Consider the following 141,781-nt stretch of genomic DNA (forward strand, 5'->3'; position numbering starts at 1 on the left):
GGGAGTGGGAGGGGCAGGTCCCCAGGCAGAAGGGGTGGGCCAGGTCGGGGTCTATCCTCCCCAAGCCTGTGGTTCACCCACCGCCCATGTGTCCAGGTATAAGAATGATGGGTGGAGGAAGCCTCTGAAAGGGCAGAAAATTCTGCCATAAATCCAGGCACAAGCAAAGTCCATCTGGGGTAGTGACCTGCTTGCAATGTAGCTTTTCTGAGCACTCACCTCAATAATGAGCTTATAACCACACTGATGATGATGATGGAATGTCTTCTGCCTGGGCAGGCTGAATTAGGAACACCATATTTCTTCTCTAGAATCTTACCCAAGGAAACAGGGTTTCTCTAAAAGTGGGACATATGTCTTAGGAGCCTGTTTGCCAGTCCCGGAGTCTTTACTATCTAAAGGGTGACTAATAAAAGTGGAGCAGGGATCATAAGGGATGGTTCATTCTAACCATGCTTTTAATCCGGGATTAGTCTGTGTGTAAAAGAATCTGCTGCGACCTATTGTTGCACCAAATGTCGCTGATACTGATTGAGTGACTGAATTATGTTTGCTGGAAACCACAAGGCAGAGATTGCTGGTAACTGTGTTGCTGATAGTTGTGCTGACATGAGCTCTGTTGTGATTGTTGTACTCTGTTATTCTATTTTCAGAATCTGTCCTTTGAAGAGGCGTTATAAATAAATATATTTATCAATCTCCGTGTTTAATTATTGGAGGCGATCTTCTGCCGTGGCTGAAGCCTGCGTCAGGGCTTGGCGTGCTGGGGAGCTCAGGGAGACAGTGACTCAAGGCAGTTGTGGAGTGGGGGAGGGTGGTTGGCAGGCCCTTGGGTGATGAATGTGGCTGAAACAACTTGTACAGTGAACCCTTCATTGCTGTTGCAGCCTAAACTAGGAAGTGCCGGGCGACCTCCCTCTCGCTGGCGTGGGGACTCGGTTATTATTTTCAACCAAACTCCTTGCAGTCTCCAGTGTGCCCCTTCCTCTGTGCAGGACTCCTTGTTCCCATGACTAGCTTCCCTACTATGTGCTGCCTAGTCCACAGCCGATTTGTTCTGATGTGTTTACAAACCCCAAAGGTGGGGTTTTATTTGTTACGGACCTCAAAGGCTGGCTTATGACAAATCATAAGCAGGGCACTGCTTAGTGCTAATTCAGACTGTGCTAACAACTGCCTTTGAGAGGAACAGATCCTGCCATCATTATTTGGGTGCAAACCTCAGCTGCTGGCAGGCCTCGATGCTCATGTTTATACTTGAGCTGGCATAAATTACACACACAAACGTCCCCTATGGCATTTTACAGATACTTCTTATAGTTTGCGATCCCCAGGCTAAGCTTTCCTTGCAGTCTGCCTCCTCCCTTCCCACTGTTGTGAGCTTCTGCTAAGGCGCTAGCGGGAGCCTGGGCTCTGGAGTAGCAGGTGTGCTTTTCTCCTACAGCCAGGAATGTTCCTGCTGTTCATTTATGGAACGAGTTGGGGCATTAGCTTAGAAGAGGGATATTTACACCATAATCGTTCCCCAAACCTGGAAGAGACGAAACATGAAATGGCGTCACATTCTCAGGCTCCTGGAAAATGAAAAAACAGCTGCAGAATTGTAGGAATTCAGTGTCCCTCTAGGGCAGATGGAACAAAACATCTACAGCAGCCTACTGGCAAAACAAGTTTTTTTTTCCTAATATCCCTGACCCCTCTACTTCCTCTCCAGCCTGGGCCGGCTCAGCAGGTGCTGCTGGGGGCCCAGCCAGTCATTTATAACACTCTATACAATGCGCCTAATTTCTTCAAATAAGAATTTCCCCCCAATAACATTAAGCAAATGGAGTATTTTGGCCAACCCCTTTCTACTCTCCCCCTCCACAAAGGCTGTCTCACAGGCATAGCTGGTGTAACCATTCTGTCTGCTCCAGCAGCAGCCCTCTTCTCTCTCATCTTAGCAGTGACTTGCCTCCGGTCAGATCCCTGTCCGTCAGACTGGGGATGGTCTCACATTTAGGTAATGCTCTAAGTCAGCAGCATCACACATGCTGAATGTATAGAAACCACTGAAGAATTAACCCCTCTCCCCCCATTTCACTCATGAGGGGAGCATGGGAGGGAGGGTGTAGCCCCAGCCTCATGAGAGAATGCTCAGAACAAAGGCAGGTGTTTTGTTGCATAACTGCTTGGCCATGACAGATGCAGCTGGAACTCGATCGTGACCATTGTTAATTGAAGCCACGCTCTCCTGTCTTTAGTATGCAGAGGGTTTGGTTTGGTTTCTTGGGCCTGGTCTACACTAGCAACTTATGTCAGTATAACTACATTGCTCAGGGGGAATCCACACCCCCGAGCAGCACTCTGTCGAGGGGAGGGCTTCTCCCATTGACACAGCTATGGCCTCTTGGGGAGGTGGAGTTCCTGCGCCGATGGGGGGAAGGTCTCCTGTCTGCACAGGTTGCGTCTTCAGTGAAGCGCTACAGTGGTGCTGCTGCATTGGTTTAGCTGCGCTGCTGCAGGATTTTAAGTGTAGACAAGCCCTCGCTCTGGCACCTGCTCCCAGAGAGGCTCTGCAATGATTGATTTGCATAATGAAGCAGATGCTTCACATTTTGCTCACACCAGCTGTGGCACAAGATGTTGCTGTATTTTAACCGGAAATGATTTGTTTTCAGTAAGATGCGGCTGACGGAGATGGTCTTCTGAATTTTGCCATGAAATGAATCTTTCCAAGGCTTTGCTAGTCCTGGAGTCTCCTTTGTTCTGATTAAGATTTGTTTCAGAATGCTCTGTAGAAATGAGATTTGCTTTAAGCAGAGATATTGCTCCCTTTAGGTCTGGTTTCTCTAAGCATGGGAACTCAGCACTTTCAGCAAATTCACAGGTTTCTTTGAGTCTCGGGTTTGGCACCCAAAATCACTAGTCAGTTTTGAAAATCTTCTCCAAACTCTCTAATCAAAGCAGGAAATAAAATATAAGAAAATACCTGGGGTTTGGAGACTTGTTTATATTTAGTACCAGGAAGGGGAAAAAAACATTTTGGGGGAAATTTTTTTGCTCTTTTTTAAAGGGGAAACTGTCTGGTAGTTTAGGCCCGATATCTGAGTTTTATTTTTTTTAAAAAGCTTTTTGTGATGTTTGTTTATGTATGTATTTGTAATAATGGCTCTTAGTCTTAACCCTTCCCCTGCATTGTCTGAAATCCAACCATTGCCGCACTGGGCCAGTGCCTGAGACACAGGAAGCGAAAGTGAGTCTCCTCTGGTTATCCAAGGGGAAATGCAATCCTAGAGAAAAATCACGGTGATTATCTAATGACTCTGAAGCATTCTGATAACCCTGGGAAGGACAATGTATTTATTTATTCATACGTGGTCTGTAAGATGACATAATACATTGCTTGTTATGTAATTAAAGGGTTACATGTGGGGGCTCCGTGCAGGACGGGAGCAGGAATGCTGGGAGTTGAAGGAAGACTGCTGATGTCAAATGGCAGCCTGCAGCCAGGTACCGTACAGTGCCCCGAGGGCTGATCACCTGTCCCTGTGTGTGACAGGCATCACGGAGAGGTGAGGCTGGGAAAACATACGCAGAAAAGGGCTTGGCTCTAGGTAATTAACAGAGAAAATAAGGAAATAGCTTGAGAAAAGCAAGGGGCACAGGCACCAGCTAACCTGGTGCAACAAAAACACTGGACACAGCATGTGCTCCAGGTGCCAGCAGGTGATGGGACAGTGTTCTTAGAGAAAGGCTATGAACTGAAAAACCCACTTGCCGTGATGTCCTGTGTGTTCCACTGAGGGGCCGACGGCAGTGAGAAAAACCTGCTGACGTGTCAGGAGAACTAGCTCCAAAAGGGAACAAAAATCCATCTGAAATCACGGCAGATTCCCCCCGGGTCTGAGCACGGATCTGGCCAGTGTCTGGGAGACAGAACAAAGATCGGCCTGTTCCTTTGTGAGGTGAGGGTCCGAAGGGATCACAGGAGCTGGAATGCTGCTCCCATTCAAATCCATAGATATGGCCCTGCCAGCTGCTCCTGCTTTGATGCCCAGATTCCTGATGTGGAGATCTGGGACACCAAGAAGGGGGAAGAGGCCAAAGCAGATGGAACAAGCCAGAGAGGAAGTGGGAAAGCAGCCAGGCTGGAGCGGGGTGGAGAGGAAGTGGGGAGGAGGCCTGCAGGAGAAGAGGGGGCTCCAGCTGCAGAGGGGGCCGGAGCTACGAGGAGTCTGGCAGCAGACATGATTTCAACATTCTCGTGACACAGTTTCAGAAAGTGGGTCTGGCTGAAGCTGCTTCAGGCGACTGCCGGAGCATCTGAGGTGGAGCGATCTCGTCTGCATCTCCAATCTGAGCCCTTAGCCGGAAGGAGGCAGCAGGGGAAGGATCTGGTACAAATACAGCAGCTGGTACGTATCTGATTTACATTGCAAAGTCTGCAGATAGCCATCGATTACCGGCCTGTATTCGGTACGCTGCCGGGTAGCATGGCTTGGTCTGTAGTGCAGACAAGGCCTCTGTTTCCCTGCCACAGGCTGGGGCTGAGTCACTCTGCCTGTGCTGATGCAACCCCGAGCCACGGTCAGATCAGCGTGTGCCACTCACTGACTGCACGGTCTAGTGCGGCAGTATCTTCATTGCTTGGCACCACCCTGTGGCCTGGTTGTTGCAGAGCTGCATTAAATCGGCTTGGCCAATTCACATACGTAATTCACTGACAGCAGCCCTTTGCGTTCCAGCCTGAAGAATGGACCAGTCAGTTGCTATTCAGGAGACCCTGGTGGATGGACAGACCTGCCTGATCATATCCTTTGCACCAGCATTTCTTGTAGATAAGTGAACGTGGCATGGGATTACCAGGGGAATCACACTCCTTTGTCCCCCGTTTCTGCCCCTCAGAGTTACTGAGCATCAGTGGAGACAGGATCATTACCTGTAGGCCATCTGTTAATCCAAAACAACCTGTATGTCCCAGTCCTTTTCATGGCACACTGGCCTGAGTGCTGTGCTAATAATATTGGGCTAAATTCTAGGGTCCCTAATTGATCCAAAAACCTTCCCCTGACACCTTTCATCCGAAACACCAGTCATGCTTTACAACTCCGTGCGTGGCTGGGGCAGAGTGGAACTGGACCACTCCGCCCACCACCGCAGGTGGAAGAGAGTCTTTCTCGAGAGGCGACTGACAACACACAATGGCCCAGGACAGAGCGTGGTGGGAGGATCCAGGGTTGAGCTGAAATGGCAGGAGGAATTTTAAGGTGGCAGAACACCTGGCTCCTAACTGATTCTGAATGCGAATGGAGGCTCCAGACAGGAAACCCAGAGGCTGAGCAGCCGGTGGCTGCTGCAGTCAAAGAGGAGAGAGCTCAGCGTCCTGCCTTTCTGGCTGCTCTAGTGGATTTGTGTCTCTGTTGGCCATTCCTTGACCATGAGCTGCATGCGGTACAGGGTATCCTGGCCGGCGAGGAGAGTGTGGAGAGCCGGCTTCTGGGCCTCGTGCGGACCCATGGAGAGCATGCGTAGGTGCTTGAGACAATGTCTGATGGGCCACTCATATGGGGAAGGCAGGGTCCTCTGGCTGGCAGTCTCAGCAGGAAGCCCCAGAATTGAATGGCCCATGGAGAGTGCATGAACTCCCCTCCCACCCCAAAGGTGCTCTGTCCATGTTGGGGTTTGGCAAAGTAATGAGGGAAGGTCGTTTGCCCTGCCACTACCTGTTTTATACCTGATCTGTATTTAATCAGAGGAACCTAGACTCCAGGGCTGTTAGTCTGGTACCGTTCACCAGCAACTTGTATAAATTAATTAACCCCCCCACACACCCTACTGGGTGCACTGGCAGGCACGGCGCAGGGACAGGAGCTGCAGGGGCTGCGCTAGCAGGTGAGTGTGGTGCTGGGATAGGAGGGTGTTGAACCAGGCTTGCAGGGAGCTCAGTGCTGATGCTGGAATGGAGGTGGCATTACCCCCCTGCGCTTTGCCTGCAGGATCTTCCTGTACACTCATCGGCGAATGGCTATAACAGCTGAGGATGTCTGCTTGGAGAGAGTTGTGCCGATCACAGAAGGATTTGCAGCAGAAGAAGGTAGAGTGTCCTCTGCATCCTTCACGCGCTTCCTGGAAGGAGGTTCTAGCTTCTGCTCCTCAGAGTTCAATCAGGTGCCATCTTTTCTTGGGGGCAGGCAAAGAGAGGATCTGTGTGTGGAACAGAATCTGGATTTTGTTGTACTGCTGCCTGAAATTTGGAAACTGGATCACCTTTTGCCTCGTTTTGCTGTAACTTTGAAACAGCTGAAGCCAGTGTAATTAATTAACATTCTCAGGAAAACAGGCTGCATTGGACCCCATGGAACCCAAGTCCCAAACTATCCTCTGCACCCCCAGCTCTGGCAAGAGGAGAGCTTAGAGTTACCAAATAATACTCATGGCCTCCTATCCTTTCTGATTTCTTCTGCCTCCCTTTCTGTCCCTTATCAGAGGGTGCTCAGGGTCGGTCTGTCTGTCTGAGCTATTTATGAAGTAGTATCCCTGGATAGTAGCAGCGTGGCCCAGGCACCACTTGCCAGGTTTTCTAATGGAATTGCTTTTCTCTTTTGACAGTTACACCTGACAGTGACCTTCATATCATTGGTGAGTCTCTTCTGTTGCTCTGATTCCCACGAGGTACAAGAAAGATTCCCGTATACTGAGGTTACAAGCTCTGTATGAACCATTATTCCGCGGTTTTTGGTTGGTGGAGTTTGCTCAGGGTTGCTTATGGAATGTCTGGGGCTGAGCTGCTCCGAATTGGACACACTCTGTGCAGTGATGGAGTCTTGTCTTGCTATTCTTGGATAGTTTATAAATCTGGACACTATTACTAGTTAACCAGTGTATTGCCAAACCAATCATTTGGCTAAATGATTCCGGATTGTTGCTAAAAGATGAGTTCTAGTCGGTCTCCCTAGCTTTCACTGGAGTAGTCGCTGGATACTATTATTGTTTATTTAACTTGTAAAAGCCCCCAAAATGTGTTAAGTGCTGTTCAAATGCAACTGTATTTCAGTGGCGTGGGTAGGGATTCCTTGTCTAATTTTTCTGTTAGTTTAAGTTTATAAAAATGTTTTGGGATTAGTTGGGCCGAAAGGGACTAGAGGAATAATAATGATGATTATTTACAAATCCTATTGAAAAATAAAAGAAATTCATCCAAATACAGGAAACTGAAAGAGGTGATGAAGCTGATTTCTTTCCTCACAGCTGGCGTGGTTTTCTACTAATTTGAGTACTGCGGATGTGGAGGCATGTCCAGTGCTGGCGTGGCTTTTGTGTGCATGCAGCACCTAAAGTAGTGTTTAGAAATCGTAAGTGTCTTCTCCAAACTTAGCAGCATTAATTCCAACACTCCTCTTCCCGCCATGTGTAGGTTCTGATGTGACTGTCCAGATAAGCTCGGAAGATGCTCAGCTGGTGGTGCGATTGCCTTTTGGGTCCCATACACGCACGTTCCTACAGGAGATCAGCAAGTGCCACCCAGGTACAACCCTCTGTCATATACATGTTGAAGTTAATCCATAGGTTGGTACAGATGCTGCAGACGAAGGAGGAAGTCTAGATTAGGGTTTTGTCTTTGTATCGTGTTTTCTCTCATCGTAGGAGGAATGTCAATTCCAGTATCCCTGTTGCTGCCACTTGCATTTACACAGCTAGCTTACAGGCCTCCAGATGTACTAACCTTCAAAATCCATCACTCTGGTCTGTCACTAACTGGCTCAGCAGAGATGCCTGAGCTTTCCCTCAATAGCAAGTAGGAATAGTATCTGTATTGTAGTCTCGCTTGGGCGCTCCACTCATGGAGCAGGGAAGTAAAATGTAGCCTAGAATCAATCCTCAAGACACTAAATCTGAAGCTGTGACTTGTACTAATGCTAAAACAACAAGGAGTCTGGTGGCACCTTAAAAACTAACAGATTTATTTGGGCATAAGCTTTCATGGGTAAAAACCTCACTTCTTCGGATGCTGTAAGAGATCACAGAGAGCTGGTTCCAGGGAGGCAGCAACTGTTGGATACTCCTGTTCCCCACTCTGTCCTCCTCCCCTTAAAGACTAAGGCCTGGTCTACACTTAAAACTTAGGTCAACATAGCTACTACAGTTCTCAGGGATGTGAAAAATCCACAGCCCGGACTGCTGTAGCTACATGAACTTAACCCCCAGTGTCGATGCAGCTAAGTCACAGAACAATGCTTCCGTTGACCTAGCTATTGTCACTCGGGGAGGTGGAGTTCCTACAGCAATGGCAAAACCCCTTTCATCATTGTAGCCTGCGTCAACACTACAGAGTTATACCGGCATAGCTATGGTGCCTAGCTATGCTGCTAGAGTCCCCATAGTAGAGACGTGACCTAAGCTGTATCACAGCTGCCATCTTTCCATGTGGGACTCCCTCCTGTGATCAGCCATGTTGGGCAGAACGATTGGTGGTTCGTTCTCAGTTCTGTCCTAGGGGAGTACAATTGTGCTGTTAAACAATTTCAATGTTTCACCCCTGAGGTGGCTACCGTTCAATGGTGGGTGCAGTGATCCCTGTGTATGGACTTTCTCTTGGCATAGGTTTAGGTTTATAGAGCACTTTGAGATCCTTTGACTTGAGATGAAAGACACTAGAGGCATGTAAGATGTTTATATATTTAAAATCACAATGTTAAAAATATTGTGTGGTGTTCCCTCCATCACTCCAGCCCAGGGAATGGTTAGGACTCTCGGTATGCCTACCCAGAGCCTCATCAGCTTCCTCTAGACCAACAGAGACTATTCCAGCATAGCTCAGCATCGTTGCTGTGTCGGCATAAGCCCATAGACTGTGTCTATACTGACAGAAGGGTTTTTTAATGTTGGTGTAGGAATACCACCTCCCTGAGAAATGGTTGCTAGCTTGACAGAAGCATTCTGCTGTCGACCGAGCTGCGTCTACACTGTCAGGTTTCACACCCTTCATTGATGTCGCTATGTTGACCTAAAATTTAAGTGTAGATCAGGTGTTAGACCCAGCAGAGCACTAGTCACAGCCTGGTCCAAGAATGCTTCTTGGGAAGGACTCTCTGTGGCCTGTTGGAGACCTGATTTCCTCTACGCCCAAGCGGGATGTTCCCATTTCTCTTTGGGGAGAGGCTATTACTCAGTAAATTGATACATTCATTTTTTAAATATATCTCTGCACAAAGTCCTATCTCTGCAGAGCAAGCAGCCAGGCTGGCTGGGGAGGAGCCTGGTCATGCCTGGGGCATCGTTTCTCACAACGGCAGAACTACAAATTGCTCCCCACAGTGGAGCTCATCGCTGTTGAACACAGGCTGTCTCTAGTCAGCTTGCTCAGGGTTAGGGTTAGGGTTAAGAACATAAGAGCGTCCTTGAGTGCTCCTTTAGCATCTTGATCGTCCAGTGGCCCCACTGCTTGTTTAGCAGGCTTCCTGCTTCTGATGTACTTAAAAAAAATGTTGCTATTACTTTTTAGCACAGTATTTCAGTGTACTTGGGATTCTTTGTCACAAATATAGAATCTTAAAATATTAGCATAGTGTGACAGAGCAGTGGATGGGAGTTACAGGCTCTGTGCAAAGTGGTGGAGGCTAACTTATGAAAGTGTCGCCACAGGGAATTAGACCTTTATAGTGCCCTGGTTACGCTGAGTTTATGGCTGGTATTGTGAAATACAACTGAATAAAACCTGTCAGTGGTAGTCCGTGCTTAAACGTAACTGTAAAGCTAGCTGTTCTTCAAATTCTTTTTTGGCCTTCCTAATTATATTTTGACACTTCATTTGCCAGAGTTTATGCTCCTTTCTATTTTCCTCACTAGAATTTAACTTCCACTTTTTAAAGGGATGCCTTTTTGTCTCTCACTGCTTTTTTTACTTTGTTGTTTAGCCATGGTGGCGCTTTTTGGTTCTCTTACTATGTTTTTTAATTTGGGGGTATACATTCAAGTTGAGCCTCTATTATGGTGTTTTTTAAAAATTTTCCATACAGCTTGCAGGGATTTCACTTTTAGCACTGTACCTTCTAATTTCTGTCTAACTAACTTCCTCATTTTTGTGTAGTTCCCCTTTCTGAAATTAAATGCTACAGTCTTGGGCCGCTGTGGTGTTTTCCCCGCCACCGGGATGTTAAATTTAATTATAATTATGGTCACTATTACCAAGTGGTCCAGCTATATTCACCTCTTGGACCTGATCCTATGCTCCACTTAGGACTAAATCAAGAATTGCCTCTCCTCTTGTGGGTTCCAGGACCAGCTGCTCCAAGAAGCAGTCATTTAAGGTGTCAAGAAACTTTATCTCTACATCCTGTCCTGAGGTGACATGTACCCAGTCAATATGGGGATAGTTGAAATCCCCCATTATTATTGATTTTTTTATTTTAATAGCCTCTCTAATCTCCCTGAGCATTTCACAGTCACTATTACCATCCTGGTCAGGTGGTCAGTAATATATCCCTACTGCTATATTCTTATTATTAGAGCATGGAATTACTATCCATAGCGATTCTATGGTACAGTTTGGTTCATTTAAGATTTTTACTTCATTTGATTCTACGCTTTCTTTCACATATAGTGCCATTCCCCCACCAGCATGACCTGTTCTGTCCTTCCGATATATTTTGTACCCTGGTATTACTGTGTCCCATTAATTATCCTCATTCCACCACGTTTCTGTGATACTTATTATATCAATATCCTCTAGAGGCACTCTAGTTCACCCATCTTATTATTTAGACTTCTAGCATTTGTATATAAGCACTTTAAAAACATGTCACTTTTTAGCTGTCTGCCATTACATGATGTAATTGAATGGGAATCTTTTTCATTTGACTGTTTCTCATCAGATCCTACCCATATTTTATCAACTTCCATCCTCTCCTCCTTACTAGGACATAGAGAATCTCCATTAATAGATCTTCCCCTAAGGAATGTCACTATCCAAACCATGTGCTCTGTCGGCTTTCCCCCAGCCCTTCGTTTAAAAACTGCTCTATGACCTTTTTAATTTTAAGTGCAAATCTGGTTCCATTTTGGTTTAGGTGGAACCTATCCTTCCTGTATAGGCTCCCCCTTTCCCAAAAGTTTCCCCAGTTCCTAATAAATCTAAACCCCTTCTCCCTACACCATCATCTCATCCACACATTGAGAGCCTGCAGTTCTGCCTGTCTAACTGGCCTTGCGCGTGGAACTGGAAACATTTCAGAGAATGGTACCATGGAGGGCCTGAATTTCAATCTCTTACCTAGCAGCCTAAATTTGACCTCTCTCCTATCCTTCCCTATGTCATTGGTACCTACATGTCCCACAACCACTGGCTCCTCCCCAGCGCTACACATACGTTTATCTAGATGTCTTGAGAGATCCACAACCTTCGCACCAGGCAGGCAAGTCACCATGCGGTTCTCCCAGTCATCACAAACCCAGCTATGTTTATAATGATTGAATCTCCCGTAACTATTACCTGTCTCTTCCTAATAACTGGAGTTCCCTCCCCTGGAATAACTATCATTCTTCAATGGACAATAATTGTGTCTTGAGATGTAAAAAACAATGTAGCCATGCAGGGAATGTCAAGGGAGCAGGAAAGGTAAAATGGCAGCAGGAATGGCTTCTAGGGTTTAAATAATTGGATCCTGTGTATTGAGATCTGGTATAGCAGGGATATTAGGTTATGAAGGCTGGCATGACTGCTCAGGGTATGATTGGGTCCAAGGAAAGATTAATGGCATTTTGGGCGCAGATGGTGCTAGGTGTGTGAGAGATACTAGGGAAGCCAGGAGTACTAAGGGCTGATCCGATTTGCCATTGACTTCAAGGGCAGTTGAATTGGACCCTAAGTGAGTTTCATGGTTGTTTAATGCTAGTTAATGTGCAACCTGCATTGGATAGTGTTATATGTTTACTGTCACAGGTACGGCTGGAAGCGCTCAAATAATGAGCAGTTAATATCTGCACCAAGTAAGAGCCCTTTGGCTATTTTTCTCAAGATGGGAGTCTTTAGGAGTGCATGTCTGTGCACATGGGTTTCAGGCAGTATATACTTAACCTGCACAGCTAATTCTTGGGAATCATGCTACGGTAGGGTTACCATACGTCCGGATTTTCCCGGACATGTCCGGATTTTTGGGACTCAAATCCCCGTCCGGGGGGAAATCCCAAAAAGCCGAACATGTCCAGGAAAATCCGGCACCGCTGGGTGCTGGGCCGGGGCCGGCGGTGCTGGGCCGGGGGCCGGGCCGGGCCCGGTGGTGCTGGGCCAGCGGTGCTGGGCCGGGGTTGCGCTGGGCCGGGGGCCGGGGCCGGCGGTGCTGGGCCGGGGCCGCGGGCTGGGGCCGGGCCGGGGGCCGGCGGTGCTGGCCTGGGGGTGCTCGGCCGGGGGCTGGCCCGGGGCCGGCACCCCAGGGCCCGAGCCGAGCCAGGCTGGAGACGCCGGGGCCGGCTGCCGGAGGGGGCCAGACTGGGCCGCGCCTCCTCCCCCCCCCCCCCAGCTTACCTGCTGCCTGCTTCAGGCTTCCCGCGAATCAAATGTTCGCGGGAAGCAGGGGAGGGGGCGGAGACTTTGGGGAAGGGGTGGAGTTGGGGTGTGGGCGGGACTGGGGGCGGGGCCGGGGCCCCGTGGAGTGTCCTCTTTTTGGACACTCAAAATATGGTAACCCTATGCTACGGTTCGATTATTTATAGAGCAGAGGCCACTGGGGTCCCTGCAAGTCCCTGCTGTGGACTGATGCTGGCTCCTTCAGGTACAGTATTTGTTAGTGCCCTCTGTGTGCCAGGTCTGACTGCCCTCCTGCGGATACGGCCTGTGGGCCCCAACACCATTTGGGTCCCTGGCTCAGCTTCCTCAGCAGGGACCCAGGTCACCAAGGGCTGCTGTCGGGCAAGGTGAAGAAAAGTGGGAGCTCAAACAGACAGCCTGGCACGGGCGCTCTGAGGGGCGCTGGCTGGTGTGGGTGGAGCCTGGCACGGGCGCTCTGAGGGGCGCTAGCTGGTGTGGGTGGAGCCTGGCACGGGCGCTCTGAGGCGCGCTGGCTGGTGTGGGCGGAGCCTGGCACGGGCGCTCTGAGGCGCGCTGGCTGGTGTGGGTGGAGCCTGGCACGGGCGCTCTGAGGGGCGCTAGCTGGTGTGGGTGGAGCCTGGCACGGGCGCTCTGAGGCGCGCTGGCTGGTGTGGGCGGAGCCTGGCACGGGCGCTCTGAGGGGCGCTGGCTGGCACGGAGGGCGCGGCAGCGTTCCACAGGCACAGCGGGGACGGGGAGGGGGGTGGAGACGGGGGCAGAGGCAGGGCCGGCTCCAGCATTTCTGCCGCCCCAAGCAAAAAAAAAAAAAAAAAAAAAAAAGCCGCGATCGCTCCTAGAGGGAGTGAGGGACCTGCCGCCCCGGAATTGCTGCAGGTGCCGCCCCTCTCCCTTGGCCGCCCCAAGCACCTGCTTGTTAAGCTGGTGCCTGGAGCCGGCCCTGGGCGTGAAGGGGAAATGGCGGGTTTTTGGAGGGAGGTGATTGGCAGAGACAGGGGCGGTGTTTGGTGATTGGAGGAGGCGATGCCCGGAGGAGCTGCTTGGTGATTGGAGGGGCGGGGCTCGGAGGAGTTGCTTGATGATTGGAGGGGGTGGGGCTAGGAGGAGCTGCTTGGTGATTGGAGGGGCGGGGCTAGGAGGAGCTGCTTGGTGATTGGAGGGGGGGCCTGGAGGAGGTGCTTGGTGATTGGAGGAGGCGGGGCTAGGAGGAGGTCTGCCCGCCGTGGGCGGGGCCCGGAGGCGGCTGAGCTGAGGGCCAGGGCCATGGCCGCGGCCGGGTGGCTCGGCGGAGGTAGGGGCCGGGGGAGGCTCAGGGATTGTGCTGGAGGCGGATGCTCCGGGGGTCGCCGGGCCGGGCTGGAGGTGGAGGCGGCCGCGGCCGGGCGGGGAGGTGGCGAGATGATATGGGGACGGAGGTGGGTGACCGATGCGGGCGAGGTGCTGGGGACAGTGGAGGTTGGGGGTCGGGGGGTGCCTGGGGGGCGGCAGTTCCGGGTGGGGGGCGGTTCTGGATGGGGGGCGGGGGCAGGTGCCTGGTGGGGGTCGGGGGTCGGTCCCTGTCTCGTTGCCCCAGTCAGGCTGTGAACTCTGTAATCCCTACCCCAACAGGCCTCCTTCCCCTGTCCCCCTGAGGCTCCGTTCTGTTTCACTGAATCCCCCTGCAGCTTCAGTGGGGTGCAGGATTCCTCTCCCCTTCTAATCTAAAATAGTGAATGGTCTTGCTGTGTGGTGCTTAGGCAGGCCCTGCACCCCACTTCAGAAGCAGCTTGCAGTGCCAGGCAAGGGGTGCCTATATAAACAGCTGTCATGCCCTAACCCAGAGGCATCTGCATCTCGGTCCTGCACAGAGGGGCAACTCCCTGGATAAAGAGCAATTGTGGCTGCTGCTTAGTTAAGGGGAAGCATCCCTTTGCAACATCTGATGTACCCACCCCAGAAGTGGCTGCATCTGTGTGCTGGATGAAGTAATCCCCGTCAAGAGTTTGGGGAGCCTTCAGGAAGGAAGGTGCTGTTTTGTGTCTTTATGATGTATTAATAAAATGCCACTAGAGAATGCTCTGGGCATGAAGATGCACATGTGGTTAATGGTTCATGGATCATTGTAATAAGGCTGATAAAACAAATTCAGAATGAAACTTGTACAGGCACTAGTGCACAGCCAGCGTGTGTCTGAATAAACCTTATTAAAGAACCTGCTGATGAAGTGAATTACTACTTGAATATGAATATATATATATATATATATCAGCCTTCTAAAATTCAAACTGTTGTAATAGGTATAAGATATTAGAAACTGTGTGGTTCGCTCAGGGCTGCTGTCACACCCAATGTGTGTGGTGATTGCACAACAGTCAGATAAGCGAACAGCCAGATCTCTCACTGTTTGAAAATATATAAAAACCTCTGAAGTTGCAGTCTGAGATCAGTGTAATACACTCAAAACCCAAGATATCCATGCTCATCTTATAAGATGCATGTTGTCCTCTCTTTGCATCCTTTCTGGATTACAGCCTATCCAGGTGCATGTTGTTTTATTTCCCCTGGTTGTCAATGTGCTACCAGTGACTGACATTAAATCTTCCTAGACCTGTGTACGGTTTCAGAAATTATTCTGAAGTTCAGAATGGGAAACCCTGGTTCAGCACAGACAGAAACGATAGGACCTTCTGTTATGTGTAGCGGAAGGCCTTAGTTTGTCAGGTATGTGTACAGTACCTATCACTGCATTACCTAGGTCACAGTGCATAGCTATGTGTCTAACACAAGTCTACCAAAGAGATGTTTTGTAGGGATTTTTTCATAGGAGACATGGGCCCTAATCATATTGCCTCTGTTAGTTATGTAGTGGTGTTGACTTCCTGTGTGTCAATTTGAATACATCCCTGTATACACAGATGTTGGAAGGTCCGCTCTTTGGACCTTGGATTTGAATTTGCAACAGGTTACAGATAAAATAAGTTTGATTTTCCTAAATCCTTGTAGATATTTATTTGCAACATAGAAGTACCGTTGTCTGGCAAGTTTTCTGTTGTCTGTGAGTGCATTGGCCAAGCAGAAGAGTAACAGGCTCATATAGGTCAGCACGGAGGTGCTTTTGCAGAATTAGTAGAGGAACCACATCCCACTTCTAGCTCAAGGCGTTGCTTAAATAAGCATGTAAAACCCTCAGAGTGCCTCCTTCAATTAGTGTCAAACCTTGAAATGAAGCCTGTGACTTGCCACCGGAGGCAGTTTCAGCTCGATTAGCGCAGTATTTTAGTGTACTTGGGATTCTTTGTCACAAATATAGAATCTTAAAATATTAGTCTGACAGAGCAGTGGATGGGAGTTACAGGCTCTGTGCAAAGTGGTGGAGGCTAACTTATGAAAGTGTCGCCACAGGGAATTAGACTTTTATAGTGCCCTGGTTACGCTGAGTTTACGGCTGGTATTGTGAAATACAACTGAATAAAACCTGTCAGTGGTAGTCCGTGCTTAAACGTAACTGTAAAGAAGGAGGGAACTGGATTTGTGCCAGCTTGCCCTTTGTATAAAGGGAGCCTGGGTAGAGTGGGCTTTTAAAACAAACAAAAAAGTGACCAACCCCACTGCCAGCTCATGCGGCTTTTTCCTTTGTGTTTTTTCTATTGCATCCTGATAGCAACACAAGACACCTTTGGAGATGCCTCTTGACAGAGACTGAGGCCAGGCCTACGTTTGGAAGGCTTTGCCAACAGAATTGTATTGATATACAAGACCAGCAAAGCACTTCTAGTGTGGACACAACGTATATTGGCAAAACTGTGCCTTTGCCAGTATAGCTCAGTTTTGCTGGTATAACTGCATCTATACTAGTGGACTTTTGTGACCAGTGTAGCTGTGCTGGCAAATCACACCTCGTCATGCACCTGACATAGCTATGCCAGCAAAAGTTTTTAGACTTTGGGCATAGACCTGGCCCAAGAGGGGGTTGCTAGTTCTTGAAACTCTTTACCCTTCAGTACCTCTCCTTTGAGGTTATGGGTTTCTATCTTCCCAAGGACATCTGCTGGAAGTTATCCAGACCACAGAGACTGTTAATACAAACAAGATTTATTAAAAACAGAGAGAAAATAGAATTAAAAGAAAAACTGTTTTCTTAACTCATTTAGATTGACACTTCTCATAAGCTAAACTAAATACGGCTTTCTCAGCTGTTACAGAAGAAAAAGAAAAGCAAATAGCAATTCTCTCTGAACATGCTGTGGTCCGTTTATCAGCATCCTGATACTGTCTCCCTTGCTGTGTCCTGGATTCTCTTTGCAAGTCCCTGCAACTCGGTCAGCTTGCATGTTGAGAGGTGCCTCTTCTGGTCATTTTTGTGTCCGAGGTGTTAGAGTCTATTAAGCCATTAGGGTGAGGCTTCCTTAACATTTACACAAGAGTCTTTTATGAGAACTCCTGGCTGGGAGAATGGTCAAATGACTATTATCTCCTAGAGAGACAAGGTGGGCGAGGTAATATCTTGTATTGGACCAACTTCTGTTGGTGAGAGAGACAAGCTTTTAAGATACACAGAGCTCTTCCTGAGGTCTGGGAAAGGTACTCATAGTGTCACAGCTAAATACAAGATTGAATGGAGTCTAGCATGAGTAGCTAGCACATATTCTAAGTGAAAATTCAAGGTGAGGTGGTCTGTTAACACCCCGGTAATCATTGGACAATAAGGGGGGTTGTGGGTTACAGATTATTGTAATAAGCCATAAATCCATTGTCTCCATTCAGTCCATGATGTTTAGTGTGTAGGAAAGTTATGAATTTAAGTTCCCTGGCTTGTCTTTTGAAGGTGTTGTGCAGGTTTCCTTTGAGGATGAGGACTGAGAGGTCAGATATAGAGTGAGCACTTTGTGAAAAGTGTGCACCCACAGATGATATGGTGGTTTTGTTTTTTATCATTTTCCTGCGTGAGTTCATTCGAGAGCATAGTGATTGGTTTCACCCACATAGTTGTTACTGGGGCACATAATGCACTGGATGAGGTACACCACATGTTTTGATAGGCATATGTAGGACCCATGGATCTTGAAAGGTGTGTTGGGGGGTGTTGTTCATTGGATCTGTAGGTTTTGTATCTGTTGTTCTAGCAGAGTCTGGTGCCGCTTTGAGTTGGTGTGTGCTGGTCTGTGGGGAGCTTGCTTCCGATGATGAGGTTGGGGGGTTGTTTGAAAGTCAGAAGAGATGGTTCAGGAAATATTTTTTTCAGGATGGGGTCCCCACTGAAATGGGTTGTAGTTGTTTGATGATACCCCATATGGGTTCCAATGTGGGGTGGTAGGTGGCAACTCAGGGTGTGTGGTTGGAGTGGGTTTTCTATATTTCAGTATTGAAGCAGGTTCGGGGTGTTTGGGTGGCCTGTTCCATGATGCGATCTACTTCTCTGGTGGAGTGTCCTTGTTTGGTAAAGGCGGTTTTGAGTGTGTTAAGGTGTATATCCTGGACTTTCTCCTCAGAGCATGTTCTCTGGTATCTGAGTGCCTAGCTGTAGATAAAAGATTTCTTGGTGTGTTGGGGGTGGTTCCTGGATCTATGAAGGTGGGTGTGGTGATCCATGGGTTTCTTATATATAGTTGTCTCTAGGGTACCATTGTTGAAACTGATCATGGTGTCCAGGAAGTTGAGGCTAGAGTGGGAGTGTTCCAGAGAGTTTAATGGACCGGGTTGCTGAAGTTATGGTGGAAATGTATGAGAGAGTTTAAGTTGTCTGTCCAGAGGATGAAAATCTCATTGATGTGTATCAGGCATATCATTGGTTTTGTGGTGCATTTGTCCAGGTTTGTCTCCTAGTTATCTCTGGGAGCACATTACCCCACCCCACTCCCAGCCTTCCTGTCTCCAGTGTTGGTATGTCAAAAGCCCAATAATTTCCATTTCTTAGAGAAATCTGATAATCAGCTGGTGATCTGAACCATTATTCCTTTCTTCGGAAACTAGCTCATGACCTCAGGCTGAATACACTATAACAGGGGTCGGCAACGTTTGGCACGCGGCTCGCCAGGGTAAGCACCCTGGTGGGCCGAGCCAGTTTATTTACCTGCTGACGCAGCAGGTTTGGCCAATCGCGGCCCCCACTGGCCGCGGTTCGCCGTCCCGGGCCAATGGGGGCGGTGAGAAGCGGCGCGGGCGAGGGATGTGCTGGCCGCGGCTTCCCTGTTGTGGATGGTCTTTATCCCTGATTGCTCTTCCTGTTTTGAAATCCTTGGGAGGCACTTGGATATTATGGTGATGGGGCTACATAAGTACATAGGTAGATGATTGTAGTACTTGGATTGTAGATGATTGGAAAGTCCCTATTTACCTGATCCAACTCCCATTGACTTCAATGGAAATTAGATGTGGCCCTGTTTGTGGCTTTCTGTCTTCAGAATGAATGAACCATGCCTATGCTAGAGCTGTGGGTCCCTGCCCAGAGTCCCAGTGGCTGCTTTGACTTTTGATCAAGCATCTCAGAAGCCCCTCTCATGGCTTTACCTTGCCATCCGAAGATGTGGCCATTGGCAAAGCCATACAGCATGTCAGCCTGGAAAGAGGAACCGAGGGCTATTTGTACACAGAGACCACACAAGGCATAACTAGAGTTACAGTGCTCAAAGTCAGAACTGCTGGCAAATAGCCTTTTGCGCTCTGCCAGCATTGGCCGAAATCCTCTTCAGTTGAAGTCAATGATAAAACTCCCTTTGACTTTACAATCCTCACAACCCTCAGTCCTCATGATGGAGAAGCCCTGTACTAGTTTGTCCATTTGTAAAATGGAGATGTAGCGAGACAGGGAGAGACTCGGAGGCCAGAACTGGAACTTGGGCGTTCACAGCTCCTACACCCATGCTCAGATCTGGGTGCTTTTTTGACCAAATTCATGGATACTGAGATTCTTGGCTTCAGAATAACTTGCATTCCTCCTTCTTTTACCTTCTCCATTTTTCAGTTTTATGACCTCTTCTTTTTTTGTTCCCTCCCTTACTGTAAAAGTGCTGTGAATTTTTTTAGCTTGTGCTTTATCACTGGGGGATGGGGGGGACCATGGGGTACAGAGTGGAAGAGGATGGGGAAGAGAGATCTGGAATAGCCAGTCAGAGATGGTGCCTGTAAAAGTCTGAAGTTTAAAACACTTTCACCTTAAGGCCTGACATGGAAAGACCTTGCACATATATTTGAGAGAAGCACCTCAGTGTTTAACACTTCACAACCACAGCTGTTTTGCAAATACATTCTTGTGGTATCTCTGAAGCATAGCAACATAATATCTCCATTTGTGTGAATTAAGCCCCTCAGCCGGATGCTGAATTCTCAGAGTGGGTGATTGGCCTTTGACAAAGTTGCTGTTTCAAGGCTTCCCTGTGTTGTTTTTGTCATCCAGATCTAACAATTGCTTTTGTCCCCCACCCCCGATGGCTAATGGCTGGGGCAGTGGAGAACATGAATACAGAAGATGCATATTGACTGTTTAGCTGGGCAAGGGCCTTATGTGCCCTCTGCCAGCCACGGTGCAGGAGGTGGCTTACGGTGAATTTATGCAGAAGGCAGGAAGGGGAGACTGAGAATTCTGCTTTGTTTGGATCAGGAGTAATTACAGCCTCTGGTGCAGGTACAGTCCAACTGGAACAGTTCAGCTGTTCATAGCTGCTGGGGGAGGATTTCTAAGGGGAATGCTGGTGGTGTGCTTTATGCCTCTTCATTTGCCAGCCTGGATATGCTGCTCTAACAACCTGACTAACCTTGGATTTGTACTAAGCAAGGCTCACTTTTTATCCTTTCTCAGCTGGAGCTGGAGACTCTGCTCGGGTCTCCTTTGCTACACTGGGTCCTTTGTAATCAAAAGGATGTGTTAGCTGAGTCAGTATAACTGTTCACAATTGATAAAGCTAATTTGATTTGATCTGCAGAGGTCCAAGCTTAGGATATCAAATAGATTTTTGTGGTCTGCCATGGGACAGTGCTTTAAATGTATCTTTACAACCTTTTAATAGGAAAGGCCCAATTAGCTGTTAAATCCATTTAGCTGCAAATCCTGTTTACAGTTTGGGCCATGCACACTCTACTTGTACTGAGTTCACAAAGCATCTTTATTTTTGTGCCTGGTCTTATTTTAACAGTTAATTTTTTCCCTCAAGACTCTGTATGTGTTCTAGCTCATCATATCTTCAATTTCTTGCCCCATCTAGCTAGAACCATCCTTAGCTGGACTTAAAAAAAAAAAAAAAAAATCGATCTGGCCAAACATACGGTGATGGATTCCCCCCGGAGTGTCACCTGGAACTGGGGTACCACTGAGCCTGCCTGACCCACCAGCCTGGGTTCCCTTTACACTGTACTACTGTGACCCCTGCCAAGCCCTCTCCCAGGCTCCTGTCTGCACCTTCACCAGCACACATACAGGTACGGACACACCCAGCTGCAGAAACATACAGATGCTTGAATCAGCTCTTCATGGGAAGGCTTCATCTAAGGAACTGTCCAGTTACTCAAGTGCACCCCCTCCTCTGGAGGGTAAACCCAAAATTATACCGTCTTGTGCTGCACGGAGAACTGTACAGTGTAAGCTCATGAAATTCACCCCCTCCCTCAATGTGGAGAGGAATATACACAGCTTTCTGCCCCTGTTTATGACTCCCACACATTGGTTTTAGACAAAGCAAAAATAAGTTTATTAATTACAAAAGATAGATTTTTAAATGATTATAAGAGATAGCAAACAGATCAAAGCAGATTACTTAGCAAATAAACAAAAACGCAGACTAAACTTAATATACTAAAAAGATTGGATATGCGTAGCAACTTCTCACCCTAAATGATGATTTAAGCCGTTTACAGGGATTCTTAAGGGACCAGCTGCCCTTGCTTGAAGCTTAAAAACCCCAGGGATTCCTTTCACAGACTAGAAATCCCTCTAGCCTCGGTCCATCCCTTCTCCCCCAGTCCAGTCCTTGTTCCTCAGGTATTTCCAAGAGTCTCTTTGGGTGGGGAGTCGGTGAAGAACCACCGTGATGTCACTCCCCTGCCTTAGATAGCTTTTGCATATGGCGGGAAACCGTTGTCTCCCAGCTTGGTTCCCATGCCCAGTCAGTGGAAAAACACTGGTATCCAAGATGGAGTCCAGTACCAGGTGACTTGGGCATATGTCCCTATAGGGTCACAGCAGCCATGACTTGGAAGCTGTTTGTAGCCTCCTCAGGAAGGCTCCCCGGGAGGAGATTAGCTTCTTCTAAGACCTATTGTTCTCCCTAATGCATTCCCCAGGTGTAAAACAAATTTGTAATAGATACCTAGACAATATTCCTAACTTCAGATACCAAAAATGATACAAACAAGATAATCATATTCAGTAAATCATAAACTTTTCAATGATTAACTCTGTTTGGGCAACTCTGCAAGTTGTGTCCTTCCCAGTGTGAGGATGACAGTGACAGTTGGGTAGAGACCCTCCCCTCTAGGGATGTAAGCCCAGGCTGAATCTTGAGTCCCTGTTGGGATGGATTTCAGGGCCTAAACCAGAATACTTGTAGAGCCCAAGGCAACACTTGATTGCTTAATGACTACACTAATGCTTGTGGAGAATGTTCGTGGCGCTACCCCAGAGGCAGTGCAGTGTTGCTGCAGGTGGGGCAGGGATGTTTGGAAACGAATTAATTTTCATTAGTGTTTCAACTTATTTCAAGACTGAAGTGTATCTTGTTAGTTTAGTGTAATGTGATGCTGCAGCCTCTAGATTTATCTCGCTCTGCTTTGATTTTATAATGGTTAAAAAGCCTCAGGCAGGTTTGTCAGGCCCAAAAATTTGACTTGCCTTTTTTTGTTTCCTGTATATTTAGTACCATTTGGAGAGAATAATCACACCTGCTTAATGAGGAGATCTGTGTGGCTCCTTAGCACATTAGTTTTTGGGACCTTTTGGCTCCATCTACTTCCACCCCAGAGGCAAGTGCAGGATTCTTCCTTGGCTCCATGCAGCAGATGTGCCAGTGTTTTCTGTCTAGCTTCAAATGTGATAAAATGTCTTGGATTGTGTTTAAAAAATCCCAAGTGGGTGAATGCACCGTGGATCTAGGTTGGTCTGATTTGAGGCAAAACAGATGAGGGAGCTGCCCCCTGGGCAAGCTGCTAATTACCATTCTGGGTTTATTCTTCAGAATACACCTCTACCCAGATATAACGCGGCCCGATATAACATGAATTCGGATATAATGCGGTAAAGCAGCGCTCCGGGGGGGTGGGGCTGTGCACTCCGGCGGATCAAAGCAAGTTCGATATAACGCGGTTTCACCTATAACGCAGTAAGATTTTGTGGCTCCTGAGGACAGCGTTATATCGGAGTAGAGGTGTAATTTCCTGATGAAATAGGCAAAGGGGACTGGCACAGCATCTATCTGTTTTGGCATGTGTCCTAACAAGGCCAATTTCCTCCAGTGGATTGTTCCTCAAGATAGAGGAAAACAGCCTCCCCGCCCCCCCCCCCCCCCCAAGCTGTTTTAGTGTGCAGCAGACTCTGCTCCCTCAGAAGCGTTGGCATTTGCACAGCTCAGTAAGTATAAATGCACTCTACAGAACGGGAGCTGATCTCCAAGGAACTCAGCCTTGCTCAGCAGAACAGTGGTGCTGATATGGCTTCCATCCTAATGGATCCCAAAGTATTTTTTGGCATTCCTGCCGTAAGACTCTGGGCATGATTGTGTTTAGAGAGAGTGAGCGATCACCTTGCTCCTCAGTTTATGGGGAGTTTCATCAATTTATGGGGGAAAGGTGGCAGCTGTTCAATTCCCATGTCGCCTCACAATCTCAGAGGCTGGTACAGAAGTGGCAGTTTTATTCCAGATCTCAGGAATTCCTTTTTTCTGGATTAGAGCCCAGCATTCAAAGGAAGGCTTAGTTTATTTCAGGTAAACAAGGGCAGCAGGATAGAGATTGGAAGTACTTGTTGCTTTATCCTGCTAATCTGAGGCTATGTCTACGTTACTGCCTATGTTGGCAAAATTTATATCGCTCAGGAGTGTGAATATTCCACCCCCCAAGTGACATAAGTTATGCTGACATAAGCAGTCGTGTGCACAGTACTATGTTGATGGGAGACATAGCTTATGCCTAAGGCTACGATTTGATCACGGAGGTCGTGGAAGTCACGAAATCTGTGACTTCTGCAGACCTCCGTGACTTCAGCCTGCAGCAACTGGGAGCTGCAGGCTACCCCTAACTCCCCTGGTGGCTGGGAGCTTCAGAGTACCCTTGCTGCCTGTAGTGGCAGGGGTCCTCCACAGCTCCCCAGCTGCAGTGGATGTGGGGAGAATCCCCCGGAGCTCCCCAGTCCCCACAGGTGCTGGGGACCTCCGGAGCTCCTCAGCCGCCACAGGCAGGGGTCCCTCCCAGCCATGGGGCAGCGGCCGCAGCTCCCAGCCACAGCAGGGCAGGGTGCTGGACCCTCCCCCCTCCCCCTTTTCGTCATGGACATTTTTAGTAAAAGTCACGGACAGGTCACAGGCAATTAACAAAAATTCACAGAAGCCATGACCTGTCCCTGACTTTTACTAAAAATGTCCATGACAAAATCGTAGCCTTAATTATGTCACTTGCGGGGGTGTTTTTTTTTTTTTTTTTTTTTTTTAATGTCAATGGGTGAACACTCTTCCATCGGCATAGAGCGTCTTCACCACATGCGCTGCAGTGGCGCAGCTGTACCAGTATAGCTCCACCACTGCAGTGCTATAAGTGTAGACATGACCCGAGGCTGGAGTTTTGTGGATGAATGCTTGTGATTGAGACTCCATAGAAGCAGAAATTTCTATTGCTGCAAAAACAGCACCAGCAATTTCTGTGGAGGAATTGGCTTGGGTCAGCTGTGTAAAGCTACTGTTTCTATATGACATGTCTCCTTTCTTCTGGTGCTATTTTTAGTTTCAGTTCCAATTTCTTCTTCTTAAACTTGTGGGAATTTCTACACAAGCACATTCAAATACCTGCTCAGGAAACACAATCCGTGTACGAGCTGGGTGAGCCCACAGGGAAAGCTGGAATTGGTTACATCACATCTGGAGCCAGACACCTCCTTGTTAGTGCAGACATAGACAAGAAAGAAGCACAGGTATTTGTCCATCTAAATCCATTGCTGCTTCCAGGAGCAGTGACCCCAGTTCCAACCCTACTTTGGATTTGTGAGCTGTCATGAGTTTTGATCCTCATGCTCTTGGAATCAACCTCCAATAAATCCTCCTGTGAAGTATTTATTCTCAGAGGGTTTTATGGGCAGAAAGAAGTTTTCCAAGCTGAGGGAACAGCTGCTTCTAGTCTGTGTGTTCTGAATCTCCGGGTAAAGTACGTTAAATTCTATATCTAGTTTGAATTGCTGGCCTGGAGAGAATTTTGTAGAAGTGATAAAATCTTCAGCTTTGCTGCCTAGTCATTGCAGTACAGAAGAGCTCCGCTCTGTGTTTCAGTGAACAGAACTGTTCTGTCCAGCTTCATTTGTTAGATTTGTAATCTCAGAAACAAACTCTCTTCATTATCTGTAGGTTTGTGTACTAGGCGGAGTAAGCTGGAAACTGCCATTTCATAGAATCATAGAACTGTTGGGCTGGAAGGGCCCTCAAGAGGTCATCTAGTCTAGCTCCCTGTATGGAGGCAGGACCAAGTAAACCTAGGCCATTCCTTAGAGGTGTTTGTCTAAACTGTTCTTAGAAACCTCAACCTCCCTTGGAATCCTAATCCAGTACTTAACTATCTTTACAGTTGGAAAGATTTTCCTGTAACTAACCTAAATCTCCCTTGCTGCAGATTAAGCGGATTACTTGAGGGGAGGGATAGTTCAGTGGTTTGAGCATTGGCCTGCTAAACCCAGGGTTATGAGTTCAATCCTTGAGGGGGGGGCACTTAGGGATCTGGGGCAAAATCAGTACACCTCTACCCCGATATAACACGACCCGATATAACACAAATTCGGATATAACGCGGTAAAGCAGCGCTCCGGGGGAGCGGGGCTGCACGCTCCAGCAGATCAAAGCAAGTTCGATACAACACGGTGTCAACTATAACGTGGTAAGATTTTTTGGCTCCTGAGGACAGCGTTATATTGGGGTAGAGGTGTACTTGGTCCTGCTAGTGAAGGCAGGGGGCTGGACTTGATGACCTTTCAAGGTCCCTTCCAGCTCTATGAGATAGGTATATCTCCATATATTTACTTCTTGTCCTACATTCAGTAGACAGGGACAACAATTGATCCCCATTCTCTTTATAACCCTGTAACATATTTGAAGACTGTTAACAGGTCCTTCTTCAATCTTCTTTACTCAAGACTAAACATACCCAGTTTTTTAATCCATTCATCAGAGGTCAGGTTTTTTAACCATTTCTCATTTTCATAGCTCTTCTCTGGACTCTCTCCAGTTTGTCCACATCTATCATAAAGTGTCGTACCCAAAACTGAACACAATTGAGGACTCCAGCTGAGGCCTCATCGGTGCTGAGTAGAGTGGAACAATGACCTCCTATGTTTCACAGATGACCACTCTTGTTAACACACCTCAGTATGATATTAGTCTTTTTTTCGCAACTGTCTAATAATGTTGGTTTATAATCAATTCATCATCTCCTGTAACACCACAGATCCTTTTCAGCAATACTACTGCCTAGCCAGTTATTCCCCATTTTGTAGTTATGCATTCGATTTTTCCCACCTAAGTGTAGTATTTTGCACTTGTCTTTACTGAGTTTCATCTTGTTGATTTCTGACCAATTATCCGATTTGTCAAGGACATTTTGAATTCTAATAGTATCCTACAGAGTGCTTGCAACTGCTCCCACCTAGGTGTCATCCACAATTTTTAAGGATACTTTCTATTCTCTTTTCCAAGTTATTAATAAAAATATTGAATGGTATGGGACACAGGGCAGACCCTTGGGGTACCCCACTAAAGTCCCTCCAAGTCTGACAGCGAAACATTGATAACTACTCTTTGAGTATGGGTTTTTCAACCTGTTGTGCACCCACCTTGTAATAACTTCCCTAGTTTGCTTATGAGAATGTCATGTGGGCCTGTGTCAAAATATCAAGATATTTGTATATCTGCTGTAAAAAAACAAACAAACAAAAACTCAGCCCCACAATTAAATAGTTATTTTGGCACCTGTAAGTGTGGAACGTGGTCACTGGAGAGGAATGCAAAATGATCTACTGCAGAACAATGATTTGTTTAATGTATGAGTTAAATTTGCGTAGTGGCTGGTACTTTATTGTGAAGTGCACCTTGTATCAAGGCTGAGATCTGGCACTTATCATGTTGCTTATGCTGAGGCGGGGCTGGCTTTCCACCAAGGACTCTGTACTGGGCTGGGTCAGGGTGGGGACAGACTAAGTGACTAGTGAGTTGTGCTCTGTTATGGATATTTCAGCAGACACATGGAAGCCCTTGAAGTGAGGTGTGTGTTTCTCTTTCCTTTCTCTCTATTTCTTGCCTGGCTTTGGACTTGACAAAGGTTCATTACACGTGTATGTTTTGAAGGGGGGATTGGGCAATGTTGGGAGTGCAGAGGCCTTATACTGGGACCTAGAGATAATGGGTAGCCCTGTGACAGAGCAAGCTGGTGGCGAGGCACTTGCTGAGGAGGAAACAAATTGGAACCGATGAGAGCAAAGGTGCATCAGTTATCAGCTCCTCAAGGTTCCTTTTCTGCAACATCTGATTATTATAAACAGGCCAGTCATGTGGCCTGATTGCCTTGTAGGAGTTTTAAACAAGGAGCTTGAGCAGTTTTTCTCTGTACTGCAGTGGTCCCCAAACTTTTTACCTCGTGTCCCCCCGCCCTTACCCCTGTCTGCGCCCCCTAGGGTGACCAGATGTCCCGATTTTATAGGGACAGTCCCGATTTTTGGGTCTTTTTCTTATATAGGCTCCTATTACCCCCCAACCCCTGTCCCGATTTTTCATATTTGCTGTCTGGTCACCCTAGCGCCCCCCCCCCCCACCCCTGGGCCGGGAGTGGGACCGCGGCTCTGGTAGGTGGGGACACAGACAGGAGTAAGGGGGCTGAGGCTGGGGCCACAGCTAGGGGCAGGGCTGGGAGCTGAGCCTAGGCAAACAGCTGGGGCCCTGGGCACAGGGCCGGGAACAGGAGCCCGAGGCGTGGGGCCAGCAGCCTGGGCTGGGAGTGGAGCCCCAGGGCTGGCAGCCGAGGCCCTGGGCATGGGGCTAGGAGCAGAGCTGGGTGATGCTCCCTCCCTGTCTGCTGTGGGGGCTGGCCTGGGCCCCAGCTCTGCTCCCCCTACATGTGCAATAGGAAAAGCAGTTTTTAGTACTCTGGGTAGGATTCTCTTTTTTTCTTTTTCTTTTTTTTTTTTTTCTTAATGTCACCGTTCTGAGTTTTTCAAGCAGATGAATGTTACTTTTCCCATTGGTTCCTTCCCAATTATTATATTACAAAATCCATATAGTAGTCTGTAACTCCCATCTGTATCAAATGGTTGTTGTTGTTTTTTAACTGGTACAGTAATTTGTGTACATATTCTTAAAATCCTCCAACAAAATGTTCCTGTATTTTTTTTCTTTACTTAGGAGCACTGAACTGTGCTTGTGGGATTATAGCCAGTATTTGGAAAAACCCTTTTAACCTTCTTATCCCATGAGGAATGCAACACACTTAAAATAAGAGCCTGTTTTTTTCTGGGAACATGGGAAAATACTTGGCGTATAGATTTTCCTTGTATTTGTCTCAGCGTGTAAGTATTGTATGTCATGTTCCCTTGTTCTGTGTAAAGCTTTTGTTTTTCTTTTAGGAGTTGTGGGGTCTGAAGACATCAACGAGAATGAAAAAAATCTCGTAGTTAATCATAGCTGGAGCCATAACAGCGATGATAAAGCTACCCCTAGGTACAGTTTATCTTAAATCCTCCTTCTCAAAGGAGACTGCGAGATCGGTTGTGCACGGCACCTATGCTTGTAAGTTCTAATGAAGAATGGAATGGTGGCATTGGATATTTGGGTATTTAGCTACTGTCACCCTCCACAGAGCATCATTGCACACTGGTGGCAAATGATGCATCGTGCCAGACAGGATGGGGGATGTCTGCAGTTATTTATAGATTGTCCAGAATAGTTCTGAGCGGTGCAAATTGCTGATCATTCATGTGTCCATGGAGGAGGAAGACATAGTAAAACTTTCTGCCTTGACTTCCTGGTTTTCATGTGGCTGAGCTAAGAAACTATTGTGGATAAAGGCGGGCATGTGATACACACCAGTGCCACCTGTTGGCCAGCCTGTATTTGCAAAGCAAGAGAGCGAATAGTATGCAGTGTTGTTGTAGCTGTGTTGTCCTAGATATTAGAGAGACCAGGGTAGGGTAGCCAGGTGTCTGGTTTTCGATCGGAACACCCGGTTGAAAAGGGACCCTGGTGGCTCCAGTCAGCACTGCCGACCGGGCCATTAAAAGTATGGTCGGCGGTGCTGTGGAGCTAAGGCAGGCTAGTCCCTACCTGTCCTGGCTGGCGCCACACTGTGCCCCGGAAGCAGCCAGCAGGTCCAATTCCTAGGCGGGGCACGGGACTCGGTGTGCTGCCCCGCCCCGAACACCGCCTACGCACTCCAATTGGCCAGGAACCGTGGCCAATGGGAGCTGTGGGGGTGGTGCCTGCGGGAAAGAGCAGCGCGCAGAGCTGCCTGCTGTGCCTCTGCCTAGAGCCGGACCTGCTGGCCGTTTCCAAGGTGCAGGGCAGGGGGCATGGCCTCGGGGAAGGGGCAGGGCAGGGGGCATGGCCTCAGGGAAGGGGCAGGGCAGGGGGTATGGCCTCAGGGAAGGGGCGGGGCTAGGGTGTTCGGTTTTGTGGGATTAGAAAGTTGGCAACCCTACACAAGGGGGATGAGGTAATAGAGGTTGGTTCAATAAAATATGACCTCACCCATCTTGTTTTTTTAATAGGGAATAATAGTAATTTTAGTCTATAGGGCATTCCCACTTCTCTGACCCCCCCCTCCCAGATTGCTGCTTTATAACAAAAATATAACATCCCATCCACTAAAACATTATTAAATACATAATATGAAAACCATACAGTACTAAATAAACTCCCTCCTTCCCCACCCCCACACAGGGAGGGTCCTGGGCAGGGACTGGCCTTGACGGGATGAACAGCTTTCCATTCTCTTGTTAAGGTGGGGAGGGCTGGGTGGAGGGAGGCAGCTGGGGGGAGAGTTTCAGCTCCCCACCCCAGTAAGCGGGACACACCATTTAAATTCCATCAGAAAGAGGGTGAGTGAGGCCTCACCTAGACACACAGGATGTAGACCTTGGCTGCACTGATTTAATGAACTCCGCTTTTAAATCCCTGTAGTTAAACTGGTAGAACACTTGTGTACAAAAGATCTGAGTCCTCTTGAGAAATACTCATTTCAGCCTCGCTCGGTCACATGCCGCTGAGATGATTAAACAGGCTGACTTATGTGAAACAGGTTTTCAGTAGTAGAAATCATCCCTCCTTTGCAGGATGGGGATTGTTTTTTCAAATCTAAATGGTGTTTTGATGAGCTTTGCTCTCTGACACACACACTGCATAAATGTCTTGTTTTGCTTTCTGTTTCTGCTTTCAGACAGAGTAAATCCAACATGGATGTAACCAGTGAGATGGTGCGATCCTCTAGCGGGATGGTTTCAGACGAGGCTTGTATCTTACCAGTGCAGAAGTTTGGGCTAAGAGATACTATAGTTAAATCTCAACTAGTACTGAAAGAGGATTCCTATACCTATCTCCAGAATTTCAGGTAACAACTGTCCCTGGGAGTACAATTTTAGGCATAATTGCAAAATAAGTAAATCTCATACATTTGTAATTTCACCTGAAATCCACAGCAATGGGAAATTTTTTGGGAAAATAGACTTTAGCCCCTGCCATCTGGAACAGCCTTTCTGCATCTCTCCTCCATTTACACAGTTGCAGAGGAGCATGCTGTCACATGAACAGCCCCTGCTTAAGCAAACAGCCTTTTTTGTACATCTTATTCATTCTTTGTCTCTTTTCAGAACTCACCTGAACATGCTGCATCTCCCTTTGCCTCGGACTCTTGTCTCTCCCTGGCTTCTGTTTATTATTTATCTCTGTAATGGTTTCTGGTTTTGGGGAGACCGTTTGTATGAAAGATGATGTTTAGTATTGAAAACTTTATTTTGATTCAAATCTTTTTAAACAAGCCCTTCCTGAATAAAATAACAAGTGAAAAAATTGTCCCAAACTATTCCTACACAACCCTGCTTGTAGTTCTTTTGTAAAGTAAATACACACTATAAAATGCTGCAGGAAAGTTGCTATCACAGGCTTGGATTGCAGCTCTAGGATTTTGTTGAACCTAAGTCTCTTGCAGGTTTTTTATTGGAACGTACAATGTGAATGGCCAGTCACCCAAAGAGAGCCTCCTGCCTTGGCTTTGCCATGATGTTGAGCCTCCGGATGTTTACTGTGTTGGGTGCGTATTTCTTTCCTGCTAGCCCTTCCAGAAACATCTCTGGGTAGCTTACTGATGAATGTGTCTGTGTAGCTATCCAGCCAAAACTTTGCAAACAAGGGTTTAAAAGCGAAGACGTTTGCATTATCTATACTGGCTCTTATTCCAGAAGTGTTTGTTCTCCCTAGTGGCATAGTGTACTTCAGTTGCTTTTATGCCACACTGCGGCTAAGTCACTTTAATACTAATGGTAATTTACTTTTGCACTTAATGCACTGCTAAAATCAACATATCTGGATTAGAATTCCAGTTCCAAAATCCCATTTAGTGCACAAAGTATAAATTATCTCTTCCCCGGCAGAAAAGGCTGGGAGAGTTAAAGCAAGTGAAGTGAGTGCATCCATGTGTTCCTCCCTCTGATACAGCTTCCAGGAGCTCGATCTGAGTAAAGAAGCCTTCTTTTTCAATGACACACCGAAGGAGGAAGAATGGTTCAAAGCTGTAACTGATAGTCTTCACCCAGGCGCCAAATATGCAAAGGTACATGTGGCTTGGGGGTGAAGTTAGTTTTGAAACTTAAACCAGTTTCCAGTCAGGCATCTTCTCGTGTGTGCTTTCCCCTGGTTTGTTTCCAGTGTGTCTGTCTCCTGTAGGTTTTTGCCAGGCCAGCAATGCTCCGCATGGATGGTATATAGTACTTGTATGCAAGGCTCCCAGACATGGCCTCACCCTCCTGAGAACATTCCCATAAGCATTAGTAGTGAGAGCTAAGGACATTTGTGCCTCACACTGTGGGTTAGAGAGGGGCATAATGGAGCAACCAGGCAAGTTGAGCTCCCTGGTCTGCTGAGATGAACGGATACAAAGTATCTTGGCACTTGCCGAGGTCTGCTCAGCAGCAGCACCAAGCAGTGAATTGTGCTGTAGTAGGACTATTGCTTTAATTTTGTTTGAGGTTTGGTACCTGAGCCTTAAAATCCTTGCTTTGGCTTTTTCTTCTCACCTCCGATCCAGGCATGTACCTTCTCGGGGCTGCCTCTCCCCCAAGCAGTGATTGGGGTATTGAGCCGCTTGCCCTGAGCAGGGCCAGTTACTCCTGTCCCATGTTGTGCTGCTGGAGCACCTCTGTGTGTGCCATGTGTCAGGGGGGTGGCTCCCTGGAAGAACAGTGTTGGAGCATTAATATTTTTGGTGGTTTATACTTCGAGCTCACAACAGGGTGGGGTAAGGTTTTCCCCTGAGAAACAGTCCTGGCTATCGCAATGCCTTTGGCTTTCTCTTTCAGGTGAAGCTTGTACGACTTGTTGGGATGATGCTGCTGTTATACGTGAAGGCAGACCATGCTCTGAACATCTCCGAGGTGGAAGCCGAGACAGTGGGAACTGGAATCATGGGGATAATGGTAGGAATACAGTGCATGCATGGGCAGGTGGTGGGAGGTTGTCTTTGGGAGGGCCCTGAGTAGCCTGTTCCCCTAGCCCTGAGTCACCATGACTGTTCCTGCAGCTAAAGGAGGCCCGGATGCATCTGTCTCTCAGGGAGACACAGGGTGCTCCCAGGGCATGCAAGAGTGACGCAGAATCTCGCCTTTGGTACCTGCCTGATTGCATGTAGTGCTGGGCTGACTCTCAAGAGAGTTTGAAATCGGCATGGAAACCAGGCTGGGTTGTATGCATCTGCTCAGAAGAACAGAGTTCAGTTCTCCTCGGGTAGATTTCATGAGTTTTTTGAAGATGATGTGGACCACCTCTTTGCTCTTGGAACCTACCTTCCGGTAATCCCCCAGATGCTGCATGGTGATGGCAGTTCTGAGCATGGCCCAAAGCTGCCTTGTCATCTTACAAAATATTCTTTATGGTTTGTGTTGAAAGAACCAGTTTGTTACTTGACAGTTTTAATTACTTGCCAAAGCAGCCAACCAGCTTACTCTTAATGGTCTAATCTGCTGTCATATGAGCCGTGTCCTGAATTGCACATCGAATTCCGTGCCCCCTCCTGCTCTGCCTTGCTGCTGTTTGCATGATGTACTATGCGAATACTTGCTGTCCCTCCCATGGTGATGGAAGGGCATGGGCTGGCTCACTCTCTGAGGTTTGTGTATATTCTGCTTAGGGTTTTGAACCTTTCTCTTTCCCCGGGAGCCAGACTGACTGTGCCAAAATCCTTTGACTTGCCTGAACTGGGGTAACAGTAGTGGACATTAGTTCACCTACGGTCCCAGGAAAACTCACAACCAGTCTCTCTTCCTGCCTACTAGGGTAACAAAGGTGGAGTTGCTATACGGTTCAAGTTCCACAACACCAGCGTGTGCATTGTGAACTCTCACCTCGCAGCTCATACAGAGGAGTACGAGCGGAGGAACCAGGACTTCAAAGACATCTGCTCTCGGATGCAGTTCTGCCAGTCAGATCCAAACTTGCCACCCCTTACTATAAGCAAACATGAGTATGTTTCCAAGGTCTACATCCATCGGATCACTACAGTTCACTGCTTGGCCTCTTTGATGGGACAAGTGATGGGCTGTATCAGGGTGGCTGGCTACACTTTCTGCTGTAAGCAATTTCCTGGCAGGAGCTTGAGAGGTGTGGTCGAGTAGTCTGAGCACAGGCCATGGAGCCAGGAACTTGTCAATTCTAGTCCTAGCTTTGAAAACGGCTCCCTGTCACTGTCTCGCTTTCCCCATTTGTAAAATGGAGCGAACACATACTTCCCTCCCCAGGGGGTTGTGAGGCTTAGTTTTTTTTATAGAGTGTTGGAAGATTAAAAGTATTATCAAAGTACTAAGGACTGCTATTGTCTGCTGTTGTCTCTTTTAGATCGATCCCAAAAGTAAGTTGTAAGTAAATATCTTGCCTAGTGCATTGTCTGTCTTGCAATAAATAATTAGCATTCATGTAGGGCTTTCCCTCCATAGATGTGATAGCACTTTATGAGGGTAGGTCGGAATCATTACCCTCGTTTTACGAATGGGAGAAACTGAGGCACAGGACAACAGTGACTTGTCCAAGGTCACACAATGAGTCAGTGGAAGAGCTGGGAATAGTATTTGGGCCACCTGGCTCCCAGTCCTTCACAGTATCAAATGCACACGTGCCTCTTTTCTAAATACAGATAAACTAAATTGCATTGGAATGTTAAAGGGGATTAAAATTCCGATTTCTCGGCCTCCTGGCTCAACAGGAGCCGGAAGGTGGGAGTTGGGTGGTGGGACTGGCTGGGCAGGAAGCCTGCAGGTACAGTTGCTGTGTCCCTGCTATAGTGGCCTGGCAGACCTAGCTCCCAACTTCTTTCCTTTATGCTAGTGAACCTTGGGAAGCTTGTCCCTGATGAAATGCCCCATTCCAGGGAGTGAGGATGAAGCTAACGGGCCGGATTGGCTCTTGGAAGCTCCAGACACATTAATTTACTGTGCACTGTGCCTTGCCAAATTGCCCAGTAATACGGAGGCATGTTTTCTTCAGGAGCTCAGTTTCCTTTGTGCTTGTATCATGGCAGTGTTAGTAATTAAGCATGCCTGCAGTCTGCAGACAGAGCTAGACGCGAAGGTAGCCCTGCTAGCCTGGAGATGCTACAGAACTGTGCTTGGGATTAACTGGTTCCTAAACAGCTCAGTGCAGAGAGCTCTGTGCCATTGGTGTATTGCTGCACATACTAATGATATGGTGCAGTTGAATTTCTGCAGAGGTGCCTGGGGCAGCAGTCTGTGGCTTGCTCAACCCTCCCTTGCTCAGGAAGGTGTGGTTTCATCAGGCTTCCCCTTCACATGTGGCTGAGGCTGCCTGGTTCTGAGCACTGTCAGCGGGGTGAGATACAGGATGCTGCATGGGGGCACGGCAGGCGGGGCACACCTGTGAGAGACAGAGAAGCCCTTCTGGCTGCTTGTAGAGACTACAGTAGCTGACTCTGTCAAACAGGGATTTCACCCTTGTGTGCTGTCCTTACAGTGTCATCCTGTGGCTCGGGGACCTCAACTACAGGATAGAGCCACTGGGGTTGGAAAAGGTGAAGATGCACATTGAAAAGGAGGCGTTTCAAGATCTTTATCAATATGACCAGGTACAGACGTGTCTTCCCAGAGGAGAGGTGGGCCCCACATCCTATGCTCCTAGGAAAATGATTCCTCTTTAGTGGGAGGCTTAGGAAACTCTCATTTGCTCTGAAAATCACCTGCACACTGGCCCTGACAGCATAGCTAACCCTGGCTTTTGGGGTTCGCATCACCAACATGCATTAGAAGCTGCTTTTGGGTTGGTTTGTTTGATGTCCAGGGAATGATCTGAAATGGCTGCTGTCCCTGCACATAAGAGTTTGAGCCAGGAGCAGCAGTCCCTCCCGTGGCTCAGTTGGCCTCAGCATGCACTTCGTACACCAGGTCACAATCCATCCACCTCCTTAATAGCTGGTTGTGGGGCAGGGCACCACAGCCTGGTAGGAGGAAGTCAGCCCTCTGAGGTATTGGATATAAGGGCTTCTCAGAGAGTTAGGTAGTATTGCCTAGGGGAGTGTGAAAGCTACGCAACTAATCAGTTACACTTCCCTTGATTTGCTTGTCCAGTGTGGTTCTCTTGAAGGTTAATGTGGGTGCCCAGCTCCTCCTCCTAGGAAGGGTGGGCGTAGGTGTGACTGTGCCCATGAATACCTGGGTTCCGTCTCCCACCTAGAAAAAATATAAGTAGTGAAATGCTAATCTCCTAGTGCTACTGTGAGGCCTACGAGACCTGAATCAACAAGACATTTGTGTGTGTATATGCATTTTCACAGTGGGCTTGATACAGGAATCCGTGGGTGAAAATTCTCTCTGGCCTGTGTTACGCAGGAGGTCAGACTAGATGGTCGTAATAGTCCCTCCTGGCCAGGAAATGTAGGACTCTGCCTAAAATACTATTATCACACTTCAAAAGTTCTAACATTAGAAAAATCTGCCATTTCCATTCCTGTGTCTATGGAGATTTCCTTTGGAAATGGCAGCACAAATGTTAGATCGTGTGTGCGCAGATGGGAGACGTGTATCTGTGCACATACATGCACACAGGTTTATCACTTTCCCAGAATATGGTGCCCTTTTCCCCACTCGGGACTCCAGAAGGACTTGTTTAAACAATGTAAGTTTTCATCTATTTGGCTTTTTTCCCCTACTAGTTGAAGAAGCAGATGGACGCGAAGGCTGTCTTTGATGGCTTTACAGAGGGAAAGATTACCTTCCAGCCAACCTACAAATATGACACTGGCTGTGATGACTGGGACACTAGGTATGCCATGTGTACAACCTCAGCCATCATGTCATTCATGTCCCTTAGCTCCTGTATGTATTGTTTAAGGCAGTAAAAACAAGTCTACAAGAGCTTTTAGATCTAACAGACCTAAGGAAGTTAAAGAATTTCTGATTTTTTTTTTCAAATGCTTGTACAGATTTATATTCCACTTTTGGTGTGTGCGTGTCCAGCACACTTGGGCTGGAGACTTTTGGTCAGCGATACCCATTACTACTGGTGCTTACAGCTGAGGGTATAAAGATTAGGGGCCTCCCCATCATCTCGCAGTTCCTTTTGTCTGCCTATAGCTACCAGTTGGAGCTTGCGGTCATGCCTCACAGCTTACTGTTCTCCGCGTAGCCTCTTGCTCTCTCTTTCTCTTGCCAATTAAGACAGCTTTCTTAGCCTCAATAACGTCGGAGAGGAGAGGAGCTGCAGGCTCTGATGGCAGGACCTCCCTGTATGGTTTTCTATAAAGATAAAGTTTCATGAAGGCCTCATCTGAAATTGCTATCAGAAGTGGTGTCGGATTTTCATTTAAATCAAATAATAAATCTATTGATATTCTCTCTGAAACTGCCCGCTCATGAGGAGGAGAAGAGGTTACATGCATTGGACATTTGCAGAGCACTCTCATTTTATATTGACAGAACAAAGCTGTGTAGCTCCTGTCTGAGTCTTTGTGGCTCACACTGAACGGATGTGAGGACTAGCTCTTTCAGCACAAAGATCTTCTCATGCATCAGGACTTGTTATGATTTAGCAAATGTGACATCTCCAGCAAGAATTACTGCACATTCTACCAGGGCTTCGGCTACCTCAGAGGCTTTCCTGAGAAAGGTTCCAATCATGGATGCTTGCAGAGCCGCTGCATGGTCCTCTGTACATGCGTTTGCTCACAGTTATGCCATCATCAAAGCATCCAGAGCTGATGCAAACTTTGGAAAGAGAGTCTGTGGCTGTTTCAGTTGACTGAGTCTCCACCGCCAAAGGGGCATTGCTTAGGTATTAGCTAAAATGGAATATACATGGGCATAAGCACGTGAAGAAGGAACAATTACTTACCTGTACAGTAGCTGTGGTTTTTCGAGGTATGCTCTTCAAATATATATTCCATGACCCTGCCTTTGATCCCTGCTACTTCAGATAACAGCAAGATTCCGGTGCAAAGGAATGGGTGGGCCGCCCCACCCTACCCTTCATGCATTCTTTTGAAGATTCAAGGATACGCAAGGTATGTGCATCATCCCAATGGGTACTGCTGACCAAAAGTCTCTGGCTGGAGTGCTCTGGGCATGCAAACACCGTGAAGAGGAATGTGCGTGTACAATCTTGAAGAACCAGTTACTGTACAGGAGAGTAACTGTTTCTTTGAGTCCAATGCCAAGGTAAATCCTTGGACACGTTTTGGAAGACTGGGAATCCCATCACTAGGTTTGTGGGCACTTGTGCTGCCCCCTCTGCTCTGACTCTGATGTTTGCTGGATTTTTCCTACCGCCACCAGGAATAAACACTTTGATCTCCTTAGTTTTGAAGCTTCTTCCAATGTATCACTTTCTTCCTTTTCAAACAGAATTTTTGGAGATCTTTTATTTGCTGATGCCCAGTAGAATCCTGCCTGGCTTGGCTTGACTTGTCACAAAGAGTGCTTTCTTACTGCAGATACCTACGTGCATCCCCCAAAAGACTGCTGGATGCATATGTTCTTCATGTATTGCCCAGCCATTCTGTACCATGCCGTTCTGGCTGGATTGTAGATTCTGGCTGCAAGAATCAGAATGTTTGATTCTGCTCAACGGTGTTAAAGGAGAAATTTTAAAAGGAAATTTTAATTTTAAAACTGGGAGCTTTCTTGCTTTTTCCAAAGTCCCTCCAGTCTGAAGCAATTCAAGATAGTCTCTAAATGCTGCTTCCCGTATAGTGTCGTGGGGGGAAAAACTTGCTCCCCTTAACAAAAACAAAGGTGACTGATGGTACAGAAATACATAGACAGACACACCCACCCTCTGCAGCTTTGCACTGAGATTGTGTTGGAAACAAGCTGCAGGTCCTGGTAGAGCACTAGCTAAATCTCGGCCAGTGGAGAGATGCCTGTTCCTGGCAAAGTTCTACTCTGCCTTGCACTGTTACTCCCCCTAGACCAGTGGTCCCCACCTTTTTTGTCTGGCGGGCGCCAGACGACGAGCCATGGAGGACCGTGACAAGCAGCGGCATCCAGAGGCATCGCCGCCGAAATGCTGCCAAAAATAGGCAGCATTTCGGCGGCAACGCCTATTGACATTGCTGCTTGTTGGCGGCATTTCAGCAGATGCTCGTCTGGCCAGTACGCGGGCGCACTTAGATGCCCCGGCGGGCGCCATGGCGCCCACGGGCACCGTGTTGGGGACCCCTGCCCTAGACTGTCTTCTGGGGAAGCTTTAATTGTGGCTTCCTGTTTTAGTGAGAAGTGTCGTGCCCCAGCATGGTGTGATCGGATCCTCTGGAAAGGGAAGAATATTTCTCAGCTGAGCTATCGCAGCCACATGGATTTGAAAACCAGTGATCATAAGCCAGTGAGCTCCATTTTTGACATTGGGGTAGGTGCACCATTATTCATAGTAGTAACAATGCTCACCCTCTCCCTAAGGCAGTCACAGCGCCGGCCATACTGATTCTTTCTCTTCCCTTATAAGCTATTGCTCTGTGTTTGTGCTTCCTATAGCTTGGCCCTGATAACAATGCCCTGAGATGGGACCATTGTTCTCAGTAAAACAAAGGTGCGACTATGAGCCTGTTGCTCCTGGCAAGATGCAGGTGAGCTCATCCATGAGCAGAAATAGGTGGTAGTTCATGAATATCCCCTTATGCTTTGTTTCCTCCTTTTTATCTATTTCCCTGGAAACTTGCAGCATTTACATCAGCAGACAGGAGTGTAATTCGCTACCAGACTTTAACAAGCCGATCCCAATGCAGGCTGGCTGATTTTATCTGCTAGATAGAGCAGCCTGCCCAGCAGTGGGCAAATGTTGGGTCAGAGACACTGGCCCATTTTGTTCACATTAGACCACGAAGGCGCGCTTTCCTGCATTGTATGCATTCTTTGGTAAAGGCTGGAAACTGGTTCCATTTTAACTTGCTTTTGGTAATAAATCTGCAGTAATTTTCCATGTGTTTTACCTGCGCTTCTGTATTCCAGCCTTCTTTAAAATCAGGTTGCTCCATATGTTTCAGACTGTTACAATTCTCCTGCAGAGAGACAGTAAATGCCCATTGGTGAGGTGTCTCCCCCTTTCAGGTGAAGGTTGTGAATGAGGAGCTCTACCGAAAAGCCTTTGAGGAAATAGTGCGCTCATTGGATAAAATGGAGAATGCCAGCATCCCGTCGGTGATCCTTTCCCAGAGGGAGGTAGGACATGTTCCCATACTTCCCCTCCCAGGGCCAACAGCTCCAGGGAGAAATGAATCCTAGAACCAAGAGGTAGTCCAGTGTAATTGTTAGCACCGGGGGCTGCGAGTCAGGACTTGTAGGGTCTGTTCCTGGGAAGTTTAATAAATAGAGGAATAAGCATGGAACTGGCGATCAGGAGCTCCATAGTTCTAATCCTGGGTTTGTCGCAGAGTCATGGTGAGGCCCAAAGCAAGTCACTATCCTGTTCAGCCTCCCTTTGCCCCTCCGTGAATGAGAGTCCTGACTCAGGCCTGCTAAAAGGCTCTGGGATCCAGGATGTAAAGCAGTTGGTACCAGTGAGTGCAAAGTAGAATGCTCACTATTTTGTTTAGGGAATTATAAAATTCTGCTGCTTGCACAGATATTCCATAGCTGCTGGGAACAGGTACTTTCCATTCAAAAACCCAAACAGTCACTGCCACCCTGCACTACCCAACTGGGGCACAGAGGGAATAACTGTATCCCTCACTTTAACTTGTTCTTAAAAACATAAAACCTAATAAACTCTGAACTAGTGAGACCTCTGGAGAAGGTCACTGCGTGAATGTCTCTGCTTGGAGTGCTGGATACCAGAAAATCTATGCAAATGGAGCATTTAGGGTCCCCTGTGTAGCTCTAGCTTCAGTGGAGTTACACCAGCAATGAATTTGTCCCACAAGGCTGATTGGCACAGATGACCTAGGTTCCTAGGAAACATACAGCCTGGGCAGGTCACAGTTAATGTCAGGAGCTGGGTGTTTAATGTTCAGGCATGGCAGATATCTCATTAACTAATGATTAAGTAGCTGAGGCACATGGATGTTCTAGGGGAAGACCTTTCCCTTCTCTTTGAGGAAGTTGCCGGCAGTGAGCGGTGATGGAGAAGCAAGAGATGACACTGGCAATATTTGTTCCTAGTTCTTCTTCAAGGATGTGAAGTACATGCAGCTGCAGGTGGAGACCTTTACTATCCGTAATGGACAAGTGCCTTGCCAATTTGAATTCATCAACAAACTGGATGAAGACCACTACTGCAAAGAGTGGCTGATTGCAAACCCCAGTAAGGGCTTCCTGTTACCAGGTGACTGACTCTTCCAGAAGATTCTGCTTCTAACTATTCATCCCATATTCATAAACCAGTATCTGGCTTGTTTCTGTTAGGAGTCTGTCATGGCCCCTGTATTAATCTGCCATTTGATAGGACTCCTTTGTTTCATGACGGTATTTACTGAGCATATGTTTATTTTCTTCCTGCAGATTCTGAAATTACTATCGAATTGGAACTGTTTGTTAATAAATCAACAGCTACACGTTTGAACTCCGGGGAGGAGAAACTCGAAGACATTCTGATTTTGCACCTTGACAGGGGGAAGGATTATTTCCTGTCTGTGATGGGAAATTACCTGCCCAGCTGCTTTGGGTCTCCGATCCAGACACTGTGTTACATGAGAGAACCTATCCGGGACATGTCAGCAGAGTCCATTCGAGAACTGGTAGGTTAATGAGGGAGCAGAAGATCTTTGGGAAGCTTGCCTTTCCAAGCCCAGTAGAACCCTCACTCAGTGCCAGGCTATTAAACCTCAAGCTGCTCCCTTGTCTCATAGTGTTAATAGGCATTCTCCCAATTTCCTTTTATTACTATTATGGGGTTTATCTCCAATAATCACGTTGACACCACCTGTTCCCTTAATCCCAGAAGGGGTTGGCTTGGTTGATGCAACTTCTGTTCTCTGATGCAGTGCACCTGGGCTCTTTGAGCTAACTGAGTTCCATGCAGAATGTTAAAAAATGAGATTCTATCTGCTCTGCCTGGTGTTAAAGATCCCATGGCACTTTTCCTATGACTAGAGATCTACCTCAGTGTCTGTGGCCTTCTCCTGACTGATGTGCATTTGGTGCCCATTTGTTATTTCATTTAGGTGGCGCCATACTGGAAATGTGTGTCTTTTGTGTGTATGTGTATGTATGTGAAGCAGTTTGCCATCCGTTCAGGTGGGGGTACTGTGTGTGTGCTGTATTAGTCTATACTCAGACCAGTGGGTGAGGCTGCCCTACTCTGTAATGTTCCTTAACTCTGACACCCCTGTCTCTCACTCTCAGTGCTTTGCAGAGTTAAATAAGAGTCTGGCTTGCTCCTTTGCAGACCCTGCTGCCGCTACAGATGAGTGATGACATTTTTCGGGATGAGAAGCCCCTGGACATCCCCAAAGAGCTGTGGATGATGGTGGATCATCTGTACCGCAATGCTTCCCAGCAGGTAGGCAATGTCTGCATTTGAGAAACCACCCTCTGTTCTGCCGGACACTTAGCTGAGTTTTGAAGAACATCATGGAAATGAACATCAAATTTTGTTGATGCTAGCAGCGTGGACGTTAGCCAGAAGTGGGAAGAGTCCCTTCTCGCAAGTATAAGGAGATATAAAGGAGACTCGTGTGACAAGAGGCACGAGCCCCTTGAATGCACTGAGCGTGAAGGAGACTGGCTTTGTGTAAAGATCCAAGTAATGTATGTCAGCAGCTGTTTTCCTTTGCTTTGTTTCGTACTGCAATACAGTAACCTGGGCTAGAACGGTTGACAATGTGGTGCCTACTGATATGTACCAGTCTGAAGAGACTTTCATGGCACCTTGTACACCTATTGTGGGGTCTCTGGGTAAAGTGTGGGTCACACGTAGTTACAGTAAATAGCATTGTAACAGATTATTCTGTTTATTTCCCACTCTGTGACTCTAACACCTGCGATTTTTCTGTTGCAGGAAGACCTGTTTCAGCAGCCAGGCCTAAGATCTGAATTTGAGCAGATCCGAGACTGCTTGGATACGGCAATGCTCGATACACTCCGTATCCTTTGGAACTAATGTTCAGTGAGGCTGATTTGTGTATCTTGTGCTTGGAACCACTTTACACTTGGAGCCTCAAGCAGCCCTGGCTGCTCCATTACATTGTCTTGTCCCTTGAACTCTGTTAACTGAGATGTGTTTCTTTAGCACTGATTACATCAAGTCACAATGTGTCTGCCAGGTCTTTGCTAAATGGACCGATGGTCAGTGCAGGATGACCAAGCTTACTTGGGGCCACCCCAATACTGGAGTGAATTCCTTCAGGAATTAAGGCCCATCCCAAACCTTCCCACCTTGCTCAAAGTGCAAGGCATGCTTCTTTGACCTTGTCTCCTCTAACATAAACATATAGCAATATGTGTATATATAAAATATAGATTATCCAAAACACTCCACTGCACACGTCTTCCCCTGGGGAAAGGAGGAGAGAACAAACACATGACAGAAGTTAGTCATGTCGCTTAATATACTTCTGGAAGGTGTTCAGATCCTAGAGAGACTAGCGTGGTGTAAGAACATGTGTAGAATAGAATAGTGCCTGGTTCTGGGGCCATTTATACCTGTCATTTGTTTGCTATGTGGAATCACTCAGGATAGTACAAACTCTACCAGTAGAGCCCTGAAAATCCGCGGGTATCCGCTTTATAGCCGTGGACCATTTTTGCAGATGATAGCGCGGATGCAGATACAAATTTTGTATCCGCACAGGGCTCTGACAGTAAGAGCCGGGCAGGCAGCTGTGAGGAACAGCAGCAGAGACCCTCCACCTGCCCTGGGAAGGAGACCTGGGGGTCAAGAACACAGGCCGGGGGCTGCTCGGGTTCCCCGCCCAAGGCAGGTGGAGGGTCCGCCGTGGCTGCCACAGCTGCTCACCTGGCTCTTACCATGGTTGGGCTGTGGCTCTGAGCCGCCCCCCTTGCCAGAGCCGGAGAGCCGCGCTGGCAGCTGTGGGGAGCCTGGGTCCCTCCACCTGCCCTGGGCAGGGGCCTGAGCAGCCCATGGCCTGTGTCCCTGACTCCCAGGCCTTCCGCCCAGGGCAGGTGGAGGGTCCGCGACTTCGCGCAGGCTCCCCCCAGCAGCCCATGCGGCTCTCCCCGACCAGGCTCTGGCTGGGGGGTGCTTTGGAGCCTCAGCCCAGCCACGGTAAGTAGAGCCCTGCAACTCCGTGGATATCCACAGACAATTTTTGTGGATCGGATGCGGATACACATTTTTGTATCTGCGCAGGGCTCTATCTACCAGCTATGAACATGTTTGGAAGTTGTGGTGAGACCTCACCAATGATTAAAGGTTCAGCAGAGATGCTAACAAACCAGATCACTTCACTACCTTTTCTTTAACCGCCATCGGGTCAGTCGGCAGCAACCATTCAGTAGCTGAGGCCCTGCTGCTGTTCCTGGAAAGCCTGCCAGAGCCTGTTATCTGCTACAGCCTTTACAACAACTGCTTGCATTGTGCCAACAGTTACACATTGAGCAATCAGGTAATGCAGGCACTGATGCAGAGGGTTAACATAATGCCTTAAATGAACATGGAGTTTGAGTGTTCTGTGCCATGCAGATAACGGGCTCAAACCCCAACGAGCTTAGTCTCATGGCTCGAGAAGGTACCTATCACTGGGGCTCCTGGTTTTTATTATGTATCATTAAGGCTTATGTAATTGTATTGATGCTTTGAGCTTCTAGCCATTCTCTTGGTGGTTTTTCACAGTAAAGTTCTTACTTTCTTTCCAGGTTGTCTCCATGCTGCCCATGTGCCATAAAAATGTGTTTAACTATCTGATGGCGTTTTTACGGGAACTACTGAAAAATTCAGGGAAAAACCACTTGGATGTGAATATTCTCGGTAAGGTGAACAAAGTGACCAGTCTGCTCGGTGGGGACTTGTAGTAGTTCATATAACAAGCCATGTGTTTCTCTGAAATGACTGCATTAGTGGGCCTTTGCTGTTTGCTATTTCTGGTGCCTGGTATGTAACCTGGCAGGAATCAGACTTCGGCCAGAAAAGCAGAAAATAAGGCATTGTCACACCAAAAAACACCCTCTATTGGCATGAAGAACATTAGAAAGTGCTGCCGAAAAAAGGAAAAATTGTGATGGCCAACTTTGCACTACCCGCTCCTCCTCCTCTCCCACCCATCCCCAAGTGGAATCCAAGTGCTCCCCAGTTTTCTTTTGGGAGGAATTATCATTGACATCTGGCTATTGACTGGCTTGTATTGTGTCTTTCATGCAGCTAGTATATTTGGTGGCTTGTTGCTGCGACCTCCTCCCCAACATCCTACGCCTGATGTAACCGAGAAGAGGAAGGCTCGGCAGTTCATCGAGCAGTTCCTATTGAGAGACGGCAACTCCCCATGAATTCTAGATGCAGCTAATCTGTTTTTTAGATGAAGCTATTAAGTTACTGTAAAAATACTTTTGTACCGAGCGTAGCACCTTCAGAACGTTACAGTATTTTATTCAGAGTACAATCTATGATATTAAATACAGATCAGACATGTAGAACCAGTTATCAATGTATTAAGTTGTAAAGAATATTGAATTTCTAAATAAGTTTTATAAGACACAGAGCACTGACATTTTATACTGTATTTTAATTATTTAACTTGCATTAAAACCTCAATTTTAAAGTTCCTTTTATTTAAAATAACAATAGTCATCTTAGTGCACTTTCCCAGCCTGCCTTTCAGCCTGTTTCCCTGTTGGCTGGTCGGGGTGTTTGGTCTGTTCATTTTAATTAAATCCCATCCCTTTAAAAGCATGAAGCAGAGTGAGAAATGAGCCACAGAACAAGAATGCCCAGGTCTCTAGCTAACATTGCATAAACTGATCAGTAGACTGCAGGGAAGAGCCTTGCTTAGGGTTTGTTTAGCGCTCACGCAAACAGGTGAATGAGAAGAAATTGAACAATTCTATACCTAGATGAAGAGACTGTGAAAATACTATTATCCAGACCTAGGTAGATCAGCTCATTTGCTTAAGATGTTTGCTATTTGTTATGAGGCCAGTGACTGATAGCCAGCATAATGTGAGATGGTTCAGTGCTAACTAAGACTATTGGGTCAATGAAAATACTGAGATGAAATTACAGTACTGATGAATTGTTGTTTAGCTTTGCAAATTCCCTTTTAAACATCGTATTCCACCATATTGTAGAGCAGCAACTTTATCTTTAATTATATTTTGATGCTATAATCCTGTTAACAATAGCTACAATGAGTGTTTGTTCCACTTCCTCCTCTCTGGATAGAGCTGCAGCCTGTGGTCTGTCACTTGGCTTCCCGGTTTTGGGGGTCAAAGCGCTCTGTCTTACGTACTTCCCCTCCTAGATACCATTTCCTTTTCTCTCTTTTTAGTTTGAGGAATTCCTGGTCTTTTACACCTGTGTCTCCATCAATCTCCAACAGTTAGGAGGAAAAACCTTCCCCCTCACCTATCTAGTTCCACTAAACCAGTGGTTCTCAACCCATGGGCTGCTTGCGGCCCAATCAGCACACAGCTGCAGCCCATGTGACATCCTCAGGGCCTTACAGGTAGTATATAGTGTGGATGTGGCCCACATAACACACAGAGAGCTGCATATGCAGCTCACAATGGTAAATAGGTTGAGAACCACTGCACTAAACCATAAGAGGCCAAATTCACCATTTATCAATTTCAGTGGCGCTGTACCAGTTTATGCCAGTGGTGAATTTGGCCTAATGATTTTAGTAAGATAGCATATGTGGCTGCACAAAATATTCATTTGCACAACATATCAATTGTGTATTATTAGTTTTTTAATGTATTTTTTTAATATATCATATTCCCCCAAACCATTATCTTTAACCAGCAAATGGCAGGTTGCAACTTTCTAAGGAGCAATTATCGGTTTCAAAGTAATGACTAATTGTATTAAAAAAAGTCAAATCATAGTGAAAAACTCACTTCCTTTTAGGATTTTTTTAACGGACCGTCTCTCAACTGCTTCAGTCTTAAGTACAAAACTTCCTGTTACTGTCAAGTCTATATATAGTAAATCAAAAGCCAAAAAATGATAGTAATATATCATTGCTACTCTTAAACTTCCAAAGAAAAAAGACCCACAGTTAAAAATTGTTGACTCCTTTAAGGACAGTTTCCTAGAGAGCTTTCTTTTATATCTACACTGATACAATCCTAATGCTTTCAAACTTGGAATAAAACTTTTTTTTTTTTTTTTTTTTTGGAAAATCTGATTGAAAAGGTTGAGTTACACAGGTGTAGGGAACAGGTAATAGAATACTTGGGCTCCTAATTGTTACACACAGTTACTGATTGTACTGTGAAGAGAGACTGACTTGGTTAAAAGGGATATAAGTAGAGGGGGACAAGTTTGGTCTGAAAAATGCTCTACATAATCAAGCCAACATTGAAATACATTCTTGTCTTACATTCTCAGGGTTACACTTCCCTGCTAAACTGTTGCATGCACATGGAGAAATCTGATGCATAGGTGGTCAGCAGCTGGTGTAAAGTGGCAGTATGTTTTCTCTTGGCAGGGATGGTGATTATGCCTGGTCATCCACAGCCAGGAGTTTGAAACTGACCAACAGAGGAACATGATGGACTATGAACATTTTCTTGCTAATGTCTTTACTGCTTGTCTCGCTCATAGGCTTCCTTGCTTCATCAAGAGCAAAGATGCAGGAGGCGGGTGAGCTCAGAAGTTGCTGTGCTTCATATAGTTTCTCAACAGAAATACATGATATCTTCATGTGAATAGCTGAGCTTGTGCTCACACTGTGCAGTATCGGGATGACGATGAACCCTATTACTCAAGCTGGTTTCAGTGCAGAGGGCGCCTTAGTCTTGGACAGGTCCATGCTGTATTCTCAGACAGCGATGGATTTATGTATAATGCCAATATTAGCACTCCAGGTAATGAGCAGCCACCACCCTGACACAGCTTCAGCTCCAGGCCCTCTGTTCAATAAATCGCTCAGAGCCTAAAGGAAAGGTAGAAAGGTTAGAACTGCTAATGGCTCCTAGGGCAACGGGGAGAAGAGAGGTTAAAGTTAACCCTACAGTAAATTCCCTCCTCTCTGCTCTTTTGCTTTAGGAGCTGCTCAGGCCTAGTAGCAGGTGTGTATATGCCAGACAGTTGGGTCTGTGTATAGTTCACAACTGACTGGCTGCCCTTGGGAATTCTCTAATTTTAGTTTTAAGCAAGCCAATTCTAAGTACAAAATCACACTTAAAACAATCCCAGTTTTGCTTTAAGCCCTATCTGCAACCACATTACTGTGTAACCACTACAAAGTGTACTGTGTAGTGTCAAGTCTGGAACCTCCCCACAGCCGGTTGGCAGCGGGAGCAGTGAGGCTAAGGCAGGCTCCCTGCCTACACTGCCTCCACACTGCTCCTGGAAGGGGCCAACGCGCCTCTGCGGCCCCTGGGGTGGGAAGGACGGGGGGCACACTGCCTCTCTCTGCAAGTACCGCCCTCGCAGCTCTCCTGGCCAATGGGAGCTGCGGGGGCGGTGCTTGCAGGCAGGAGTAGTGTGCGTGGAGGGAGACCCTTGCCCCCGGAGCCCCGGGGCTGCAGTGGTCGTTTCCTGGAGTGGTGTGTAGCCGGGGTAGCCTTAGCGGCAGCCACACCACTACCACTGGAGATCGCGATCGACTGGGAGATCCTCTAGGATTGACCAGTTAGTGACCACTGCACTAGATGATCACAATGGTCCCTTCTGACAAGGTCTATGAGTCTGTGAGAAAGCAGTCTCAATAGATCTCTTTGATAGAATTCCCTGAAGATAAAATAACCTGGTGAGCAAAGCCAAGAAGCACTAAGGTAACCTGAGAGGAAAGCTGGGTGGGGCAGTGGTCTGAGGCACCACGGAAGGTTGCCTAGGGATCATTGCTGGGACCCATCCAGGTAATAGCTATGGCTTGAAAGAAAGAACATAAAACATGATGCAAATGTTTATGGCTGACACAAGTGACTGAAGGACGTGGCTTTCCCAAGGATCCACAGAGGCTGTGGTAATAGGCAAAACAGCAGAGGGTAGGGAGTGCCAGGACAAAGCTGGTGCCATGCATCAGGAGTTAAAGCACAGTCCCCAGATGCAGGCTGTTGTACATTGCCCTGGCTTTGGGCAGCACCGAAGTTTCAAATAAGTAGATGTTAGTCATGATCAGTCATAAAAGGTCAGCACACCAGTCTCTGCAAGTGCAATAAGACTTCATTAACACCCCTTTGCCTTCCTCTGGAAGAGCTCAAGCCATGTCACGAGCATGAAAAAACTGCCCTTCCCACCGCACCTTAGAAGGTGGGCATGTGTTACAGCCCATTTTTCTTCTTCCTTGGCAGGCAGTTATCCTCATCATCTTGCTACGTGTAAAGGCGGCTGAATCACCACCTCCCTCCTGGTTAGGGGTGCCAGGTGTCCGGTTTTTGACTGGAACGCCTGGTCCAAAAGGGACCTGCTGGGGGCTCAAGGTTGGCGCTGCCGATCGGGCCGTTAAAAGTCTGCTCGGTGGCGCAAGGGGGGGTTTGGGGCTAATGCAGGCTCCCTGCCTGCCCTAGCTCCATGCGGCTCCCGGAAGTGGTTGCCAGGTCCCTGCAGCCCCTAGATGCATGGGTGGCCAGGGAGGGTCCGCGTGCTGCCCCCCCGCCCCAAGGGCTGGCTCCGCATTTCCCATTGGCTGGGAACCGTAATCAGTGGGAGTTGCGGGGGCAGTGCCTGTGGGTGCACGGAGCCTCCCTGGCCGCCCATGCGTCTAGGGGATGCAGGGACCTGGCGGCTGCTTCCTCAGAGCCATGGGAAGCACCGCTGGGACCCCACACCCCGAACACTCTCCTGCACCCCAATCCCCTGCCCCAGGCTAGAGTCTCCTGCCACACCCAGAACCCCTCATTTCTGGCCACACCTGGAGCCTGCAACCCCAGCCCAGAGCCCATACTCCGCCCACCCCTCTGCCCCAGCCCAGAGCCCTCTCCTGCACCCCAAACCCCTCATTCCCGGCCCCAACCCAGAGCCCTCACCCCCCTCCCGCATCCCAACCCCCTGCCCCAACCCGGTGAAAGTGAGTGAGGGTGGGGGAGAGCGAGTGACGGAGGGAGGGGGGATGGAGAGAGTGGGGGTGGGACCTCAGAGAAGAGGCGGGGCAGGGGTGGGGCCTCGGGGAAGAGGCGGGACAGGGGTGTTCAGTTTTGTGTGATTAGAAAGTTGGCAACCCTACTCCTGGTGTTACTGTGATGCCTGAGCACTTACTGTCCCTGCTCTGCTGCCCACACACTCCTCTGAGGCAGTAGTGCAGTGGTTAAAACACAGAAGTGAGTTATTGCCCTAAGCTAAACACCAAATTCCCTGAATGACAGAAGGGTAAATGTTACCCTCCATGCCCTGACTGTACTGACCCCAGCCCAGGACACACCTGGGCCCAATGCAGCCATGCTGCCGGGAGTCCCCACATTAAAAACGGCCCCACCTTTCTGTTCCTGTGAGGAGTTGTAGCCTTGCTGCCCCGTTAATAGGCAGCAGGTTTAAAACACAAAAGGAAGTATTTCTTCACACAACGCACAATCAGTCTGTGTAACTCTTTGCCAGAGGATGTTGTGAAGGCCAACACTATAACAGGGTTCAAAAAAGAACTAGACTCTAAGTTCGTGGAGGATAGGCCCATCCATGGCTATTAGCCAGGCTGGGCAGGGATGGTGTCTCTGGCCTCTGTTTGCCAGAAGCTGGGAATGGGCGACAGGGGATGGGTCACTTGACGATTCCCTGCTCTGTTCAGTCCCTCTGGGGCACCTGGCCCTGGCCGCTGTCGGACGCCAGGACGCTGGGCTGGATGGACCCTTGGCCTGACCCAGTCTGTTCTATGGCCTGGCCTGACCTGCCAGCGCTGCCTGGGCAGTGGGGTGGCTGCTGCCCAGCCCTCAGCCTGCTCCCAACCTGGGGCCACCCCACTGCACCCCTGCTGGCCCCGCCCCCTTACATGAAGCCCCGCCCCCTCTCCTGGCCACGCCTCCTCGTTCATGAAGCCTCAGCCTGAGGCCACACCCTCTCAACCGTCGCTGAGGTCCCGCCCCTAGTCCTTCCCCTCTTTCCCACAGCCCTCGGGGGCGGGGGCCGGGGCCGGAAGGGGCGGGTCTCGGCGTGCTCCGCGAGGGCCGGAAGCGGAAATGATGCGTTGGGTAATCATGGTGCCGCTGGGAGGTTGCCGCTGCCGCTGTTACCGGGCGCTTGGTGAGAGCGGGGCGCGCCCAGCCGGGGGCTGCGTCTGGGGCGGGGGCGGCCCGGGGTCCTGCCGGGGCCCAGTGAGCGCGGCCGCTCCCCGGGCGGGGCTGTGGCGCCGCTCCGGGCCCCTGGATCTGGGCCTCTGGCTCCGGCCCGGCCCGCGCTGTCAGCCCGCTCGGGATCAGCCTTCCGCCCGGGGTACCGCGCTGGGCGGCCCGGCCTGTGGCCCGGGGCTAAGGTGGGGGTGGGGGCCTGGCCTCAGCCCGGGACAGCGGCGGGGGCGGGGTGAGTGTGCAGCGCCGAGCACGGGGGCTTGGCCTCAGCCCGGGACAGCGGCGGGGGCGGGGTGAGTGCAGCGCCGAGCACGGGGGCCCGGCTCCAGCCCGGGACAGCGGCGGGGGCGGGGTGAGTGTGCAACGCCGAGCACGGGGGCTTGGCCTCAGCCCGGGACAGCGGCGGGGGCGGGGTGAGTGTGCAGCGCCGAGCACGGGGGCCCGGCTCCAGCCTGAGCTTTGCTGCCAGGTCAGGAGCAGCCCCGTGCCTACCTGACTCAGCGCTCGAGGGCTGGTGATAGGTGCACGCTGTTCCCTGCTTCACTCTGGCGCTTGGCTCCTGGGGGTGGTTTTTCAGGGCCTGTGGTTGGTGCCGGCTCATGTCCAGTAGTCATTTGTCTCCAGCCCGGCCCTGAGGTTCAAACATGTTTGCAAAGCTCATGCAGTTTCAGCGAGTGCAGCCCTAGGCAACAAGCAAGAGATGTCTGTGGAAGAGTAATGTGGTCTACTGCCCTGGGCATGTTTGCCCTCAGCTTGTTTTTATAAAATCTGGGAGACTTTTGCACAGAAACAATCCTGTTATAGTGTCATACTATAACCCATTCACCCTGGCACTTTATGTTGTAAAGAGCTGAAACTGTTTCTCTTGCAGTTGCACCTAGAGACCCCAGTCAGGAAATGGGGTCCTGCTGTGCTATGCACACAATAAAACACACAATAAAAAGACAGTCCTGCCCCAAAGAGATTCTTGCTTGTTTCATAATTTCAAGGCAGCTCTCTGGCAATATACAGTAATTTGTATGTGGCTTTTAGTAGACTTAGGTACAAGAGGCCCAATCTCTGTGGAGGGATGTTTCTTCTTACTCTAAAAGAGAACTATAGGCCCTTTTCAGGTCTCATACAATATATATATTAATAATTTAGAAGATTTGGAGCACTTTTGAAAGTATTTTCTTATATGAACTGAATAAAAACTTAACTGCACTATTTGTCTTGGTTTTCTGAAAGCGAGACAAGGTTTCTGGAAGTGAGTTAATGGGGACAGGAAATATAAACTTGTTGAAGTTCACACCCTTGAGGGATTTAGGTGAAGTCCTTATCTAAATATTGATATTCTTATTCTTGTACTAATCTTGTTACAGATGAGTTGTTACATTTTAATTTCATGATCCTGCACTGAATTCTATTAAACCATGGGGGAAAATAGTCCTGATGACAGCATTCATTACTATGAAGTGGAGGAAGATGAACTGACCCAAGATGATAAAATGATGAGGTTTGTGGACAAAAATGGTCTGGTTCCTTCATCATCTGGGACAATTTATGACAGGACAACTGTTCTAATTGAACAAGACCATGGGACATTAGAAGATGATGAGGATGAAGGACAATGTGGAGATCACTTGCCTTTTTTACCAGAGGGTCATGAAGAAGGATTTCATTTAATAGCAGATCATGAAGGAATGTCCCAGGGTTATGTGCAACATATTATTTCTCCAGATCAGATTCATTTGACTATAAATCCTGGTTCAACTCCCATGCCAAGAAATATCGAAGGAGCTACTCTCACTTTGCAATCTGAATGCCCAGAAACCAAGCGTAAAGAAGTAAGTGACCAACTATAATCGTAGAACTTTGCCCATCTTGAGAGCTGTTCATCTGATGATCTCAAAGCACTTTGCAGATATTGTTGATTTTTTTTTTTCCCAAGTGGTACTGAGAAATTAGCTGCACACTAAAGGAAAACGTATGACTAACTCCACATAACTTTTGAAAATCTCAACCATTAGATTTAGCTTCACAGTAGCTCTGTGCTTGTGTAGGTAAGTACATGTTAAGTTGCCCAGGATCACACAGTGAGTCAGAAGCCAGAGTCAAGAAGGTAATGTGTCAGTCCTGATTCACAGTCTCTCCTGCTCTCACTATGTAGACCATATGCCTTATTATATAACTGCTACTGTCTGAAGAGAACCCCAGCATGTTTCATGACAGTGCAGTAACCACTAAATGTAGTAATAAAAGGTGACTAGAAAATAAGGACCATGATAATAGTGCATGTGCTTTAGTGGTCTTTCTTTCTAAATAGCTTGATTAGTCTTTCACAACTCTTAAAAATATTGCCAAAACTAAGCCTTTAAAATGGATATAAGCTTTCTTAGCCTGGGTGTACCAAGTTTGGCTTAGGAAAACTTCTGCATCCCAATTAAGTGTCAAATTCCAGCCGATTGTGATTTGAAATTTCTAAAATATTAAACCTTCATCACCCACACTGATTTGAAACAGAAGCTTGACATAACCTTAGTTATAGTATTATTACTGAGGTACTGTAATAAGTAGCAGCAACAAGTAAAGTTTTAGGAAGTCACAATTGTACTTGATTAAAACGTGACATTTTGAACCAGCTTACTCATGTGAAATGGGTGGTTCTAGCAATAGAACACATGATTTTCATAGTGAATTTTTGTTGTGTTGAAAGCAAAGCGGGTTCGGACAGACTTGGTTAAAAAAAAATTTCTCCAAAAATAATGGATTGTGTGTGGTGTCTTTAGTTGACTAGTATTAATATAATCTGTCAGCATTTCAGACTTCGGGCTAGTTCTGTAGTCCTTGCTCATGGTGAATAAGGACTTACATGAGTATTTCCATTAAAGCCAATGGAACTACTTGTGTAGCAGATACTCTCTGTGAGTAAGGGTTGCAGAATTGGGCCTTTAGTTAGAATGGAATCTGGGTTTGAAAGCCTGAATAATTTAGTTTAGCAGGGGACCTTGATTGGCGTTCACTTGGCAAAGTGAAAGTGGTTCAATAGCAGCAGCAGTTGCTTTCAGGTAAGAGATGGAATTTCTGGACCGGAAGGTCTCACCCAGCAAATCTGTTAGCCTAGGACTCAAATGGGATATTTCCTTTTCCAATTTTCAGTTGTGTTACTGGCTGCTGCACCTTGCCTTCTTCACCACTGCTTTATTGCTAACATTTATTTTTATGTCATGCTACAGTTTTCCTTTGTCTTTTATAGGACACTCAACTTGCCACTTCCAGTGTCTGAGAATAGTGTTGTGTGTTAGCTAACTCAGTGTGGATCCTTCTCCAAATGTGTAAAAAATGGGATTGTCCTCTATTACTTTGAGGTGTTTAAAAGGCTTGGAAGATTTTTTGTAATTGTCTTTTCTGCTTTGTTATACACTGTAAATTCAGGCAATGACTACTTCACTCTTTGTAGAGGAGTCAAGATGACTAGAGAACTAGTAGTAGGGGTACAGTAAAAGTGAATCCTGGGGAAATGTGGTCTTATGTCTGCTTAATTTAAACACTTGACAACTAGTTGGGAGGAAAGAACTTTAAAGACTAAACACCCTTGCACCATCAATTAAGATCTGAAAAAGCTATCACACTAGTTTTCTGGCCCTTACGAAACAGGGAAGATGACTTGATGTTGCTTATATTTGAGATAGAAGCAGAATAGAAACCCTTTATGAACATTCACAAAGTAGTAAAAGGGCTTAGCCCCAATTTCTTTAGTTTGGAGGTCACCTTTAATGCTATTTTGTTACAACATCTCGTTCTACCTTTAGTACTACTTTCCCCATGAGAATAGCTAGTACTTACATCATCTTCCATCTTAGTTTCATAAGCTTCCTACTCACTGGTACTAGTTCACCCTGAACTCAGTTTAATCTTGTAATTTGTGCTCCCTGGGTTCTGAATTACTCAGCAGTCTGAACAGTTTAGCTAGTTGGACAATGTTCCATCCCATATGCCACCAAGTTTTCTTCACCAATAAAGATAAACTTAACTTCCTCTTAGCCCCATCTCAGATGTATGTGTAAAATCTAGGCTCCTTCTGGTTACCCTCCAAGGTTCTGCTATCCTTTCTTTGCAAAGAGAATACACAACATAGGTATAGCCATTGCCTTCTACAGAACTGATATTGCTTTGAGTTTGTGTTCTGCCATCTGTGGCTGTGTCCTAGTGCCATGTTTCATTTGTGGTGATGGCATCAAGCCTTTTTCTGGTAAACTCCATCTTTTCCTGCTCTATACTCTGCATGACAGCTTCATTTTAGATGTTTGGTCCCCTCTGCACAGACCTTTTATCTACAGTAAGCAGACGCCCTCTGTACTAAAAGATGTGTATTGCTTTGAGTATAGTTCTATAGCTCCTCGTCTCACTACTTATATATGCAGCCATGGACCAAGCGATTGTTAATAGCTTCTGGTAGTGCCCACAATCTTGCGTAGCTCACAAGTATGTAAAACACTTTCATGTATTGCAGTAGTTAATGTAAAGATGATTCTCCTGCATGTGGAGGTTTTTGATGCAGCAGTTTGCACCCTAACTTCAGGACAAACTGCTTTACCAGGGATCCAATTTATTTTAGTGCTGATGTATATTAGTGGTAATGAGTGGTACTAAAGTTGGTAGTCCTGTTAGGAAAGATAATGTATCTTTTTCAGGCTAATAAAATTCACTTTCCTACCCTGTGTCTGTTTTTAATCCACCAGTCTACTTTACATGCCAGACCTTTCTGATGCTTTGTCTCAACCTATAACACTACAACTGTAAGATCAACTTTTTTAATTGCCGAGCAGATGTGTAACCTTTCTGCAATGCTCAGCAAAGATACCTCGCATCAGCTGTCTTGCTGTTACAAAATCATGCAGTATGGTGTGTTTTAACTAGGGTGACCAGATGTCCCAATTTTATAGGGACAGTCCTGATTTTTGGGTCTTTTTCTTATATAGGCTCCTATTACCCCCCACCCCGTCCTGATTTTTCACACTTGCTGTCTGGTCACCCTAGTTTTAACTAATACAAAATTGCTATTGCCTTCTCTGCACAATGATTCTCTTCTCCCATGGATGCTAGATTTTCCAGTTCTCTATCTTGTCATGGAGAAGCATTTTAAAAATGCTAAAACTTCGCAAATTTCTGTCCTCACTTTCCTGAAAGCTGGTGCATGACTGTTATCTAGGCCTGGGATACTTTTCATTTTAAACATGTCCAGTGTTTTCTTTACCTTTTCTCTGTCTCTATGCTGTCCTGTACTAGACCAAGGAATAAGAAATAACCCCCCATATCTGGCTGATAGTGTTTCCCCTTTCCATCCAGTTAGCCCACTGACGTTCCTTTGCAGATGTTTGTACCCACTCCTAAGAGGCCATCCAGTACATGTTTCTGCTTGTGGCCTTCTACAGAACTGAGTGAGTAATCCCTGTAGGCTCCTGTGAGTAGACAGTATCCAGTTAAATAAGCAAAAGTAGTGTCTTAGAATGAATCTGTTCTAGAAAATCCTGTGCAGCAATTCTCAGATGGTCTGTGGGCATGGTGCTGGCTCCTCCTTGTTTTCAGCTGCATGAAGGACAGCTAAAATTCATAGAATTATAGAAATGTAGGGCTGGCAGAGACCTTGAGAGGTCATATTGTCCTTTCCTTGTGTTGAGGCAGCCCCGGGTGTACCTAGACATTCACTGACAGGTGTTTGTCTAAACTGTTCTTAAAAACCGCCAATGACGGGGGTATAGAATCGTGGACTATTTTACTGTTCCTTTTCCATGAGCAGTTGCTGCAGGCAAGGGCATGTCTTTGTAAAGCACGTTAGATTGGAGGTGGTGAGGGCTGGCAGAATGGTCTCCGCTGCTAGGGAGAAGTAGTTGAAAAAGGGAGAGGTTTAGTCTGTGGTGCTGAGAGTTGAAGGCTGTAGGTCTCCTCCAACCCCATAGTGGCTGCTGTGTGACACCAAAGAGCTATCCGTTGCCCTCCTGTTGTAAATGCCAAGGCTGCTTTTCTTACTGTGGCAATGCATGCTTTTGATTCTTTCACTTCTGTCTATGCAATCTCCCTCTCTCCTTCCATGACCCACCCTCCCCTGCTGCTTTTTGTAGTTAAATATTTCCCATGCTATTCAGAATTCTTCAGTGTGTGGTACTTTTCCTAACCACCCCTTTCCCTAGAGTCTAGAGTTACTGTGCTACCAGCACTTGGTAACTGCCCTTCCTCCTTTGATTTAATGCTTGTGATTCCTAAAAGGTTTGTATCCACAAAAACAACAAGGAGTCTGGTGGCACCTTAAAGACTAACAGATTTATTTGGGCATAAGCTTTCGTGGGTTAAAAAAACCAGAAGTGGGTTTTTTTTACCCACGAAAGCTTATGCCCAAATAAATCTGTTAGTCTTTAAGGTGCCACAGGACTCCTTGTTGTGTTTTCACACTTTGGTACCACTTGTACAGTTTAGCATGGCATTCAGGGCTCATGGACTTTGAAAAGCAGGTGTTCATAGAACCATAGAAATATAGGACTAGGAGAGACCTCGAAGTCATCAAATCCTGCCCCCTGCGTTGAGGCAGAACCAAGTAAATCTAGACCATCCCTGACTGGTGTTTGTCCAACCTATTCTTAAAAACTTCTAATGGTGAGGAGTCCACGACCTCTGTTGGAAGCTATTCCAGACCTTAGCTACCCTTATAGGGAGAAAACTTTTTTAAATATCTAACCTAAATCTCCCTTGCGGCAGATTGACCATTACTACTTGTCGTACCTTTAGTGGACATGAAGAACAATTGATCATTGTCCTCTTTATAACAACCCTTAACAGATTTGAAGCCTGTTATCAGGTCCCTCCTCAACTGTCTTTTCTCAAGACTTAAACATGCCCAGTTTTTTTTAAACCTTTCCTCATAGGTCAGGTTTTCTAAACCTTTGAACATTTTTGTTGCTCTCCTCTGGATTCTCTCCAGTTTGTCCACATTCTTAAAGTGTGGTGCCCAGAATTAGACACAGGCCTCACTACTGCCAACTAAAGTGGGACAATGATGTCTTACATATGACACCCTATACGCCTTATTTGCAGCTGCATTATAGTGTTGACTCATATTCAGTTTGTGGTCCACTGTAACTCCAGATCCTCTGCAACAGTATGACCACCTAGCCAGTTATTCCCCATTTAAGTACTTTGCCTTGTCTTTATTGAATTTAATCTTGCTGAGTTTGGATCAATTCTCCAGTATGTCAGGATCAGTTTGAATTCTAATCCTGTCCTTCAGAGTGTTTAGAAGTTCTCCAGGCTTGGTGTCATCTTTTACTCTCCACTCTATTGAATTGTCCTGGACCTAGGACTGACCATTACATACACCCTCCCACTATGACAGCGAACCACTGATAAGTACTCTTTGAGTAGAGTCTTTCAACCTGTTGTGCACCCACCTTATGGTAATTTCCTGTAGACCACATTTTCCTAGTTTGCTTATGAGAATGTCATGCGGGACTGTGTCAAAAGCCTTACTAATCCTTCTCTAACCTTAACCTATGTTACTCTATTCCTCTAATACCTAAAAGGTTAGGACAGCCTCTCCCTGTGTAGCTTGCTTCCACAGTAAATTTGCCCAACATTAAAATATATTTGAACTCCAGATGCTATATAAGTGACCCCATTCCAATTTTTAATTGAAACTTCTATGCACAGAATTTCGCTTTTCCTACAGCCTTCATTTTAGTTGGGAGATTCACTGAGCTTCCCTAACTCCCTCTCTGGACCATAGCAGCACTTCAGAATCACTGTCACTTGTGTTCTCAAGCTGGCAGTGGGGTCTAGACAATTAGAAATGAATATGGTTCTAAAGGCACAAAAATTAATCTTGTGCTGTAGGTACAGATGTAAATTAAGGCCTGTTTTTAGACTGAAGTTCTCCAGTCCCCATTAATCCAATATGAAGATGAGTCTTTGTGGGAATTTAATAGAATGCTAGAAAAACTTACCTCCTTTTCACAAAGCAGCTTAAATTATTACAATCACATCCTAGCACCAAGGAGACAGGATTCAAACCCCATGTTGGTCACCGTGGAAAACAAAAAATTCAGTTACTTTCCTACTTAAGTGATTACTCTTCCCTTGGTAGCTAGCTTCTGTATAGCATATTTTTATTTGTTGGTGTGCATGAAGCTTTTGTATATGTAATTTGCTTTAAGATACTGTAATGACCAGGATCTATCAGCTCATCAAAGGAAGGTGAAATTAAATGTATAATTCTTTCTTTCCTTCCTAGTGTAAAATGCTACTATTGAATCAACAAGAGACTCTGGATTGAATGAGAATTGTGACAACTGTAATTTATATGTATATATAAATAAAAACAGGAGAAAAGGAATTAAATACCAACCAACAAAACGTGTCCCTAATCCCAAACACAATTATTATAACACCAAGGGATTTAGTGCAAACTGTGACCCACTTTACTGCCATCAAGTCTTCTGCATGTTGCTTGCTGTAAACAGGCTTAAAAAGGCCCCGGGCCTCTGCCTTCACTTACATGTGTCCGTAGTGCCAGCCTCTCCCCTGTAGCTTGTATTCATAGGAGGCAGGTCACCAATACCTGGCAGGGGAGAGATGTCAGCTGGCCTTTTGCTTTTGCATTGGCACTTAATAATCCTTGTACTGGCAAAGAGCTGTGCAGTATATAAAAGGGAAAACATTCGCTGCCCCCAAAGATGGACAAGCTAAAACGCAGGCGCCTGGGAGATCCAAAGGTGGGGATGTAATTTGTGATGTCTTGTGGGGTTTTTTTAATGTTGCCCTTCAAATCCTCCTCTTCATTTCTAGTGAAAGGGGCCTCACTGCTGAGCTGCCCCCATGTAGCACTAGCATAGGGTCAAAATGTGTGCTCTGTACACAGTCTCACTTGGGAGTGGTGTGGGATTGCGCTGCCCCAGTGGAGGCTTTGAGTTGGCTGGTGCCTATGGTTCAATAAGCCCTGTGTCCATAGTGAATGTTGGCTTTGCTGTCATCACCCAAGTTTCTCACTTTCCATAGGTGACCTTTCAAACAGGCAGGTCTTGAGCTTGTGCCTAAATGCCCTTAACGGAAACCAAAGGTCAGAGTGTCCATGTTTGTGAGGCTCAGCGCTGCAGGTCCCTGGGTGCTGAATTATCCAGCTGGCAGAGCCCTCTGAAAGGAGGGAAACCAAGAACACTTTCAAAAGTGGCCCCTAGTTTTAATGGGTGGATGTGTCATTTTTTAGGTGCCCAGCTTGAGACACCCATGACATTTTAGAGGTGCTGAACATCTACAGCTCCCAGTGATCTCCATAGGCATTCTGGGCACTCTCTCTGAAAAATCAGTCCTCGTGTATCTCTTGCGGGACAATTGAAACCTGATACTTGCAAAATCTGTGGTCACTTTTGAATATGGTAGGCTTAGTGGCTAGCCCAGGGATCGGCAACCTTTGGCACGTGGCCCGCCAGGGTAAGTACCCTGGCGGGCTGGGCTGGTTTGTTTACCTGCTGTGTCTGCAGGTTCGGCCGATCGCGGCTCCCACTGGGCGCGGTTCGCCGCTCCAGGCCAATGCGGGCTGCGGGAAGCGGCGCGGGCCGAGGGATGTGCTGGCCGCCGCTTTCCGCCGCCCCCATTGGCTGAGAACAGCGAACCGCGGCCAGTGGGAGCCGCGATCAGCCGAACCCGCGGACGCAGCAGGTAAACAGCCTGGCCTGCCAAGGTGCTTACCCGGGGGGGCGGATGCCAAAGGTTGCCGATCCCTGGGCTAGAGTCTTGTCTTTTCTTTAACAATATTAGTAAATATTATTACATAAAATCTCACGCCTTTCCATCCTGCTTTCCATACATCCATGCAGCACACGGAGGGACCACTTTGTTTGGCAAAATACAGGTCTGGTTCAAAGAACAGTTTAGGGACGATATGTTTAGTTCTCAAACTGTCAAAGAAATAGAACTGTTTAAAAGCTGTAGTAGAGAGAGGTCCTGAATGTTTCTGAATCTAATGCTGGAGTCTGTAGGAAAATCCAGCTTCTAAAATCCAATTGGGATTTTCAAAGTTTCTCAGCACTGGCCTAAATGCTCTCATTGCATGCAGTAATAAGACTCTCCCTGATTCAGTGGGAGCAGAGTTAGGCCAGTGCTGCATGTTTTTGAAAATCCCACCCCAAACTTCTGTTTAAAATAACTAATACAATTTCCAGAAAAGCAACGCACTGCGTGGAACAAGCTCTTTCCTAGCTCTAGTGCAACCTTTGCATAGGGGGCACCATTTACAGAATCTTTTTTAAGCAGAGACTAATTTTAATTTTGTCTCTCTGATTGTTCCTAATATTGTATATAGACATTCTGAAAGGAAGGGGAGGGAGTGTATGCACTAATTCTGCTTGTGTATGAATCTGCTTCAAATCTACTTCCTTTTCTGATGATAAAGATTTTTAACACATCAAAGTGATGTTTTTAAAAGGGTAGAGGGAGGTACCATAAACATTATTACATGAGAATGTCAAGCTCATCTCCAAATACAGACTAGCAAAAGGGCTTTTACAGAAAAGAGCCCCTACCTACTGTACTGAAGACTCACTGCTCATTCAATTTATACCAAATACAATGCAAAGCATTAACCAGATGCTTCCATTCCTGGCAGGACTACAAGGGGCTTTCAGTAGGTTCTTGACCAGATGTGCTATTGGTGAAGTATTCTTGGTGCTGATATTGTGCTGTTTGTCACATTCACCTAACTTCCAGTGTTTGTCACCTTGCATCACTTTAAGCAGCACCAAAATACATTTACAGCCTGATAACATACTCAGAAATCTGTCCCTGCTCCCTTCTCCTTCCTCCTTAACCCCCAGTGACACTAAAGAATGCTGATTCTCAAATATTCTTGCATTTATCTACTCTAGTAAAGAAAAGGGGTAGGGAGGAGTGATGAATCACTGAGAGGTTTAAAGTTTTTCTCTTGTCTTTCCCAGGATTTTAGGGAAAGGAAGCAGCTAGTGTGGTCTCAGGCCATGCTGTCTGGCCTAAGAGAAAAGGCTTTCAAAAATTTGTTAGGAGACCATGAGTTTGCAATGCACATACAGTCCTTGTGTCCACCCATAACAGCCATCCTAAGTGTTCTACATGTGCTGGTTGTGATACCTGGAATCTACATGAATCCAACTGAACTGGCGAAATCTGTATTGGTTTCTCCCCAGTGTGGACAGGAAGCTATAAGTGGTGTGGCTGTACTGGTTCAGCCAGTCTCCCCAATTTCATTGCACAGTTCGGTACCTTGTATTTGGAAATTACCCCAAAGCCTCTTCTCATAGCAATAGTACTGGGTGCTTTAGGAAAAGTAGCACTCTGGGAAATATAAGAAGGTTTCTGGCTTGTGTCCTTCCCCTCCTATATCCAGTGATTAAACTAATCTTCAGAGAAAAAGCAGCAAGTTCTGCCTACTGTATTGTGGCTTTGCTCTGTCTTTATAAATGTTTCTAAACCTCTGTATTTCCACTTGCCAGTCACCCACTCCTCACTGGGGCTCTGGACTCATTTTGCGACTGATGGGAGTTCTCAACCATTGCATTCAAATTAAAGCTGTCAGTGTAATAATTACCATTGAAGAGAAATCCAGTCTAGCATAGCAAATTGATGATTTATTCCATGTGGAGAGAGAGTCCAATTCAATGAAACATTCTGACTTGCTTACTATGTAAGCCTCTAATGCACTCTCTCCCTGTTTGGTGCCGAAGCTTGGCAGAATTTCTATCAAATCTAGTCCGACATGAGTCGGGTGATCCAAGCAGCTGGTTGGGAATTCTGGGTTACTTGCCTAGCGCCTTAAAGCTCCATGTTTATAATCTCATTTTGGTTCACAAAACAATCTGCGTGGTAAGAATTAAAAGCTTTTGTATTGGCATGAGCTTCTTTCCAGTTATATCTCTGCAAACCTTTGCTTTGTTGAGCTGATATTCCCAGTTAGTGTGGTGTCTTTGGGCAGTATCCTTACATTATACATATGCAAAGAAAATGCCCCAATTTTACTATGTTGCTGGTATAAATTATATTGATATGTAAAAAAAATGCAGACTAGATGGAACAAAGCAATCGATAATCCACAATAATTTGAAAGAGATCCTCCACTCACTATCAGTGTATTGGAGCAGCACAGTGCAGAGTTATGCCTCTAGGGCCTGGTCTTGTATTCCTTATTGGGGGATGTTGGTGTGCGTTTGGAATTTGTACGGATTGTATGGCTGCTCTTTGTGGACTTGTTACTGTGTGTTTGAAACTAGACAATTATCTTGGTCACTAGCTGAACATTTTAGAATATTTTGAATTTAAATTCAGACACTCTTTTTTTTTTTTTTTTTAAATTAAAAATGAGAGAGAGCATAGAGCAATATATCATTAGACTCGTAGTCCTGTGAAATGCTGAGCAACTATACTTCACACTGTGCAGGTCTATGGAAGTTAAGGGGGTTCAGCACTTTGGTGGATCAGGTTAGAAAAGTATGTATCTGTCTGCCTCTTCCTCTAAACATACCAGCACAGTCGAATGCCCGTTGCTAAAGGCTAAGTTTATTAATTTGGAATGCATATGGGGACTTAGACCTTCACTTTGATTTATTATCCCACTAGACTCATGTTCCTATACTAGTTAAACTCTGTAAACTTCTGTTTCTGTAGATTTGCCTGAATTTTTCCCCATAACACAATAGGAGGGCAAAGTAATTTGATACTTCATCTGTTAATTAAAAAAAATACATTGGTATCTTTCTGGGATCAGAAGCCAGCTTATTGTCTTTAATTAGAGCAAAAGCCTAGCTAGTCACACTAGGCAACGAACCCTATCAGAGCCCATGCTGTGGATTAGATCCCAGAAGTGCTAGAAACTTGGTTCAGCTGAATTGTACATTTTGTAGACTTAAACTCTACAGCATTTTTCTCATAGGTTAAGAGATACCAGTGCACCTTTGAGGGCTGCCCTCGCACCTACAGCACTGCTGGGAATCTGCGCACTCATCAGAAGACACATCGTGGGGAATACACATTTGTCTGCAATCAACAAGGTTGTGGCAAGGCCTTCCTTACCTCCTATAGTCTCAAGATTCATGTCCGAGTGCACACTAAGGAAAAGCCGTTTGAGTGTGATGTGCAGGGCTGTGAAAAGGCATTCAATACACTGTACAGGTAAGAGCCCTTCCATGCAGCTCTGTTGTCTTGCATGGCAGATGGTTACCACTGTTTTTCATATCAAATTCAGTTCTTGTTTGAGCACCCTGGCTGCAGTTTTTGGGAGTGGATCCTTCTCCCAGCTCCAGACCCAATCCTGCTATAGAATCTCAAATCCGCCTAAAGATCCTCTTCCATCAAAACCAAGAACTGGGAGAGCAGCATTTGTGACATTATCATTAATTATTTGTGTTGCAGTAGAAGTAGTTGTGTGGTCCCCTTTGTGCTCAGCATTGTTCAAACACCTAGCGTTTTCGGACATTTTTGATTTGTGTACTGCACTCCTTTATAAACACTCTGTTAGTCCATAAGGTGCCACAGGACTCTGTCGCTTTATAAACACTGATATTGATAAATTTAATGAACAAACAGAATTTGTTAAGCCTTTGAACCTGTCTTGTGGTCCTTGTTATATGGCTCATTAGCCTTGCTGTGCTGCATGTGGTAAGAGGGATTTCTTTGGAATGCTTTGCAGGTTGAAAGCACATCAGAGGCTTCACACAGGAAAAACGTTTAACTGTGAAAGCGAAGGCTGCAGTAAATACTTCACAACACTCAGCGATCTGAGGAAGCACATTCGAACACACACAGGAGAAAAGCCATTTAGGTAAGTCGCTAGAGGGCAGTTTCCCCTCTTCTGTGGGGAGAATGGCAGGTGAGTTTGGTAACTGACAGTCTGTGCGAATCAGTGGAGTGACTACAAAGAAGAGGCTTGTTGTAAGAATCTAGAGACAAACTGCATGAAATATTTTCACTTTTAGTCCAGTGAGGGAAGCTAGATACACGAGCATATCTGTACTGCCGCTTTTTCGGTTGGCGAGAAGAGGACGGCGTTGCAGTTGCTTGCACCAAATGGCTCTGTTGCCAAATAGATCAGGCTGGCCAAGCTGCTATGAGGAGCAGCACATCTACAAAATCTGTTGTTTTTTCCCTGCTATGGTGGAAAGTGTAATCCATAAAAAATGGTGATCGCAATAAATGGCTTTGTTTACTCTTTTATATTTTGCTGTCACATTGTAATCTGTGCAGCGTGTGCAGCCAGATACCTCCCAATAGCTGCTATTAACAGAGTTTAAATCTGGAGCATCCTGCAGTTCAGTCAAGCACCCAATGGGACGCATGACTTCGCATTATACCTGATATATCCAAGAAGTCTGCTGCTAACTTTTCTCTGTTTGGTGCTTCACTCAGGTGTGATCATGACGGCTGTGGAAAGGCTTTTGCTGCAAGCCACCACCTTAAAACACATGTTAGGACACATACTGGTAAGTCTGGAGGGATCTCTTCTCTAACTGAGCCTCTTTTGTTTATACAAACTTTCATAAGCCTAATAATGCTTATACCTGTAGTCTACAGAGCAGCACAGCAAGGGCATTTAATGGCATGATCTGCCTTTCAGGTTTCAGTTATTTATTTGTTTTATTTATTCAGATGTAAGGAACAATAAAAAAGATGTCAAGGCACCTTGACATTTAATCTTTCAACATCATAATACATCCAGCAGCATTTAATAAAAACAAACTTTCAGATGGGAACAAATTAACTCAACTCAGCCAGCCAGTGAATCCACTACAAAAGACATCTTTCCAGTTCCTGTTGTCTTCTAGAACAAATTCTCAACCTTCTCCAGAAACCATAGCAAATAAACCAGTACTGTACCAAAAGTGGTGAGCAATTAATAATTCATTTAATATTTTAATTAGCTGCCTTTCTTGTTTCCTATCTCAGGGTAGTGAACAATAGAAAAATATCCCTTCAATTTAAATTTGGCAGCTATTGAATTTCACCAGCACACCTCACAAATGCCGCAATAATGACGTGTAAAACTTAAATATTCACCAACTCACTTGACAAATTTGGAAACTTCTATTTCTAAGGCTATTATGCTGCACCCAGGAAGTGACACTAAAGCTGTTAGTAGGCTGTTCAGACGTTCCCACAGGTCCTACATTCCTTGTTTACTCTTTTCAGCATAACATTGAGTGTGAGGTTCTTTATATGGTGGAATTCATCTTGGACCATTGAAATGTGGGTATGTTATGGAAATTCTCCCTGAGAGTTGCTGTTGCAAGCTTGACTCTATGCAGCAACCTGTACAAGACATTCAAACTTGAGTATGTCTTTATGGGAGGCGATGTCCCTTTTTTCTTACCGAGTTATGGGTGGTTGTGATAATTGGGCCTACAAATTTACCCTAATTTTGAACTCAACTGTAAAAAATGTGTAAGTTCATTATATCGTCACAATAACCTATAACAACAAATGTTGATGGGAAAAGGTAGGAAAGGGAGACAGACTGAGTTAGCCCAAACAAAAAGGCCTAATATAATTCAAGGATTGTGTTAAAATGATGCATGGTAAACAAGAAGAGTGTGGAACCTTATTTTGGCTAGTAGGTCTTAATTGGTGGACAAAATAACAAGGGGAAGCTTTATTCCACGCATCGCTCCCTTTTTGAGTCCTTAAAGAAAGAGACTTTGGGGTGAGAAATTGGCTACTGGAGCGAGTGTCACCGTAATGCCTGTGATCCATGTTAAAAGCGACAAAGAGTCCTGTGGCACCTTATAGACTAACAGATGTATTGGAGCATAAGCTTTCGTGGGTGAATACCCACTTCGTCAGATGCATGATACCCCTTTGATACTTGTGATCCATGTTGTCTGCTGGAGTCCTGGACCTTTTTCATCCTAAACTTGAGAGATGTCCTGACCAGACTGGGCCTGAGAGAGGGGTACCCAGATGACATCTCCAGCATCTCTGGCTAAAGGCCAAACATCACCTGGGATGTGAGACTCCTCTGCCTGTTCCTTCCCCCACCTTATTTCTTTTCTTTCCTATGTCTATCCTTTTGTCTTCTGTTTAATAAAAGTCTGGCTTAGCCACCCAAGACTGTATATTTTGCGACACTGCTGTGAACCCGTGATCAGAAAAAGGCAGCTAAATGCAATATGCTAAACAGCCTGATGCTGATACAAATTTGCCAGGTCTTAGAGTGGCTGGTAAGATCGTGTGCTATGCCTGTTTTTCAGCAATGAAATTGCAAGTGAAAGTCAACATCAAAGACACAATCTGTATTTTCTGTTCTTTTTGTTCCCCTTTTATGTGTGTTTGTCTTGTTATGTCTTCTAGGAAACGGAATTGGACTTTAACAACAGCAGCAATAACAACAGCTCCAGCCCATTTCAACTAACTTCTTCTCTTTTTCCCAAAAGGACAGTTATCATCTTTGATACCATCTAAGAGACTGTCAAATGGGGGTTTTTCCTTCTAGAAACTCTCTCCAGCTAAAGGGAAAGGGAACAAGGGATGTTGTTAAAATGAAAGCCTTACTTTATGTTTCAGATGCTTTAACTGTTTTCCATTATTTTCTGTATCTTTAATAAAATGTTACAAAGGATTGTTAATGTTGTGTTTGCCATGGGAGGACTGAGCAGGCAGAGGTCTCTTTATACCAAACCTTGTTTAAAACTATTCAGTGTTGGACAGTGACTGGGTTATGTTAACACCTTTGGCCTATATATTCCATCTAAAGTAATACAACGGTGGTTGAAGTAAGAAGTACAGAGTAGTGGGAGAAGAGCTGAAGCAGTTAGAGCACTTAAAATACTCTTGCCAGCTTACCGGTTTCTTTTCCCATATTTTAACTAGTGCCATATCTTGGACGATGATTCTGACTTAAGCAAAATGGTGTATTGTAAAGAGATGTCTAAACTTTTGTACAAATCAGTGTGGTGTTTTGTGCTTCTTGTAGGAGAGAGACCCTTCTTCTGTCCCAGTAATGGCTGTGAGAAGACTTTTAGTACTCAGTATAGTCTCAAGAGTCACATGAAAGGTCACGAGAAAGGACACTTATATAATGCACTTCCCAATAACAACGTATCTGAGGTCAGTAGCTTTCTCTTTTTTTCTTTAGAGCTTTTGTGGTAGATTGGAACAAAACCATATTTTGGGGAGAAGTTCCTGAGGCAATAAAGTGTGTGCAACATTGTGCTAAGCGTATTCGGTGCACCGCTCCCACTGGAAATTGGTGGGATTTTGGTGCTTAGCTCCTTCAGGCACCTCTGAAATTCCCAGCCTTAAACTTCAAAATAAATCGTGCCTAATCAAGGAACAAAATCAGGGTGGATTGATTTAAATCAGAGCTGTTTAAGTCACTGATTTTTAGTTATGATTAAAATCAGCAAGCAGGAAACCTTGATTTAAATAATATTTTTAATTGTGTTTTTGCATTTATACTTTTTAGTTATTTTCCTAAATAAAGGTTAATTTTCATTGGTTGGTAACCATTAAAACATGTTGTTTTGTAATTAAATATAGCCTTTACACTAAATTGGGGCTTCTTTTTGCAAACTAGAATATGGTATATGTGTAAAAAGCAACAAAGAGTCCTGTGGCACCTTATAGACTAACAGACGTATTGGAGCATAAGCTTTCGTGGGTGTACACATTTGTTTATGTAATTATGTATAGCTTAACCTACATTTATTCAAATTCTTAATTTTTTATTTTTTAATTTAGGATGTGGTGGCTTTTGCATTTCTTATTTTCTAGATTAATTTTTACTTGTGATTTGTGTCACGCTTTTCATAGATTCATAGATTCTAGGACTGGAAGGGACCTCAAGAGGTCATCGAGTCCAGTCCCCTGCCCGCATGGTAGGACCAAATACTGTCTAGACCATCCCTGATAGACATTTATCTAACCTACTCTTAAATATCTCCAGAGATGGAGATTCCACAACCTCCCTAGGCAATTTATTCCAGTGTTTAACCACCCTGACAGTTAGGAACTTTTTCCTAATGTCCAACCTAGACCTCCCTTGCTGCAGTTTAAGCCCATTGCTTCTTGTTCTATCCTTAGAGGCTAAGGTGAACAAGTTTTCTCCCTCCTCCTTATGACACCCTTTTAAATACCTGAAAACTGCTATCGTGTCCCCTCTCAGTCTTCTCTTTTCCAAACTAAACAAACCCAATTCTTTCAGGGTTTGAATTGAAATTCAAATTCAATTAAAAATGCAAAAAAGCCGCATTTTAATTTTTTTATTTAATAAAACTACCTTAAATGCACTTGAAACATAAACAAAGTGTATCAAAAAAATTGCCAAATATATTTTGCGTTTAAAATGAACTGATTTATTAAACAAAGGAAATATTATCTGTAGTTAGTGAATTAAACTGATTGTTTCTGGTCACCATGTCCTTCAAGATTTTAGACTGAGTAGACCTCATTGTTTCACACCTAGTTTTTATTCATAGATTGGAAGAGGAAAACAAGGTTTCCTGCTTTTTCAACTCCTAATTGGTTTCTTAACTTTGAATCAGTCATTGAACTGATATAGTTGAATACATTGAGGTGAAGAAAACATTCTCTGTACCAGCAGAAGAGGCTACTGCTGTCAAAAGCTGGTTTAACACTTCAGCAAACTCTGATTCCAGGTGCTTAGCCAGTGACTTTCACTAGTTCAGTGGCTTGGACTTTCTTTAAAACTTGGCAGGAAATATGTACTAAATATTATTTATTGTATTCAATTTAAATTATAAGAAGTTTTGGCTTTGAGATAAGTTGTCAATTTCAGATTTAATTTTAAATAGATTTCTTTTTTAAATCACTGATTTTATCTACCCTGAACAAAATAGCCTGACAAGCTGTGTAGATGCCTGTACCTCTAAAGAAAGTGATCTAAAATACTGTGGAATGTCCAGTATTGCTGACACTGATTTAAATACATAACTGCAGTTGTATTCCTCTTCAGGATACAAACCACTCACTTTGTCTGAGCGACTTAAGCCTCATATCCACAGATTCGGAACTGCGGGAAAACTCTAATACAGTAAGTAACCATGCCTCTCCCATAATTTGAGATTTCGTCTTTATTATAGAGTGTTTGCCCCATCCAGAGGAATACAGGGTTTAAGTATTAAAAACTGGTTGGTTTTGTTTCACTTGCTCTGTCCTTTGGCATTATCTGCTTTTGGTCCCCATTTTGTTCCTGTTGTCTGGGCATGGCCTCTCTAGTGAGAGGGGCATTGCAACGACTTACTCTAGGAATGATACCAGTGCAGTTGAGTGGATTTTTTTGGCAGAATGCATTACATCATGTGCTGACAAATGCATGCACTTCCTACACAGCCCTTCTGATTCCTTTCCTGCAGTTGGATTTCACCATCTGTCATTATGAAATATTGCTGCAATCCTATTGGGTGAATTTGGCATATACAATGCATCTGATTCTGACTACTGAGGCAGAGGCCGGTAATTGTAATACTACATATGATTTTAACTTTTTCTTCACAATATTGTTTCTGTTAAACGGGGACAATTCCTTTAAAAGCAAAGCAATCCTAGTGTTCTGTTTCAGTGAATTAGTAACATTTTATGTGGGCAGAAGTAAATTAGGCTGGATACAACAATGTAGAAATAATTTCATTTTAAGTCACTTGAGAGCCAGAGATCTAACTCTGACCAGCTCTGAGCTGTTTGGTTAACGGTAGCTGGATAGTTTGTGAAATGGGTAACCTGTTTATATATCTACACATTGTATGCTTTTTGCTCTGGTTTGGGGGAATCTGTGTCTAGGGAAGAACCCATTGCAAAGACTTCAGGCAGAAATAGACAGAAGAAAACATTAAATCGAGCTTGTCCTTTTGGCACTTGCAGCTAGTTAAGAGCCTTATGTTGGAGTCAGAATTAGCACCATTTGCTTGTACTGCCGTAGTCTCGACCATTTGGCTTTTCCCTCCCCAGCCATTTCTGTAACTTGCATTTTGCATCTATTGGTGGAATCGTATACTAAGGCTATAACTGGCTGTGACACAATCACTTAATTAGGTTGCCTCCAGGTGTTGCTGAAAGAGATTGCATCCTTTTGCAAGTTTATCTGGGAAGAGACTTGTAGGTGCTTGTAGAAGTCTGTGCAGGAAGTAATTCCACCTTGCTGGCATCTCAAGCACAGACTTTTGGTTGTTTGTTGTAAATGTCCCCGTAACCTGAAAACAGACTTTCTAATTCAGCAGAGGGAAAAGGAAGGATTTTTCTCCGGAACTAGCAGTGTTCCTTTAAACTCTAACCTTATGGCAAAACGGTTCCCATCTAGTGGGGAATGTGGCCATAACTAAATCTTGCATAGAGAAGAATTAGACACTATTGAGGGGCTGGTATCTTTTAGTGGCGCTGGCTCCTGGAGCCATTTAACAAATCCTGTTCCAAGAACAGTTCTGACATTACAGGTAACACTGGTGCACAGACTAGGAGGTAAACTAAGCAGAGCCATGAAGGCTTGTGCATAAGAAAGTTTCCCAAATGATAGGGGTAAAACTGATATAAACAATTCTAATGTTTCAGATTCTACCCAAGTATTACAAACAACAAGGGGTTAAAATGAAATACAGCTACAGAAGAATAGTTAAGTGTCCTTTTAAGGGGTTTGTTAAGTTCAGGGTTATGCTTAAGTTCTCTATAAAGGCTTGTTCATTTGATTGGTGAATTTGTGTCATGGCTAATGCTAGCTAACTTGCATCTTTCATGCTGTGTGCTAGTTGCATAAAGTACAAAGTACCCTGCCCTTTCTGAGGGTGGCCCATTAAAATAACTGAGCAAACGATTGCAACATACATATGCTAGATGACTGGCATTTATGCAAATAGTTTATTAAGATTGGGGAGCTGTTGTTATCTAACACTTCTCTCTCCTTTTTCTCCTCCCCAGACACATGGACGAGATCTTAGCACAATCTCACCAGCAAGCATTTTTGAATCTATGTTCCAGAGCCCAGATCATACAGCAAATCAGGAAGATTCTCAACAGACAGGTACACTTTGTATCTGTGCAATTTGAGAGACCTTCCCGCCTATCCGTGCAGACAGCTAATTCCATTTATGCGTCTCAGACTGAGAATTATTGCCTAGTGGATAATATAAAGCCTTAGTAGAAACCAGACAGGTGTCTCTTTGAAAGGGCTGGTGGGGAGCATCGCCAGTTTAATTTATTTTGATTTTTAAAGTAAATAGTATTCATAGTCTATGGAGTGTTGGGACAGTGTCACTAGAACTGAGATCATGTTTGCAGCAGCTTTGTGTGTCATCCTATGGCACTGAAAATGGTGCTGCTGGGCTTATGTTCCTTATAAACTCCTCTGTAGTAGGTTTCCTCTTGGAGCAGGCATTTATGGCTGAATGAATGAAACCATCTGTAGAAGGGAGTTTATAATAGAAATACTTTCAGCTCCTGAGAGCTAATGGCTCTAACAGGAGTACAGTGTTATTGGCTTCCTAAATTTAGATATAGAAAGGTCCCTGTCCTGGCTACCTAAAATGTCCCTATTTCACTGGCTTGCGTTAATGAGTTTTGTACAAGGCTTTGACTATGAAAAGCATTGTTATTGGCATTCTATTAGCTAGAGGGCAAGTTAGCCTTAGTTTCTCAAGGTTCAGTGAATAGCAGTTTTTCTGGACCATGTGAGACTTGGTGTATTCATATTTCTTCTTTACTTTGTTTCCTTTGGCAGCTGCCTTGATTGAAAGTTTTAACGGTGATGCAGACTCAGTAACTACTGTTCAGCCTTCTGTAGGAGATTCAGCATCTTTATCTCTCCCACTTGTACTGCAGCTTGGCATCTCCGAGCCTTCTCACCCAGCACTACAAACCTCCGCACCCCCTCCAGCTCCCACCTCCATAGGAACCAGTTCACAGCAAGCTGCGTTTGGAAATCCTGCGACGATTTTACAGTCCCCAGAAGTGCCTGTTCCTCACAGCACACAGTTTGCAGCCAGTCACCAAGACTTTCTGCCGCACACTCAGACACCACCACAGCCCATTGTACAAGGACTTTCAGTGGTTGCCGGAGCCTCTGCTCCAGCAGCATCGAGTGCCACTGAGCCTCTGCCGGCTGTGGTTCAGTCTGTGCCTGTGGGTGCGAACTCTGTTCTGACAAGTAACCCGACTATAACAATTACTCCATCTCAGAGCACTGCTATTCTGCAGTCCAGCATAGTCATGGGAGAACAGAACTTACAATGGATTTTAAATGGTGCCAATGGATCTCCCCAAAATCAAGAACAAATGGTTAGTATTTGCCATAACATTGCTGAAAGACTGTTCAAAACATTCATGTTCCTCACATAGTGCAGGGGGCTGTTTTTTAATAGAAAAATGTCTAACTTTAGTATATTGGAGAGGTACAGGATTCAATCCCATCCCAGGTGTGTCTGCTTCAGTCTTGGGTAGTGGTGATGTGAATGGCTCTGTACAGATCACAAATTGACAATCCCTGCCCTGAAGAACTTAAAAGGTGGTTACGAAGGAGAAAATGTCTGGAAAATCCAGAGATGAGGAAGATTTAGTGGGTTGTTTTCTTCTTCTTATTGTCTGACAAACTCCCTTGTATAGGCCTCACAGAGGACGTGGACTTGCTTCACCTGGGGCATTGCAGTGTGAGGCCTGAGAGTAACTTGTATTTAATTGTTTTATATCCATCTTTGTGACAAAATAGAAGCACAAAAACTCTATAGTGTTTTCAGCATTGAGGCATTTTATAGTCTATACAGTTCTGTAGCTTAATCCTATTGCCTCATAAATCGGAGGAGCCTTGTATATAACGATAACGAAAAATCTTCTGCAAAACAAGGATGTCTCTGATGCTAAGTGGATCTGTGTGTTTGAGACCTCAAGAATAGTTTGTGTTGTTCTTTTAAGTAGTGAGCCAATGCCATCTGAAAAGCTTCCTCTGTTGTGAATGCCAACAAATAAAGAGCCATTGATATGAATGCTCTGGAAAAGATGGATTATTGGTTAAGTATTAATTAATTTTGTTGGAAGTGTGAACAATGTGTGTTGGCAAATCCACAGCACCTCAGTTCAGCATCTCAGGACTACCTATGTCATTGTCTCAGTTTTGTGATATCCAGAACATGGAATTCCCCATATCAAACCAAACTACTTAATTTGTAATCCAGTTTTCCAGTCATTTCTCTGGGATACACATTTCTCTTGCTAACAGCTGTTTGGAGTTTGCTGTTGCTTAATGGAGATATGATTTTAACTGCATCAAATGTGTTTTTATTTTTTTAAAGCCACAAGTTCCAAAGGTGGAGAAGGTCTTTTTTACCACCACATTACCAGTGGCTGGCAACACAGGTATGTGCATTTGAAATGCAACTTCTTACCCTTTTGTAGCCCGGTGACATTCCCTTGGTAATAGGTGACATCTCCTTGAATAGTACTTGTTGGGGTGTTTTAATTGCTAGTTAAAAAGTCCAAGAAAACCTTTCAGCTTTTTACACTCTTAAAAGGCACTGGTTTAAGCCTAGTTCACTTTAGACTCATGTTTGACCTTATTGGGGGTACTTGCATTATAACATTAAGAAGGAAACAAAGATAATACTGAAGGTACTGGGGAGAAATTTGCAAAATATATTGTCTTGATTAGTTATCTCTTTTTTATTAAAAATCATATGGTATTCTAATGTTATGTGTGTATGAGATGAAAAAGTCAAAGTAGCTCCTTTAAGTTAGATAATTAATGTATTCACTGAGATTTTAGAGCACTTCCAACCTTAAATCCTTACATGAGGGGAGAGGGAGCAGCTGATAATTTACATTGTTTAATCCATCCAGCACCAACCGTTTGTTGGCTGACCACCTCTCTGAGCTGCATCTAATAAAATATACAGTCACATATATTTTGTTTTTATCTGGCATCTTTCATACACAGTATCAGATGCTTCACAAAGTCAGTTGTAGGCTAAAGAGGCTTGAAGATGAGATTTAAAAAGAGGAAAGGAGACTGTGTTAAATAAACAGAGGAGCACAAGTGAAAGAACCCTCCCTGCAGTCACTAGCAGGAAAGCAGAGCAAAGAGAATGAACAGGAAGATAGCTGACTTTGAGGTGATGAGAAAGGGAGGCTGGTGTGAGGCCATAGTACCATCCCTTGGGATTGTCTCTGCTTTAAAGGGACAGAGGCATTTAAACAGAAAAGGGCTTTAATTTTTAAACACCACTCTGCTTAAACCCCTTAAAGCTGGTTTAAAACATTAAGTTGGCACTCGGGTAGCTGGTGCTGAGTGCTGTATAAAAATCTAGATATTGACACTGGGACTCCTAAACACCAGTGTCACAGAACAGGTAACCTTTCCACTGAACGGGTTCTCCTGGCCATCGGCTGGGAAACACCAATGTTCTTGTGAAATGCCACACAGGAACTGAGCAAGGTAAGCAACGCTCGCTGTGTGAGCTGTGGAATGGCCCCACTTCATCCTGTGACTTTGGGTCAAGTCCTGTATTATAAGAAGAGGAGTTAATGACTGAAACCTAGGCAGGCTGAATGTTGCTCCTCTACTTAGTAGTAACTAGCTGCAAAGAGCTTGGCGTGTTCATGTGATCAGTGCTGAGCTAATGCATCTTGACACAGCTCTGACTACCTGTTAACTTCATTGCCTCTTACAGGGCTGAGCAGATTTATAGTTACGTGCTTTAGCTCAGAGTCCGGTTAATGGCGACTTGGGCTTCCGCAGTTCCCCTAGCTTTGAGTTAGGGTTATTCGAAATGCTGTTTCCCTTTTTTCTGGATCTCGTTGTTGTTGTTGTTTATATGATGCCATAGGCATGCATGTTACTTGAGACAAACAAAAATGAAAGTTTCTTGCTATGAGGAGCTTACATCTGAATTAAACCTAAAAGATTACTTGTGTCTCACTGCACTGAGATTATGCAGTTCTCTCACTTCTGCGCCTATTTGTTTCTATTTCACCTTCAGGAAACTCTGTTCAGCAGATTGGTCTCAGCGTTCCTGTTATCATTATAAAGCAAGAGGAGGCCTGCCAGTGTCAGTGTGCCTGCCGAGACTCTGCCAAGGAGAAAGCAACTAGTAAGAAGGGATGTTCCTCGCCTGACCCGAAAACTTTGGAGCAGCCAACTCTTCAGCTGCAGCCTCAGACTTTTCCTTCCTCCTCCTCCTCTTCTTCCTGTGAGCCCACCGGTCAGATGGCTAACCCTGCCGACTCACAGACTGAAACATTAAGTGCCATAGATGTATCAGACTTCCTGTCCCTCCAAAGCCCTGAAACCCCATCCAATCTGATTCCAATTGAAGCACTACTACAGGGGGAGGAAGAAATTGGTTTGAATAGCAGCTTCTCCAAGTAAAGATGCTCCAGATTCTTCTCCCTTGTACCTGGAGGCTAAAATCCTCCTCCTTAGAAGCAGACACTGAAGGCTCAAGAGTTTTTTCTTTTTTTGAAGTTTTGTGGCCGACTTCTGCTTCTCGGATGTCATTTTAGTCACGTCCCAGGAACATCCATCTTTGGGAGTTGAATCTTTAAAGAAAAAAAAAAAAGATACAAAAAAGCTAAGTTATATATGAACTGTTTTGGCTGCACTGTCTGTCACTTTTGCTTGTTGTCATATGTGAACATGGAAGTTAAGGTTACTCGTCTGCATAAAGATTATAAAAAGAAAGGGGGTTTTAGTTTCAGTCAGTCTCCTGTTGCACATCATTTTATGTTTGGGGTTTTTGGTACTGGCAGCGAGTGGGTCTTTTGTTACAACTTCTTGGGTCTGTAATCGCCTTTTGTCTCCTTCTGTGTCTGATACTGACCATGCACTATAGTAGAGGCCCAGAGAATGACGTTTCTCTAGCAGAAGATGGTATTATTGTAGTAGGAGTTGTCTGATCTGGAGCTTTTCTGGAGTGATACTTTAAGATGCTTTTGTACTCATGGGATACTTGTCCCATCACCCCGTTAGTGGGAGGAGTTGGCTGTTTGTATGATGCTAACACTAATAGCAAAGCCAACTGAAACCTTTGGGGAGTTCCTAAAGAAGAGCATGAGGTACTTGTGCTCCTGCTGTGTTCATTCATTTGATTTAAATCAGGGCAGAGAGTACATTTCAGGTCCATTGCTTCCTAATTTAGAAATGTGGTCAGAGCCTCTGCCTATGTAGAACCTGCTCTGCTTGCCTCTTCTTGCAGAATGCAGTGGGTTTCACATGTGGTGATATTGGTGCCTGTTGTTGTTTTGACCAATCTGATCAACATCTGACTTTCTGTAGAAACATGAGTCAGGCTTTAAAAATCCACATCAAATTCATCAGGAGCGCAACAACTTTGCAGGTAAATCTCTTCCTTTGTTGATGATGATTCCTTGTCAGCATATAGTAAACTAGAATTCAGTGAGCATGTCCTGTAACAGTCCAGAAATGCTTCCTCTTTTCTGTTAAACTCTATAATCCCTGCCTGAATCTGCCTCCAACCTGCTGTAATGTCAGCTCTCTGTGCATGGGGCTATTTCTTGACTAAAATACATTACACAACTTAGTAGTTTTTCATATCAAGCTGAAACTCTATATTCTAACTGACTCAGGGTAAAAAAAACCACAAACTCCCCTTCCACCAAAAAGCCTGTAATGTTGCAATAAATGCAGTCTCATTTTAAGTGGTTTATTTATGCTGCATTATTTTAAAAGATGTAATTTTATAGTATTTTATCCATCTGTCTGGCTTTGGCTGTGAGTCTTTTTGTGTTGAAGGAAAGAATATTAAATAGTCTTTATTCAGTTTACGGTGTTAGGTGTAGTGATATGACCATAAGCCAAATAATGCTGAGCAACTGTGTTCATTAGATTTAAGGATGCAAACTCCTGGAAGGTGGAGGCCTTTCCCTTCTCTCCCTTCGGTTTTCTTCCTGTTTACTCACATCTTATCAAAGCTGTGCTCAGCATCTGTTCTTGGGGAGGATCCTGATAGAGCAGCCAAACCTTCCTTCTTAATATACTACATTGAGGTGTCGGCTTCTAAAACCCTCCAGAGAGCTGTGTAGCCTTACCAACATCTGGCATATTCTTAGGCTGGGACAATGACTTCATCTCTCGTTCTGTCCAATTGCAAACTCACTGACTAGGTGCAGACAGAATGAATGTAAGGGAGCAGGCTTTCAGGCAGTCTGGAGCTCTCCCCCAGTTATACAATGTGGGAGGATGAAGGCATGGGGCAGTGAAATGGGTGACTTGTAACTGTGAAGAGCAGTGACAATACTAGAACAGTACACTCTGTCCTGGGTAGCCTAATGACAAGGGCTCATGGGACGGTAATAGGACTGGAAATTCCCTGGCTGCTTTTCCTTTCCTGCAAGTGTTGGTTCCTAGTGCAGTAGTGTGGGATGTACCGCGGGGTCGGGGTGCGTATGGGTTCCTCGTACTGTTGCTGTAGCACTAAGATTTGCATCTGTAAAATATGAACTAGCAAAGCATTGCAGTGTTTTCTTCTCTCTGTGACACCACCCCACCCTGCTGGGCAGTACTGCAAAGGGATTGACTTGGGCTGGCATCTCACAGCCTTTGCTCGGGGCACAGGCAGGCCAGCAGCAGTGAGGGTGGCTGTTGAACACACATGAAATAGGCATGAATCTGTTTAGCTGAGAATGTCTTTGCAAGAACTTCTGACAATTGTCCAGTTTCAAATTCTGCTTTGAAGTTGCGTGGAAGTGGGAGGTATGGGGTCAGGGCAGCAATCTGGCAGCAGTGGGGCACTTGCACCTTTGTCTCTGGCTCTGCTTAGGTATTTGGCTTTTTAAAAAGCGTTTGAGAGAGAGTGAGTGTCAGTGAGAGAGAGAAAGTAAAAGTGTAAAATCCCAGGTCCTGCTGGGGTCATGGGAGTTTTGCCATTGAGTGCAGAAGGACCAAGATTTGGCCCTAGATCTGAAACCTTGGGCACCTGACGGACTTGGTGGCCCTTCCTTCAGGGACACTGGGTGTGCAGTTACTCGCGTGTGTGAATATGTGCATCCGACCTGGGGTGGTTCGGGAATGGTCTAGAATAGTCTCCGTTTAGGTCAGGCTAAGAAGGGCTCCAAGGACGGCAGAGTAGTTGGGTTTCATCAGCACCTGGCCTGTCCCAGCACAAAGACACGTGTCCCTTAGGCAGCTGCTTTGTTAATGTTCTTTGCTTTTTTGACTTGTGCTCTATTTGTCTGAATGTTAAATTATGCTGCATGTGTCTAAGCACTCCCAGCGCCCTGCCCCGCCCCGCCGGCTCTGGTACTGCCCGAGACGCTGCACAGTCAAAAGCCGTGCCCAGCTGAGGGTATCACCTGCAGACTGGTGGAGGAGCCTGCGAGTGCCTGGCAGGGAAGCGCAGTCTTTGCAGTTACAGCTGAGCCGTCAGAGCCCGTGACCCCAGGGCAGCTGGAGGCTTTTCCCTGACTCAATAAATTCACAGCAGTATGACAAAAGGAAGGGAAAATTTCTACCTTTTGAGACCTGCAAATGCCAGGTGTGACATCAGACTCTGAGAGGAGTATGCGCTGTCAGGCCCCTGAGATTGTTGTGAACGCCCTGTACAACGTATACAATTTGTGAATTCTTTTCCATATCAGTCTTCACAGCAGAACTGCACTGCTCCACATAGCTCTGTGTTTAAGCATTTGCTGTTCGATGGCTAATGGAGGTTTACTTGGTTCCTATGGCTTCTAGATGGACACAAAACCTAAGTAGAGAACTGATCTAAATACCAACATTGGTAGCTCTGGAAGGCAAGTAAGTAACCCCAGTGATCTGACTGAACATGCAGCTGGAGGTAGGAGAACTCACTCTTCATGCTTGTAGATGGTAGAGGCTCCTAGGGACAGAAAGTCAGCATTTGTTCAGGGCTGGTACTGAATTACATAGAACAATGTACAAATTGGGGACTTCTGTAATGCTGACTGTGTCCAGAAAGACTAGTTTGCAGAACCTCATACCAGTATCTAAAATGCACTTTAGGTTATTTTATCTTTAACCCAATTGCTGCAATTCCTTTTGTATATACTTTCAGAAAGTTTATTTTTGCTCTGATTAAAAGTTAACAGGGGTGTGCAAAGATGAGCACTTATCTTGGTGCAATACTTGTCGCTAAAGATCATTGTCCCATGTGGTTGGTCTATGTCTGTCTAACTGAATTTGTGTAGTAACTAGCTCAGTGGCCTATCGCCCTACCCTGTCTACACACACACACAATTATGCATCCTTAGCAAATGTCCAATCTATGCAAAACTTCCACTGAGAGCACGGTGCTTTAGCAGGCCTGTCCTCTCAAGCTTTCTGATAAGCTGCTTGTCACTTCGGTTAGAAGTAATAGGTTGTTTTTATTTGTTGTGTTCATCTGTATGTCCCCCCCAATCTTATTTCAGAATGAACATGAACAGACATGACAAACTGTTCCTAGACAGGCATGTTGCACCTTTTAGAGTTTGTCTTCACAATCATTTTTGATGTCATGTTATCTGCCTTACTTCGCTGAGAATAACTCTCCAGCAGAATCATCAAATATTGTTTTTGCAACTGCAGCAACATTGTTAACCTGTTTACAATACTCTTCCTGTACCAGTTAGAAGCAAGCATTGGCAAATGAACTCCTGGCTGGCCTGAGGGTCTGGAACTGCTTGAGGGAGGGGGCACTGTTAGTTTAAGGTATAATTGGCCTCGGAGCTCATAGGAGATGGAAAAACTAGTCTCTTATGGACAATATTATGCAGGTGGAAACTGAAATGGGAGGCAGCACAGTCCATTGTATAGGGCAATGGATTGGGAGCCAGGTAACCTAGTCCTGATTCTGCCACTGACTGGCTGTGTGACCATGGGCAAGTCACTTAACCTCTCTATACCTCAGTTTCCCTCATCCATAAAATGAGGCGTGATATGCTCATTCACCTTTGTAAATGCTCTGAGGTGTACGAATGAAAAGGGCGAAGTGCGGAGTATTACCAATACGAGCTAGCTGGGCAGAGCAGTTAATAATTAGAGTCAATTGGGCTTTGAGGCAAAAATAACCATTTCTTTAACACAACACATTTCTGATTGCATTGTTTTTAATTGTATTTTTCCTCAATATATTTTGGAAACAATGTCGAGTTTTTATAAATGTTACTGTAGTCATTACTCATGGACAGGGCTGAACTTTTAACTTTTTTGCATCGTCTTGATATAAATCATATGTTCTAGAAGTTGGATTCTGTGTCTGCACTGAGAAATGCAAACTAAACTGGATATTTATGTAGTAGCATACATAGTCTAAATGTGTGTGTTCTTGGAACTAGTTTAAAAATCCCACACCATGCTTTTGATGGTGTGCAAGCTGGCCAAAATTTGGTTCATTATGCAGTGTACACTTTCTCAACTAAATGCAGTTTCTACTTTTTCTTACAATAAATTTTTTTCATATGATCTTTTTCAGCAAAATCAAGGGTGTTTTTGCAGTATCGTAGCTACAGTAGCTGGCATTCAAAGGTTTTCCTTGCTCTGTAGTTTTGTGTCCTTCCACCTGCTTATAAAGTGAAGCTATTCACTTGATCCTTATTTTGAAGAGAAAATAATAGCTGACATTTTGCTTTATTTACACAGACTAGCATCAGTTAGGAGGGCAGGTAGCTGCTGGTTAGTTATTGAGCATTTGCTTCAGCATTGATCGCTGCATAATCTTCAGACCAGCAAATCTAGGAAGAGTTTAGGATGTTTATTTACTGCTTGTGTTTTACACGTACTGGGAGCCGGGCAATGGTCTTGGAGATGATTTTAAAAAACAAACATCAATTTCTCAAGTGTGTGTGTATGGTATTAAAGGAATTTATTTAACTATGAAACATGGGAACAAATGTACTTGCATTGAGCAACATGAAGATGTTAGTTACAGGTACAGTACTTCCAAAGGAAGAGCATCTCCAAAACCCAAAAAAGAGTAAATATGAATTTGTATTTTTGAAGAATGTAAAATGTGAAATAATGGTGTTTGCTTAATTGCTCATTTTGTATAAAGTTAATATTGTACTTTGAAATATCTGCTAAGAAGTGGAAATTAACATTTTTTGGAATTGAAAGCAATATTAATACTAATGGAATCCTAATTAAATGCTTATTTAAACATTGTGGTACTGGAGTCATTCCTCAAGGATTGATCAGTTTCTTTGGAATGTGAGTCTGAGCACTTTGCTCTCCTTTCCATCAGAACAGGGCACTGAGACTTGGAGTTTGAGAGAGAATAGTTTTCCTGTGCAGTTGGATTTCTTTTCCCCCCCCACATACTAAAGTTTTTGGATCCACGACCTTCATGTTCATAAAGGTACTTTCCGGCATGTGGAACGGTGGAATGGTTTAAGATGCATGCAAAGGAGTAAGACCAGCTGTTGTAAATACTTATGCTGTATACTACTTCCCCCCAAAATAATCATAAGGGACAGTGTTCATCCAAAGACCCCAGAGTACCTCATAGACGCAGCATACAGGGATCACTTCATTCACCCCTGAAATGCAGCAGTTGTTCAGCAGTGCACACCCCCACCTTCCAGGAATTGAGGAATGAATATCTTCATCCATTTGAAACTGCAGAGGGAATGAGGAAGGTAAAATAGAATTGTTCTGTAGGGCACTCATTTTAGTATTACTGGTTAAAGGTGCTTACGTAAGTAGTAGTCCGATAAGGAGCATAAGTAGCAATAAAAGTAGAAGAAGAGGCAAGTGATAAGGCGAATGGATTGGCCAATACACAACCAGCCATGGCACAAAGAATTTTAAACAGTGAGCTTGGAAAATAAGATTGCCTTTCTTAGAATTTCAGGTACATAAGAGGATCTAGACCGGGGGGGGGAACGGGGACTTTTTGGTCCAAGGGCCACATCTGGGAATAGAAATAGTATGGCAGGCCATGAATGCTCACAAAATTGGGGTTGGGGTGTGGGAGGGGGTGAGGGCTCTGGGGTGGTGCCAGAAATGAGTTCAGGGTGTGGGAGGGGACTCCAGGCTGTGGCAGGAGAGAGAGGGCTCGGGCTGGGGATGCAGGCTCTGGGGTGGGGCTGAGGAGTTTCGGGTATAGGAGGGTGCTCTGGGCTGGGACTGAGGGGTTTGGAGGGTGAGAGGGGGATCAGGGCTGGGTCATGGGGAGAGGCTCGGGTGCAGGCTCCGGGCGGCGCATACCTCAAGCAACTCCCGGAAGCAGCGGCATGTCCCTTCTCTGACTCCTACGTGGAGGCGCGGCCAGGCGGCCCCATCCGCAGGCACCGCCCCTGCAGCTCCCATTGGAGTGCATAGGAGCCGGAGCGGGGCCATGCGGTTGCTTCCGTGAGCCACATTGAGCGGCCCCTGACCCTACTCCCTGACTGGAGTGCCAGAGCTTGAGGGCCAGCTTAAAACAGCTGGTGGGTCAGATCCAGCCTGCAGGCCCTAGTTTGCCCACCCCTGCTCTAGACCCTGGGCTATTAGTAAGGATTGAGGAAAAAAAGAGTAGGAAAGGCTTCTTTGCCCAGCCTTGGCATTATCTATCTTACGTACTTATTCTGTATGTCTATTTCTGTAGCAGCTGAGCTCCCACCAACCTGGGGAGGTGCTTGTGATTTGACAGGTAGAGAGGCTGTGACTTACTGAAGTCTAGGGTGGTGCATGGACTTCAACCCAGGTCTCCCAAGTCATAGGCTAGTGCCCTAACCACTGTACCATGCTGCTGCTTAGCCTGCCCCCCCACCCCGCTTTGTCAGCTAGTGGTAACTGCAGGTCTCTGCAGTCATTAACTCAGAGATAAGGTCATAGGGTATTGCATGTTAATGAAAAGCTTCAAATAGGTGAGAGCCTGGCTCATTCACAGTGACTGGCCTCTCAAAAATGATCTAGAAGCTGCCAAAAGAGGGTGCCTATTTGCTTTAGAGGCAGGGGAATCAGTAATGGCTGCTGGCCTCTGAACAAGTACCTGGTGAGCCAATTTAAGGACCTCAGGGAGTCCATAAGGCCCCTCATAATTTAGGGCTGAAGTGTTTGGGCAACTCTCTCCCAAGCAGCTGGGCTGAGCGTTCTGCCCTCTTATATTGTCAGTGGTCTAGGATTTGTATTAGGGGAGCATGAAGGAACTCTACTCCAGGATTGAGACCCCATTGTGCTTGAAACACAAAATGGAGAGAGACTCAAGCTCTTCAGGGCAAGGACCAAGTCTATGATGATGAGAAAATAGCAGGATACAACAAACAGCTGGGGGAGAACAAGGCCTGTGAGATGATCACACTTTGGGTACAAAGCCGTGGTCAGAGCACACCAGCTGCTACACTCAAGGTTCATTTCACTCCAGCCATGGCCCAGCCTTTCCAGGAGCATGACTCTCTGGAGGTGCAGTGTGAGGCTCCAAGGGGGTCAGTTCTTCCCTGACGATTTTAGGCCCCTCTTTAACCCACTCTGTCAGACTGAAGTAAATCAAAGCATCATGGCCCTGGCAGCAGCTCCCTCAAACTCCTAAACTGAAATGTCTAGTGTCAAACCAGGGCAGCTGGGAAGCAGGAAACAGAAGCTGCTGGGCTTCTGCATCTCCTCCATCCCCCCAAGAAGCCTGACTCATGGAGCAGAAAGCAAGTTAGCAGCAGTTGTTTGACCTGCTGTCAAAGGCATCACTGCTCCATGGTAATACTCCTCCCCCATTCAAAATACAGATAGGACCTACCTAGGAATGAGGGGGAAGGAATTTACAATCTGGAGCCATCCTCTGCTGAAGGCAGGAGGCTGTGAGGGGATGAAGGACATAGATCAGCAGGACAAAGGGTGAGATGCAGCCTCTGCAGTGCAACTGCTCCTGTGCACTAAAAGATCCAGAGACTGGAGGGGAATCTACTTTCCTGTTAGTGACCCAAGGTGACACCGGAGAGCCTGAGTGGAGTTAGCAGCACTGATTGGAACTGGGCTTGTTGTCAGACTGTTTCTTTTCCCCAGGCATTAACTTGTGACAGGCTGCAGCTTTCTCAGCACTAGAGCAAACAGTTATGTCATTTATTTCTAGACAATGAGATTGAGAGTGCAGGTCACAGCAACATGCACTTACACACCACACCAACCGCATGGAAAGAGTTCAGGAAATAGAGGGCAAGTATATTTTGTAGGGAACAGCCACTGAGAGTTGTAGTGGCTTCCTTCATCAATAGCCCTCAGGTGAGCCGCTCATTAAGCATTTCAGGAATTCTTCTCCTCTTCTTGTGCAGGCAAGGAGCTGCCCTCTGTTCTGGCAGGAGCCTAGCAAATAAAAACATGCATCAATCCAATAACTCCCAGGAGTGCTTTAACACAGAATTTAAGGATGCCATAGACCTCACGGCCCCAGGGTCAAGATGCTGCTTTCCAGAGCTCATAACATTTTCTAATGAACTTAGTAATTTAAAAAAAAAAAAAAGCACAACCCCCCCCCCCCGCCCCCCCCACATCTTGCCATTCATGTGGAGATACAGTCTGTGGAAACCAGGGCACACTACAGGAGTTGCTCCATCTTGAGCAGACCAGTTGTGTGATGTTAAAGGAAAAGCCCTTGTCGGCCCCCTTTACAGAGACCTTGTCATGGCCCTGCTGCTGCAAGGAAAGTGGGGAAGATCACAATACTCAACACAGAGAGCGGCCTGAAGACTGGTGATTTCTGCCATCAGCTCATCGCAGCTGGCAATGTTCGCCAGGAGGCACTGCTGCCGGACTTCAAGGGATCTTAGCAGGGTTCTCACACCTTCAACCTACAGAGGAGCGGAGAGGAGAGGAGTCACCACAATACATTCTCCAGGGCCTGGGGAAGAGTAACTAGGGACCCCTCTGGGCTCTGTCATCCAGAGCCAGTGAGGGTCTTGCAATCTGCACCAGGCCTGGCAAGCAGCATTAGTGCCAGTGGGAATCTCCCTGGTAGCTGCCCGCAGTGCCCAGCGGCCTTCCTGTAAAATCCACAGGACTGGAGCAGTTACATTAGTTACACTTGGTCTTGAACATGAAAATTGAATCAGTGTTTCAACAAGAGCAATAAACCCCCTGGAGAGGGCAGCAGCTGGGCCATGCACAGGGCTTGTCCTCACCACGGAGTTAATTCAAGTGTTGCCCCTAACCTGAATCGTATCCACACACACACACACACACCCTTAACTCAAGCATGGTGGTGAGCTTGAGCCAGCTCAGTCTCTTTCTTCAAGTCCATGTTAAAATGCTGCTTTATGGCTTTGACAAAGTCTAGCGACAAAAAGCACATAGATATTTGAATTATTCTTACATATAAACCTAACCTCATCCCTACCGCCAGCCTCCATCTCCTCATGCCATAAGCCACACACATTCATACAGCCATACAAACCAGTGACTCAGTGTCTGGGGGCTGCTCAGTATCCTGTTTCATAGCTTCCTCTGCATCCATTGCCAAGCTAGAGTTGAGAGCAGATTGTTTTAATCTTAGGGTCAGGACAGTTAGGTGTGGGAGATGACATCCAGTTCACCCAGTTCTTCAAGTGGATCAGTAACACTGGGGGGGAAAAAAAAATCAGTTATAAGGGGTTTCTCTCCCCTGCTCCCAATCACAAATTAAAAACCCAGGGTGGTGTTGGAGCAGGCCCTGTTAACTAGAAAATGAGAGGTAATCTCTTTAGCCTCTCTGCCATTAAAAGAGAAGGAAAGGGTGTGGTGAACAAGGTACTTATTCCCAATTTGAGCTAGATTGATAAATTATCCAGCAGGTCATCAATTTCCAAAGCTAGGCAAAGGGGTGTTTGACATGAACACATACACTCTAGGAAAAATTTAATCAAAAAGCCAAAACAGTATCTTGAGGCAATCAGTGAGATTTCACTGGGACCTGCTCCACTGAGTAGATTGCACACTTAGAAAACATATTGGGAAACAGGGCAGCTTCCAAGCACAAATAGATTTAAAGAGAAAAAACAGAAGGTTTTTCTCAAACTATGTTAAATGGTAAATTCTGTGCCCCAGGAGGGCTATTTAGCTAGAAGGGGCTTTGGTCCCAGCTAGTATTTGAACTGAAGAAAGGCAGCTAACATTACCTTCTGCTCTCCTACCTCAGCCAGCTGAGGCCTTATTTATAACATCCTTCAGTGAGTCAATTGCTAGCACCTGTTTTCCTTGAAACCTCAGCTTGTTCCATTTCTAAACAGGCCACACCTCTAATTATATCTTGTTCTTAAGGCTTCAAGCAAAACTGAAGTCTTTGTAAGAAACCTATTTTTGCTTTCCTTCATTCAGGCTTCGCTAAATTATTTCCTACAGGTCTTTGTTCTTTGCTGTCAGGTGTAGTACAATCAAAGGTCCCTACGGTGGGTGCCAGAAGAGAGAGTGGCACCCATCTTGATGTGTACTCTCCAAAGACAGCAGGCAGCCCTGCACCAGATTGGGACAACAGTTAGTTGATAAAGCAAGGAGGGACTTTTGTGACCGGTACTGTGAGATTAAATGGAGCTGTCACAGGATCCTTTGGATTATGACGAATGATTTCTTTAGTTGTATAATGACAAGAGAGATTTGGAAGTGCACTAAGCAGAGGTGGCTTAATGTTTGGACTTAGCAGGGCAGGGCAAAAAGAGGCTGGAACTACATATTAGCTTCTCAAGAGCTTCAGAAAAAGCAGATCTGAAAGGCCTGGTGGCTTGGTGCATTCACCAGAAAAAGGCAGCACTCAGCTGTGCAAATCAAGCACTGTGGAAGCCAGAGCCATGGACTGGTGTTAACCAGAGAGTGGGCCGGGGAATGCAGGTCTAGCAGAGTAGACAAGAACTACACTCTGGGGTGTTGTGCCCCACCCAACCTGCACTGCCACCCCATGGTGAATCCTTTGGCACGTTAATGGGATAGTGTATCTCCATGGCTGTCTACCTGCTCTGTTTTCTCTTGTATGAACAGCACAGGGTGCAGAGAACAATTCATTCACCTGCCTCACATGCTGTGACAAACTGGGAATTTTCTGTAATAGTTGTATGAATGATGTGCCTGGCAGTGACTTACTTGACTAGAGCTTGCTATCCAGTGGATGCAAAGAGGTTAAAAAGGTGCTCTTGGGGCAGAGCAGGAGACATGAGGAGTGTGTGTGTCACTGTCTGGGTTGGTACAATTGGGTCATGAAAAGACTGGCTGAAACTGACCCATATCAGTGGAGGGTCTGGAAAGACAAGGGGAGCCCCAAACGTGCAACAACTGACACATCCATGAGACACTACAGCCGGCAAGCAGAACACATGATCGCAGCATGGGTCTAGAGGAGAACCGTGGGCCAAAAGATGTCGAGAGGCTAGGACAAAAACTGGCCTTAGGTGAGACACAGGGCTCTCACCTGGGACTGAAAGACACAGAGACAAGGTCGGGGGAGAAAGCTGAAAGCGATTCCAAAGCAGCTTAACTGGCTGATTGCACTGTCCTGGCCGGAACATGTCTTCATCTTTGCTTCTCTCGGCTAACCCAAGCATTTCCCAGTGATGTGTTCCAGTTGACTAATAAATGGTCCCTACTCCATTTTGGAAAGGCAGCCTGAGGTCGCTGCAAATACTTGCTGAGGTGCATTGGTCCCTGAAGAGTGTAAAGTCTCTGACCAGGAGTCTATCTCAGTTGACTCGCTGGGTAGAGCTCACGGTGTGAAGCAGGAGTGCTGGAGTCAGACTCGAAGGCAGTGAGGCCTCGTGGCCTACCCCGAAGAGAGTGGGACCTCCTGGGGGTCTGGCACACTGAAGGGATTCCTCTGAGGGGCTGTTGAAAAGCTGGGGGTTGGCGCAGATCCTGTGGATCTCTGACACACGCAATAAGTAAATTCCATGAGTTTCTTCTGCAAGAATTTTATTGCCATAAAGAACCAGGGTCGTTCTAAATTCAGCGCCCGTCAATGTTTTACTAGACCCCACTCCCCTCCCAGAGCCGGGGAGAGAACCCAGGAGTCAACCCAGGAGTCCTGGCTCCCAGCCCCGCCCACTCTAACCACCAGCCCCCACTCCCCTCCCAGAGCCGGGGAGAGAACCCAGGAGTCCTGGCTCCCAGCCCCGCCCCTTCTAACCACTAGGCCCCACTCCCCTCCCAGAGCCGGGGAGAGAACCCAGGAGTCCTGGCTCCCAGCCCTGCCCCCTCTAACCACTAGGCCCCACTCCCCTCCCAGAGCCAGGGAGAGAACCCAGGAGTCCTGGCTCCCAGCCCCCCCTGCTCTAACCCACCAGCCCCCACTCCCCTCCCAGAGCCGGGGAGAGAACCCAGGAGTCCTGGCTCCCAGCCCCCCCTGCTCTAACCCACCAGCCCCCACTCCCCTCCCAGAGCCGGGGAGAGAACCCAGGAGTCCTGGCTCCCAGCCCCGCCCCCTCTAACCACTAGGCCCCACTCCCCTCCCAGAGCCGGGGGCAGAACTGGACTTGGAGGGGCCTGTCTCTTTAAGGAGCGTGACCGGAACAACGTCATCGTGACTCTTCCCTGCGGAAGCTCCTTCCATGCTGAGCGCGCGTGGGGTCGCGCTGGCTGGCTGGGCCCGGGCCGCTGAGGGGGCTGTGGGGGGCGCCGGACCGGGATGGGCCGGGGGGCTGCGGGGCCTTCGCCACCCGCTGCCGCTCCCCGGGCCCGGCGCGGCGCAGCGCGACCCGCAGGGTGAGCCGGGGAGCGGGGCCGGGTCCAGGGGAGAGGCCGGGACCGGGACCGGGACCGGGTCGGGGCCGGGGGAGAGGTGGGGCGAGTCGGGGCCGGGTGTGGTATCGCGGCCTGGGCGGGGATCGTCTCCGCAGAGCGGCGGGAGCCCCCGGGAGCCCGGGCCGGGCGGTGCCTTCACTGGCTCCGCGGCCGCCCGCTGCGCTCCCAGCCCCGTGGCAAAGGCGGGCGGGCGGGCTCCTGGCCGGGCCGGGGCAGACGGTGACACGGGGGCGGAGCCGGAGCCGGGTGCTCGGCCCGTGGGTTAACGCGGCGCTGTTGCTGCCCGACAGGCTGGCAGGAGACGCTCAGCGCCACCGTGACCGCGCTGCGGGAGGGCGGCCTGGTAGCGGTCCCCACCGACACCATCTATGGCATCGCGGCTCTCGCCCAGAGTTCTCAAGCAATTCAAAAGATCTATAATCTGAAAGGGCGTAAGGGGGGCAAGCCCTTGGCGATCTGTCTGGGAGACGTGGAGCATATTTACAGGTGAGCATATGGCATGGCTGGGACACTCGCCTCCCGCATGCCAGAGCCACTTCAGGGAGTCTGTCAACCTAAGCCTGACTTGATCTTTCAAAAAGCAGCTTTTGTGAAACCATCAGAAATAACACACTGTATTAAATCGCCGTGGGAAGTTGTTTTTAAGCAAGTTTTCCTTTGCAGCACTTGAGCACTTTCCGGGTAGCTACCGTCGGCTTTGTTTTCACGAGTGGTGTATAATAAAAGTGAATTGGACTAATTTGACATCATGGTTCGTGCTGGGAGAAATGCAAGCAGCTTCAATCACAAACATAAATGGAATGCTCAGAATTCAGTTTTAATATCTAACATGTTGGTGACATTGGGAAAAAGATGAGTTTGCAATATAGATTTTAAGATGTGTCCTCTCTAAACATCTCAAATCTGTGTCCAGCACAGCTTGCAGTAGAGCAGGTACCTTGTGCCTATATTGAAACGGGGACAGATGTACCTAGAGAGCCCAGGGAAGGGAAATCCCCTCAGAGAAGGGTCTGGGGCTGCCAGAATTCTCACTGTGTGGTGCTTTGGTCAGGAGGGGCCAGCCTGTTTTCTTGCATTTTGCTACCTGTCTCAGCTGTGCAATAGCAAAAATGTAAAGCGTCAGGGGAGGAGTCGCGGTAGCTGGGAGCGTGGCAGCACTCTCAGTGATGGTTCGTCTCTTATGGCTGCATCCTGTAGCAATTTTAAGTACATCTCAACGTACTTTATAGGTACTGCCATGTCAATGTGCCGGAAGAGCTGCTGCGGGACCTGCTCCCAGGACCTGTGACCCTGGTATTGCAGCGCTCCGAAGGACTCAATAAAGACCTGAACCCTTTCACGTCGGTAAGTCTTTGGGACACGACACACATCTCTGCAATTTGACAAGTGACTATCTTCTCCTTTGAGCGTGGTTCCTTGGCCTTCCCACTCGCATTTGTTGTGTGTTCACGGCATTCAGCATCGATTGACATCTTCTTGAGGCTAGTTCCTTCCCTGTCAATAACAAACATGAGCCAAGATGGATGTATTTGTAGGTGTCCTTGTCACCTGTCTGAATGTGATATAGCTTGTAGTTTTTGATGTGCAGAGTGCTTGCCTCAAGACAGCGTATGAAGCTGGTAGAAAGCCCTGTCCTTCCTTTTTTTGTGGTCCAAACTTTATACTGTGCGCCACATCCAGAAATAGAATTCCGGATTCTAGAATCAGATCACTTGTTTTAAAGGATTTAGAATTTACCCATTAAGGTGTTAATGGGAGTTAGGAAGTAATAAAACTAAATTAAATAAAATAATAGCTCACCTCTTAGTGAGAACCCCGAGGAAAAAGTTTCTAGCACTTGACTCCCAATGTCAACATCTATATTTGTAACAGAACATTGGAAGCAGCAGCTGAGGGTGTTGCTGTCCAGCTGAGAAACTCCCTTAGTAGGGCCACAGGCTGTCCATAGTTCAGACCCCCGGCTTCGTTCCCTCTCTGACAGTCCGAAAATCAGAAGTTGAACTTCAGTGACATATCAAGGCAGATGTGTCCCCAGAAATTTTTGAAATGGTATGCGGTCCGTCCCCCTTCCCGACCCTAGTCTCAGGGAGGAGACTGGCAGTGGCTTCGCTGTAGTCAGTGTATGTGTGCTCAGACCCTTGGGCCAGTGCAGCAGTAAAGAGATCCCCCCTCACCCTTCCTTGGAGTGGGAGATGCCAGCTGCACTGACCATAGGGAGGCAGGGCCAGCCGGCCCAGCCTCCCCCTTAGCTGACTCTGGGGCAGTAGAGACCTAGCAGCCACTACCTCCCCTTCCAGCCATGCCTGAGACAGTGGCCAGGGACCCGCCAACTGCACAGGAGGTAACAGGCTGGGGCGCCCTTAGTACCTCCCAATGGGAGAGCCCCTGCCAGAGACCTGGCACTGTGGGCTGGCAGGAAACTGGAGGCCCTGGTACTTTCCCAAGCCTCCTGCAGGAGGGGGGAAGCTAGAGCCCTTATGGGCTTTCCACCGGGGGCCTGTAGGGCTGAATGGTACCAGCTCCCCCTGCACTATCTGGGTTATGCCCTGCCCTGGCATCAGGGCATGTCCCAGCACAACTGAAAATTAAGTGGCCGGGGCAGCAGCTAGATGGAATCATTATGTGGGCCAAATCAAGCCCTCAGACTGCCAGTTGGACCACACTTCTTTAGGTCAACAGGGCTTTATACACGTAATGGGATATGTGGTTGACCTGTAGCTTTGTGACTATTGCCTATAAATGCATCCTCTCTTTGGCTGTTGCATATAAACACACCTCTCTTCTCTTGTAGTTGGTTGGCGTTCGTATTCCAAATCACACTTTCATTAGGGAGGTGGCACAGGCTTGCTCAGGACCACTGGCTTTAACGAGTGCCAACATCAGTACTCGGGCGAGCACGCTGACCGTCTCGGTAAGGCTGGTTTTGTCACTGGGAAGAACTGCTGTGCTAGGATTTCAGAGAGGAGTGGGGAGAAGCTACTAACCTGTTTGTACAGTAAGCCCCAGGGCCTTTCCCACGGTGGTTGTTCCTCATCCTGAACCACGCTATTTCTGCTACAGCCCCTGCTGCTGGGCTGGGAGCCTCACTAAAGATTGAGGAAGGGCAGAGTTGAAAATGCAGACTGTTTAAAGGCTTCCTGTGTACTTTACTAAACATGATTGTGCAGCAAATGGTCCTGAGCCTGAGAATCCTTAGAGGGCACTTGTAGCTCCCTCAACTAGTGAAAGTGCGTGTGTTCCGATGTCTGTGGCATGTTCAGATCAGAAGCTCAGAGAAAGGAGAGGTCTTCCCTGACACTGGAGTCCTACAGAGCTTCACTTGTGGTATCTATTTAAAAACTCAAACAAAACCCCCTCAAAAGTTTGGTTGGCTGAACCCAATTTTCCCTTCTTGTCTCAGGAATTCCAAGACCTTTGGCCTCAGTTATCTTTGGTCATTGATGGAGGTGCAATTGGAGATATCCAGAGTCCAGAGTGTCGTCTGGGGTCAACTGTGGTCGACTTGTCTGTAGCTGGGAAATACACCATTATTCGGCCTGGCTGGTAAGCACTCTTTGCTGACCATAGCTGCAGCTTTCACTTTAAGTAAAACAAAATGCAATTGAAAGTTAAAACATGGGGCTTGTTTTGCCCATTTCCCTACAGTGGTTAGTGTATAATGTTGTCAAAGTGCAGTCGACAGATACTGGGTTCAGCAGGATATAACTTGCTAGTTCATAGTATACCCCTCTTTTGCACTCCTGGGCTGAAGATGACCTTGCTCAGCTGGTTCTCGTATTTTCCCTTAACTGCAAAATACAAAACTGTGGAACCAACTGAGTCCTGCAAATGGGAATTCCTTTCTAGTCACCACTCCACTTGCCTTTATTTCCATAGTGCACTGACACCTACAGTTGAAATCCTGGGGAAGAAATATGGCTTGACATCAGAACCTTCTTGTTCGTGAGATACCAAACTCTGGAAGCTGTGCAGAGTCGGTAAAACTGGGCACCATGTGCCCGTCTCTTCAGGAAGCCAGTGTCAATGGCCTTGTTTAATAAGGTCAATGGTTGTATCAGTCCTCATGTCTCACCTCATCATTTGTGTGTAATGGGTATTTGGTCTGCTGTGCATGGGTAAGAAACAAACCAAGTACTTCTGACCTCCTTGTGCAAGTGTAATATCCCTGATTACCGTACAAGGGATCCTTTGCCTTGTGCAATGGGGTTTACTAGGATTTGAAATAAACAAATGTCTATTTGCGATATCTTGGCAAACTGCTGCTCTGGCATGGGACAGAGGATAGTGTTTTACTGAAATATCTGTGTACAGCACTTGGGTTTGATTCAGATTTAAAGGCAACCAATTGCTGCTTTGACTTAAAAAGACACCACTGTGTGTGTGTTTTAAGGTTTCTTCTGTTTTACTTAGAAATATCAGGAATACACAGTCTCCTCTTGCTTGGTTTTGCAGGAGTGAGCTTTGACTCCTTTAGTAGAGAGAATCCTTCTTCCACCTGTCTGAGTGTTTGACTTAAATAGTAGAGCAACTGAAAGGGAAATGGCTTTTTATTTTGGTGTAATCAGTTTCTCATGATGCCATAATCTTACTGTTCTCCAGCAAAAAGTAGTGAGTCTAGACCTGATATTTCTAATGGTGCCAAACAAGAGAAACTTTTCAGCTGCTCTTTAGTTATCAAAAAAGCATCCCTTTTGCAAGTCATCTAAGTTTTACTTTTAAGTGATGGTTGCTAATCCTGATACTAGACTAAATTATTCCTTTTTTTTCCTTGTAAAAGGAGAAAGGACAGACCCTGAAGTGCAGTGTTTTGAGTCCCTGATGAACTGTTCCCTTCATCACCCATGAAGTTGTTGCTTTCCCTACTTAGCTGACCCGCGGGCAAGGATCAGTCTGTAGTTTTTATAAATCTTAATTCAGTGAGATTGTTAGAACAACAGGAGGAGGCCAAAAGGGTCTGAGCCAGTATTTATTCTTCTGGGAACACTAAAATGAAATTAACCTGTTCATGGGGATATTTACTAGTGTTTAAAAAATGGTGACCAAACTGTGGTTTGTTTTTGAAACACAATTCTCTGTTATAAATGCTTAGATTTAAGGTGTCTGGATCTCTGCAATGTTTCTTTGTGTTAGTGCCATTAAAGTGTGAATTTTGTACATACACTGTTACCTTTGGAGGTGGTGGCTTTTCATCTTTCTAAAACTAATCTCTGTGCAGCCTAGAGTTACTTGTTGTAGAGATGAAGATTTGACTAGCAACTACCCTGCTAAACAAGGCCCATCATGCAGCAAGGCATGGAGCAGCTGGATTCTTATCAAATCTCAAAAAAGATGAACAAGGGCTTTATAACCCAGATGCTATTGTAAGTGAGACACAACCACAGGGATAGCTTTTTGCTTATTCCACTCTCGCACTAAATGGGGTGTACTCTGGTACCATGCACAGAACTTTGCATCAGGAGCTCTTTACATAAGATTCCTTTTTGATTGTCAGGTCATTAAAGTGGAAATATGGACAAAGTGCGGAGTAGGAATACAAAAGAATAGCACAAGTATGGAGGGACAAAATTGCAAGGATAAGGGACAAAAGAAGTTACACCTGGTACGGGATATAAAAGGTAATAAGCAGAGGTTCTATGAGCATCAAGAGTTTAAATACAAAGATGGGTGTATGTGAGTACCTAGTATTAAATAAGGATATTAATATAATAGGCATCATAGAAATGTGGTGGAATGATGATAATCAATGGGACATGGTAATACCAGGGTACAAAATATATACAAACCGAGTAGGTTGTGAAAGAAAACAGATTCATACAAAAAACTCTACCATAGAATCTCTTTGGATAGAAATTCCATGCTTGGAGAGTAGGAGTGTAGAAGTAGGAATACACTACTGACCACGGGAGCAGGCTGGTACTAGTGATTGTGCAACATGCAGAGGTTATAAAAATAAAAACAATAATAATGGGGGCTCCAACTACCCTCTATTGACTGGGTACATGTCACCTCAGGACAAGATGTAGAGATAAAATTTCTAGACACCATAAATGACTGATTCTTGGAGCAGCTAGTCCTGGAACCCACATTGATTTAGCCCTAAGTGGAATACAGGATTTGATTCAAGATATGAATATAGCTGAACCGCTTAGTAATAGCAACTATAATGTAATTAAGTTTAACTTGTAGGGGGAAAAATACCCCAGAATCCCACCAGAGTAGCATTTAACTTCAAAAGGGGGAACTACACAAAAACGAGGAAGCTAGTTAAATAGAAATTAAAAGGAACAGTCACAAGAGTGAAATGCCTGTAAGCTGCATGGAAATGTCTTATGAACACCATAACAGAGGCTCAGACTAAATGCTTACCCTCTACTCAGGGCTGAAGCCCTTGGGCTCAGGCTTTGGCCCTGGGCCCCATTAAAATGGGGTCCTGACCCCCAGTTTGAGAACCACTGGACTAGATGACCTCTTGAGCTCCCTTACAGCCCTACACTTCTAGGATTTTAATATTTTCTTTACCTAGAGTGATATGCTAGAAAGAGTGCATTTTCAATCATTTGCATTAAATGGAGAAAACTGAAACCAATAGTGCTTTAACTGTACAGCAAAAGTCAGAATTTGTATAAATTAAGCATAATTAATGTGACAAGGTAGAGCCTTGTGCACTAACTCCGATCTAAAGCTGCCACTTCTCACTTTATTGATAAAAAGACAAGTACAAATGAGTTCTTAAAACAACAAATGTCGAAGGGCCTGGATGTACTGTAGTTACAAAAAAGGGTATTTATTCTATAGTGATGTAACTTCCTTCTGGTAGAACACATTAGTGTTTTCAGTTACATTTTATTGCAAGTGGTTGCACTTCATTTGATTCTAGAGACAAGATAAAACAAAGTTAAGGCTAAGTTTTGAACATGTGAAACACAGAGCATTTAGTACAGATCATTTCAGTTCACTGGTTGCCAATACAGATAATAGGTTAAATTCCAGCTCGGATTGGTTTTAGTTAGTTGGATACAGTGGCTCACTGACACCACCCAGAGGGTATTGAACTGTATGGTTTTGTTTCTTCTACAATAAACAATTTTGAGGAACAATTAACTCTTTGCTTCAATCAGCTAATAGCAGTGCACTGTCAGAGCTGCTAGGGGAGTGTGTAGTATGTAATCGGCAGGCAACTGGTGAAGGGCATAGGATAAAATACATGCTGGGGGTAGGAGCCCAGCTAATATCTAAAATACCGCACTAAACATATGCACTGTAAGAAAAACAGATCTCTCACTCATTCATTCCCTGGCCTGGTCACTTACAGGCCAGTTCAGATCCAGAAGGGCTTTAAAAGGGACATCTGTACTAAACTCACAGCAGCAATAGAACAGACTGCTGCTTAGAGACCCCTCTGCTCACTAACATTTCCTCTTGTGAGTGTGGAGTTGGTACTCAAACCAGCTTTAGGGCTGTTCATGGAGAACACTGTATTTAGCCAACTGAACAAACCCACCAGCCCTGAACAGAGACTGTGACCCATAAGATGCTTTTCCCAACTGCTCCTTAAGCACCTGTCCCCACAACTGATTGTGACCTTTTTCATAAAGCAAAGACAGGCTGTCTGAAGGCTTCCTGTGCAGAATAATCACATCAGCCATTGCTCCTTCTCCTTGCTGAAGTGTTCTGCCCACCTGCGGGTCAGCTCCAGATACATGTTGGGCTGATGAGGCAGGTAGTCCAGATATAGGCGTGTTAGTGTCTTTTTGGGCACCGCTTTCTCAATCTGAGTGCCTTCATGCCACTCGTTGAAGGAAGTGATGGAGACTATCTCCGGCCTCACCATGAGTGCAGCCTGCAGAGCCGTTTCATAGTATTTTCCATTGACTCGGTTGCGAGTGTTGTGGTTGTTCCATGGGCGGATACTAGTATCAATGTAGCCTGGGCCAACGCTGGGAATGAACATCAGGTTGTTTGAGTCACAGAAGGCTTTGATAGCTTTCCAGTTCTGGTGGGATGAGCCGAAAGAGAAGCCATTGGATGCAAAATACGTGTACATGCCATCGTATCCTGCAGAGAGAATATCATGCTTGTGTCCTTCTTCCACTAGCAGTGCTATGAACACTGCATCGTACGGGGTATTGCGGAGGGAGTGAGAGCCTGACTGGGTGAAGAGGTTGGCCCAGGATTCAGGGGGTGTCAGGTACGAATCATAAATGTAAAATAATGGGAGGCTCCGTCCTGTACTGGTCTTGTACTTATAAAAAGCTGCATGTGCTCCATACCTACAGAGAAAGCACAGACCATTTCAGTGAGTGAGTGGAGCCTGGGGAGCAAGCCCCATGCTGACTAGCAGGCAGGTATGCCCATTACAAGGCAAATGCAGCCTGAAGCCCAGCTCAATTGCATTTCCTAGTTGTTTCACTTTAGGCCTTTGCGTGCTCCCTGTGTCACCGTTTACCAGAATGGTTCAGCTGCATTGCCCATGGTTAGACCGACAAAGGGGAGGATGTTGCACTGGATTGATCAACATTTCAGACCCACTTTACCACGCTGAGGGAATGGCTGGAGGAACAGGAGAGCTTTGTTGCATTCCCTGAGAGACTCCATCAGACTAACTTATACTTGAGACACACGGCAGTGATGACCACCATCGACATGCCCATAAATGCCCCGTGGACACATGCCCACTTACAAACTGGCGAGAGATTCCACCAATGGATGGGAATAGCTTTTGGTTACTGCCTGGCTCGCCTACATTCCAGTTAGTGACCCACAGTGAAAAGCTCTTTATCCCCCAGCATTTAAATCTTATTTTCTTGTTAACATCTCTGCCAATGGCCTTTTCTACAGACTCGGGGGCTAATATACTCACTTTACAAGGGTTGCTGAGGATGACATATAGGTAAAGGGCTATTTATAAGCTTTTGTGTGATGCTGTTGAATTTCTCTGCTACAGCACCCTGTGGCATAACTTACTTAGCTCACATACAGAGCAAGCAAGAAGTTTAATGCAAGGAAGACATGGTTGGCCTGACACACTATCTCTCAGCACAGAGTTGGGCCTGAAATATGCGCTAATGGCAGCTACTGAAGGCGAAGCACTTACTTGTCTATGATGTATTTAATGTTCTCATGCACAGTGTGGTCATCGCGCCCTTTGTATGGCTGGATGTGGAAAGCAACCTTCAAAATAAATCATGGAGACGTGGTGACAGCAATCTTACAGCACATGCTTTCCTGGTGACAATCAGTAAGTGCCAGAGCCTTTGAAGAGGTCACAGTATCCACCCAGAAGCTGCCTAGGCAGCCCCCTTGCAGGAAACAGACCAAGGGTCTGTTCCATCATCATAGGGCATGTAACCTATCCCTGGGAGCCGGTACAAGAACGGTTTTTATAGTAGCTTTGTCCAATTAGTTTTAATATTTGTGAGCACAAGCTGTCAAACCCTCTCATGACATGATGCTAGTTTGTGCTCAGCTGTTGCAAAACAAAGACTCCCCACTGCCTCCCGTAAAGAGCAGTTAAAAATAATACGAAGCAACGGAGACTGCAGAGCAGGCTCTTGCTGAAGAAACACAGCGGCAATTCCTGGTTAATTTGAGCAATTAGTTGAATAGCTTCGAACAACAAGAGAGCCGCCTTACCTTTATGGCGTACCTGTGTGCGGCATCCAAGATAAATGGCACAAGACGATCGGATGGCTCCCCGTTGTCATCTGCCAGGCCAGGCGGGTACCAAGACAAAACCAGGACTCCTGCAAAAAGTTGCAGAAGGAGAACAGGACCAACCAAAGGCATTGATATTTAAATCCTGCCTGCCTTCTGCCTCTCCCATGCAACTCCAGAACTCGAACTTATTTCTAGTCGTTCTAACAATTGCACAGAGTCCTCTAAGCTTAGTTGTCAAAGCAGTTAAACCTCAGATTTAGGAAGGAAACCCCTTAAAATAGGAGGGTCTGAACCACTAGCTCTACCCAGCCTGGTTCCTCTGTTTTGATACCCAAGTGCGGGGAGATGGTTATAATTGTCCTCAAGCGTTTGCAGGATGTCGCACCATTAGGTATAATTAGTAGCAGGGTAACAGCTTGAGACTTCCTCAGGATGAAGTTAAATTCTCAATCCTCTTCTCAATAGCACCATCCATGGCACAGTGCTACAGGAGGACCAGTTCTAAGTGCCTTAGCTAGTGCATAGTGGAAAGACGCTAGTCTGTATTAATAATATGTTCCAGTTTAGTTATGTGGACGATCTGCAGCATAGGTGTTTTAAATCCTGTTATACCACAAAGACACTGCATTTGGAAAGGAAAGGGTTAATTGATAGACCACTGGTAAACACTGTAACTTGAGCTTTCTCAAAGGAAAAGCATCTGGCTTTAAAGGAGGTTTTTGTTCACCAGCCCTGTAATTTAATAATGGAGCTGTCCATAGCTGGAGGTGCTGAAATTTCATCTGTGCTTAACAGTCCCAAACTAGCAAGGTGCTTCTCAGGTGATGGTTGAGAACTATTAGACTGAATCCTGGGCAAACAAAGCCACTTTAATACAAGGCCAAATTAGGATGAACTGGCACAAACTGACTTCCTATTGCTCACTATTTGATTAATGAGAACATAAAGATGCCATTAACTGACTCACTCAATTCTCACCGAAATGGAGCCTATTTTGATATTAATGATAGTTTGTTTTGATCTGCTTCACACTATCTTCCTGTTGTGATCTCACCTGATCTTGAAAGCAGGCTGGCTGGGCTGGGCCAGTACTTGGATGGGAAATCTCCAAGATAAAAAAACCACACACTCAATGCTACATGAAGAGGTGCTGGTGACAGAGAACGTACAACTAATTCAGGCCCATTCTAGAGAGCAGTAGACTGCCACATCTCAAACAGAGGTCCTGAACTCTTAGAATCAAAGTCCCATGGCACCTTTTGTGTCATGACAGCTGGGATGTTTGCCCCATTCAAGAGTCAGCGTTGGCAATTTATAGCATTTGTTTAATTTTGGAATTCACTTGTCCTGTGTGATGCTGTATAGCACAGATATTTGAAGGAGCTGATCTCTTAATAATATACACTTTGGTACCAGTGTTAATGAGGCTGTTCAATACAGTACATAATTGCTCTGCTGTATTTATACTACTACACTTTGCAAGCTACACAGCAAAATATGCAAGTTAAAAAGAAAACACTTAGCCTTTAAGGCAAGCACAGAATAGACCCAACCTATCAGTACTATTTTCATTCCAGCAACACCTTCTGGCGGTCTTAAATAACTTTCTTTCCCTTTTTTTGAAGGCAAAAGGCATAGTTTGCCAGTTTTTAAAAGTTACATTTGAATAGCTTTGCTACAAGCTGCATTTTTGACCAATTTTAACCAGGGCTTTCTAAGTCTTCATGTAGAAGTTTTACTCTGGTTTGTAGAATGAAAGTCTCTCATATCCTTGCACTCAGCCAAAGGCCCTTTTAATGTCCTGGGGTTTGTAACTATGCAACACTCACCTGCTTAACTTGAGTCATGCAAGCAGCCCCCTTAACTTCACTGTGAGTAAAATTAAGCATGCAGGTAAGTATTTGGAGAAACACTTACTAAAAGGTACACTTTCCTTGACATTCAGCCTAAATTTTCCTTTAATTTATTCCCATTACTCCTTCTGCAACTGCTTTGTACTGTACCACCCTCAATGTCTCCTCTCCCACCTTGGTGCTTACATCCTTGTTAACTTAACCCCCTTGTCACCATCTGGCCTTCACCATGGGTTAAAGGTACAAAGCAACTTAGTCTTTGTCAGGAAACTTCACTGTGGATGAAAATTCAAATATATACACCTGAACATTGAAAGTTGTGATGCTATCCTCTCTGAATTGGGGTTAAAGCAGTTTATGAGTTATTTTTCCAGTATTTTAGAAATATTATCTTGTTTACTCCTGATGGATTTAAAGTCTAATGCTCAACTCCAGCAAGCAGGTCTGTGCCTGGAACACCAGTGGCTTCGCATGGATGCAGAGGCTCACCTGCACAGATCAGCTTGTGGGACTGGGGCTCGTTTGGTACCCAACATCTCTGAAAGTGTTAGGGTTCACTGACGAAACCTATGTCAGGGCGTCCTTACCAATTGCTGCTGCTCTCAGCTGGTTCATGTGCTGCTCCAGCACTTCAGGGTCCCTGGAGCTGTAGGGTCCCAGCTCAGGGTAGAAGCTAGAGCCAATGTCCTCTGGGGGGCTGTGCCGCCCTTTGGGGTAGCTGGCAGATATCTTGGGGTCCCAGTGCGGCACCATGACGTGGTCCCAGTGCAGGTACTTTCCTTCGAAGTGGGTGTTCCCGTACCACATGTAGTAGAAGATGTGCAGGTCGTAGGACACGGGGGGCGCTGGGGCCTTGGCCTCACTGCTGGGGGCCGCCTGGGGCCGGGAGATGGCCTCGTGCGAGACAGAGCGTCTCTCGCCTCGCTCTGCCACGGGCGCCAGGGCTGAGAAGCCGTCCGAGGGTTTCAGAGTCCGCAGGCCCATCATGGTGCCGAAGAGGAAGAGGGCGAAGAGGAAGAGGGCAATGCAGGCTCTGCGCCTCAGCCGGGCCATGGCGCCGGGGGCTGCCCGGGGAGGGGGCGGGGGCCGGGCCGGGCAGTCAGTCGGGCCCAGCGGGGGGAGTCGGTCGCTCCCGGGGGAGGGTCGGTCGGTCACAGGGGGGCGTGGGGGGGGGGTCGGTCACGGGGGGGGGAGGGGCGGGCCCGGTTGGGGGGGGTTGGTCGGTCACGGGGGCTCGCGGTGGGGGTGTCGGTCACTGGGGGGGAGGGACGGGCCCGGTTGGGGGGGGTTGGTCGGTCACGGGGGCTCGTGGGGGGGGGTGTCGGTCACTGGGGGGGAGGGGCGGGCCCGGTTGGGGGGGGGTCGGTCACGGGGGCTCGCGATGGGGGTGTCGGTCACTGGGGGGGGAGGGGCGGGCCCGGTTGGGGGGGGCGGTCACGGGGGCTCGCGGGGGGGTGTTGGTCACTGGGGGGGAGGGGCGGGCCCGGTTGGGGGGGGTCGGTCGGTCACGGGGGGGGTCGGACCCCCGGTGCAGAGACGAGGCGAAGCGCGATCAGGGGAGCAGCGGCCCCGCCCCCCCCGTCAGGCGCGGCTCCCGGCCCGGCCGCAGGCGCCCAGGGCCCGGGCGAGGCCGCTGCATGCTCCGGCCAGCGGGGCCGCGGCTCCGCTCTGCGCTGCGGGCCCGGCACCGAGCCGTCCCCGCCCGGCAGCGGGAGGTGGGGACCCCTGCTGGCTTCCGCCGGGGCTGCAGCTCCGCACTCCGCCCGCCCGCGGAGTTGCGCTTCCACAGCCTGAGCGAATCCCACAGAACCGTCCCCACAGAGGGAGGAAGCGCTCCGGCCGGAATCGGTGCGGGCAGGCCCTACACACGCAGACTCAACCAACCTGGGGCAGCCCATCCACCGGGGGGGGGGGGGGACGAGTCCTGGAACAGTCTATATACACCGGGGGGGGGGGGAGGCTAGAGAGGCCTCCTTGCTGTGCAGCGTGAGGGTGGCTGAGTTACCCCCCCCCGTTAGATGGTACAGTCCCAGCAGCTCCATGGACGCGTGGGGACCTGCTCTGAATTAACTCCTTCCATGCTGCACGCCTCCCATTATTGCTCCTCGGATGGGATTGTGCTGCCGAGGGGCGGGGCTGGGCATTATTCCGGCCTGCAGGGGCGTGGTCTGTGCTTTAAACAGGGTCCGACCATGGGCTGGATAAACCGCCTGCTAACACACCTGTGACCCAGGCTGAGGCCCACTGGCCATGGCTTGGTCCCTAATGCCACCCGCTTGTGGCCATGGGATGAGAGGTCGCTCGCAGGGAGCTGTGCACCACCGGGACCCTCGTGTTCCTGTTTCACAGGAGCAATGATGTCGGCAATGTCAGTGTTAACACAATCATCCCTGGCCATCCGTGCTAAGCTTTCGCTAAAATGAATGGGGCGGGTCTCACTTCAGAGCTCTTGTTTCAGGCTCTCTGCAGACTCAGGCAGGCATTGCTACATTGGTTACACATCATTCATGTTCCTGTGGGTTTCTTTGCAAAGATTATAGCTAGAGACTTTATAAGGAAGATGCTGGAGCATAAGATGGCACTTAGCAGAGATGGCACTTACCATACCACCACAGAAGGGCCAAGTCTAAGCCCTGCATTACTGATGCTGTTTGGGCAGCCCGTGTGCTGCATGGAGTCCCAGTGAAGCCTGCGGGGGTTTGGCATGCACAGCCAATTGCCAAACTAGGGCCCAAACCAAACTCTGCCCCCACAGGTTATATCCGACCCAATGTCTTTGAGCACGGAAGACCCAATGCTGTTTCAGATTATGAGGTGCAATAGAAACCTTTTCCAAGGGATGAAGTTCACAAGGCCTCCTCAGTCTCATTTCAACTCTTTGTCTCCTATCTCAACTCAATTGATATGCAAAGTGCCACACTTATTTTCTCTCCACTCCCACTCCCATCAATACACTTTCACTCTGTATTCCCTTCCTCAGAGGTGATGCCTTCTCATGCATCAGATAATCACCCTCTCCTCTGAAAAGCACCCTTCTTCTCCTCAGTGATGGAGTAGTGACCCCTTGACAGCTCCAGCCTGGGGAGCCAGCACTTTCCCCCACTTGCATCTGAAGAAGTGAGGTTCTTACCCATGAAAGCTTATGCTCCCAATACTTCTGTTAGTCTTAAAGGTACCACAGGACCATCTGTTGCTTTTTACAGATTCAGACTAACACGGCTACCCCTCTGACACTTTCCCCCAGTGCACCATAGATGGCTGGCTTGTGCTGTCTTTGTCTGAAGCTTGGGGTTTGTTCAAAAGGTTGCATCTCCACAATACTAATCTGGTATACTAGTTCAGGGCTGACTCAGAGTGAAGGGGGCCATGTATTGAACCCATAACACCAGTTTCTGGAGCACTGAAGCATTCCTTGGAGGTCTCTGAGCTAAACACAGACCATGGTTGTCTTTGCATAACGTGTATTCTAACAGGGATGGCGGCAGGCAGTGCCAGGTAATTCTGGGAGAGTCGTTTGATTATGACGTGTGTGTATGTGCATGTGCGTGTGTACCTATGGTACGTGCGTGCATATGGCATGTGTGTGTCAATTGTGTAAGGAATATGGGTCTGCAATAAAAAGCTGATAAACCTCAACTATGTTCAAAGTGATTTGCTGGTGTCCAATGAAGAGGGGCTTTCCAGGAGAATTTAAAATCAAGCAAGGTCTAATTTCAAGGGGAAACTTGACCCATTTCCTCTGAGCACTTGGACCCTCATGGGCAGCTCCAGGTACAGAACAAGTCTCACCAGGAGGAAAGTCTGAAATATGTTTGGTGATCGATCCCATGGTGCTTGGCTCCCTAACAATACCTTCATAGGGAGATGTATTTGCGATAAAGGGCCGATTCTGTGGGGTGCTGAGCTAACTCTTATTGGAGTCAGTGGGAACAGAAGATGCTCATCTCGTTTCTGGAGCAAGCTTGTCGCTTTGAATGTTAATCACAATCTTGTTGGCTTGTCGTCTTTGTGTCCTTGAATGGCAGTGGGAACAAAGGGAGGGTCCAGTGGTAGAGAATGAAGCCTGCTGCCATTTGCACTAGAGTCTCAAGTGAAACAATTCTAAATAAACAGCTGATAAAAGATTAAATGTATTCAAGAAAAGGAAAACACGCTCCAGCAAACACTGAAATGTGACTATCGGAGCCATTAATGGGAATAACATTTTAATTGGGTGACTCTGTTATGCACAAATGTTACAGACGATAAAACTCCTGCTAAATGGAAACTGGGTAATGAGATAAACCTGTCAAGGGAACAAATCGCCTGCAAATCCGGAGCCGGCGTTTCTTAGCTTCCCAGTAGGTTTGGCTCTGCCAATGACATTACTTTGCTTAATTGAGGCTGACACTTTCTCCAAAGTGATGGAGGTTTCTGGCCGAGGTTTGCTCACAGAATCTGTCCATGCAGAATGACATTCTTTAGTAAGAGTTTGGCTAAGTGTTAGCGAGCTGGAGTAACAGCAAGGTGTCAGCTTGCCTTTGAAAGAGCTGATTGGTTTAGAATCTAATCAGAATTTTCTCTGCTCGGGTTAGAATTTAACTTTCAATCTTGATTCAGAGCTTTGGGCCTATGTATTATAAAATCATTTGCCTTCACCCACAGGTGAAGTTAATCAAGTACTGCCCATTCCCTAAGGCGTGCTCTACACTAGCAAAGGATGGAAAAGCCACACCTCTGAGCGACGGTTACCGACCTAACTCCTGGTGTAGACAGCGCTCTGTCGGCAGGAGGGTGTAGCTACTGCCTCGCGGGGAGGTGGAGTGCCTACGCCAATGGGAGACGCTCTCCCGTCGGTAGCGTCTTCGCCGAAGTGCTAGAGCGGCACAGCGGCATAGACAAGCCCTAGGCAAGAGGCCTTTACAAAGCTATCAAAAGGCTTCCACAGATGGCTTCTGGAATCAAAGGCGCAGGCTCCTTTCCTTAAACAAAAATAAAGCCATAATCAGAAAGAGTTTGGGAATCAAACGGACCCAATTGAGTTCTGTTCTGTGGCTCTATCACTAGCAGGTCCCTTGGCTATGCAGAGCGTTATCAGCTTGGGTTAGCTGTAAAGTTGTTATCTATGGAAGGGAAAGAACATGGTACAGTAGTTTCAGGCTTTCACCATCCAGTCAGCGCTTCTGGCTGCTCCCCATTTACAGACCTGGCTATCCCCTGAGCTGGTGGGACAGATACACTTCTCAGTGCCATAGGTTCATTGAACAGGAGCCAGACCAACGTATCTGGCAAGGGGCCCCCTGCCAGTTCAGCTCTGGTCACTAGCAGCTGTCTGTGCTCTGAGCATGTGGCATTCAGTCATGTCAGCATCATCCTAGAGGTGAATCCCTCCTCCAGTTCAATGAGGACATCTACTGGAGACAAGTGGCCTCTCGATGGAAGTGCTGATCTGCTTTAAGGCAGGAATTGCACAAGTGGATGCTGGCCAGTGTGCAGTGCGCTAGGGCAGTGGTCTCCAAACTTTTTTGATCGCGCACCCCTATCGGTAAAAAAATTTTGAGCACGCACCCCCTGCTGCGCCGGCTCTACCATTTTTGCCAAAGCAAAAAAATAAAAAATAAAGCCGCTTGGACGAAGCAAAAAAACCCACCAACGCTCCTCCTGCCGCGCACCCCCAAGGATCCTCTTGCGCGCACCCCACTTTGGAGACTGTCTGTTACAGCTGTCCCCCTGCTGCATTCCTTTTTTCCCCTCTCCTTTCTGTTTGTCCAGTGTGGCCGCCCCTCCCGGCCATTGTGCTAACTAAAGTCACAGCCCTATTCATAGGCATGGCTTGCACAGACTAACTGGAGCCATTGCTCTGCCTAGGGAGGGGGCTTCTTGCTTCTTTGTTTGGTTCCTTTGTTCAGACCCGGGCTCGGTGTGGGGGGCGCTGCCCAGAAATGCAAGACCTGAAGTGGTCAACTAATTAAGCATATGAGTCATACCTATGGCTCAGAACATGCCCAGGCATGCCTATGCTTACCTGCAGCCTTTCCCTGCCTTCTCTCCTCCCCTGTATCAAGAGGAGCCAATCAAAAGTACTGGTGGGAAACTGCCTGAGTTTGCCTTTAAAGCCGGACATTTTCTGATCAGACCTCGGAGAAGGTCCTTGCTTTGCCACCTGGTCTGATCAGCTAGGGGTCTTTGGGGGGCCCTCTCCCCGCTCTCGTTTGTTTTTGAGCATACCCCCGTTTTTAAACTCCCCTCCCACGAACAACGAATTTGTGCCTGGAGATCTCCTGATTATTGTAAGCGAATCGAGTCCTCTCTCCGATGCTACTGCCGTTCCTGTCTCTGTGCTTGCTGCTGTCCTGGGGAATGGTAAGAACTCCCTCTTGCAAACTCCCCCTGTCCTAGCTGCTGGCCTTGTTTCCCCAGCAGACAGACTCAAGCTAACTCCTTGGTCTGTATCTGTTTCTGGCTCCGCAGCACCTTTGCTGCTAGAAATAAGCCTGTGCCGCTGCTAGGCTGTGCCTTCCTGGACTGTATCCTGGGCTGCCGGCTTGCAGCCACCCCACTGCTGCGGCCACCACTAATCCCCCCCCCCCCCCGGGTTGTACCCTGGGCACACACCACTCTGCCCTCTGGAACTGCTCCCCCTCCCGATCAAAGAAGTGGCAGGGAGTGTAAGGTGCACCTATTAGAATCAGGTTCTTAGTCCAGATAAGTTGTAATTTCATTTTGCATAGCTGTGGTTAAGTTAGGTTTAAAGAATTGTTTGTATTGTGCTCTGTAAGTTAGGTTTAAAAAATTGTTGCATTGTGTTCTGTTACTTGCTAATTTGTGTAGTCTTGGTTAAGTTAGATCATAGATAAGATTTTGCTGTGTTCTGTATAATTGTGGTTAAGTCTGTCTTCCCGCTACCCCCCCCCCCGAGCTTGCCCGTGTCTCCCCCCGAGCTCCCCAGTCACTCGTTGCAGTCTCTCTGCTGTTTAAACTTGCAGCCTGTCTGCTCTCTGTGTCTCCCTGAGTTTAAATCTCCCTCCGCAGCGCCTCTGCCTTTGGTCTCCGCTCCACCACGTGCTCCTCTTCCCCCATCCCTCAACCTCATTCCTCTACCACTGCCTTTCTCTCTCTCTCTCTCTTTTAATCCCTTACCCCACGTGCTCACCCCGCTCCTACTGCTGCCAAACCTCAATTGTATTACTAAAGTCTAGCATAAACCCCCATTGGTTACCCTTTTCCTTTCTAACACACCTCACATTTTATATTTACACCACTGTGACATATTTTTACCTAGAGTTGTTGGTTATTTAACACATTTTACCCATAACTGTTAGTTGGTTATATGCTGCTGTGACACACCCTTTACATAGAAACTGTTAGCTACCTGTTACATTTATACTTCAGTGTTAATTGTACCCAACTGTATTGTACCCCACTATTGAAACCCCCTATCCTATTTACTAAAAGAAACCCCTCCCCAATTGTCTACCTTAACAAACCCCATACCCCTCACTATTGAGTTTTCCCTGTTTTTACATTTTCTTAATAAAGTTTATTTTGCACCCCACCAGTGCAGTAGTTGTCCCCCAAGATCCCCTACCTGCTGGCAGGGTCAGAGACCACTGCACTAGGGCAAGGAAAGAGGGCGGGGCGCTCTTTTCTGACCCTGCTGCAGCACCCTATGGGAGTCAATGGCCATGGTCAGTGGTTCAGCCTGCAGAACTCCTGATGTCACTGACAGCCACTGGGTTATCCAACTCTTTAAAAACCCAGCCAATAGCTGCTGCTCTCTGGCCACCCAGCTCTGAAGGCAGCGCAGAAGTAAGGGTAGCAATACTGTGACCCCCCTAAAATAACCTTGCAACCCCCCTGCAACTCCCTTTTGAGTCAGGATCCCCAATTTGAGAAACGCTGGGCTCCCCTGTGAAATCTGTATAGTATAGAGTAAAAGTGCACAAAAGACCAGATTTCACAGGGGGAGATCAGTTGTCATGGTCCGTGACGCGTTTTTCATGTCCATGAATTTGGTAAGGCCCTACCTATGCACCACCTAAGATTCATTTCAGCCATACAGGGTTACGTGGAACTTGGGTGATGCACAGGCCTTGTAGGGCTGAAGTGGAAATTATGTGGTATCTAGGCCTATTGCTGGCCACGCAGCACTGGAGTGAATTCCACGTGCTGCACACAAACCAAAGAGCCTCGGGTGCAAATATCTAAATGAAAAGGAAAAGAACATTTTTTAAAGCATAGATTCCTGTTCACTGAAACAAGAGTGACGTGAGCAGATCCACATGGCTTTGCCTTTCAGCGCTTTTGAGCAGTAAGGCCTTTGCCAGCCAGAGCTTTTAGTCAGCAAACTGCTCTGTTAGTGCCACAGACGTTCTTACATGCTTTAAACACATTCATGTGTGTGCTCCCTGCAGTGGGAGCAGATGCTGGTACAGCCGGTCTCCTCACACACAAATCTCAGTGCAAGTTAGAGACACGAGTTCGGGGCGCATCAAAGGGCAGCATTTATCTTTCACGGGAAGGAGAGAAATAAATGAGCGCAATGTTCTGACATATTCAGTGCTGCCAATGCTTGTGATTTTATAGCATGTCTTGCAGTACCTGGGGCTTTTCTCAAAGTCCCAGCTTCTGAAGTCATGAGCGGCGAAGAGAATACCAGCTTTAATTCTTTTTTAAAAGTAAGTTTCTAGCCCTCATGGTTGCAGAGAAAGAAAAGCTTGAACATGTGATGTGAGTGCACCCTCATACTCGGAAACCAGAAAGCGAATCAAAAGACCTCCCACCCTTTCAATTTCCCCCCCAAGTCTCATTATTTTTAAGTCAATCTCATGATTTTGGGGGCCTGACTCATAGTTTTTGAATGCTTGGGGTCGGCAGTGCTGTGTGTTTATTCATCAGACTCCATTTGCTTGGGCTCCTTTAGGGCCCCTGGGTCTATGTGGATTTCCCCTCCCTGCCTGACTTGCAGTTATTTGCTAGAAATGGGAAGGCCTTTTAATCTAATTTCCATCCTGCAATCTCTTCCAGGTGCAGTGAGTGTGTCCCTCTGAGCCAGTTGGTTCATCAAGTGTGACATTACACCCCATATTCTTCATAGAAATATGGTTATGATATGAATATGGTATGACTAAGGTATACTTTATGCAAGATGTCTCATGTAGGGTCTCATTGGAAATGTTATGTTTTACTGAATGTGATTATCCAATTTGTGTGCATGTATCATTTCTGTATCTAAAGTTAGGAATATTGACTATGTAACAACTACATCTGTGTGTACTTGGGAAACGCCCACCAGACAGTAAGCAATCAGCCATAATGGGCCCTTAGAAAAAGACAATGGATCTTTGAAGATGTGGATCTCCCATCTGCCTGGAGTTCCTTCCTGTGGACACTGCAAATAAACCTGGTTTCATAGTTGCTTTAACACCGCAATGTCAGGTGATAAAACCACCTGATACAAAATACCATCTTGGACACTGCTGGTACTTTTCCTCTGTAGGGGGATGGGGATCAAACAAAGGTTTCCCGTTTTAGGAAAATCCTTTTTAAGGCTGGGAAGTGGGTTAATCTGGACTCTCTCCTCCATTGCCTACCCAAGAAGAAAGACCGTTGAAAATACCTGAAGAGACAAAGGAACTAACCTGCGGGGAAAGGCAGGGGTAAGTCCAGACTGAGGCAGAGGTCCAGTCTGTGAGAAGAGATAACTGGAACTCTAAGCTACAGAAACTTTGCAACTTGCCTAAAATAACATTTTGGGTGAGAGATTATTTCTTGAAACTAGTCTCTTTAAGATCTTAAGCTTAGTCTGCGTGTTTTGTTTTATTTGCTTAGTAATCTGCTTGGCTCTGTTTGCTATCCCTTATCATCACTTAAAATTTGCCTTTTATAATATAATAAAATTGTTTTGTTTAATATTAAACCCAGTTTGTGCAATTTCTAACTGGGGGGGGGGAGAAGTTGTGCATATTTCTCTTCACATTGAGGGAGAGGGCGAATTTTTATGAGCTTGTGCTGTGCAGATCTTTCTGTACAACGCAAGACAGTATTATTTTGGGTTTATTCCCCAAAGGGGGTGTGCACATGAATGCTGGGTTAATCCTCTCACACAGAGCTGACTTCAGTCTGTGTCTGCAGCTGGGTGTGGCCCTACCTGTATGTGTGTGTGCTCAGGGCCGGCTCCAGGCACCAGCGAAGGAAGAAGGTGCCTGGGGCAGCCAATAGAAAGGGGCAGCAGTCCGTCCGTTGTTGGGGCAGCATGTCCGGGTCTTCAGCAGCAATTCGGCGGCAGGTCCTTCACTCCCTCTCTTCCTCTTCGGCGGCACTTCAGCGGCAGCTCAATTGGTTTTTTTTCTTCACTGCGTGGGGCCGGCCCTGTGTGTGCTGCAGGAGGCTGGAGAGCCTAATTCAGCAAAACAGGGAGAGGGAATCCAGGCTGGTGGAGCAGGAGCAGCTCAGTAAAACCCCAGCACATCAGGTAGCACCCCAGAAGGGGGGTCTATCCCATCACAGCGAGTTAGTTATATGGTGCTCTAACTCCTTTTCTTGGAGATCTCTCTTCTTCATTCATGCAAAGGGAACTGTGATGAGTGTGACCTTCCAGTCTACAACTCCTTGCATTCCAGTACACCACAGCCACCAAGAACCAGATGGGGAGACGCAGCCAGTGAGGCTAAATATTCCTGCTTTTTGATGTACAGTGTTAAATTGCACTGTTCAGCCCTGCCAGCCCACGGGTGAGTGCTTCATTTCCTTTCAAACAGCTATCTGCAGCTGCTCAGAGAGGTCAAACTGCAGACGGTAGATGGCTCCAGAGAGGTGGGAAAAAGCTTTAGGTTTTCTATGGCTGGTGCCCAGGAGAAGGGCAAGGGATGGCAATCTGCAGTCCAGTGAATTTGCTGTCAGCCTACCCTCCCTGCATGATTTCAGCTCCTGTGGATACCAGCAGTGACATTTAATTTATGACTTGGCAACGTAAATTGCTGGTGCAGGAGCTGAAGGCAAAGAGTGGAACCATTTACATGCAAAATATTCGGAGAGTAATGATCAGATGGGAGAGTCATCAGCAATGTGAAATGCTAATGGGAACAGTCGATGTCGAATGATGAGTTCTAATGGGGCAGAAGTAGTGGGGTTGCCAGCTCGCGCTGCATCGTTTCCCGTGTAAATTCTGTATTTCGAGGGCCTCGTATGATGAATCAGTTTCATTATTGGGATCCTGTCCCTCCACCTGCCATACTGATGAAATTCCCTTCATGGAGCAAAGGAATGGAAAGGCCAGAAATGAGCGTTCCTAATTGATTTGAGATTGGGGCATCCATCACCATCGGGGCTGGCTGCCCCCTGAGATGACAGCTGAGCTAGTGTTTGTTTGATACATCAATCCACACGGGCTCATTATCGCTGCAACCCCCTGAACCATTCCTTGGCGTGCCAACGGGTCCCAAACGCTTCCTGGCCTCCAAATCCCTGGTGAGGCTGGAACAAGATGGGTTCCCACCACTAGATGGCACTAGGTCACTGCCGGGAGAGTTTAAACAGGCATCTTTACCAGGCTGGGTGTAGGACAGAGAGTATTTCCCCACTGGGTTTAAAAGTGCACATGTGATGCAGAGTTTGCAGGGTCCAGCTGTGCGTTATGTTTGTACAAGGCAACAAAAGCACCTTTGCTTTTTAAGGGTGCTGCGTCTTTACTGCTGCCGGGGACGGGGAGGGGAGGGGGAGGGCTGGGGTGGGTGGTCAGGAGCCGGCCTGCAGACAGTGCCGCTTGCTGCTGGGGTGCAGAGGTTATCAGTTGCTAGTAGGTGCTGGAGCGAAGGAGTCTCGGTTCTGACTGTGCTTAGCACTTGCCACAGCAAAGAGGAGAAATTAGCGCCTGAGTGTCATGGAATTGGTATCAAGTATCAGAGCGGTAGCCGTGTTAGTCTGGATCTGTAAAAAGCGACAGAGAGTCCTGTGGCACCTTTAAGACTAACAGACGTATTGGAGCATGAGCTTTTGTGGGTGAATGCCCACTTCATCAGATGCAAGTAATGGAAATTTCCAGAGACAGGTATAAATCAGTATGGAGATAACGAGGTTAGTTCAATCAGGGGGGGTGAGGTGCTCTGCTAGCAGTTGAGGTGTGAACACCTGTGCTGGGGTCGATCCCGCAGCAGCAGGACACCCTGCCCCAGGCGCTGGGTACGTAACAGACCCCGCGGCATGTCAGCGGAGGGGCAGGTGGCGCAGCATCCTCAGCAGGGGCCGAGTTTCATGTATTCCGTGTATTTCTGTCTCTGTTTGTAAACTCCTGCCCAGCGCTGGGCCCCTGGGCACAGGACAGACTGAAAAGCCCTCATCAGCCCAAGGGGGCTCACTGAGGCCATGTCCCTGCTTGACCCACCTTCCCGCTCCTCTCCTTGGGGGCGGGCAGCCAAAGAAGGCAGGTTTGATGGTCAGCCTGACCGAGGAGCAATTGCTACAACACTGGCAGCTGGCAGGGAGGGCACCAGGGAGAGCCCTGGCTAGGGAGCTGCCCAGTTCTTTGCAGGGAACCCGAGAGGACAGGATCCTGGCTCTGTGACTGCAAGGAGAACAACTGAGGCCTCAAGGTGCTAAAACCTGCAGATTTCTGTTTAACTCGGAGAAAACAGCAGCCCCCAGCCAAGGGCAAAACCTAGCGACCCCTCGCCCCCGCCAAAGAGGGCACTAATGAATCAGCACCTGCTTTCTCTCACTCGCTCTCCCTAGCAGGCTCCTTAGGCAGCCCAGGATGGGACATGAGTCCCAGCCCCGCAGAGCAGAAGGGAGTGATGTTAGCTAAGAAATGCAGAAGATGCCATGTGGTAGAGGGCATTGAATTATGTATCCTGGCTCTGCCCACAGCACACTTCTCTGTTAGCCCACGTGACTCTGTGGGCCCCAAAGCCTTGTTTCAGGCTTGTGTCTCTGGCCCAGGCCTAGAACAACCCTTGCTGGTGTCTCTCAGCAGCCCTTCAGGGGGCTGGTGGGAAAGGGGCTGGGGCATGTTAGCTGCTTGTCTGGCATTGATGCATTTGAAGCTGTTGGCGCTCTGTGCCTCTGCGGTGACAGCTTTATTTGTTAAACCAGAGTCAAGAGGACAAGCCGCATGTCAGGCCTCTGGCAGGACAGCTGGTGACCTTGCTCCCCCAGAGGAAAAGCGGTCACTATAAATTACGTCTTTACTCTGGCTTCCAGGTGTCTTCTGGCTGCTGTAGTTGTCACCACGATGCATTCAGCGCTAGCAGTTCAATCGTGCTCATGCTAGGGATTCAGTCACTGTCAGTGCCTCCAGGACACTACCCAGAGTGGCAGGACTCAGGCATTTGCAAATGCTTGGCTAGGGAGGGAGAGCTGCAAGGAAGAGCTCTCCCCACTGATGAACATTTCAGCAATTTCCTACTGATGTGAGGGGCTGAATAATTGTGTCGACTTTAAACTTGGTTCCACTTGCCTGTTCCCAAGGGCATTTTTTACTGGTTACTTTGGAGCTATAAAGATATGCAATAAGTAACACGCAAAAGACAGCTCAGTCAAGAGCCATCCCTGTGTCTAGCCCTCCCCCTCCCTTTTCTATAAAATGCGAATGCTCGGAACAGACAAGGCAGCTCCCACTCAGCAACACGGAGCAAGACCCTTCCCCATTGGTAGAGGGAAGGATCATACAGGTCCCACCCATGGCAGGGTTGTGAGGCTTTGTTGGTTACTCTGTGCAAAGTGCTATGAGAACCAGGAGTGGATGGGGTTCGAGAAGGGGGCAGGATGCTGCCGATGATGATTGATTACTGCGTGAACCAATGAGATGTGCTAGTTAAAAACCAAATCGAGAAAGTGAAAGGAGCAGAGGAAATAAAACTAGCAAAGGAAAAATGTAAAGAATACACAGAAGAAAGAAATCCTCATTAGTGAGTGTTCGTTATACAGCCCCAATGGGCTCAGAGGTCATTGACACACAATAATGGACATAGTCGCTGCCCAAGGGGCTTAGCAGAAGCCCGGAGCTAGTGGGTCCCTCTTGGATAGGAAGAAAGAGGCAGATAAGCTAAGGCCAACAGGCTATGACTGGCCAGTCTGTCCTGGCGGAGAGCTTCAGTGGGGTCTATTCAGCTACTTCACAGTGGAGGAGTTTGTTGGTTGTTCCTGTGTTTGTGCTGGGAGGTGTTTGTTGAGGGCTGGCTGGAGCTTGGGGTCTGATCTCCACACTGTGATGTGCTAATGTTGGTGTAACTCCATTGGCTTCACCGGGGGGACGCTGTTGTAATGAAGGGGGGATCAGGGGCTTTGCATTAGCCCAGCTCAGAGGCTGACACAGCGGCAGTGAAATGGTCCAAGCTGCTCCCACCAGAGGTCAGAGTTAGGGCCACAGATTGAGGTGGATGGGGAGTGTCTCTGATTCCTTGCATCTGGAAGGGAATGGCCGACAGGGCGGTGGAGGAACAGGCAGACAGATCAGTCGTATCCAAAGTAATCATCAGCCGGAGTTCATACCACTCGGTGCCTCTTTTCAGCACCACGGCCAGGGGCATGAGTGCAGCAGGCCAGGAAGGGTGTGTTTCCCTACAGTACTCACTGGAAGAGCACACCTTGCTCCATGCTGTGGGCCCCTCACATGGGGTCCAGTCGCCCCGCACAGGAGCTGTGCAATGCTGTCAGGTAATGCTTTGCCCCCACTTAGCCCTCAAGTCTGAGACCCCCGAAGGCATGTGGGGGGCTGAGGAGCCCAGGAGCAAGGTGTGTGCAAGTTCCTGGGCTCGCTCCATTCCTGCTCTGATCTTCCAGTAGCTGGGCTGGTGTCTGCCCTCCAGGGGCCCAGTTCTACCACCCGTACGCACACAAGCTCATTGGCTTCCTTCCCTCCAGCGCCATCTCCTGCTCTCTGAGCAGGCAGCTGGTTTTTCTGCTCTAGTTCAAACAGGATGATTCTGGGGGGTCCCTGGCCTGTGCTCTGCAGGAGGTCAGACGAGGTGTCAAGCCTGTATCCCCACTTTGAACTTTAGGGTACAAATGTAGGGGCCTGCATGAGGACTTCTAAGCTTAACTACCAGCTTAGTTCTGGTCCGCTGCCACCATTCCCTACCCTGGGAAGCTTTTAGAAAACCTCTTACCAATTCCCTGGTGAATACAGATCCAAACTCCTTGGATCTTAAACAAGGAGAAATTGACCCTTCCCCCCTCCTTCCTTTCACCAACTCCTGGTGAATACAGATCCAAACCCCCTTGGATCTTAAGACAAGGAGAAATCAATCAGGTTCTTAAAAAGAAGGCTTTTAATTAAAGAAAAAGGTAAAAATCATCTCTGTAAAATCAGTATGGAAAATAACTTTACAGGGTAATCAAACTTAAAGAGCTCAAAGGACCCCCCTCTGTCTTAGGTTCAAAGTATAGCAAACAAAGATAAACACTCTAGTAAAAGGTACATTTACAAGTTGAGAAAACAAAGTAAATCTAAGACGCCTTGCCTGGCTTTTACTTACAATTTTGAAAATAAGAGAGACTTGTTTAGAAAGATGGGGAGAACCTGGATTGATGTCTGGTCCCTCTCAGTCCCAAGAGCGAACAACCCCTTAAACAAAGAGCACACACAAAAGCCTTTCCCCCCCCCCCCAAGATTTGAAAGTATCTTGTCCCCTTATTGGTCCTTTGGGTCAGGTGTCAGCCAGGTTACCCGAGCTTCTTAACCCTTTACAGGTAAAAGGATTTTGGAGTCTCTGGCCAGGAGGGATTTTTGTACTGTACACAGGAGAGCTGTTACCCTTCCCTGTATAGTTATGACACGAGGTGAGCACAACGGTCCCTCTGGCCTTGGACCCTATGGCAGAACGAGTCAGACAAAGCAAGGAGATGGCTATAGACAACTGCAAGGAGCCTCGCAGCCCAGGGACCAAGTTAGATTCTTAGACTAGGCAGCCCAGGGTGGAGTTTCCCTCGCAGACATGGGTGGCAGATTCATGGCCATGGCCTCCTGCCTCCAAACCAACATCCTAACCTGGAAACCTCAAGTCTCAGCAAAACACTATGCTGAGATGATTCCCCTACAGGGCTTGGTCTCCATCAGGGCACGGTCCTGCTCCTATTGAAATGCATGGGAATTTTGCCCTTTTTCTCACTGAGTAAGTGCAGGACCTGTGAGTCACTCACCGCTCTGTGGCTGAGCCGCTCAGAGACACAGACCTGCCAGCGGGATCTTTGGAGGCTGTCTCCAGCTCGTAGCTCTGAGTCCAAAGAGTTTCCAACATGGCAGCTTGGCTGTTCTGCGCAGCTGCTGGCTCCCACCGCTTTTATTATCCTGCTCTGTGCATGTGGCTTAGTGGAGCACAGCTGGAGAGACAGGCCTCAGGCCAGGAGGGAATGGCTATTGGTTTGGCCAGCGCACCCTCCAGGAGGAGATAGAAACTCCTGCCCCATATCAGCGCCAAGAGCCTCCTTTGGGAACATCAAAGGGTCAGCGTAGTACTCTGCCCTCACACCTTGTGCTTCCCCAGCACCTCTCCCGGCAGGCTCACCCCTCCCCTGCCAGGAGGCCGGTGTTCTCAGCCCCTTTCACAGGGGCCAGCTGACAAGTGGCTGAACCGAGCATAGACCCAGGTGTCCGGAGGTGCAGGCTGCGGCTCTAACCCTTACACCTCACTGCCTGGCAATGCTAGTGGGTGACAACAGGGGAAGGGGCAGGGATCAGGCCGTGACTGGTCATTCTGGGGCTCCCAGGGAAGAGCTGTTGTCTGAAGTCCCCCGTGTTCTGACCCAGCAGAGTTCAAACCCGGTTTGTTTTATTCCCATTAACCTCTAATCCCAGGAGGAACTTTTCATAATACATTTATAATTGTAACAACGTCTTTGAACAACAACAACAACAATAACAAAATGTCTTTAATGGATGAAAAATGTGCTGAGTGAAAGCTGCCACGTGCCAAACAATTTATTACCATGTTAAGGCTTCATTTTTTAATCTGAAAAATATTTATCATTAAGAAGGGGCTGTTTCTTTGGTGAGCACGGCTCTTCCAGCTCCTCTGTCTCCATCCCTTTCACAAGTGAATTGCTAATTGATTTTTCTGATTTTGAAGCTGAAGTGGCCTCCGTGCATTTCTCTTTAATTTTTAATCAGTCGTTTACAAGGACTTGGTGCAATGATTGGGCCTGTATCCATCTATCACCAGCTGCCTCCAGCTCACTGAATGCCAGGGGAGAAAGGAGCTGTGATCGGGATCTGGCCCTTTAATTTGATCAGGCCTGGGGCATGAGCTTTACAGCTGGATAAAGATTCAAAGCTGTTAAGGCCAGAAGGGCCCGATCTAAGCTCCTGCATAGCAGGCCCATGGAGTTACGCAGTGAGTCCCGCAGCCAGCCCAGGGCTCCTGGCTGAGCTAGAGCAGATCTTTCAGAAAGAGCCTCCAATCTTCTCCCCAAGGTGCCTCCTTTACTATTCATTTATGTAACAGAGCCCAGAGGCAGGACTATCTGCTTTGCCTGAGCTCCCGCCCAAGCAGGTTGCTCTCTGCAGGACCTCCTGGCCTTCCGTCTAGCTCCTGTGTGCGTCAGGCCTTGTCCGCACTGGGAACAGAGCATCATGTTAGAAGCCGTGCTAGCACTCTGAATCTCCCTAGGCTCAGCCCCCCACTCGCCAGCACTGGCCTGGTCCACACGAAAGGCCAAAGCCTGCTGAACACTGGGCTGCTTAAAGCTGTTAGTTAACACTTGGACTAAGACCTAGAGCTGTATCCAGTTCAGAGGGTTTTTTCCAATGGGAGCTGACTTGGACCTATGGGAGTTAGACCTATAGGAGTGTTAGAGAAATATCCTTTTCCTTGCAGAGTGAGAAGGGTCAGGGACTCTTGAAGTTGCTGATTTGGTTATTCTGCAGGTACCTGCCCCAGAAGATCGTCTCTGCACATGGAAGAGGCTTCCCCAGGGGAGGAGAACATGACCTGGGAGCCCCCAGGTTCTCTAAGGTCAGTGCCTGGGCCAGCAGGATGCTGACTCACCTGCTTGAACTGGTCTGCTCCAATTTTAAGCAGAGGGATGGATCCCGTAGAATAAGTGAGTAACTGGTGAAAGTAAGAGCAAAGACAGGATGTGCCCTTATGGATCAGTTGGTGTCTAACTTCACACCCTTCCTTCCCCGTGTTAAATGTCCTTGGATCCCAGGCACTAAATCCTATTAATTTCCACTGCTGGAGGGGCAGGATGATTATTTGGAAAGCAGCACATGCTGTACAGGGGGACTCCCGGGGTTCATTCTCCTGCTGTGGCAGAGGCATGAAGATTATTCATTTGCCTTAGAGCACAAACTGACTCTTCCAACTTATGATAATGAACTTGGGGGACAAAAATTAATCCTCCGCTGGTTTCTTATAGCTGGGAACTTTAAACCTACATGGGAATCAGCTATTAAACTTGACAGGAATTCACAACTGAGTTAAGGCTAGGTGAAAAAAAGCTTATGGGTCAGAAATACTTCAAGGATCCTGGCGTTTCTGATGTTCAAAACAATGAACTCCTGGAATTAATACAGCAGGGCAAGGTGTGAACTGCTTACAGTCTAAGGTGAACTTCCAGGACAGCTCAGCTTTCTAATGTCCCCACCGGGATTCCAGGGCAGAGAGCTCTCGTCCCCTCCAGAACTGAAAGGACACGGTAGGGTCATGCTGTCAGGAATAGAGATGTGACCAGACACACAGTGTGCACAGCACAGTCAAACTGGCTGCTGGTCTAAATTGAATTCTAGTCTCTCAGGCCACATAAGAGCTGCTAAGGCAGAGTCATCTCTCTGTCCCTGGGCCTGCCTTGACCTTCATAACACCTCCCTGCTTTGGGAGAAGGGAGGAGAGGGCAGGGCTCCAAAGAGACAGCACACATTCCCATGCAGTGTGCACAAGAAGAATCCCAGAACTAGAGTTCCCAGAGAAGAAAGTGTCAGTAAAGAACCAATGTCACCCCAATTAGCTGCTGCTCTCGACAGAGGATTCAGATTCTACCTGCTATTCTTGTTGGTAAATATTCAGCTCGGAACTTGCTGATCTGTTCAGAAATCCCCTGGTTGTGGTACCTCCTGGCAAAGGCGGAGTCAGGTGAGTTCTCTGCATTCCTATACAAGAGCAGCCTGGCTGCTGGGGCTGACTGGCTAATATCACAAGGGCTCAAACCCAGGAATTACCGTCTAAACGGCAATCCCACAGGCATGCGAGATCAGAAACCTGACAGCAGCAGCTGATCGATTGGGGCGTTTCAGTCCGTTCAGGGAAGTGCATGGTAAAGATGCAATTATTGTCAGTTATAGGTGAAAAATCGGGACTGGGTTGGGGGGTAATAGGAGCCTATATAAAAAAAAGCCCCAAATATCGGGACTGTCCCTATAAAATCGGGACATCTGGTCACCCTAGTCGGTTATAAAGTGCAGCATGAAGCAAGTTTATTTTATCAGAACACCCAAGGAAGGCCAGAGCCCTTGGAGATCAGTAGGTGAACATACAAAAACTGTTGCAAACCAGCTTTTCTGTCCCACACTTGGTACAAATTCAGGGCTACTGTAGCATCTGTGAACCCTGTGAAAATCTCATTGGCCTGAATGCTCTGAGCAGGGAGAATATGGTTTGCATTTAAACTTGCATTTGACCCTCCACATAAAAACCCATCTTTAGAGCCTCATTAACAGCAAATTCAAACTGAGCGAGAGAGTTTAAAAGAGCAACATCAGACCAAATGGGGCTGGGGCTGCACCCCCGGAGCCTTCCCCCACCCCCACCACTTCTTCTCTTCTCAGCTGAGAGAGTTTCCCCTGCTGACACCTCATTTACAGAGCATGCAGCTATGTGTCAATGTGTGAAGGCAAAGCCAGCTGTTGTGTGGGGACTCGTCTCTCCTTTAGCTTTGGCCCCAGGGGAAGGGTCTGTCAGAGTTATTGGCTCCAGGGCGACAGGGGATCCCATTTGGGTGGAAAAACGGTTAGAACTTAAGAAAAAAAATTCTTTAGAGTTGGAGCTTGTTAGAGCGATGACTGTGTCTGTGCAGCACCCGGCACAGCGGGACCTGATCTCAGCTGGGGCAGAGCCTGTCTCTCGCTGTGTGTCTGGGCAGCGCCCAGCCCGACGGGGCCCTGATCTCAGCTGGGGCAGGGCCTGTCTCTCGCTGTGTGTCTGGGCAGCGCCCGGCCCGACGGGGCCCTGATCTCAGCTGGGGCAGAGCCTGTCTCTCGCTGTATGTCTGGGCAGCGCCCGGCCCGACGGTGTCTGGACAGCGCCCGGCCCGACGGGGCCCTGATCTCAGCTGGGGCAGGGCCTGTCTCTCGCTGTGTGTCTGGGCAGCGCCCGGCCCGACGGGGCCCTGATCTCAGCTGGGGCAGGGCCTGTCTCTCGCTGTGTGTCTGGGCAGCGCCCGGCCCGACGGGGCCCTGATCTCAGCTGGGGCAGTGTCTGTCTCTCGCTGTGTGTCTGGACAGCGCCCGGCACAGCGGGGCCCTGATCTCAGCTGGGGCAGGGCCTGTCTCTCGCTGTGTCTGTGTAGTGATGGGGCGATAGTGCCCTGATCTCAGCTGGGGCAGTGTCTGTCTCTCCCTGTGTGTCTGGGCAGTGCCCGGCACAATGGGGCCCTGATCTCAGTTATAACTAAATAGTAACAACAGAATGATATTTATGGAACCCACTGATCTCCCTGGATGCTCATGTCCCCACCAGGTTTATGCTGCCTTTCAGACTTACACCGGATTGATTGATTTGGATTTTGGAACCTGTACCCGCTGGGTGCTCTGGGTGAGCAGCAAGTCCTGGTCGTGTGCACTGGGGTCATTAGTGATCATGTGGCAGTTTCTGTAGGACGACGCTTTGTTAATTCTGTGCCTTGGCCAAAGCCCGGCCTCAGCGATTGCCCTCTGCCAACCTGACCCCTGTGCTGTGGTGTTGGAGGGCTGCCAGGTTCCCTTTCCTTGCCAGCCAGTTGTGTAGGTGTAGCAATGTGTGGGACTGCTGGGGGCGGAGGGCATCCTGCATGATGCTGCGTACCTCACTGGACCTGGCCTTGAACTCCCTCCATCTCAGCAGTGGCTACATTTCAGCGCTGGGTGAAGACGCTCTACCGTTCCCTTCACTACCTCCCAGTGGGTTGAGAGCCTCAGCTAATAACGCGTTAAGGCAAAAGATGCCCTAGAGGGGAATGTATCATAAACACATGGGGCTAGATCCTCAGTTACGCCCAGGCCCGCCTGTGCTGCTCTGGCAGCGTAACGGGGCGTACAGGGGGCAGAAGGTGCCTCCAGAGAGTACTGCCACCCAATCCACACACCCCAGGGGCTTCCGCAGCCTGTATGGAGCTGGCATAGGGCCCTGCCCCAGGCTGGCGTAGCAGGCATGCCGGGGCATGGCTGGAGTGGGCTGCGCTATGGCTGGTCTCTGCGGCCTTTGGGGGCCATGGGAAGCAGTCAGTTGGAGCAGCCCTGGGTCTCTGCTCGAGCTAGAACTGGTCAAAAATAGGGAAAACATTCTTAGAAATGTGCCCCTTTTTCATAGAACATTTCACATTTCAAACGTCAGCGGCCAGCCGTGGCTGTAACTGGCACTGGGGCCAGGCAGCGTCCTGCACTTCTAACCCCAGGCTATGAGGGTGCAAACGTGGCTTAAAGCCATCTTGGCCCTTCCTTTGCCATCCCTTCCCCAAGTGCAGCACCAGAGGGGTGGCGAATCGGGCTCCGGCACATAGACCTGGCCTGATAATCTCTGTCAATACGGACTCTGCACATGCCCACAGGAGAGGCGACGAAGCCATTCCACTCTGTGGGGACCCCTTTTAGAAGCGCCCCAGTCAGTGAGAAATCCCCTCTCCCCATGAACTTCCTGCTTTTCACACCTCTAAAAGGTGGCGGGTTAACAGATGCAGGCAGGAATGTCTGTGGCGGGCTCGGCTACTGCAGTGATGGGGGTGCGAGACGTAGGCTGCAAAACGTGGCTCTGTTCAGCCTTGTGCGTCCCATGCGCGCCGCTCAGTTTTCAGTACCCTCCTTGCTGTCAGAAGCTCATTGCCAAAGGGGCAATGCAAATAGCCAACTAGCCTCGTCACTGCTGACCCTGGGCAGAAAGCACAGCCTCACGACAGCCAGCTAATCCTGCTCATTTCCTGTGCCCGGCTCCGAAAGCCGCTCACCCAGGGCAAAATTATTCACGCATCAATAACGATAATAACATTGGAACAGAACAGGCCACCTTAGGGGAAAGCTGCCCAGATAGCTGCTCGGAAATGGCAGACAATGAGCTTTTAATGGGGAGTGGTGCATACAATCTGCATAAATTATTCATACAATTTCAGTGGTGCAGAACTGATTGGTTGAATGGATAGCACAACTGCTCAGCTGTGTGCTACGTATCTTAGTTTATTTTGGGGGAAAACAGCTGACTGTTGGGGACATTTGATCTGGTGGGTTTTTTTTTAATGTTAGTTAAATACATGCAGGAAATACCATGCCGGGATTTGTATTGTTATTTACAATATGGGGGTGCCCTAGCAGCCCCGGCCGAGATAAGGGCTTAGTGTGCTGGGCAGACCCTGACTGGGGGTGGGGGCCCATCCTGCTAGGGGCTGTACCTAGAGGGAATGTAGCAGCACTGTAGTGTAGACGTGACAGCCACGCAAGGGGTTCGTCCATGACTGTAGTAAACTCACCTCTCGGAGAGGCTGTAGCTAGGCTGACAGAAGAATTCCTCCACAGACCCAGCAGTGTCTATAGCGGGGATTAGGTTCGCTTCATTACACTGCACAGGCCGTGACATTTTTCACAGTCTACACTACGAAGTCTGTTGTCTGTTGCTGTAGCATCGGCACTAGAGCGCTACAGCTGCAGCGTTTCTAGCACAGCCCTCCCCTGGGCGTTGTATGAAGCTGAGCTAACTGTTGTGTAGACCAGCCCATAGTCCCTAATCTTCCATTGCTACGTGCCGTGATTCTAACCCGCCAGGAATCCCAGTGCAGGGTGACCTGATCCCCGTCCCGCTGCTGGCTACTTCCTTAACATTCCTGGTTCCATTCAGACGGCCCCCAGTGCCGGCTGCTGCCAGCACGTGGCCCTGTCTGTTTGGCGGGTGCTCCCCAGCCACTGACCCAGAGGGAATGTGCGAGGCGCTGGCCCATCGCCGTCCTATCCCTGCATGTTGGATGAGCTCACGTGTGCTGCACATCTCTGGAGTCAGGGAAGCCAATGGCATATGAGGCTGAGGAATCAGTTTCCCAGTTTAAACCTTCCATATGCATGGCAACCGGCTAGCCAGTGACCCGGGAGGGAGGGGCAGGACAGGAGCATCTGGGAGATGGTGAAACGTAGGGATGCTGGAGCGTCCCCTATTTACCACACACATGTACCAAGGTTGGACAGAGAGGCACAGGAGGTCACCTGAGTGTCTCAGCCACGGATCCAGCTACCCAAGCTCTCTGCAACAACAGACAAAGATAGGTTCCCACTATCACCCCGGCGGCAACAGAAGCTGAGCTGCTGTGTAAAATGCCCTCCCGCTCCCACACAGCCCAGCACAGACAGAGACTATTGGCTGGGGCTAATGAAGCCAGAAACATCACATGACAATTTGTAGCTGATTAGATCTTTCAAACACTATTTATGTTGATCTCCTTTTAATTTACTTTCTCTATAAGTCAGAGGCTCAGCGTCAGACCAGGGCACAGGCAAGCGGGGCCAGCGGGAGCAGAGTCCGGCTTGCCAGACGCTCACAGCACAGAGTGGAGCTTTTTCATCTCTGTGGCTCCAGCCAGCAGTGGCTGATTCCAGCCTGCGAGGCTCTGTCTCTGTCTATGTGGTTCCTCCAGCCGCAGGGCGAGGGGGAACACTGCGACGCTGGGTTCTCTGCAGAGCTGCTCACCACCAGCTCTGCCCCACTGGCTGCTAGTCTCACTGCAAACGGGGCTGGAGCCTGTCTGGCCCCAGGCATGCGCCTGTAACAGGGACCCTGCAGGTGGGACGAGCGACCAGCAGCCTGCTCCCCCACCATGTTACTGGTTCAGCCCCGCAGAATAACAGAGGTATTCCGGGTATTCCGAGGGAGGCCGGGGTTGTGGTCACGACACTGGCCTGGGACTCAGGACGTGGGGTTCAGGTCCTTGCTCTGCCCCAGACTCCACATCTGGCCTGGCTGGACAGGTCACTTGGTGTCTCTCTGGGCCCCAGCTCCCCTCTGTACCAGGGGGACAGTTTCCTCGTGGCCACCCTTTGTCTGTCTTGTTGAGCTAGTCAGGGCAGGAGCTGGCTCTGGCTATGGGCACGCGCAGTCGGCACAACGGGGACTTGATTTGTGATACAAGTCCCAGCTGGAGGCAGAGCCTACGTGGCCATGAGGCTTCTTCCGCCCACTCTAGGTAAGACGAGTGGGGCCGGCCGTGCTGATGATCTCCAGGTCTTGGTCAAGTCAAGACTGAGCTGTTGTAATGTGGTCCCCAGGGGGCTCCATCTTGGGAGCACTCGGCAACTGAAGTCAACACAGAGCGCAGCTACCGCCTCGCCTGGGGAATACGGGCTCCCATTGCCAGGGCCAATGAGATGGGGGGGGAAGCCAGTACAAATTACCAGGGCCCGGCGGTCCGGAAGGGGGCCCGGGGCCCGGCTTCCCCGGCTTCCCCCCCCCCCCCCCCCATCAGCCATGTTTAGCCAGTCCGCCCTTGCTGGGGGGCCCGAAAAAATTTTTTCACCGGGGCCCGAACCCGCTCTCGGCGGCCCTGCATTGCTACGGGGTCTGCATTGGCTGCCTGTGAGTTTCTGCGCAGAGGGCAAGGTTCAAAGAGGCTTGAACCTTTCAGTGGCTTGGGACCTGTTTGCTCGGCTGATGTCTCTCTCTGTGCCAAGCTGCTGAAGTGGAGATGAGGTGAGCTTCTCAGACTAGAGCTCTCTTGCTATAAACAAGAGGTGGCGGCTGGGAGGGAGCTCACCCTGACCAAACGAAAACCCCAGTGACACTCCAAGGACACTGCGCTGCCAGCCTGCAAGTGACACTGGCAACAAACGAAACTGAGCGTGAGCACAGTGATTCCCATCCTCTCAACTGAGCAAAACATACACAGCCGAGCAAGAGCATAAAGGGGCTTAAACAAACCCTCGTTCTCTCCTGATGATCCAAGGTGTGATCAGTGCCCAGGGAAGGAATTCGGTTTGTTCTCCAGCTCTTTCAAGTCATGCCCAAGGAACATAAACACAGCAGCGTGATCAGCGTCATCCACAGAGTCTGCTCCTCCTAAAATGGAGACAAATACATTGCTAAGTACAGAGTGGCATTCCGAGAGTTGGAACTGGCCCCCATGCCCATGTCCCCCCTGCGTGTACATTAGAGCATTTTGTCCTTCCATCGGCACTGATGCATATCGAGTGGCCACAGCTTCTCTTCCAGATCTGCTCAATGCACTTTCCCAGCAGCCTGGCTGTCCTGCATTCCCTAGGAGGCTGGATTCAGTTTGCACTGAATTAAATTAGCAGTTCTATGATAACTGATTAAACAAGAAAACGCAAAAGGCTTTTTTTCTCCCAGGGAAGGGCTGCTGTAAAATACACTGTGGGGATGTAATGATGCTGTGGCTTAGCTGCCTGGTGAGGTCTATGAGACTTGCTGGTTTATCTGCCCCCATACCCGGGCAGAATCGGGCTGCTTCTGCCAGTACCAAACACGGCCCCCTTGAAACGGCGATACAGAGGTCAGTGCCACTGAAGTTTAGCTCAGAGTTTTTGTGAGTTGCTTCCCCTGAGGTTGCCAGGGCAGGATGGGTGCATCCTGAATCCCATTTCCCACAGTGATTCTCAGGGGCTAAGTGGGCCCATAGGACGGCCTATAACTGATGACTCCAATCAGTGAGCAGCAGTAATAACCCGGAGGACAGGAGAGCAGTTGCAGATAAATTTCCTGCCATCCAGCAGCACCAGGCAGTTCAGTTTTATGACTCGAGGAGAGCAATCACTCATCGCCTTTGAGCGAGTAATAGCCAGCGCAGGTGGACGCTGATTTCTTTGCATATGGAAGCAATTTTAACCTTCTCAGCACTAGGGAGGAGCCAACCCCCCCTTCGTATGGGCAGACACTTCTCCTCAAAAGGGAAGAGTATTGTTACAATTGAGGGGTTGCTCTTGCTTGCACCAGTTTTGCAGCGTTGTGACCCCGCTGGCTTTGATTTACACCAGGTACGTGAGAGCAGAATCTTGCCCTGTGTTTTCAGAGCTCATTAGCAAGTGCGTGACCATGAGCCAAAGCCCCAACATGGCATTTCCAGTCCCTGCGTCACAACACTGACACATCAGTGGCTCTCTGTGGGACAGAGGTCCAAGAAGCCTCTAACCAGAGCTTGAGGAATGTTATCAGGTGGCCACGGGGGGGTCTGTATCCAGTGGTTGAACAGCATTTACTGACGGCATAAATAACTCTAGTGAGTGCTCCCAGTGCAGGCCACTGTGCACTGGCTGCCTGTGGGCGCTGGGGGCTACTGCTTACTCCATTTTCTCTCTAACATTCCCTAGCCTGCCCACCCTGCCTTGCCGCCTGGCCCGGGGACTGCTCCCGCACAGGTCTCTACATTCCCTTGGGCTGCCTGACGCATATGGGCATGTACTGGGGCAGTGGGCACCACGGAACTCATGTGATCCATGAGCACATCAGGAACCCCCCGGGACAGAAGATCCCTGGCACTGGCCCTGCACAGGATCACCCCTTGGCACCAGCATGGAGCTGCACCAGTGAAAAAAGGAATGCAGCTGAAAACAGCCCTGAAGCCCCATTTCACAGGGCCTAGCCCAAGAGTGTCTGGCCCCTTGGGCCCTCCTGGGGAAACCTGGGCTTGCATTGTGGCTGTCCGTGTGCATGTCTGTGGGGTGGTGTCGTGGCACTCTGGGTCTGGTTCTCTCTGGGACTCAGGGAGCTTTTGGGCTTTGTCCTTGGAGCTGTTTCACTGGGAGCTCTTTCAGTGGGGGAGAACCAGACCCTCCAAAACCTCTGCTGCTCCTTTGCCCCCAGAACCCAGTGTACGTAGACCGACGTGGGGGAGCACGTGTGCAGCCTGTGCCTGCGGGGTAAGGAAGCCCCTGTGCCCAGTAGCAGGACGGGCACTGACAATGCACTGGCTGGGACCCCAGGGTTTGGGGAATGGGGGGAAGAGGAAGGCAAGTGCAGGGACAGCATGTGTCTTGCAGAGCTTTACCCCCCGCCCCCACTGATCCCTCTGCCCTAAAAGGCCCCAGGGTGCTGCCCCAACCCCCCAGGAGGGAGTTGGGCCTCCGTGCCTTTCTGGGGGATGCTGGACAGTCGCAGGCAGCATTACTGCCCCCGGGGCCTGAGACGCTGTGGGGGGTGAGGAGAGGCCTCTCTGGCTTTCACACAGGTTACTCCTTGCTGCTGCTGCACGGCCATTGCAGGCTTCCCTGCAGTGAACCTACCGCCCTTCCTTAGGGGATTCTCGCAGGGGCCAGCTGGGAATTCTGTGCCCGAGAGGGGGAATACACCGACCAAGCTCTGCTTTCGTCCTGTGCAGCTCCCGGGGACTGAGGGGGTGAAGCTCGGAGAAAGGGGGAGTGGGGCAGAGTTCCAGGGATGCCACGGGCCTTTCTGCAGGGGAATTAGTGATGGTGAAACGCCACCCTTCAAAGGCACTGAACAGTCCTCTCTCCCCGTGGGAGGAAGAGACAGACAGAGACCAGGAGTCCTGCTGTAAGGAGCTGGGGCTAGGGAGGGCTGGATACAGTGATCTGTGCCAGCACTCCCGAGCGCTTACACACTGGGCAGGATGCACTCACAGGGGCAGAGGGATTGAAAAATTCAGTATTCAGTTAATTATTTTTTGATTAAATTAGATCTTCCTCTTTTTTTTATTCCACCAACAAATGATTCCCTGCATAATTAATGCTGGCTGATTCCAGGCGTTCACTTACTGCTGCTGAGGGGAGAGAGATTTCATTTCCAGTCAGATACTTAACCCTGCAAGATTAAAACACAGAAAGTTACGAATAGTTTTGGCCCAGATGCATTGGGAGCTCCCGAGCCTCCAGAACATTGATTGTTTTGGAGGAAATGTCCTGGATTTACTCAGCCAGCAGTTTCCCTTTATGATTTTCTGGCCCAAAAAACTCTGTCAAAGATTGATAATTGGAGAGTTGCTTGGAACAGAGACTTGAATCCACAGCTATTGCTGACCCAGTGGGATACAATTATATCTAAAGTCAAAGGAACAGCTATAGACCTGAGAGTAAGGCTTTTTCATCGCACAATCCTTTAGTGAATCTACTGGTCTCCACACAACCGAAGGGGGCCTCATAACTGCTGCCCACTGTTGGAAATGTAACTCGCTTGCTCCCTAGCTGGTCTGCTTTGGAAATGCCTCTATGTCAAGAATTTCTGCTACGAGGTTGGTCAAAGGACCAATTTGATACTGGATGCTAACTTGGAGCCCTCCCCCATGAGTTTCATTCTTGGCTATATTCCTGAGACCCGGAGAGTACCTGGTAACAAGGCAGCAGCACAGGTCCAACCTGCAGTTTTGGTCACTAAAAGATGAATCCTGCAAGAATGGAAAGGTCCCTGCCCACCCACGACTGCTGGCTAGCTCAGTGTCCGGCTGAGCTGGCAGCTAACGAATGACTGGCATTCTGCAGACAGGGAATGTCTGAAGAAACCAAAGGAATTTGGGCTGACTTTTTAGAGGACTGTGATTAACATAGACCCTGAAGATAGATATGGTGCTTCCCCTCCCCGCCCCCCTTATCCTAACTCCCTTTATTTACTTTGTGCATTATGAGGACTCTGGTATTTTGACGTAGTTGGGAAAATTAATAAACAATTATAAAACTCCACAGAAAGAGCCTTTTCAGCGCTGCCCTGGGCTCCTGGCTGGGCAGTCCAGTGGGTACCTCTCGGGTGCAAGGGAAGGAGCCAGCAGCCAGCTAGCAGGAAACAGGCTTCCACAAGGACAAGCTCCCAGACTGTTCAGGGCCCCACTGGTCTAGTGGTTGATAATACAACTGGATCAATCAGGCCCCTTTTGCAAAGGAACTGTCAACTTTTATTCATGTGCCATCTCTCCCCGGGGTCTGTAATGATGTTCTCCATTAACTCCGTCCTCAAGGCGCTAGGAAGTGGGCTGGCTACAAAGCTGTCAAGTACAATTACTTCATTTCGCTGGCACGCAAACTGCCATTAGCCAAAGCATGTTTTGACAAGACTTCAAGGGAACTGCGAACTCCTTCGTTGGCAGAAGCTCACTGCAAACTGCAAGCAGCACTGGGAGAGCCTGGGAGTTTAGCGGCTATGACACAGCAAGGAGGTATCATAGATTCTAAGGCCAGAGGGGCCCACTCTGCTCATCTCATCTGACCTGCATAGCACAAACTGGAGAGCCTCCCGCAGTGACGCCTGCACTGAGCTCACTTGTGGCTGACCTCAAGCGAATCCTTCAGAAAGGCACCCCGTCCTGACTTACAGAGCCTTCCAGGGACGAAGAATCCATCCGGCCCTTGGGAAGCTATTCTGATGGCCAGGGACCCACTCTGTAAAAAGTTCTGCCTTATTTCCAGTTTGAGCTTCTTTAACTTCACTTCCAACCAATGGGTTTTGTTCTGCAGTTGCCCAATAGATTAAAGGGACCTGAAACATTCCATTCTGTTCTAGCAGGTTCTTGTACCATCCGCATCACTGCAGTATCGGCGCACCTTCCAGGAGCGCATGGTGTGACGTGACTAACATCCAGCATCACTGGTTTGTTCTCCCTCTCTCACCCTCTCCTCAGCGGGAGAATCAGGGTGCAGCGGAGTGGTTTGTTTTGTTTGTTTAAAATGCCCATGTGCTTTGGGTTAATGTTGGAGAAGGCGGGTCAGAGAAACATGCCTTACACCTGAAGTGGAAGATGGGAGGTTTGCGATGGCCCGTAGCTCCCATGGGAGTTTGTTCCATAGATACTAAGCTAGGTTCAGATGACTCCAAATTCAAGCTTGTAGCAGGTTGAGTTATTTGCAGAAAGTTAGCAGAGCTTGCTGGGGATGGGAGCACGCAGGGGAAAATGAGAAATGTTGTTTGGAAAAAACAAGCAATTGTTCAAAGTGTGTTTCTAAGAAATAAATGGTGTGGAGGAGGTAAAGGGAGGCTGGTGTGTGTAGCAAGGTCACTCCTGCACCTGCGTTTTCACTGCATCTCGTCACTGCACGACTGAGGACTCCAGTGTCTTCAGAGAGAGGCAGCCATCTAGGCCATAATTTCACCAGAGTGCTCAGCACGCAGCATCGGAGCCAGATTTTCCAAAGAGCTCAGCAGGTTGGGTGCAGGTCAGGAGCTACAAGGAGCTGGATTCTAGAGGAAGAAGGGATTAAACAAGGGGAGAGTTAAAGGATTGAGTTAGAGCATGAACTCCAGAGAGAGTCTGATACCCGTTTAGTAGACCAGTAGAGGGCACTGGTGCACAGACCCACAAGCCTCCTCTGCCTCTGGTAGTGCCTGATGTTAGAGCCCAGGCATTTAACTGCTTAAGCACTTACCAAAGTCGTATGCACCTGGTTATTGCACAGTGCTTGGGCCCCAGGGTGGCAGGCACTGGAAAGCACCGGGGGGATAGGTGGCATTTCAAGGTGCTCTGTCCCTTGGGCAGCACTGGGCTTGTTGCCTGCACTTAGTAATAAATCTGTGAGGAATAATAACTGTTGGCTAATTTTGCCAAAACTCCCCCAAGTGAGGAGCACAGAGAAGGGATCTCCCACTTTGAAAATCTTTGCTGAAGTTCGGGCCCCAGGAATGCACAATCTCCCTCCAGAACATTTCACCACAGGTTGGTTCGTCTCTTAAAAGCAGGTCTAGTTTATCTAAAAACCTCTCGGTTTATTGAGGGAAAAATCTCCTTCCTAGAACTGCCTGAGTTCACGTTTCTTGGGCAATTGCTGTTTAAAAAAAAGCCAACGTGAAAAATCTTCCTGTCTGATCCACACCCTTCATCAAGATTTTGCTCTGTCTTTGTTCATGTCTATTGCACTTGCCTTTCATTGTGGGGATTCAATTCTTCCCCTCCCCCCGCCCCCTGCCCCAGGTTTTCAATCAATAAATGGTAAAAGCTAAAGAGCTCCTCGGGCAAAATTTCAGTTCATTTCTTTCTAGTCTCCATCTCCATTAACCAGGGACAAGGCAGCTATTAGCAGCTAGTAGTATAAAGCGAGCTCAGCTGGAAGGAAGCACAAGTGTTCTGGAGGTAACAAAGCCCCTTGTTTATGGGTGAGCCAAGCAAAAGATCTCAGTGCTGTCGTATCAAGGACAATGACACATCCCCTTTGGTAGCAGCTGGCCTAGCATGAGGAACAGGAAGGAGGTGCCCGGGTGGATTTCATTCTGCTGCCTCTGCGGGCCCCTGCTCTAGCACAGAGATGAGGCTTGTGTCTTGCTTGCTTTTCCGGGACTTGCTAAGGGCTTGTGAAGATGGTGTTCTTGTAGCTGAGCTGACGAGCTGTTTCCTGGTGAGAAACAAATTTAGTTAACCTCAAATTAGTCAGGAAAATGGGAGCTCTTCTTTGAAACGATGTCATTCAAATCATTGCACCTGAAATTATCCCCCTGGGAAATGCAGCCGGAGATATTAATTAATTCACTCCGACTCCCAGATTAGCTTTGCAGCAGCCCTTCTCTGGTGTGACTTTGACAAGCCACGTCCAATAGAAGTTCTGGGCAGGCAGCATTAGAATGGCTCTCACGGTTCCCTATTAATGTCCATGTAGCTGACCATCAAAAGATGTTAATTTTCAGTTTTACATAATCACATCTACTTTCCCCATGGCCGATGATGATGCCCTTTAAATACCCTTCAGATGATGACAGCCAGCTTCCCCAGGAAGGGAGCGAACAGCCTCTCAGCCTCCAGGGGTCGGAAGGGAAAATAAGTGGTGAATCTGTTGGGATTTTTTTTTAATCTTTAAAGATCATCTTTAAAAACTGCAGCGTGAGCAGAAAGATTTGTTTAATTATTCTGGGCACGTTTGGGCAAAACCCTTTGCTCGTTACAAGGTGTGTCTTTTGCTCTCTTCCCATGAAGTGAAGGAAAAATGCAGCGTTTCATTGTGGGTGGTTCTGGTTAAAGATACAATACCTGAGAGGCCTCTTCTGAGCGGATGGCACATCCCCCCAGTCCAGGGGAGTGGGCAACAGGTGAGATAGAGCAGAGGTCAGGACTCAGAGGCTCTTGTTTAGCAAATTAATAGGCAGCAGGTTTAAAGCAAGCAAAAGGAAGTATTTTTTCCATACACCGCACAGTCAACCTGTGGAACTCCTTGCCAGAGGATGTTGTGCAGGCCAAGACTACAACAGGGTTCAAAAAGAACGAGATAAGTTCCTGGAGGATAGGTCCATCAGTGGCTATTAGCCAGGATGGGCAGGGATGGTGTCCCTAGCCTCTGTTTGCCAGAAGCTGGAAATGGGCTACAAAGAATGGATCACTTGATGACATTCCCTCTGGGGCACCTGGCATTGGCCGCTGTCAGAAGACAGGATACTGGGCTAGATGGACCTTTGGTTTGACCCAGTCTGGACGTTCTTATGTTCTTAATTTGGACAAGGAAAATCCAAGGCACTCTAATCACCCCCCGACGTTGTTTGACATGAGCTCTGAGCTGCAGAGGTAGCACAGGTTCATTGGCTGCACGCTGCATGTTGTCAGCCCTTTGCCCTCATGTTGCCCTTCCTTCCTACTCGATGTGCAGGCTCACTGGAGGTTTAAACCAGTAGCTTTTTTGTGCTCACTGTGGCCCTGGTTCTCCTCTTACGCCCATGGCGGTAACTCAGGAGCACAGGCAGTGGTGTGAAATGGCGTGAGGCAGGAGGCTGGGTCCTCGGGACTTGCTGTGTCACCTGCTGTGCCCTAGAAGAACCCTGACGCCGATTGCTGGTGCGGACACAGGACAAGCTCCCTGACGACTCGAAGGCAGATCGCGGGCTCTGGGGCCTAGAGTTCTAGACACGGCACTGGCCAAAGATGCTGCGTGGGCTGAGAGCTCTGAAGACCCAATCCACAAAGCAGGCCCGGCATAGGCAGCAGACAGGCCAGCGTCCTGCACCTCGCCGGGAGCGCCGCCTGGGAGGGGAGCGTAGTTCAGGCTGCTTGGAGTCACCACCGACCTCACGGCTGCTGTGTGTTGGGCTGCTGGAGGCTCTCACTCAACCCCAGAGGCCACTGAGCGCAGGGTGGCTCATTGCTGACTGAGGCTGAGCTCACAGCAGTGACCGAGCAGCGGAAGGCTGTGTCCCACCCCTACCTGAGCCACCCTGACTCCAGAGCTGCAGGTGCTGCTGTCACTGTGCAAACTGCCCTATAAACCGCCTGGCTCACAGTCCATTCCTGCCCCTCTCAGGCAGTACAATAGGGTGGGGACAGGAAGCAAACCTGTGGCAGGGGCACTACTGCTGTTCCCTGCAATGATGGTCAGTAATATTTGGCAGCTGATGCAGCTCCATCCTGCAGCATATGCACTCCTGATTGTATGCAACAGGTGTACACTGCAGTGTGCAGCACATGTACGCACCCCAGAGCATGCAGCATGGGCAGCCCCCAGTGTTTGTAGTGTGCACACGTCCCAGTGCGTGTACACAGTGTATACACATTGCAGTGTGTGCACACCCCGAGTGCATGTACACACACGCCAGTGTGCGCATGCCCCGGTGTGTGCAGTGCATGACTGGAACAGTGACCATATGGTTAAATCACTGGACTGGGACTCAGAAGAACCAAGTTCATCTCCCATCTCTACCACTGACAGCGTGTGACCCTGGACAAGTCACTTAATCTCTCTGTGCCTCTGTTTCCCCTCTAAAATGGGGATAATAACACTGGTTCTCCCACCCTTTGTCTGTCTCGTCTACTTAGATTGTAGGTGTCTGGAGCAGGACTTACCTCACGCTGTTTGTGGGGGCGCTGCCCAGCACAATGGGGGCCTGAACTCAGCGGGGGACTAGTGGCATATAAACAATACTAATAAAATATGCGTGTTCTTGGGTGTGCTGCTCCCAGGCCGTGTTCGGTGCAGGAGATGCCCTGCCAGACAGCCCGACCCCCTTCACTCACATGACCCGTCTGCAGCCAGTCCTCCCTTCTGCAGGCCACCATGTGCACATGGACCTGCGGAGATGAGAGTTCAATGCGAGAACTAAATACATCTCTCCACTTGTGCCTTCCTTGGTGAAAGCTGCTGCGAATAATCCTTTAGAAATGATTCCAATTAGACTAGCACATCTCTTTGTAATCTGGATCCCTGTACTGCTGTCAGACTCAATTCAAATTTAATTTGCAGAAGGTGTATATCGGGCAGCTTTTTTACTTAGCACAAAACTGAGAGGAAGATAACATTGATGGAAAAAATAATACAGGTTCATATTCTTTTTACCTTAAGGAAGGAAAAGAGATGCCAGAAAACTTAGCCAAATTTACATTTTAATGGGAAATGTTACAACTGCCTGCTCCGGGAGACACAAATTGCTTTCCGGATTGGACCCTGACTTTATACCAAAGTGCATGGAATTAAATCGATTAGCCTCCGACGAGATGAAGGGGCCTGTCTGACAGGGAGATCGAAAAGCCAGCTCCTGCTGCCCACCCCGATGCATGGGATGGGCCAGGCACTGCTGGGGTTCTCAGGCTCCCTGGCACATCGGCGCGATAAGGCGTGGCCAAGCTGGATGTGAGTGAAGGTGGGATAGGCAGGTGGGGGGGATCACAGCCCCCCAACCCGCTAACCATGGGGTCACTGTCCACCCCCAGGTCAGTGCACTCCAGCTGCCAGACTTACCTGCCCAGTCAGCACTCGTCCGGCCGTAACCCAAAGGGTGCAGCCCAGCTGGAGTAGGGCACAGTGGGGAGACCATTCAGACAGTCACGGACTCATTGAGTGATGCCCACGCAGGCCCGGCACTGAGGGGACACAGCCTTTTCCCCAGGATCTTGCCAGGGCACTGCCCAGGGCTCCTTTCAGCCTCCCCCTCCCCATCCCACGTGGCCTGCTCTCCCTGCAGCTCCCTGGGTGCCCCTCCCCAGACTGGAACCACCTGGGTGCCCCTCCCTGGACTGGAACCACCTGGGTGCCCCTCCCTGGACTGACAGCCCATGTTGATGACGTGTATTTAGATCCTGGACAGCAAGAGGCTCCCTGCTCTCTGCATGCCATGGGGTTGGGTTCCTGCCAGGACCGGCGCTCAGGGGCTCGGACCCACTCTTGTGCTGTGCAGGGGGCCGCAGGGAGCTGGGTCTGTCCGGAACAGATACAAAAAAGGAGCAGCGCCTGTCTTGTGAGGCTGGGACACCCTGACATGCTGAGCGCAGCCCGAAGTACACGTGAACTTTGATCCAACTTTGTGTAATTCCCAGGGGATCGTGGGGGCGCTGTGCTGATGGAGGTGCTGCCTCTCAGAGGACATGGTGGGGCCCTGTGAGGTGGCCGACGCACAGGGGAGCAGAGTGGGGCGGGCGGGGGTGAATGGAGCACTGCTAGCCAAGAGGGGGACACGCTGACATGTGGGGGTAGCCCAGTCTGTGCTACGTTCCTTTGGAGACTGCGCTTCGCCTCGCTGCATCCCAGCAGGCGGTGGGAGGTCACGCTGGGTGATTGCTCCAGGATGGGCCAGGTTCCCCTGCAGTGTTTCACTCCCTGACCAGCATTAGCTGAGCTGCTGTGTCCCTGAGGGAGAGGGGCAAAGACCCAGGAGCGTGAGTGAGTGAGGGGGGTGAGACCTGCGCCTGCACCTGGTTTGCAGCTCTCCCTCAAGCTGTGCCTGGGGTAAGTGACCCTGAATCTCATGGCTGAGAACCGGAGGCTCTTTATCGTGTTGCCTCTGATAGCTCCATTCCCCAGGGTCTGGTCGCACGGGCAGCAGCTGTGGGGGCTGCAGGGCCCAGGTCCGAGACTCACCCGTGCAGCAGCCGGATTTTCTTTATGGGTCACAGCCGCTGCTGCTGTGCATGATCCCTGAGCGTCAGTCATTAACCTCTCCAACTGATCCCCACCCAGGCCCCAGCTCTCCCACACAGCCTGGCTGGGAACACAGGGAACGCTTAGCCGGCATTTGTGGGCAGAGAGCTGAGCTGGCATATTTTGCCTCTCTGCAGGGTGGAGGCGTAGAAGGACCTGGCTGCACTGCCTCTTTGTTCACCGTTTCCTGAATGATTCCAGGAGCCCCAGAGGCTCTGTCAGGATGGGGTCCCAGGGAGCTGGGCTCTCCTCAGACCCACAGCGAGGCCTGGTCCCTGCCCAGAGGAGCCCACAGTCTGGCTGGAAAGAGATGAACAGGCGAGTGGGCAGCAATCGGATGGACATGGACAAGTGTCCCACTGACTGGAATACATGGGTACGTCGGCAGCTAGGGGTGATTCCGTGTGGCTGGGCAGGGCATGGATAATACACCACACCACGTGGGCTGGCAGAGGGTTGTGCTGGAGGGGAGGGTCAGTGCGGGGAGGGTGTCCTGGGCAGAGGGGCAGCATGGCCGAGGCCAGCGATGTCTGTGGGAGAGGCGGACAGGTACTCAGAGCCGGTCTCACTGGTGGGGAGGACAGGCCACATGGCAAGAGACAAGAGCTGAGAGGTGGGTGGCAGGGTCATGACAGGCGGGAAAGGAGAGGCCAGGAAGCTGAGCCAGGAGCCAGGCACCGAGCGAGCGTTGGCTGCACTCGCTCCCAGCTCTGTGTTGGAGGCCGAGCCCCACTTTAACTCCCTGTGGTTTGGGCAGCCAATCAGCTGCTTTTGTTCACAGCGAGAGCTGCCTGCGATTGGTAGCAATTACACCCAGCAGCAGTCCTGGGCAAACGGCTATGAGACTCTGGCTAATGGTCAGTCACAGGCTCTCTCTAAATACGCTGCTTACCAGCGGTGTCTGCAGGCTGAAACCCCAAGGACCCTGGCTAGACGGGATTGTCCCATGGAGATGGGTCTGCTCAGGGCGTTCTGCAGACGTGGGGCATCCGGCAGGAGCTGGGCAGAAGGGCTGGCGAACGCTGTAGCCAGCGCTGTTCTAGTCTGTTCAGGTTCTTAGCCCGCACGCCTGGCCGTGATATCCGCAGACACCCGGAGCTGGGCGAACAGCCCTCAGCAGCGTTTTCATAGGTTGGAAGATGTTTGTTTAAAAAAGCAAACCTGGTCGTCTCTCAAGGGTGAAATTCCGGCCCCACCCAAGTCAGTGGAATTCAGTGGGGCCAGGATGTTGTGCAGGGTGGGATTAAATGGCCCTCCAGGGGTGACTGCTGGTCCAGGCCCTGGTGGTGGGAACGGCTGGGGAGAGCTCCATACCACTGCTCTTCCTGTCAGTAGCTGTTCTATGAACCTGCAAGTGACCACTGGGTGCTGTGTGTACCAAGGTGCAGCTCCTCCATCCAGCCTGCTGCCGCTCCTTTGCATGCCCCGCTGCCCCATGCTGGCAACAATGAGTCAGCCGGTCCCTGACGCATTCAGGGATTCACCAGCCACTGAGCTCATTTTTCAAATGATTTCTCTGCACCTCAAGGCAGTTGGTTTAATATACAAGTCTGATTCCTTCTCTCTGCAGCTGTAGCAGGCAAAGGGTTTTATTTGCATCAAATATTCTTGGCAGTAATGACTGAGGTGTCTGAAGAATTGAGCTGACCATTAATAATTCAAAGGGCTCACATTTCCAGGTATTTACTGATTTCAGAAAGGTTGCTGGTAATTATTTTTCCTGCCTGATTTGGGGCAGGCAGGTATCTTGCAACCATTCCTATGCCAATGCCCTTGACTCCTGACTGGCAGCTCTTGCTACTATCCCAGTCCTGGGGGGTGCCCCCCTGCCCTGCCACTACCCCTCCTGCTCTGTCGATGCACCACAATAGCCCCACCCACAGCCCACTGGTATTCCAGCCTGGGCTCTCTCCAGCCATCTGCTGATGCCCCTCAGTCCTGACCTGTAACCCTCTTGTGTTGCAAGGAGGGTGTCTCAGGCCCAGCAAGGGATGGAAGGTTAATAAAACCCTTGTTCTCTGTTCCGACACTGAACGGGGCTGTGTGGGCCGGGGTTTCATGCCATGTTATCACTGGCGACTCCCATTACAACAACCAGCACAAAAACTCTTTAACCTCTTATTGGAGATACAGAAAAAGAAGGAAAAACAGTCCAAGCCTTTGAATTGTAAAGGACTAAGCAAGGTTTTTGTTGTAGCAATATCCCTTAGGCCCTTTGGTGGGAGAGGGTTTTTAAAAGGAAGTATCCCCTGCCTGACTGTTGTAGGTGGCATGGTAATACCTGTCCTTTTTTGGGATGAGTGAAAAGCTTGGTTGAGGTGGTCTGGAGCTGCTGCTGCTGTTACAGTCTGATCCTGTTTCCCTGAAGACAAACGAGACAAACACACACAAAATGGGAGAGAAAAGAGAAAAGAACAGAAAATGCAGCATCTGTCTCTGGTGCTGACTCTCACTGCCGGAGAAATGCAGGTCCAGCACATGGTCTAATCAGCTGCTCTGGGACCTGGCAAGCTTGTGCTGGCATTGGGCTGCATAGGCCATTGCTTTTAGCTGCCTCTCTGGTCCCAGGCTCACAGCACTGTTGCAAAATATAGTCTTGGCCGGCTAAGCCAGACTTTTATTACACAGAGGCCAAAAGAGAGAGACAGGAAAGGGAAGAAATCAGGTGGGGAAGGAAAAAGACACATGAGGGAGGGCGTGAGAGCAGGAACCCACCTCTCACATCCCAGGTGACCGGGGTTCAGTCAAGGCCGGTGGAGGCAGAGGTGATGTAATGGGTTCCCGCTCTTTGGCCTGCTCTGGTCAGGATGCTGACGGCCCAACGGGGTCATGGTGGATCTGGGGGTCTCACGAGATGGTGGGAGGTGGCAGCTGTGAGGTAAAGCTTGCTCCTTTCAGTCCTCCCACTCCCATTGAGTGACCCCCCTGATAACCTATGGCTAACAAGAGGGGCAGCTGCACCCCATAACATGAACCAATCAATCATAACACATTGCAGTGACTGCAACTGTAAACATCCCCTCACCTTGCCAGACTGACCTGCTCAGCTCCTTGTCATGCCAGACTGTGGCTTCCCCAGAAGCCTGCAGACCCCTGAGCCTACGTCTTTAACCTAAACAATCCGGTTTGTCCTAGTCTGGCTCCACGTTTTGGTGACTTTATAAACAGGTGTATGTAACAGGCTGAGTTGGGCTGCTGCTACCTTGGAAAACATAAATACAGGCCTCTGTACAACAGCCCCCCCTTTGCCTCCCCTGCCCCCTGCTATTCCAGTCCTGGGGTCACTCTCTTCCCACAGCTCTGCCAATGCCCCTCAATCCTGACCCACTGCCTCCTTGCTTTTCCATTGCCCATGTCTCTGCTGACCCAGGAATGTGGCTGTGCTGAGCTCTATGGTTATGAAGTGCACCGGTAGGTCCTAGGCTGGGAGGAGAGTGCAGGATCTGCCAGCACTGGTTCCGGGTGCTGTAGGGGGGTTTGCTGGAAGCAATGCTGGTTTAGTCATCACATACTTGGGGCAGCCTATCTAGGGACGTGTGGAAATACTATAAGGTGGGTGTATAACTGGTTGAAAGACCCTACGCAAAGAGTAGCTGTCAATGGTTTGCTGTCAAACTGGGGTGATGTATCTAGTGGGGTCCCACAGGCTCTGTCCTGGGTCCAGCAGTATTTGATATTTTCATTAATTATGTGGCTCATGGAGTGGAGAGGATGCTTATAACATTTGCAGATGACACCAACCTGGGAGGGGCTGCAAGCGCTCTGGAGGACAGGATTAGAATTCAAAAGGACCTCGACAAATTTGAGAATTGGTCTGAAATCAACAAAATGAAATTCAATTAAGACAAGTGCAAAGTACTTCACTTAGGAAAGAAAAATCAAATGAACAAATACAAAATGGGGACTAACTGGCTAGGCAGTGGTACTGCAGCAAAGGATCCCAGACTGATGCAGTTGCAAAACAGGCTATTATAATTCAGGGGTGTATTAACAGACGTTGTATGTCAGACACAGGAGATAATTGTCTTGCTCTACGGGAGGCCTCAGCTGGAGTCCTGGGTCCAGGCTGGGTGCTGCACTTTAGGAAAGATGTGGACAAATTGGAGAAAGTCCAGAGGAGAGCAACAAAAGTGATAAAAGGTTTAGAAAACCTGACCTGTGAGGGAAGGTTAAAAAATTGGTGATGTTTAGTCTGGAGAAAAGAAGACTGAAGTGGTGGGGGACATGATAACAGGCTTCAAATATGTTAAGGACTGTTACAAAGAGGACAGTGATCAGTCGTTCTCCATGGCCACTGAAGGTAGGACAAGAAGTGATGGGCTTAATCTGCAGCAAGGCAGATTTAGGTTAGAGATTAGGAAAACTTGCTAACTCTCAGGGTAGTTCAGCTCTGGACAGGCTCTCGAGGGAGGTTGTGGAGTCCTGGTCACTGGCAGTTTTAAAGAACAGGTTGGACAAACCCCTGTCAGGGATGTTCTTGGTTTACTTGGTCCTGCCACAGCACAGGGGGCTGGAGTAGACGACGTCCGCGGTGCTCTGCTCTAACTCAAAAGCTGCAGCCTAATCACACCCCAGGGCTGGAGCAACCTTGAGACCCAACAGAGGGATAAAAAGCCTGTGGCTAATCTCTGGGAGCTGGCTAATGGGTGGATAAGCAGGAGACCACCCCATTCATAGTCACATGGAACCCAGGCTTGATCGGAGGGCTGGGAGCATGAGCTGGGGATCGGCGTGTGCACTCAGGATACAAGCTGACAAGAACAGCGGCACTCGGAGTGAGGGCTTTGCTGCTGCAGAGGGGCTGGGATGGGGGGAAGTACCCCTGCTGGCTGCGAGGGCAGGGGCTGCCAGGCTGCCACATGCCACCATACACGTCATATCGTCCCCCCACTTCACTAACAGGAACAGGTGCTGGACATCCCCTGCGGACATACTCTGTGATTAACATTGGTCATGCAGAGCCCAGCAGAAGGGTCACCGCCAAATCTCATCCCATGCCCACAGTGATGCAACACGCAGGTGGGGAAGTGCGGTGACACACATGTACACTAGGGAGACCAGAGAG

The 141,781-nt window shown here is 47.8% G+C and overlaps 4 protein-coding genes across 6 annotated transcripts; 3 read left to right on the forward strand and 1 right to left on the reverse strand.

Moving 5' to 3' along the window:
• Positions 1–4,735: 4,735 nt before the first annotated feature.
• On the forward strand, positions 4,736–45,068 carry INPP5B (inositol polyphosphate-5-phosphatase B). 2 transcript variants are annotated; one of them, XM_065421636.1, is made up of 22 exons: positions 4,736–4,791; positions 5,430–5,510; positions 5,979–6,076; positions 6,592–6,621; positions 7,397–7,507; positions 28,293–28,386; positions 30,101–30,271; positions 30,869–30,970; positions 31,375–31,489; positions 32,235–32,351; positions 33,207–33,394; positions 34,894–35,005; positions 36,089–36,198; positions 38,643–38,778; positions 39,477–39,587; positions 40,527–40,689; positions 40,866–41,101; positions 41,752–41,865; positions 42,364–42,448; positions 43,803–43,930; positions 44,181–44,292; positions 44,683–45,068. In XM_065421636.1, the coding sequence occupies exons 1-22, from the start codon at positions 4,736–4,738 to the stop codon at positions 44,805–44,807; spliced, it is 2,595 nt and encodes an 864-aa protein (XP_065277708.1). In that variant the 3' UTR covers positions 44,808–45,068. The 2 variants fall into 2 exon arrangements, with proteins under 2 accessions (XP_065277708.1, XP_065277707.1); XM_065421635.1 differs by lacking the exon at positions 4,736–4,791 and having other exon boundaries at positions 5,230–5,510.
• Positions 45,069–50,596: 5,528 nt separating this feature from the next.
• MTF1 (metal regulatory transcription factor 1) lies at positions 50,597–76,209 on the forward strand. The gene is made up of 11 exons (XM_065421771.1): positions 50,597–50,658; positions 52,064–52,528; positions 63,625–63,863; positions 64,381–64,512; positions 65,097–65,170; positions 67,657–67,790; positions 69,658–69,735; positions 71,610–71,712; positions 72,409–72,965; positions 73,973–74,036; positions 75,656–76,209. Exons 2-11 carry the CDS (start codon positions 52,115–52,117, stop codon positions 76,042–76,044), a joined length of 2,184 nt encoding a protein of 727 aa, XP_065277843.1. The 5' UTR covers positions 50,597–50,658; positions 52,064–52,114; the 3' UTR covers positions 76,045–76,209.
• A 12,896-nt stretch (positions 76,210–89,105) lies between these two features.
• On the forward strand, positions 89,106–94,458 carry YRDC (yrdC N6-threonylcarbamoyltransferase domain containing). The gene is made up of 6 exons (XM_065421723.1): positions 89,106–89,259; positions 89,589–89,784; positions 90,528–90,642; positions 92,090–92,209; positions 92,699–92,841; positions 93,175–94,458. The coding sequence occupies exons 1-6, from the start codon at positions 89,106–89,108 to the stop codon at positions 93,242–93,244; spliced, it is 798 nt and encodes a 265-aa protein (XP_065277795.1). The 3' UTR covers positions 93,245–94,458.
• Positions 94,459–95,884: 1,426 nt separating this feature from the next.
• Positions 95,885–101,861, reverse strand: MANEAL (mannosidase endo-alpha like). 2 transcript variants are annotated; one of them, XM_065421592.1, is made up of 5 exons: positions 101,396–101,861; positions 98,932–99,041; positions 98,393–98,469; positions 96,978–97,568; positions 95,885–96,171 (listed from the first exon to the last, which is right to left on the reverse strand). In XM_065421592.1, exons 1-5 carry the CDS (start codon positions 101,859–101,861, stop codon positions 96,162–96,164), a joined length of 1,254 nt encoding a protein of 417 aa, XP_065277664.1. In that variant the 3' UTR covers positions 95,885–96,161. The 2 variants fall into 2 exon arrangements, with proteins under 2 accessions (XP_065277664.1, XP_065277662.1); XM_065421590.1 differs by having other exon boundaries at positions 95,885–97,568.
• Between the last annotated feature and the right edge of the window lie 39,920 nt (positions 101,862–141,781).

Source organism: Emys orbicularis, chromosome 23, assembly GCF_028017835.1.
Source record: "Emys orbicularis isolate rEmyOrb1 chromosome 23, rEmyOrb1.hap1, whole genome shotgun sequence".
NCBI lineage: Eukaryota > Metazoa > Chordata > Testudines > Emydidae > Emys > Emys orbicularis.

Bases quoted from the DNA above. Each gene is read 5' to 3' on its own strand.
- INPP5B (XM_065421635.1), top strand. From the start codon at position 5,230: ATGGCAGGAGGAATTTTAAGGTGGCAGAACACCTGGCTCCTAACTGAT. The intron at 38,779-39,476 runs GTAGGTGCACCA...TCCCCCTTTCAG, and splicing joins GCTCCATTTTTGACATTGGG to GTGAAGGTTGTGAATGAGGA. The intron at 39,588-40,526 runs GTAGGACATGTT...ATTTGTTCCTAG, and splicing joins TGATCCTTTCCCAGAGGGAG to TTCTTCTTCAAGGATGTGAA.
- YRDC (XM_065421723.1), top strand. From the start codon at position 89,106: ATGCTGAGCGCGCGTGGGGTCGCGCTGGCTGGCTGGGCCCGGGCCGCT. The intron at 89,260-89,588 runs GTGAGCCGGGGA...GCTGCCCGACAG, and splicing joins GGCGCAGCGCGACCCGCAGG to GCTGGCAGGAGACGCTCAGC. The intron at 92,842-93,174 runs GTAAGCACTCTT...TTATTTCCATAG, and splicing joins ACCATTATTCGGCCTGGCTG to TGCACTGACACCTACAGTTG.
- MANEAL (XM_065421590.1), bottom strand. From the start codon at position 101,861: ATGGCCCGGCTGAGGCGCAGAGCCTGCATTGCCCTCTTCCTCTTCGCC. The intron at 99,042-101,395 runs GTAAGGACGCCC...AACTTTTTGCAG, and splicing joins GCTGAGAGCAGCAGCAATTG to GAGTCCTGGTTTTGTCTTGG. The intron at 98,470-98,931 runs GTAAGGCGGCTC...TTTATTTTGAAG, and splicing joins CACACAGGTACGCCATAAAG to GTTGCTTTCCACATCCAGCC.
- MTF1 (XM_065421771.1), top strand. From the start codon at position 52,115: ATGGGGGAAAATAGTCCTGATGACAGCATTCATTACTATGAAGTGGAG. The intron at 65,171-67,656 runs GTAAGTCTGGAG...TGCTTCTTGTAG, and splicing joins ACATGTTAGGACACATACTG to GAGAGAGACCCTTCTTCTGT. The intron at 71,713-72,408 runs GTACACTTTGTA...TTCCTTTGGCAG, and splicing joins GGAAGATTCTCAACAGACAG to CTGCCTTGATTGAAAGTTTT.